This window comes from Phymastichus coffea, unplaced genomic scaffold (assembly GCF_024137745.1).
Source record: "Phymastichus coffea isolate CEN01 unplaced genomic scaffold, Cenicafe_Pcof_1.1 PCOF00094, whole genome shotgun sequence".
NCBI classification, from domain to species: domain Eukaryota; kingdom Metazoa; phylum Arthropoda; class Insecta; order Hymenoptera; family Eulophidae; genus Phymastichus; species Phymastichus coffea.
The window spans coordinates 854,649-998,827 of record NW_026706905.1 but is presented as its reverse complement, the minus strand read 5'-3'; the positions used below and the strand labels follow the sequence as shown (position 1 = coordinate 998,827).

At 45.1% G+C, this 144,179-nt stretch overlaps 5 protein-coding genes and 1 non-coding gene across 12 annotated transcripts in view; 3 read left to right on the top strand and 3 right to left on the bottom strand.

Moving 5' to 3' along the window:
* LOC131669521 (zinc finger MYM-type protein 1-like) overlaps positions 1–419 on the top strand; it is a 2,744-nt gene extending 2,325 nt beyond the window's left edge. The window contains exon 3 of the mRNA XM_058944438.1: positions 1–419. This exon is cut by the window's left edge and continues 1,336 nt beyond it. Within this exon, the coding sequence (XP_058800421.1) occupies positions 1–419 (419 nt within the window).
* A 73,736-nt stretch (positions 420–74,155) lies between these two features.
* On the bottom strand, positions 74,156–83,181 carry LOC131669568 (sin3 histone deacetylase corepressor complex component SDS3). Of its 4 annotated transcripts, none has more exons than XM_058944527.1 (8): positions 82,488–83,181; positions 75,562–75,647; positions 75,442–75,505; positions 75,056–75,371; positions 74,809–74,989; positions 74,610–74,727; positions 74,452–74,536; positions 74,156–74,372 (listed from the first exon to the last, which is right to left on the bottom strand). In XM_058944527.1, exons 2-8 carry the CDS (start codon positions 75,629–75,631, stop codon positions 74,277–74,279), a joined length of 930 nt encoding a protein of 309 aa, XP_058800510.1. In that variant the 5' UTR covers positions 75,632–75,647; positions 82,488–83,181; the 3' UTR covers positions 74,156–74,276. The 4 variants fall into 4 exon arrangements, with proteins under 4 accessions (XP_058800510.1, XP_058800509.1, XP_058800507.1 ...); XM_058944526.1 differs by lacking the exon at positions 82,488–83,181 and adding an exon at positions 78,329–78,869; XM_058944524.1 differs by lacking the exon at positions 82,488–83,181 and having other exon boundaries at positions 75,562–76,332.
* On the top strand, positions 77,568–82,461 carry LOC131669570 (uncharacterized). The gene is made up of 6 exons (XM_058944528.1): positions 77,568–77,981; positions 78,079–78,299; positions 78,880–79,065; positions 79,344–79,511; positions 79,985–80,188; positions 80,484–82,461. The coding sequence occupies exons 2-6, from the start codon at positions 78,240–78,242 to the stop codon at positions 80,637–80,639; spliced, it is 774 nt and encodes a 257-aa protein (XP_058800511.1). The 5' UTR covers positions 77,568–77,981; positions 78,079–78,239; the 3' UTR covers positions 80,640–82,461.
* A 148-nt stretch (positions 83,182–83,329) lies between the features above and the next one.
* LOC131669571 (tetraspanin-18-like) lies at positions 83,330–90,464 on the top strand. Of its 3 annotated transcripts, XM_058944530.1 has the most exons (6): positions 83,330–83,470; positions 83,545–83,710; positions 88,679–88,879; positions 88,962–89,153; positions 89,261–89,458; positions 89,549–90,464. In XM_058944530.1, exons 2-6 carry the CDS (start codon positions 83,651–83,653, stop codon positions 89,621–89,623), a joined length of 726 nt encoding a protein of 241 aa, XP_058800513.1. In that variant the 5' UTR covers positions 83,330–83,470; positions 83,545–83,650; the 3' UTR covers positions 89,624–90,464. The 3 variants fall into 3 exon arrangements, with proteins under 3 accessions (XP_058800513.1, XP_058800512.1, XP_058800514.1); XM_058944529.1 differs by having other exon boundaries at positions 83,456–83,710; XM_058944531.1 differs by lacking the exons at positions 83,330–83,470; positions 83,545–83,710 and adding an exon at positions 85,706–86,015.
* An 85-nt stretch (positions 90,465–90,549) lies between these two features.
* Positions 90,550–143,846, bottom strand: LOC131669567 (uncharacterized). Of its 2 annotated transcripts, XM_058944522.1 has the most exons (9): positions 142,775–143,845; positions 133,419–133,505; positions 132,906–133,131; positions 113,467–113,577; positions 99,692–99,828; positions 95,482–95,572; positions 93,382–94,986; positions 93,154–93,304; positions 90,550–92,464 (listed from the first exon to the last, which is right to left on the bottom strand). In XM_058944522.1, exons 1-9 carry the CDS (start codon positions 142,813–142,815, stop codon positions 92,196–92,198), a joined length of 2,718 nt encoding a protein of 905 aa, XP_058800505.1. In that variant the 5' UTR covers positions 142,816–143,845; the 3' UTR covers positions 90,550–92,195. The 2 variants fall into 2 exon arrangements, with proteins under 2 accessions (XP_058800505.1, XP_058800506.1); XM_058944523.1 differs by lacking the exon at positions 113,467–113,577 and having other exon boundaries at positions 142,775–143,846.
* Positions 98,223–98,343, bottom strand: LOC131669583 (U5 spliceosomal RNA). The gene has a single exon (XR_009302386.1). It is a non-coding gene; the product is annotated as a U5 spliceosomal RNA (small nuclear RNA).
* Positions 143,847–144,179: the final 333 nt, after the last annotated feature.

Here is a 144,179-nt window from a genome sequence, read left to right as displayed (position 1 = left end):
ATCCAGATGATCTAGACGAAGACTTACTAATAGAATTAAGGCAATTTGTACCGCGTGTCAGAACACAAACTGCCGGATTTTTCTCGAATCGCACGTGCGAAAATATCAGAACAAATGATAACACGATCTGTCCTATATTAGTCCTGAATTGGATAGCTGAAAATGGTATGGTACCAATTTTCCCAAATGTGTACGTTGCGTATAGACTACTCGTGACTATTCCTATAGCCAACTGCGAAACTGAGCGATCGTTTTCTGTGTTAAAGCGAATAAAAGATTTGCACAGATCCACTATGCTTCATGACAGACTATCGGCACTGGCTGTTCTCACCATTGAAAAGGAACTACTTAGATCACTTAATTTCGATAAATTAATTGAAGAGTTTGCAAAATCAAGAAGTAGAAGAAAGGCCTTTTAATTAATTTTTTTTTTGTGTAATGTACATAAAAATGATTATATTTTGTTATGTAATACTAATAAAATGGATGCATTGTTTTTACGTATTATGCGATTAGTTTATTTTTTCCTGCCTGAAAGCTTTTTTAGCTTAAATCAGCCGCCTTAAATGGGCCCCGCCGGAATTTTAGCACCAGGCCCCGGAAGGTTTTAATCCGCTACTGCGGACGACGCCGCCGTCGTCGCTGCTGTTGCACCGATCGTCAACGTGCAAACGCCACGACACTTCCGTGCTCCACCGTTCACAGAAAGCAACGTAAAATTATGGTTCTCCTGCGGTAATCCATTGTTTGGACTGTTCTTTGGTTTCAGAAGTGTAGTGGTGTACCCATGTTTCGTCTACAGTTACGAGTCGACGCCAAAAGTCCTCCGGATTACGATATATGCGTGCCAATAGAGCCTCAGAGATGACCACGCGGGTTCGTTTGTTTTCAACGGTGAGCAAACGCGACACCCATCTTGCTGATATTTTTTTCATCCCCAATTTTTCATGCAAAATTGAAATGATATTGAATAATAATAATAATAATAATAATAATAATAATATGAATGCCGGGCTGGTCCAGTGAGTGGTAACACCTCACTGGGCAAATGCTAGCTTCCAACGTCCACGACGTGCCCGGTGGAAACGTTGTCCGTCGCGTCAATGCTCTGAGCAGCAACGCCATAACGGACACGGCCAAGAGGAAGATATGGCTCACAAATGACGCAAAAGATAATGGTATTCTGCCGATGTGTCCAACCATTAATCACTTATACACATACAGACACACACACTACGCAAACACTCACACACAAACGCCTTCTGGCAAACCGGGGAAGTGAATTCTCGGCGACCATATAAACGTGTCTTACCGAAAAGCGAATGGTAGGGGACTTCTATAAATGGAGCCGCCCGAAAGCGAGTGAAGGGGATCTCTCTAAATGGGCTCTCCCCGTGAACGAAGCCCGGTTTTGCCTATGGGCACTTACATACACGCACACACTACAGGGGGGAACACGAAACACACAGGGTAAACATACAGGGGGGGAGACCTCAAGGGCCGTGCGGTTCGTGGAGTCGCGACCACGAGGGACCTTCAGCACAACGGGACTAAACAATAAATATGAATATGCACAATGAAAACACTAATGTACCTCAAGTGGTAACTCCTTCTCAGGAGGAATCCACCCCGGGTTCCAATCGGGTGAAAGCCCCGGTGGCCACGGGTAGCGGCACGGATTTTGAGGACCGTACTTTGTACACAGGAATGGGGAGAAAGACACGAAAAAACGACACGAACCTACTGAACTTACCGAGACGACAGAGGATGGACAGTGTGTCAAGCGGCGGCAGCGGGGTGAGCTACGCCTCTGCCGCTGACAGCCAAGAACCAACGACAGGACGAACACCGACAATAACAAACGATACACGAAACGTGACGGAACTGCTGCGGCTCATACAAGAAACGGCGACGAAAATGGCCAAGGCAGCAAACATACAAAAGAACATGAACATGACAGTGAAGACGGGAATTAAGACAATTCTTGAGACTGTGGACATCGCGCTGCACAAGCGATCGGACACAGTTTCGGAAAGACGTTTCCAAGACAACAACAATACAGACAGGACAGCGGCGAATAACGAAGAAACGCCACGGACGAAACGAAAACGTTCGCCGGTTGGAACCACGCCGGAGCCCTCACAAAAGAGGCCACCGACGATCGAACCGACCAAGGACTGGCAAATGGTAACACGAAAACGATCAGACAAGACAAAAAAGAAAACGGACATAAAGAATCGGCCTGACAGAGGGGGACCGGCCCACCGGAAAAGGGGTCTGGCTATCCTAATCAGGCCGGTCACGGACGCGACGTACTCTGACATAGTACGGAAAATACGGACGACGATCGACCCGAAGGAGAGCCACGTGCAGGTGACAACCCTGAGGAAGACGAAGAACGGCTTATGTCTTCTGAAGCTACAGGTAGACGCAGACAAGCCGGACGGACGTGAGATGTTTGGACGACAGATCCAAGACACGATCGGGGAAGCGGGCAGTGTCAGGGCCGTGACCTCCAAGGTCTAATTGGAGATCATGGATCTGGACTGCGTTGCGACTCTGAAAGACGTGACGGACGCGCTTAGACGAGAGACGGGACGAGACATGGACTTTCGAGTCCACATTTTCGGTCCAAACCGCGCTGAGCAGTATATGGCGGTCTGCGAATTAGAATCGCGGGAAGCCGATGCATTGCTTCGGCATGGTCGGATCGGAATTGGCTGGGTGCATTGCCGCGTTCGGAAACGACTGACGGTGACAAAATGTTACAGATGCCTTGGCTTCAGCCATGTAAAAGCTGAATGCACAGGCAAGGACAGGACGAAATGCTGCCGCAAGTGCGGCACATCCGGACACTACGCGACGGAATGCCAAAACAAGTCGGTCTGCCTACTGTGCTCCGAGGCCGGGCACGGCGACGTCGCCCACCTCGCCGGAGGCGGCAGGTGTACCGTGTTCCGGGCCGTGCTGGAGGAGTGCAGCGGCCGGATCAGAGGACGGACAAAATAATTCAGGGAAACCTGAATCGAAGTAGGACTGCAGACATGCTCCTACCTTAGATGGCCGACGAATATGACGCGGACATCCTGATTCTGAGTGAACCATACAGGAGAAGGACGACCCAGACAAACATTACAAACGAGACAGAGACCACTGCTATCTGGGTACGGGGCGGCACCCAATCTAGAGTCTCCAATCGCGGTGTCGGGGACGACTACGTCTGGGTCACAGTTGGCGCTGTCACTTATGTCAGCGTCTACCTGACACCCAACTACACCGCGATGGAGTTCGAAAGGAAGGTGGCACTCCTAAAAGACGGGATCAGGGACCTGCCCGGGATGTCATCGTTGCGGGGGATTTTAACGCGAGGGCGACCGAGTGGGGAATGAACGAAACGAATCGACGCGGACGACTACTGCTGGAAATGGCCGCAAGACTCGATCTAGCAGTGGTAAATACGGGACATACGCCGACGTATAGACGGCCAGGTGTTGGTGACTCCCCGACTGTCTTGTGTATCCCCGACGTCACGATGACATCGGACAGAATTCTTCCACGGCTGAGAGGATGGCGGGTGATCGAAGACTACACAGCCAGCGATCACCAATACATTGTCTTTGAAGTGGTGGGTCGGACGGGAACGAGACGAACGAGAACCCATCAACCCCCGCGGTGGAACCTACGTAAACTCGACGGACGAAAATTTTCGAAAGAGCTAATGGCTCCACCGTCTCCAGGGGAGAGAATTCCCCCAGAACTGACGAGCCGGCAAAGAGCGGAAAGACTGACAAACGAGACAGCCAAATTAATAGACAGCTTGTGCAGAGGCACAATGTCGAAACGTCGACAGATACAACAAAGACAACCACAATATTGGTGGACGAACGAAATAGCCGAGTTACGCAGGATATGCCTGACAAATCGGCGACGAATGACAAGGGCAGGGGGCGGACCCGAAATGGAAAACCTTCAGGCCGCGGACAAGACAACACGAAAGACGCTGACGCGAGCAATACAAGACAGTAAGACGCGATGCTGGAGGAAGCTCTGCGAGGAGGTGAACGAGGATCCCTGGGGAACCGGCTACAAGATTGTGACCGGGAAAGTAGGGGCCCGAGTCTCACCGGAACTTAAAGATGCCGAAACAGCAGGACGGATTGTTGACTGATTGTTTCCGACGCACCCGATTAGGACAAACGTGATGGATGGCGTGGACGCACAAATGCCCCCCGCTTTTGCCGCTGAGGAGCTCATCAGAGCAACGAATGCGATGAAGACGGGTAAGGCACCGGGACCGGACGGAGTACCATTCGAGATCCTCCGGCTTGTGGCTCGTCTACGGCCGGAGATACTCCTCGACCTGTACAACACGTGTTTGATGACAGGAACATTCAACAACCGGTGGAAAGTGGTAAGGCTCGTTCTTATCCCAAAAGGTAGGGGTGATCCTGGCACGCCTTCGGCTTACCGACCGTTGAGTTTACTTGACACGACTGGTAAATTCCTTGAACAGCTACTGAGACCGAGACTGATGGATGCGATACAGACCGGAGGAGGTTTATCAGATTTGCAGTTCGGCTTCAAGACCCCCTTTTTTTCGTATCAAGAGTTAAAAATGTGATGTTCGTATCACTTATAAATAAAATAATTCGAACTCTCGTATCTAGCTAATGAGTAAGAATTTGTTTCCAATAATTTTACTCTACTTGTCAATAAAATAGATAGATAAATCAAATGTAATCAATAAGTAAATCAAATATATATAAATGAGTACAATATTTCGAGGAAAGTCAGACAATGCCCTAGTTTCTTTTGGTGCGAATTGTCCCATAAGCAGAGCTAAAGTCTCTCTTTGATAGGATATCATTCGGCCCAAGTTTCTTATAGCGCGAGATGTTCTATAAGTCGAGCTTAAATTATAAGGAAGGAACAGTCTTGCTCAGTTAATCACAATGAGAGAAAGAACTTAGGTATAATCCAAGTTTATTCAGACTCATGCGCTCACCTTGCAAGGCTAGAAGTGAATGCTAGCCTGTGCAAAGGTGGGCCTATTTATACACAGATTTTCCCGCTTATTTTTGCAGGAGAGATGTCATCGAAAATTCGAGAGAGATTCGCGAATTCTGAGAAATAAGTTTTCTTAATTTACAAGTAAATAACCATTAATATTAAGTTTTTAACACATGTAAACTTTACAGAATTTGTTATTTGTTGATTTTATACAATATACAATTATCGCCAATAGTGTCGTCAAAAGTTATTAACTAATAAAGTTATTTAACGTGATATTACAATATTTATAATAGAAAATTATTAATTTTTTATATAACTTGCAACGATTGCCGAAAATCGTAGGACTCGCGCGAGGTAATAAGCGGCTAAGCGAGGTGAGCCGCGTTCGGTTCGCGAGAGAGAGAGAGCGCGTAAGGGGCAATGACCGGGAGGGGAGGCTCCGAGCGCTAGTATGACTGTGCTACTCAGTCAGTTCGTGCGCCTAACCTCCGTTTTTCCGAGCCGTTCTAGCCTGTGTTTTCCTGGTGACATAGCGAACGTGAGTGAGGGTGCGTTAGCAGCAGCAATAGCGGCAGCAGCAGCAATAGCGGCAGCAGCAGCAATATCGGCGGCAGCCCTAGCAGCAACAGCAGCATTAGCAACAGCAGCAACAACTACAGCAGCAATAGTTGTTGAGGCGGTGCAGCAAGCAGCGGAGCAGCTTATTATCAACTTGTTGTTCGGATACGCTTGGCCACCGTATCCACATCGTCCTTGCGGTAGGTGCACCTTCCCTTCTCTTGTTAATTTTGGCGTGCGAATCCGCGCAGCGAGCGCGAAGAATTTGTTTATTGCGTGCGAGCAGGTAGTTCGCGGTAATCGCGGTTTTTTCTCTCTCTCTCAAATAGCGTGTCTTGTCATTCACGCGTGCGTGCGTAAGACTCTCGGCCAATTCCCCGTGTAATTTGCTTGATTTAATAAATCATCCCTTGGTTCTGTTTAAACGAGTTTCCGTTATTGTGTTCTTTCCTTTGTCCGGAGGTCGCGCCTATATTTGTTTACATTTCGTTCGAATTCGCCGGTAGTGTAGCACGGAACTCGCTGAGATCGGTAGAGGCGAATCGGTAACAGCGTTTCCATCGGCGGCCGCACGAGCGCTACTAGCAAGGAGCGACAGCGCCGCCAAGTGGCGAGTTGGGGGAACCCAACTCGGAACAGTGAAGAGACTCTGCGCAGGCGCACTCCGAGGCAAGGTAGGTTCTGTGCTCTAAGCACATAGATAACAAGGCGTCGTTTAGTCACATTTAAAGGTACGTTTGCGTGATTTTAGACTAAATGGCAGCCTGTTACATGGCGCCCAACTAATTTAGGACTCACACACGGGGGAAATTATACGAAAAGAGAGAGCAACGTGCGCGAGAGAGAGACGTTTGCGCGCGTGCGTAATAAGGTGCGAGCGGGTAAAGTAACGCGTGGCTCGTTCGGTACGTGCTCTGCGGTAGGGGAAAGACGCCTCTCCGACCCAATAACAACTGCTTTTGTGAGCCGAGAGCACACTAACCCTAGGGGTCGAAGAGACGTCCGGAGTCGCTCTAACTTAAATATAAAAGGTGACTAATTGTATTTTGGGTTAACCTTTTGCTTTTTAAGTGTTTTATTACACATTAAAGTAATTAAGTGGGGGTTAGTCACCGAGCGACAGTACCAGCGGAGCGCGCAATTAGGGTGTGTGTAGGGTTAGATTAACTAACCCGGTGGAGCTAACAAACAGTTAGTCTCCACCTATAGGCAGGTAGTTGCGAAGCGGAAGTTCGTACTTCCATAGAGTACGCGATACCTGCACACACCCACAAGCCACGCGTATAGTTGCCTTGCAATTAAAGGCGTAACTAGGTAGTTGGCGATAAAAATCGCAACACCCCGCTCGCGCCTTGGGCGATAGGAGGCGGTAGTGGTCGAATAGGGAAACTAACCTCAACCGTCACCTGCGCCCCAGCGTAAGCGTCATGGAGGAAACCGCCGACGCGATAACCCGGTGGGCTTCGGAACTGCCTTCGACACAGCTGGACAGATACCTGACGCAACTGGAGTTGCGCACAGATGGTCCTAAGCTGATGCAGGCAGTCCGATTAGCATATTGGTTGCTAGGCGAGTATATCGACCTAGACTTCCAAGGAGCGGCGCTGGATAGGGAGGCCACACAACGCAGGCGTCGGAGCCGAGAGAGGTGGCTGGAGTCCAGGCGACAAGAGCTAGAAGCAGCTGATGCGGAGGATCTTGTCGCACACCCACTCATGCTGTTGTATAGGGATGAGGTGGTGGAGGCCAACCTGACGCGGACTCTCGCAGTCTATGACAACTTTGAAGACGAGGGTCAGAGCGAGAAGGAGGAGCGAGAGCCCGCAGAGGAAGGGGGGACCGGCGAGGTCAAGGGGCCCACGGAGGGGGTCGGTAGTGAGCACAAGGGCTCCACCGGATCGCCGGACAGGCGAAGAGCCCGACGCTTCGAAAATGAGGAGCTACAGCCTCAAGAAGAAGAAGAGGAACGGTGCGTAACTGAACGATTGAAAGAAGAAATCGAGCGCAACCGAGTCGGGATCAACCGCATACTGGAGATGTTAGAAAGACACGACCAGGTATGCGCACGGTGGAGCGACCAGGTGACCGCTCTGCAGGTGGAGGTCCAGCAGTTGAGAAACAGGGACCCCACCAATCGACGAACAGTCATACCAGAGCGGCCCCGGAGGACCGTGGACTTCCAATCCACGTATACGTGCCACTACGACCCAAGGGTACCAGGTAGTACCCCGGAGCCCCAGCGACCGACCCCTGGCGAACCTCGAGAGGCTCCCCAAAGGCAGGTGCCTCCAAGGACGGAACAGCCACCGAGAAGAGGACCAAGAGACTCCGACACTGAAGAAGGGCAGATGATCCCGGAAGGATCCGCCTGGTACGACGCCAATGCGGCGTCGGGGTACTACGCGACTCGGGACGCGGGTAGGATTGTGAGAGGATGGAAGCTGCGATACTCTGGCACGGCTTCAGAGTGCGTAGACACCTTCTTATCGAGATTAGAAGATCTACGCGCGGGTTCTGGGCTAACAGACGGCGAAATCTTGTGCTCGGTATCAGAGCTCCTCGAAGGCGTTCCGAGGACCTGGTACGAGCTTAACAAGCTTAAGTGGAGGAATTACGCCGACTTCGTGGCAGGCGCTCGACGTTGGTTTGGGTCGAGCGAACTTCAGCAACAAAGGTTGCTGCAAGAGTCCCAAGCCCTGTACCAGGAGAAAGGAGAGCTGGTACGAGAATATGCCTGCCACCTCCTCTTCATGTTAGCCCAGTTGCGTCCGCCGTTACCAGAGCAGAGGCAGTTAGATTTGCTGTATGCAAATCTCCTACCCGCCATCCGGATGCAGCTGCGGAGGAATGCGTTTTCCAACGTGGACGAATTTCACGCCCGGGCGACCGAAATCGAAACCGCTTTGCGGGACGACGAGCGCCCGAGGACCAGGTTGGAGCCAACGTCCACGTTGTACCCCGAGCACATGGGGGTGTCTGCCAAGGCACCACCGCCCCGGGCAGGACCCCGTACGGCGGCCATGTCCAACAAGACTCGGGGTAGGGATCAGCGGCAACCCGAGTCGCCGGTTAAAACCCCAGCCAAGAGACCCGAGGACCGGCCCACAATCGCTGCAACGCAGGTAACAGACCCCATCGAGGATCTGACGTCGCAGATTGCGACCCTGCGGCGCGATATGGACCGGTACTTTAAGGAGAGGAAGGCTAACTCTCCCAGGCGGCCGAGGGGTCGACCACAAGAGAAGGGGAGGAATAAAACCCCTCCAGGGTCTCCTGGCCAGCGACGAGAGGGTCAGCGGAGAAAAATAGATTACTCCCAACCCATCAAGTGCTCGTCTTGTGGCAAACTGGGCTTTACCAGAAGGTACTGCCCGGATTGCAACAAGGGAAACGGGCAGGGAAGCGGAGGACGGAGGTCCCCTCCGTGTCCCCAGTAAAGGTGACCTCTCGTCGCAGGTCGTTTGAACGTGGCAGGGGCCCGTCAACGACCTCAGGGTTCAGGGAGATCTCGACAGGGGTATCGGACCCCACGAGACCCGGCAGTGCGGTGGCGTTGGAAGCGGCAGCGACCGAACAGATGCCTGATCTGGGTAACCGGGCATTTTGTATCCTCGAAGGGTACGGAGGCCGGATTCAGGTGGTGGAGCAGGGGTTTGAGTGGGCCGGAGAGGAGACCACCGGACCCAAAAGCTCCAGGAGACCACCTGACGCTCCGGAGGATACGCCGGCGACCCAGACACCTGCGGGTGAGAGCACGTCTATGCGAGTAGCGGCTGCTCAAGGCAAGAAGAGCCGTGAAAGCCTCCCGTCCGCAGAGGGGAGAGAGACGACGAAAGCTCCCCGCAGGTACAGACCCGAGGATGAGACCAGATGGTGGCTTCAGGTGGGGATAGGGGCCTATAAGTTAAGGGCACTCTACGACACCGGGGCCTCATCGACAGTAATGGGTCAACTCGGGCTTAGGCTGGCATCGGACATGGGACTGGGCCTGGACGTCACGCGAGCGGGAGAAGCGAAGCTCGCCGACGGTCGCCCATGTCCCATCTTGGGTCATGTGATTTTCCCCTTCACGGTAGGGGGAATCACAAAAAACGTAAGGGTCGCTATAACGCCACTGCTGTCTGATGACTGCTACGTCGGCGCGAATTTCGTGAGGGAATTCAGCGCCAACCTGAACCCTGACACGGACCAGCTGTACTTGGCGAAAGCCAAAGTGGCGGTACCGTTGGAAGTGGCAAGCGTCACTGGTACGTCGTGCCTCGCACCCGTAGGCCTGGTAGAAGCCACGGAAGCACAGCGTCAAGAAGTGGCTAGCCTCGTCGATGGATTAATTCCAGACGGAGGCGAGTGTTTAGGCTGTGCTGTGGGGGTCGAGCATGAGATAGATATCGGAGACGCTCGACCCTGTAAACAGAAATACTACCCGGTCTCCGACAGGGTGCGAGACGAAATGCACGCGCTGGTTAAGGCCATGCTGGACAACGACGTCATTGAACCAGCAACCAGCGGGTGGTCAAGTCCAGTGGTGATGGTTAAGAAGGCAGACGGCAAATATCGGTTCTGCGTAAATTACCAGAAGGTAAACGCAGTAACCAAGCCGGACGCCTACCCATTACCCTTCATGAGCGACATCCTGCGAAGGATCAGGGATGCAAAGTTCATCTCGACACTGGACTTGAGTAGCGCGTACCACCAGATACCTCTTAAAAAGGAGTCGCGCCCCATTACGGCGTTCACAGTCCCCGGCCTAGGGCATTTTCAGTTTAAGAGAATGCCCTTCGGATTGTCTTACGCCGGCGCGACCTTCCAGAGGTTGATGGACAGAGTGATTGGCCCGGATTTAGATCCTTTCGCTTTTGCGTACCTCGACGACGTGATTATTATCTCGCCGTCTTTTGAGGAGCATAAGCGACACCTGGGATTGGTTTTACAACGAATACTGGGTGCGGGCCTCACTGTGAATAAGACCAAAAGCCACTTCTGTAAGTCGGAAGTCAAGTACCTGGGGGTCCTAGTGAACCGTGAAGGGGTAAGGCCAGATCCAGAGAAGATCAAGCCCATTATGGAGTACCCAGTACCACGGACGATCAAACAGGTGAAGCGATTCATGACGCAATGGTCTCGGCACCGATCTTGCAGTCGCCAGATCCCAACGCGCAGTTAGTGTTACAAACAGACGCGAGCGATAGCGGGATAGGCGCGGTATTGACGCAAGAAGTCGATGGACAGGAGCGCGTAATTGAGTACGCCAGTCGCTCCTTGAACAACGCGGAGAGGAACTATACAGTCTCCGAACGAGAGTGCCTGGCAGTAGTATGGGCTATCGGGAAGTTCCGGCCTTATGTTGAGGGGCACCACTTCAAAGTCATCACCGATCATAGTTGCCTTAAGTGGCTCCACAGTATGAGGAATCCTACAGGAAGGCTAGCGCGTTGGGCGTTAGCACTACAAGGACACGTGTTCGATATAGAGTATCGAAAAGGAGACCTCAACGTGGTGCCAGACGCTTTATCTAGGGCCTATGAGGAGGGGGTGGTAGAAGTGGGTGCCATGACTCATCAGCCGGAAACTGCCGATGCCTGGTACCTTCAGAGATACAGGGAGGTATGCCAGGACCCACATTCTCAGCCTACCTGGAAGGTAGTGGGTGGGAGACTGTACCATTACCATCCGTCTGAGGAGAGCGAAGGATCCATCGACAACGAGGAAGCCTGGAAGCTAGTGGTTCCTGCCGAGAAGAGGCATCAAGTACTCGAGGAGGTGCACGATGCGCCAGCAGCGGGACACCAGGGGAGAGAACGAACGTTCTCCCGGGCTAGGCGCCTGTATTTCTGGCCAAAGATGTACGATCAGGTCAGAGAGTACGTGAGGAGTTGCCCGGTATGTCAGCAGTGCAAGGCGGAGCAGAGGCCGCCTTGCGGGCTGATGGGTCGTCGAGAGGTCTCGCGACCCTGGCAGGTGGTGGCCAGTGACATCACTGACCCTTTCCCAAAGAGCTCGAGAGGGTTCGAGTATATTTTGGTCTTTTTAGACCTATTCACTCGGTGGGTGGAGTGCGTACCCATACGTAAGGCCAACGGAAGGACCATCGTACGGGAATTGCACGAGAGGGTGGTGACCAGGTTTGGGGCGCCAGAGATTTTTCTTTCGGACAATGGGACCGAATTTAAAAATCAAGAGGTCGATGCCTACCTGTCGAGGAACGGCATCCGGCGCGCCCTTACCCCAGTTTACCACCCGCAGGCAAACCCCACAGAGCGAATGAACAAAACCCTCAAGGCCATGCTCATATCGTACGTGGAGCGCGACCATAAGAGCTGGGACGAGCACCTGCCAGAGTTCAACTTCGCATTGAACTCGGCAACTCACAGCGCGACAGGGTACAGCCCGGCCATGCTAGTCTTCGGCAGACAGCCCACTCCTCCCTCGACCTTTAGGAGGGCCCAGGATCAGTTGGCCCGAGAAGCTTCCGAGGGCCAAGAACTGACCGAATGGGGCGACCACATGCGCCAGTTACCCAATTTGTGGGAACGTGCTGGCTCTAAGTCCAGGGAGGAGGCGGCCCGTCAGGCGGTCTACTACAACCGGAGGAGACGGCCGGCCGACTTTAGGGTTGGGGACTGGGTGTGGAAGCGGAACCGCATCTTGTCTTCCGCAGCTCAGGGCGTTTCGGCGAAGTTGGCACCGAAGTATGCTGGTCCCTACGTGATTCTGGAGGTATGCGGAACGAATACCTACCGCCTAGGTAACCAGCAGGAAGAGTTGCCCGAGCTGATCCACGCCAAGGACCTCAAGCCCTATTTCGGCCCATACTCTGATGAGGACGACGAGGAACCAGGAGGCGGGGACTCAGCACCGTTGGATGAAGAGGAGGGCGTAGGCGACCCACCAGCGAAGATCGAGGAATCCAGCGAGGATCCGATATGCGAGCGCGTCGCGAATGCAGCCCCCTCGATCGAGCGTGAGAAACCCGCGGTGGCTCCTGAGGTACCCATCGAGGCGCCGGTTAAGCGTGGCCGAGGAAGGCCGCGCAAGAACCCCGCGTGCGAACCTCGAGAACCAGGTGGAGACGACCTGGATGGCAATGCGGTAAGGGGAAGGGGCAGACCACGTAGAACCGCTCAGCACGTGCGGAAGGTGGTACTGCCAGCTACCCCCGCAAATGGGCCATGTTCGCGAGGAAAGCGCCGGGGACCGGGGCGTCCTCGTAGACAATAGCGCCGAGCGTCATACGGCGACGGGTAGGTTAAGGGCTGAACCTGAGAAATCCCTTGACCCCACTTCTTCTCTTTTTCAGATGGAGAGGAAGCTGGTCATCAGCGAGGAGGCCCTCGAGACGGCCACCCAGCTGCTGCTCGACCTGGGATTGGGCCCGGGCGCCGATCGGCTGATCGGCGACCTTCGTAGGTTCGTCCGGGCCCAGGTCGAGGCGGCCGCTCGAGAGGGCCGATCGCGCCAGCGGGTGGATGACTTCCTCCGGGAAGGGATGAGGGCCCAAACCTCTAGGCCCGTGACCCGGGAAGCATCCACCCAGACCGACGGTCCATCCGAAGAGGGCCGTCGGTCTCAGTCCACGACGGACCAGGGTGTGCAGACCCAAGGGTCGAGTGCGACAACAGTAGAGAGCTCGACCCAGTGCCCCGGGCCAAGGGAGGCCTGCGGCCAACAGCACTGAGTCTGCACCCACCCACGAGTCCCCCAGCAGGTAGGTCTCGAAAACACCTGGAGGCACGTGAGGTTGGGCCTCCAGGAGCTCGAGAACGCCTGGGAATTCGTCGGGGAACTCCAGCGCCAGGTACACGCACACCTGGGGAAGTTCCTTGACTTCCGAGGCGCCCAGGAGATGCTGGGGGAGTGGGCTCCGGTAGTCCGGCGGCAGAGGGCCTACGGTGAGGCCCTCCTGCGCGTTGACCGGGGGTTGGAGTCCCCAGAGGCCGCGGGCCCGCCGGCAGTGTTGCCACCGGCGGCCCCGACAAGTAGGGATGCGGCCAGGACTCCGGCCAAGCCCCCGACCAAGACCCAACCCAAGAAGGTCTCGGGGGCCCCCGGTGCCGGGCAGGAATTCGTGGTCCGCGTGGACGGGTCGGTTTCCGACCCTACCGTGGTGGTGCGAACCGAGGGGGGACGCACATCCGCCACGGTGGGCGGCGTTACATTCATCGCCGCCCCGGCGTCAGCAGCCACGCCGCCCCAACAACCATCGGGAAGCCAGGGCCATGGGGCGGAGCCCAGCCTCGTTAGGCGACCGGGAAGAGGCTGCTACATCTGCGGCCATCCCGGGATCACGACCACGTCGAAGTGCCCCAACAAGTCGGAGCACTGGTACTATCCAAGACATAAGGCGCCAGGGGGCTCCGGCAGATGACGTGGGGGGGTGGTGGCCCGGGATGGGCAAATAAAGCGTATTATTGAGAATAGGATGTGTTGGTTTCTCTCCTTTCCCAATCCTATCCTTGAGGTCGCGAGTCGGTTGGGTAGTTCGATCCGGTAGTTCGAAGCTAGGAGGGGGCTGCAACGATTGCCGAAAATCGTAGGACTCGCGCGAGGTAATAAGCGGCTAAGCGAGGTGAGCCGCGTTCGGTTCGCGAGAGAGAGAGAGCGCGTAAGGGGCAATGACCGGGAGGGGAGGCTCCGAGCGCTAGTATGACTGTGCTACTCAGTCAGTTCGTGCGCCTAACCTCCGTTTTTCCGAGCCGTTCTAGCCTGTGTTTTCCTGGTGACATAGCGAACGTGAGTGAGGGTGCGTTAGCAGCAGCAATAGCGGCAGCAGCAGCAATAGCGGCAGCAGCAGCAATATCGGCGGCAGCCCTAGCAGCAACAGCAGCATTAGCAACAGCAGCAACAACTACAGCAGCAATAGTTGTTGAGGCGGTGCAGCAAGCAGCGGAGCAGCTTATTATCAACTTGTTGTTCGGATACGCTTGGCCACCGTATCCACATCGTCCTTGCGGTAGGTGCACCTTCCCTTCTCTTGTTAATTTTGGCGTGCGAATCCGCGCAGCGAGCGCGAAGAATTTGTTTATTGCGTGCGAACAGGTAGTTCGCGGTAATCGCGGTTTTTTCTCTCTCTCTCAAATAGCGTGTCTTGTCATTCACGCGTGCGTGCGTAAGACTCTCGGCCAATTCCCCGTGTAATTTGCTTGATTTATTAAATCTTCCTTTGTTTCTGTTTAAACGAGTTTCCGTTATTGTGTTCTTTCCTTTGTCCGGAGGTCGCGCCTATATTTGTTTACATTTCGTTCGAATTCGCCGGTAGTGTAGCACGGAGCTCGCTGAGATCGGTAGAGGCGAATCGGTAACAGCGTTTCCATCGGCGGCCGCACGAGCGCTACTAGCAAGGAGCGACAGCGCCGCCAAGTGGCGAGTTGGGGGAACCCAACTCGGAACAGTGAAGAGACTCTGCGCAGGCGCACTCCGAGGCAAGGTAGGTTCTGTGCTCTAAGCACATAGATAACAAGGCGTCGTTTAGTCACATTTAAAGGTACGTTTGCGTGATTTTAGACTAAATGGCAGCCTGTTACAAACTTTATAGTTGATTAATTTTGGAAGTATTCTCTAAAAATAAATATTTAAATTAGTTAATAACATATGAATTATGACTAATTTTTCATATTTGTAACGGTATTTCTAATCTTATAATGCAATTATTAGATTAATTATCTAAGATTTCTAAATTATAAAGTTGTCATTATCAAGTATAAACTTAATACTTTCGTTTTATATACAGCTTATTATTTAAATAAATTATGGATTGTTTATTTGCTAATAACAGTTATTATTCAGCTGTTATTAATGAAACCAATTCTTACTCATGTTCTATACTTATTCACTTTGCCTATGGATTATTTACATTTTTCTAATAATTCATATTTTTAGCGTAATAAATAAATTAACTTTGCATATTGATATTCATTATTAGTCAATAATTAAATACAATTTGTGTTATTATATTCTGAATCTACGTACTAAAATCTATATAATAAATGCTTTGTTATATTAAAATTATCTCTAATTAACATATTTTTCTTAATAACAAAAATCATTATATCTATATCTATTACTTCGTGACGTCACGCTGTTTATTTTGATTCGACTCTTATTTGTATACAATCGCGTAAACAGTGAGGTAGCGCCGCTTAATGTATTAATTTGAATAAACAGATAGATACGTTAGACTAGTTGCAGTAATTCAGTGATTTAATAAATAGCTCATAAATAGGACCGTTACATAGCCCCCTCTTGAGACTAAATGATTTCTGATAAGAAGTCTCACGAATGAGTTCCTTATGAGCTTTTTATTAATATTTTTGTTTGTTTGTTTATTTTTTATATCTTTTCTATTTATTTTTTTTTTATTACATTTATAATAAAAATTTTCCAGGTGTTGGAGGTCGCTCTGGTTGTGTTGATGAAATTGATTCTTTTATTTCCTTGATTTTCTCCTCTGTCTTGGTGATCTTTACAGCCAACTTTTTTATTCTCCTCTGTATCCTACGCTTCTGCTTTCTCGAAATTGTTGGTGAGGATGTTGAGGGCGTCGGGGTAGAAGAACGTGGCACATTAGAAGGTAGAAAGGTGATGACAGATTGTTTTTTCTTTTCCGCCTTTGCCATCCAAACTGGTTTGGATGGTGTCTGAGTGCTTTTGCACAGAGACCAAGGCACCATGTTTTGAGATGGTACAAAAGGTCTGACTGATGGTGCTGGAATATAGTGCTTTAGGTCAGACCTATTGGTCTGAGTGCTTTCACTCTTTCCTACCATCTTTCCAGATCGTTAGCTTACTCTCTCCAGTGTTTACATATATCAGATTAATATGCAAATTTGCTTGGAGAGAGAATGTATCCCCTATTGGCTAAATTTGGTACGGCTTTAATAGAGAATTATGAAATACACCTCTATCTTTACCATTTTTATATTTCAATAAATATGTATCTAATCCGATTATAGATTTTATCATGTACGGACCTTCATATAAGTTTAAGAATTTTTTAATAATTTCTTCTTCTTTATTACTTATATTTTGACTCCGTAATAATACATAGTCATTAACTTTATATTGATAATGACGTATATTTTTATTAACATTATTTGCACGTTTTATAAGTTTATTGTGCATTTTTTTCTTGATATCTTCTATTTGATTATAATTTGTTGGTACCTCTGTTTTGATATCAGGTATCCATCGATGCCAAAATCTATCTAGTTTTATATGGAGGTGAGCTTCTATAGGAGTTATTTCAATTATTTCATGATACACACAATTCATTATTTGTTCTATTTTGGGAATTAATGGAGCCCAACCTTTATGATTATCGTTTGCATATGCTCTTAAAAATCTTCCCAGTTCTCTATGAATTCTTTTCACGATATTGCTTTAAGGATGACGAATACTAGAAAATATTAATTTTATGTTATTAGCTAAAAGCTTTTCTTTCCATGCCTTAGCTGTGAACTGTGTTCTATGGTCACATATGATTGCTAATGGTTTACCATAATTTGGTATATAATGTTTAAATATCTTTTTTATAGTAGTATATGTAGTTGATCTTTTTATAGGATACATAACTACAAATTTACTAAAACAATCTATTGTAGTTAAAATGTATTTGACTCCTCCTCGTGAAGTTGGCAATGGTCCATAAAAATGTATAGATAATAGATCATTTGGTTTTTTAACTAATATAGGCTGCATTATGAATGATATCTTCTTCGTATAATATTTTGTGCGTTGACAGAGATCGCAACGATTTATAGTTTTAGCTACTTTCTTGCGAAGCTTGTAGATATAAAAATTTTCTTGTAACATTTTTGTAATTTTTCTAGATACAATATGACCATATACTTCATGTATTTTTTGGATCAATTCTTGAACAATTATTTCTGGCAATAATAATTTATTATTAATTTTGTCTTTTTTATATACTAAATTGTTATAAACTATATATCTATGATTAAAGTTTTCTTTATTCCTTAAGTTTTGTATAAGACTATCATTTTGTTGTAATAACTCCATATTCTTGAAATATTTCATTAAATCTCGTGAAGGTTTTTTAATCAACATAGCCATCTGAACTTCATCCGCATCGTTATCACTGCAGTCTGTGATATGTCTAGATAGAAAGTCAGCGGCTTTATTCTTATTTCCTGGTAGATACCCATACGTAATGTTATAGTCTTGAAGAAACAAGCAGCATCTTACTAATCTCGCATTCGTAAATTTACAAGTTGTTAAGAATTTCAACGCTTCGTGATCAGTACGAATAATTATTTCTTTCGCACCTCTTAGATACGTTTCTAATTTTAAACATGACCAAGCTACAGCTAATAGTTCTTTTTCAGTAGTAAAGTAATTTAATTCTGCTCCTTTTAGAATTCTAGATATAAATGTTATAACTTCTTCATCACCTTCATTATTTAATTATGAGAAAGCAGCGGCTATAGTATGATAACTGGCATTAGTTGTTAATATGTAAGGTTTATTAGGATCAGGAAATTTTAAAGTAATTGTATCAATAAATATTTTTTTCACGTTATTAAAGGCTGTTTCATGCTCAGGTAACCATTGATAGCCTTTACTCTGTTGCAATAAATTCATTAAAGGTATACATATTTCAGCATAATTTTTTGCAAATTTTGTATAGAAATTTAACAAATCCAAGGAAGCTTTGCAAAGTTTTTCAAATTTTTTGGAGCTTTGTAATTTTGAATTATTTCTAATTTACTTTTTTGAGCTTTTATACCTTGTGGAGTAATAATATGTCCTAAAAATTCAATTTCTTGTTGAACTAATTTAGACTTTGAAAATGTCAATGTATAATTATCTCTTTGACAACATATAAATAACGTTCGTAAATGATAAATATGTTCATTGAAGGTTTTAGAAATACATAGTATATCATCCACAAATGGTATAATGAATTGTTTTAAATCGCCAATTGACAGATTTAAAGCTCTTACTAAAGCTGCTGTACTAGTACATGTACCGAAAGGAACTATATTAAATTCGTAGGTATTACCCTCAATAATAAATGCTGTGTATTTTTTACTTTCTTCATCGAGAGGAATTTGCCAAAAACTACTTGTCAAATCAAAACTAGAAATAAACTTTACTCCGAAACAATGTTGAAAAATATCATCCATATGTAGTGGGGCTTCATAATCTTTAACTAATTTTTTAACTAATTTGGATTAATACCTAAGTTCTTTCTCTCATTGTGATTAACTAAGCAAGACTATCCTTTCCTTATAATTTGGGCTCGACTTATAGAACATCTCGCGCTATAAGAAACTTGGGCCGAATTATATCCTATCAAAGAAAGACTTTAGCTCTGCTTATGGGACAATTCGCACCATAAGAAACTAGGGCATTGTCTGACTTTCCTCGATATATTGCAATTACTTATATATATTTGATTTACTTATTAATTATATTTGATTCATTTATCTATTTTCTTAATAATTAGAGTAAAATCATCGGAAACAAATTCTTACTCATTAGCTAGTTTACGAGTTCGAATTATTTTATTTATAAGTGATACGAACATCACATTTGGCGACCGTGACAGGACTCTTGTTACGTTAGTTAGTGTTAAGTATTTGTTATTTATTTTATATTAGTTTGTAATTTAATTGTAAATTTTTATTTTATTATGCCGAAAAGAAACAAACATATGCGAGCAATACTATGTAAAAATGCGTCACTGGAAAAAGAAATAAGAGAACTGCGTACATTGTATATGGAACTTGCGGAATCGTTTGTTAATTTAGGTAACAATTACAAAAAGAACATGAGATTATTTGATACAAGTTTGAGAAATATGAGCTCTGATTTGAATCATTTGGCTGACACCGTAGAACATATATTAGTATCTAGACCTAAATTGTAGGGCGTTGTTTAGGCGCATAAATTGTATTATTATTTATAATAAATTTGATTACTACGATATATAATTTGAATTTGTTCAATTATTTGTCAAATCCTATATGTTGTTAAAATCAATTGATTAATGTCATCCATATATCATTTATTATTGGTGTTGAATTAGTTATATACTTTCGATTTTTTTTAAATTGATATTACAATGTCAAACGAAAAACGTTCAATGTATAATTCTACTGAATGTGCTCCCGAAACAATTCTTAACGAACTTAGTGAATCACTAATTGGTGAAGAATTGACCGTGCAACAAAAAAGAACGCACGAATGGGAAAGAGCTGTAGTAGATGAATTAAAAACATTTCATACTGATCAGTTTAAATTACAAAATGATTTTAAAACAATTTGTGAAACTATTAACAATTTAAGTAATAAAGTTGATAGATTAACGAATAAAATGGTTGAACAAGATCAAATAATTAAGAGTTTAGAATCAAATTTAGAAAAGTCAAATGAAATTATTTTTATTTTAAAAGATAGATGTGAAGATAATTTTAATGATATTATTCGAGCGAAGAATAATGTTACTATGGAAATGAATGAAACATTTTCAGTACTTCGTGAGAATATTGATAAAATTAAGAATAATGAACAAAATAGATCAATTGTTAATGAAACTATTATTGAAACCATTAAGCAACCTGCTTTAACGTGTCCAGTTTTTGACGATAGTTATAAATATCGACCAGTAAAGTATTTAAATGATCTCAAACGTTATTTGCAAGCAAGTAATTACAATACTGCTCAATTGTTATGTTTGTTATCTCAATCTATGACGGGAGTAAATTCTTCTTGGTATGACTTAGTACAGCGTGAAATTAGAAATTTTGAAGATTTTGAAATGTTATTTAAAGAGAAATTTTGGAACGCTGAAATACGTAGAAATATTACTCGCGAAATAGAATTTGGAAAATATTTTGGTGGAAAATTATCACGTTATAATTATGCTATACGTAAAATTAATTTAGCTTTTGATATAAATGAAAATCTAGATGAAGAAGAATTAATAGATAAATTATCTCGACATTTTGATAGAGATGTACGTTTATTAGTTCAAGCTAGACATATAAAAAAGATATCAGAATTTATTAAAGTTTTATCTTCTTTGGATAATGATGATTATATTAGTTCACGTCATGTTCAAAAAGATAACGGCGGAGAACAACAAATTAATAGCATAACAATTGAAAATAGTAAGTCGAATAATAAGAATAATAAAGCTAATAAAAATAAGAATATTGCAAAACCGATTTTACAAGATGTACCTAGTACTTCCTCGGGAAACGAGTAAATGTTGCTTCTCGGAAATCGGATAAATGCAAAAGCTTGCAACGAGTTGCAACAATAAAATCAAGTAACGATTTATTATCAAAAGAATTACTAACTATTTTTGAAGATCCTAGACATGAAATTAACGGTGAATTATCAAATAACGATAATAGCAATGGGGGCAGAATTTGTCCTGAAATATTTCTTTTATTAGAAAACATTCCAGTAAAAGCTCTACTTGATTCGGGTAGTGAAGTTTCTGCTATTTCAGAAGTATTTTACAATCAAAACTTAAGTAATTTTAAAGATAAACCTACTCTTCCGATTAGTGGACACATTATTAAGGTAGCTACAGGCCAAAAATCGGTGAGATTGAAAAAGCAAATTTATTTGAATGTAAAATGGGGTAGTAAATACATTGATATTATCTTCGTAATTATTCCTAGATTAATAAAAGATTGTATTATCGGTTATGATATTATGAAAAATATAAAGCTCAAACTTGACACATTTAAAGTGCAAATTTATTTTGAAATTAATAATACTTTGGAAAACATGAAATATAACGATGCATTTATAGATGAAAGTACATATCAAAGCTTAACTATTCAGTATGATACTGTCTCGGATTTTGGGGATGACATACCATCACTCATTGATCTAACTCGTAATGAAATAGATGCAGGCATCACAAATGATGATTCTAAAAATCTAACTCGAGGGGAAATTAATGAGAAAGTTGATGAAAGCTCTAACCTTACCGATGCTCAAAAAAATGAAATAGCTTCGCTTGTGTACGAGTTTAGAGATGTATTTCGTAAAAAATTAGGTTTATTGAAAGTATATACTCATAAATTGATTTTAAAAGATAAAGAGCCATATTTCTCAAAACAGTATCCTATACCGTTAAATTATCAAGAAAATGTTCGAATTGCAATCAAAGAAATGCTAAGAGACGGCGTTATTCGTCGATCAATTAGTAATTATATTAATCCAATTGTTATAAGCATTAAAAAAGACGGATCAGTGCGATTTTGTTTAGATGCTCGAAAATTAAATAAAAAATTAGTTAAAGATTATGAAGCCCCACTACATATGGATGATATTTTTCAACATTGTTTCGGAGTAAAGCTTATTTCTAGTTTTGATTTGACAGGTAGTTTTTGGCAGATTCCTCTTGATGAAGAAAGTAAAAAATATACAGCATTTATTATCGAGGGCAATACCTACGAATTTAATGTAGTTCCTTTCGGTACATGTACTAGCACTGCAGCTTTAGTGAGAGCTTTAAATTTGTCAATTGGCGATTTAAAACAATTCATTATACCATTTGTGGATGATATACTATGTATTTCTAAAACCTTCAATGAACATATTTATCATTTACGAACGTTATTTACATGTTGTCGTAGAGATAATTATACATTGAAATTTTCAAAGTCTAAATTAGTTCAAGAAGAAATTGAATTTTTGGGACATATTATTACTCCACAAGGTATAAAAGCTCAAAAAAGTAAATTAGAAATAATTCAAAATTATAAAGCTCCAAAAAATTTGAAAAGCTTGCAAAGCTTTCTTGGTTTTGTTAATTTCTATACAAAATTTGCAAAAATTATGCTGAAATATGTAGTGTAACAGGCTGCCGTTTAGTCTATAATCCTTCAAACGTACCTTTAATTGCGACTATACGACGCCTTGTTATCTCTGTGCTCAAGGCACAGTAACCTACCTTGCCTCGAAGTGCGCCTGCGCAGAGTCTCTTTACCGTTCCGAGTTGGGTTCCCCCAACTCACCGCTTGGCGGCGCTGTCGCCCCTTGCTAGTAGCGCTCGAGCGGCCGCCGCTGAAACCTAAGTTGAAGATCCGCGTCTACCTGCACTCGCACGGTTCGTGCAACGCAACCGGCGAATTCGAAACGAACGTAAACACTGAAAATAAACACGGGCGCGACCTCCGGACAAAGGAAAGACACAATAACGACTCTTTGATTCGTTAGAAACGATAAAAATGCACTTTATTACTGCAATTAACCTACACGGGGAATTGGCCGAGAGACTTACGCACGCACGCGTGAATGACAACACACGCTGATCGAGAGAGAGAGAAAAAACCGCGATTACCGCGAACTACCTGCTCGCACGCAATAAATAAATTCTCCTCGCGCACGCTGCGCGGGATCGCTCGCAATTTTACAACAATTAACAGGGGAAAGAAGGTGCACCTACCGCGATATCGATGAGGATACGGTGGCCAACCGTATCCGAACAACAAGTTGCTAGACGCCGCTTCGATGCTCGCTGTGCTGCCTCGTAACTGTTGCCGCTGTTGTTGTTGCTGCTACCGATGCTGCTGCTATTGCTGTTGTTACTGTTGCTGCTACTGCAGTTGTTGCTGCTGCCACTGCTGCTGCTGCTGCTGCTGCTACTGCTGCTAGCACCCACCCACGCACTCCAGTTCGCAATGTCAATTGACAAAAACACGCGAAACTTTGAACAGCGGAGGTTAGATCGGCACGCACGGACTGAGTGGCACAGTCATACTGCCTGTCGGAGCCTCCCCTCCCGGTCATTGCCCCTTACGCGCTCTCTCTCTCCCGCGGACCAAACGCGGCTCCTCTTCGCTTAGCCGCTCGTTAACCTCGCGCGAGTCTACGATTTCGGTAATCGTTGCAGTAGACCTTTAATGAATTTATTGCAACAAAGTAAAGGCTATCAATGGTTACCTGAGCATGAAACAGCTTTTAATAACGTGAAAAAAATATTTATTGATACAATCACTTTAAAATTTTCTGATCCAAATAAACCTTACATATTAACTACTGATGCCAGTTATCATACTATAGCCGCTGTTTTGTCACAATTAAATAATGAAGGTGATGAAGAAGTTATAATATTTATATCTAGAACTCTAAAAGGAGCAGAATTAAATTATTTTACTACTGAAAAAGAACTATTAGCTGTAGCTTGGTCATGTTTAAAATTAGAAACGTATCTAAGAGGTGCGAAAGAAATAATTATTCGTACTGATCATGAAGCGTTGAAATTCTTAACGACTTGTAAATTTACAAATGCGAGATTAGTGAGGTGGTGCTTGTTTCTTCAAGACTACAACATTACGTATGAGTATCTACCAGGAAATAAGAATAAAGCCGCCGATTTTCTATCTAGATATATCACAGACTACAGTAATAATTATACAGATGAAATTCAAATTGCTATGTTGATGAAAGAACCTTCACGAAATTTAATGAAATACTTCAAGAATATGGAGTCATTACAACAAAATGATGGTTCTATACAAAATTTAAGAAATAAAGAAAATTTCAATCATAGATATAGTATATAGTTTATAACAATTTAGTATATAAAAAAGATAAAATTAACAATAAATTATTACTACCAGAAATAATTGTTCAAGAATTGGTCCAAGAAATACATGAAGTATATGGTCATATTGGATCTAGAAAAATTACGAAAATGTTACAAGAAAATTTTTATATTTACAAGCTTCGCAAAAAAGTAGCTAAAACTATAAATCACTGCGATCTCTGTCAACGTACAAAATATTATACGAAGAAGATATCATCCATAATGCAGCCTATATTAGTTGAAAAACCAAATGATCTATTATCTATACATTTTTATGGACCATTGCCAACTTCACGAGGAGGAGTCAAATACATTTTAACTACAATAGATTGTTTTAGTAAATTTGTAGTTATGTATCCTATAAAAAGATCAACTACATATACTACTATTAAAAAGATATTTGAACATTATATACCAAATTATGGTAAACCATCAGCAATCATATGTGATCATGGAACACAGTTCACAGCTAAAGCATGGAAAGAAAAGCTTTTAGCTAATAACATAAAATTAGTATTTTCTAGTATTCGACACCCACAAAGCAATATTGTAGAAAGAATACATAGAGAACTGGGAAGATTTTTAAGAGCATATGCAAACGACAATCATAAAGGTTGGGCTCCATTAATTCCCAAAATACAACAAATAATGAATTATGTATATCATGAAACAATTGAAACAACTCCTATAGAAGCTCATCTAAATATAAAACCAGATAGATTTTGGCATCGGTGGATACCTGACACCAAAACAAAGGTACCTACAAATTATAATCAAGTAGAAGATATCAAGAAAAAAATGCACAATAAACTTATAAAACGTGCAAATAATTTCAATAAAAATATACATCATTATCAATATAAAGTTAATGATTATGTATTATTACGGAGTCAAAATATAAGTAATAAAGAAGAAGAAATTATTAAAAAATTCTTAAACTTATACGAAGGCCCGTATATAATTAAATCCATAATCGGTTTAGATACATACTTATTGAAATATAAAAATGGTAAAGATAGAGGTGTATTTCATACTTTTCTATTAAAACCGTACCAAATTTAGCCACCAGGGGATATATTTTATCTCTCCAATCAAATTTGCATATTGACCTAATATATGTAAACACTGGAGAGAGCAGACTATCGATCTGGAAAGATGTCTGGAAAAAGTGAAAGCACTCAAACCAATAGGTTTGATCTAAAGCACTATATTCCAGCACCATTAGCCAGACCTTTTATGCCATCTCAAAATATGGTGCCTTGGTCTCTGTGCAAAAGCACACAGACACCATCCAAGCCTGCTTGGGTGGCAAAGGCGAAAAATAAAGATCAATTTAGGAACCAGTCTACAATTACGTTCCTGCCTTCCAACGTACCACGTCCTTCTGTTTCTGTGCCTTCTGCAGTTTTACCAACAACTTCAAGAAAGCAAAAGCGCAGGATCCAGAAAAAAATCAAGAAGCTGGCTGAAAAAATTACTAAAACCAAGGAAAAAATTGAGGATATAAGAAAGAAAATGAAAACTACAAAACCAGAGCGACCTCAAACACCTGGAAATTTTTTATAATTGTAATAATAAAGAAATAAAGAAAAAATATATAAAAAACAAACTAAAATATCAATAAAAAGCTCATAAGGAACTCATTCATGAGACTTCTTATCAGAAATCATTCAGTCTCAAGAGGGGGCTATGTAACGGTCCTATATATGAGCTATTTATTAAATGACTGCAACTAGTCTAACGTATTTATCTTGTTTGTCAAAACAATACATTAAGCGGCGCTACCTCACTGTTTACGCGACTGTATACAAATAAGAGTCGAGTCAAAACAAACAGCGTGACGTCACAAAATAATAGACATAGATATAGTGATCCATAATATTGAGAAAAATATGTTAATTATAGATAATTTGAATATAACAAAGTATCGATTATATAGATTTTAACATACAGATTCACAATATCTCATTCAATTATAAATTAATAATGAATATCAATATGTAAAGTTAATTTATTTATTAACATATGAAATATTAGAAAAATGTAAATAATTCATATGCAAATGAATAAGTATAGAACATGAGTAAGAATTGGTTTCATTAATAACAGCTAAATAACAACTGTTATTAATAAATAAACAATTAATAATTTATTTAAACAATAAGCTATATATAGAACGAAAATATTAAGTTAATATTTGATAATGATAATTTTATGATTTAGAAATCTTAGATAATTAATCTAATAATCGCATATTAAGATTAGAAGAAAACCGTTACAAATATGAAAAATTAGTCATAATTCAAATGTTATTAATTAATTTAAATAATTAATTTTGAAAATACTTCCAAAATTAATCAACTATAAAGTTATATGAAATTTTAATAATTTTCTATTGTAAATAATGTAATATCACGTTAATTAACTTTATTAGTTAATAACTTTTGACGACACTATTGGCGATAATTGTATATTGTATAAAATCAACAAATAACTAATTCTGTAAAGTTTACATGTGTTAAAAACTTAATATTAATGGTTATTTACTTGTAAATTAAGAAAAATCATTTCCCAAAATTCACGAATGTCTCTCGAATTTTCGATGAAATCTCTCCTGCAATAATAAGCGGGAAATTATTGTTAATTTTTTCCACTCCTGATGTTTGATAATTATATTAGTAATCTTGATCTTATAGGGACGACTCCTAAGATCAAGATTACTAATATAATAAGCGGGAAAATCTATGTATAAATAGGCCCACCTTTGCACAGGCTAGCATTCATTCACTTCTAGCCTTGCAAGGTGAGCGCATGAGTCTGAATAAACTTGGATTAATACCTAAGTTCTTTCTCTCATTGTGATTAACTAAGCAAGACTATCCTTTCCTTATAATTTGAGCTCGACTTATAGAACATCTCGCGCTATAAGAAACTTGGGCCGAATTATATCCTATCAAAGAAAGACTTTAGCTCTGCTTATGGGACAATTCGCACCATAAGAAACTAAGGCATTGTCTGACTTTCCTCGATATATTGCAATTACTTATATATATTTGATTTACTTATTAATTATATTTGATTCATTTATCTATTTTCTTAATAATTAGAGTAAAATCATCGGAAACAAATTCTTACTCATTAGCTAGTTTACGAGAGTTCGAATTATTTTATTTATAAGTGATACGAACATCACAGAATGCTAGCCTGTGCAAAGGTGGGCCTATTTATACACAGATTTTCCCGCTTATTTTTGCAGCAGAGATGTCATCGAAAATTCGAGAGACATTCGCGAATTCTGAGAAATGAGTTTTCTTAATTTACAAGTAAATAACCATTAATATTAAGCTTTTAACACATGTAAACTTTACAGAATTTGTTATTTGTTGATTTTATACAATATACAATTATCGCCAATAGTGTCGTCAAAAGTTATTAACTAATAAAGTTATTAACGTGATATTACAATATTTATAATAGAAAATTTTCAAATTTTTATATAACTTTATAGTTGATTAATTTTGGAAGTATTCTCTAAAAATAAATATTTAAATTAGTTAATAACATTTGAATTATGACTAATTTTTCATATTTGTAACGGTTTTTTCTAATCTTATAATGCAATTATTAGATTAATTATCTAAGATTTCTAAATTATAAAGTTGTCATTATCAAGTATAAACTTAATATTTTCGTTCTATATATAGCTTATTGTTTAAATAAATTATTAATTGTTTATTTATTAATAACAGTTGTTATTTAGCTGTTATTAATGAAACCAATTCTTACTCATGTTCTATACTTATTCATTTGCATATGAATTATTTACATTTTTCTAATATTTCATATGTTAATAAATAAATTAACTTTACATATTGATATTCATTAGGCAAGCACGGAGCTCGCTGAGATCGGTAGAGGCGAATCGGTAACAGCGTTTCCATCGGCGGCCGCACGAGCGCTACTAGCAAGGAGCGACAGCGCCGCCAAGTGGCGAGTTGGGGGAACCCAACTCGGAACAGTGAAGAGACTCTGCGCAGGCGCACTCCGAGGCAAGGTAGGTTCTGTGCTCTAAGCACATAGATAACAAGGCGTCGTTTAGTCACATTTAAAGGTACGTTTGCGTGATTTTAGACTAAATGGCAGCCTGTTACAAACTTTATAGTTGATTAATTTTGGAAGTATTCTCTAAAAATAAATATTTAAATTAGTTAATAACATATGAATTATGACTAATTTTTCATATTTGTAACGGTATTTCTAATCTTATAATGCAATTATTAGATTAATTATCTAAGATTTCTAAATTATAAAGTTGTCATTATCAAGTATAAACTTAATACTTTCGTTTTATATACAGCTTATTATTTAAATAAATTATGGATTGTTTATTTGCTAATAACAGTTATTATTCAGCTGTTATTAATGAAACCAATTCTTACTCATGTTCTATACTTATTCACTTTGCCTATGGATTATTTACATTTTTCTAATAATTCATATTTTTAGCGTAATAAATAAATTAACTTTGCATATTGATATTCATTATTAGTCAATAATTAAATACAATTTGTGTTATTATATTCTGAATCTACGTACTAAAATCTATATAATAAATACTTTGTTATATTAAAATTATCTCTAATTATCATATTTTTCTTAATAACAAAAATCATTATATCTATATCTATTACTTCGTGACGTCACGCTGTTTATTTTGATTCGACTCTTATTTGTATACAATCGCGTAAACAGTGAGGTAGCGCCGCTTAATGTATTGATTTGAATAAACAGATAGATACGTTAGATTAGTTGCAGTAATTCAGTGATTAAATAAATAGCTCATAAATAGGACCGTTACATATTACGAACATCACATTTTTAACCCTCGATACGAAGATGACCTTCTGGTCTCATATACAGAAAACAACCCGGAAAACGGCAGAGGGGATCCTTGAGTCACTTGATGGCAAATACGACGGGACCGAGATCGGGAAAACGACGACTGTTAATGGCGACAGCTCACTCGATCCTTCTATACGGCGCGGAAATATGGGCAGACTTCCTGAAGACAAAAAAATACTGTAAGACGATGATGGTACAGAGACAGGGCGCACTGCGAATCGCTTGCTCCTACCGAACAGTCTCTGCGCAGGCTGTTTTGGTGGTGGCTGGCGTAATACCCGTGGATCATCTGGCCTTTGAACGCAAAAGGATCTACGGGAACAGCGCGGACATAGGACGAAAGAGCGCGACAGGACAATTGACATTTGGCAAGGCCGATGGACAGAGGAACGAGGTGGTAACTGGACAAGACGATTGATACGGGACTTGAGGTTGTGGCTCGGAAGGAAATTTGGTGATGTAAATTTCTACGTCACCCAGCTCTTGACGGGCCACGGGTACTTCCGACGGTACCTCTACAATATGAACAGACTACGAACACCCAATTGTAAGTACTGTGGACACGAACGAGATGACGCGGAACACACGTTTTTCGCGTGTGACCGCTGGACAAGACTCAGACAGGAACTGGAAGAAACGGTCGGCAGCATCACCCCCGATAACATCGTGGCTCTAATGCTGCGTGAATCCGAATGGTGGCACTTAGTCGCCTATACGGAAACTATACTGAGACGTAAGAACGCGGACGGCTGCCTGACAGATGACTGAGCAGACAAAGTAACGCGACGTAACGAGATACGGAGGAACTAGTCCAGTAAAGTAGGGCCTGAACTTCAAAAATGAAGGTACCGAGCTGTATTTTTGATATTATGTTTGTTTGTTGGTATGAAAATCGTGTTTAAAAAAACAGCTCTGAAAACTCATGGAAAACGCGGAAAATCATGAAAAGTTTCGCTTTTCCAAGAATATCTCGTAAACCGTGCAGAATATCGAAAAAAGTTTCGAACAAAAGTTGTTCCGTGTCGAATTTTACATCGAAATATATCATCACATGTCAATTTCAACCAAATATTAATTCTCAATCGTCAATTTTCCGATCCTATCCTTTTCTCGGAGGCGAGTACAGCTGTTGCCCATTTGCAACCTACTGCGCACGTACTGCGCAGTCCCACGCTGCCCGAACCACACAAGCTTTTGCTTGCTTACTCTAATCTAGCGAGTCTCGTTTAATAAACTATCACAGTCGGATCGGTTTTCTACTTCACAAGTTTTATTATCGATACTGGTATTTTATAATTATACTCAACCTATTGCTTGCCAGGATATTTTCTTATGGAGTTTGATATTATCTGTGCGTGTATAGAAAGTACCCTCATGCAAATATATTATTGAAGTCGAGAAAAAAATTAGATGTAGATGAATGCAGAAGTCATTTGTCTTTAATATATAAGTGAAAAAAATTATGTTTATTTTATATAGTAATGTGCTTTTCATCGACGTGTAGTTATGTTCGAGGTTAGGTTAGTCGTGCAAATACAACAAGGCATTTATGTTGATAAAAGTACGGTCGGTCGTTTCAGACACGTGCATAATGCAGCTCATTGAAATTTCGTCATCATAAATATGTGTGATACTAGGAGTTTTTAAAGAGATGGTAAATACTGTTATAACATTTTTTATGGTTTCACGAAGATGAATAAAACATGCCAGGAAGCATCAAACTGAAGGTAAATGATAAATATGAGAAATTATATATTATTAATTGTTGAGCATAACTAATTCTCTATTTTTATGGGAATATTTAAATACCAATGATAACCTGACTTCTACAATTGAATTTAAATATTTCAAGAGTTTTGGAATGTTTGTCTATATTTTAGCTACGTTTTACAACCGATCGTTAATAACGAAATTCATCGAATATAAAAAGTACCAAGGTAAAGAAATAATAGCTTAAGTAATATTTTACTAAATTTTATAAAAACATATTCAGCTTCTATGCTTATAGTAGGTTTTATTTACACCGTTGTAGTACTAAATATAATTAAATTTACAGTGCTTCTAGAAAAATGGAAAACGAAAAGAAATGTACTGTGTGTAATAAAAATATACTAAGTGATACCAAATTACGAGATGATGGCAAATGGACGTTTTGGGAGCATCACAATGATATGACTTTTCATTTAGCATGTCAAAAAAGATATTCTGCATTATCTAACTATCCGCCAAAAAGAAAATCTGAAAACTCTGACTTTGAATTTGAATCAGCCTCATCAAATAAGAAAATTAAGATATCTTCGCCAATAAATAATGAAGCAATAGGTAATTCAGATGATGACGACGATTTTGATTTTGAAAATCTGTGTGTGTTATGTGGTAAAAATTTAGATTCACGACATACTGAAGTTCGTATTTTATCAAATATTGTTCACGAAAGTGTACTAAAATATGCACAAAATGATGAAGATGAATTGAAAAAACAGCTGAAATTTCGTTTGAATTTTTGGTTTTCTAAAAAAAATATTGTAGCCCGTTATCACGAGAAATGTCGCACTTCATATTACGTGAAAACTTCAAAACCAGTGAAGGCTACTCGGAGTCCAATTGAAATATCATTTCAAAAAGTCGTCAATTACATTGAGCTGAGTGGTAGATTTCGCTTTAGTTTGTCACAATTACAAACCCAGATGGGCAACACGTTATTGAGTACTTATATGCTCAAGAAAAAATTAAAAGAAAAATTTGGTGACGAAATATTAATTGTTGATCATGATGGCAGGTCACCCAATTTTCTCTACAAAACTTTCAATTTACCTAACTCTTGGGTATACGATCCAAGCTCTCTCTCCGATTTACAAAAAAGAACTATATTAGAAATTTCTGCAGAAATTTTATCTGACGAAATAAAGAAAGCGAAATATGATATACAGAGTTATCTACCACCCAGTAAATTCTTGAGTACCATAGCAAGTGACATTCCGAGGGGATTGAAAGTATTTTTAAATCGTTTATTATTCAATGAAGATATTGAGCAAGACCGTGAACGAAAAGTTCATCGAGACAGTATTGGATACTCAATCATTTGTATACTTCGCCCGAAATCTTTTTTATCAAAACTACAATTAGCTCTTGGCACGTATGTCTATAGAAAGACTGGGTCGCGATTAGTTATTGATTTGCTCAGTAAATTAGGAATATCTGCGTCTTATCACCATATACAGATATACGAAGCCTCAACCATTATTCATCCGCCAAAAGTTACATTTGTTCAAGGCGAATATAAACCGTTCGTGCAGTTCGTGTTTGACAACACGGACCACAACGTGAACACCTTGGATGGACGTCAAACGTTTCACTGTTTGGGGGGCATCGCAGTGTATACTCCATATTATGGCGTGGAGTATGAAGGCGGTTCACAAAAATGTGCTAAAATGCCAGATGCTGCGACGCTTGCTACCCAAGAACTATTATACCTTTTAATAAGTATTTAGTAAGTACTAATTTAATTTAGTAAGCTATTATACCTTTTAATCGGTCTTATCCCAAAGGTTTAGAAAACATCATATTTACTGATACCAGTAATCTTTTTTTTACTCGTCAGTCAGAATTATTAGAACCAACTTATGTAACATATTTGTTAGCAAAAACTTTTGGAGTACAAAGTATACCGTCCTGGAAAGGATTTTTTGAAGTCATCTCTTTCGACGAGAAGTATTATGTATCTCACGTTAAATGCCTGCCTTTCATTAACGGTCCTCCTTCTCATGAGACGACTTTAAATTCAGCTCTACATTATGCAGTTATAAAAACAAAAGAAATTGGCCAACTGTTTATAATCATTACGTTTGACCAGCCATTGTTTCATAAAGTTCGCTGTATGCTTGCACAAACAATAGATCCAATGTATAAAAATATTGTCGTTCGTCTTGGAGGCTTCCACTTGCTCATGTCGTACTTTGGGGCGATAGGAACAATCATGGAAGGTAGTGGCATTCACGAGTTGTGGTCCGTTATTTATGCATCGGAATCCGTGAAAAAAATGCTTACTGGCCATGCTTTTGCGAGAGCATTACGTGCCCACATTCTCACCTTCACAGCTTTAGGTATTATAATTACTAGAAAGTTCGCCACAGATACCGTGTTTGAAGTATATATCAAGAAATTTCTAAGCCAGTGGAATAAAAGTCCACCAACAATGGGTCAATGTAATGATGATCCAGTGATGCGCTTGGCCACGGAACGATTTATTACTCAATTAGACAACTTGGAGAAAAACGGTCCAACACCGAAGTTGATGACTACCTATATGAAAGCAGTAATTATCGGGCTTCAATTTGTCGAGAGTGAACGTTTAGGGCTGTGGAAATTGTCTTTGCAGACGATGGAGAATATGTCACCACTTTTTCCTGCAGCTGGACATATTGCATATGCAAAAGATTTGTGGATATACTTGCAGGATATGGCAAGACTAGAGGCGAGAATGCCTACAGAAGAATTTCGTGCATTTGCTGAAGAAGGAGGATTCACAATGCGAAGGAGTGATAAAGCATGGTCGGGAATTTGGAGTGATATGATGATCGAAACGACGTTGAACCGTTTTTTCGGCACTGATTTACGGCACGGTCGAGTAGTTACGCCGAGTGTTGTGGCTCGTTATCTACTAGGAATGCCATCGGCATTCGACGTCATGCAATGTTTGGAAGATTATGTAGATTTACAAACAAGTAACAGTGAACAACACGTCGATTTAGGTAGTAGCCGTAAATCTCGAGACGATGCTGATATTATAAAGTTAATATTTTGGTTGGAACAACATCACATTTTTGAACCAACAGATAAATTAATGTCCCTGTCTACTGGAGTTGTTGCTGGATCAAATATTAATTGCCATATGGCATTTGAGATAGGGCGCGAAGGATTGAAATCTATGATCAATAAAAACCTTGCGAACGTGTCGTTATCAAAAGTTTACAAAGTAAAAACATTATCTGAAGCACAAGAAGGAATGCATGTGACAAACCAAGAGTACAAAGTTGATACAAGTATAATATTTCAAAAATTATATTCTTTATTCAATGGCAATGAAGTTCAAACACGTTATGCATTGCATTATGAGTTGTCAGCGTACCCTCAATCTCTTTTTGACGAGAAAGGGTTCATGCGAAAAACTCCAAAGGCAGAGCTCTTCAAGTTATTCCACATACATTTACAATCGCCAGAATTGCTTAGTAGTTTTATTAACGTGATTGATGGGGATTGGTTGTTACATAAAATTGTATGGCCTCACGGTAAAACATACAAGGAAATATTTGAAATTTATCGTTTCTATGTGGCACAAAATTTTGGAGTCGACAGTCGTGTAGTTTTCGATGGCTATTCTAATGAAAACATTGGCACTAAATCTTATGAGAGGTACCGACGCACAGTGGGATATTTCCGACTTTTTTTCCCAGAAACCTCCTATAAATCACAATTTTCATCCGATTTTGACGTAATTTTTTTAAAAATACGCGTGAAGAGTAGCACTATACACATCTGATGCGGCGAAGCGACATCGGTAATCAAATAAAAGCTATTATCAATTTCATCGGACAATCAATAAAATTGAAAAAAAAAAAATTTTTCCCAAATGCTTGAAAAGTGTTTTAGTACATGTAATTTGAGCATATGAGTGATATCAATTGATAAATTAAATCTCTTATCAATTTTATTGACCCTTATAAATCAAAAAATCTGAAAAAAAATTCTACTCCCCAAGTATTTAAAAAATGTTTAAATATATGTCGTTTGAGCATATAAGCGATAATAAATATTAATTTAAACCTCTTATCATTTTTATTGACCCTTATCAATAAAAAAATCCAGAAAAAAAATTTTTTTTCCAAATTTTTTCCTAAAAAAATTTTTTTCTCTAAAAGACGGTCATTTAGCTAATTAACACTGCATTTTTCCAAAACTTTATTATAAAACAATTGTTCCTTATAATGTTGATTCCTCATTTACAAAATAAAAATAATGAAAAACATAAGGATTATGTGTCTGTGTAAGGATTGTCACATTACACAGACATATGAGGATTATATGTCTGTGTAATGTGGATTAAAATACACAACCGTTTTTAAAATTTAAGAACTTTATTAAAAGTGACTAAAAATAATTTTTACAAGGTATTATCGACAGAATTAGACATAATAATACTTATATATACACAAGCACATTCTTTCATTACATAAGTACAGTTTAACGCATGAGAGACCGGGCTTCTGCAGTTAGTTCTATATGAATCTTTTTGTCCTTCCTCTTGCGAATTGTTGATATAAAGGGATCCGACAAAATAAGCAAGTAGTGAAAGATATCTGAATTCGTTTGCTTTCTTTTATACATTCTACTAAATTTACGCCGAAGCTCCCGAAAAAGTTTGTGAGAAGATTCCTGCGGCTCCTCAGAAAACCACCCCGAAGGATATTCTAACGTTCTCATAATATTACTTGCGTGAATAAGCACTTTGTGAACAGAAGGTGGCATCTTACACCACCAGTACAAGTCAACGTACATTTTAGCAGTTTCAAGGCAATAATCTTCTACTTCGTTAAAATCAGCAGGCTACATAGATGAAATGACTTGTAAGATAGTGTACATTCTGTGTATCAGTTCTTCGTTAATACCGGTAATTTTTGACACAGTTTTATAATTTCTAAAAAAAATCCTTGCTACATTTCCTGTGTTCGTCGTTCCTCCGCCCTGTTTCACAACATCTACTGTCAGATTTAATTGCGATTTGAGTTCTCTTTGAATTTCCGCTTTACGTAAGACTGCTTTTTCGTCATTTAGTTTTTTTATTTTTTTTTTTTTTCGACTGGATCTAATTTGATTTTCTCAATTTTATTTCCTACTCTTTTCCCATAAATTATAGCGTTACAACCCAATTTGTATACAAGGCGCAACAGAAACTCCATAAATCTAATCCAGCAATGCAAGACTGTCAAACCCAAAGTGTAACAATGTTCATAGCATTTCCGTTTGAAAACATCCTCAATATTATTCATACCGTTTGGAGTTACACGACACAGATAGCAAGAGTTGGAAGAGTTCTGCTTCGATAGAATATTCAATACTTTACCATCGAACATTGTGTCTCGGATATTGAACTTCACTTCAAAAGTTTGATCTCTAAATTCTACACAAAATAATTTAACTTTACTAATCTGATTCAAATAATGATGATATAGGCCGAAGACTAAATCTTTAGTTTCACTTTTCCAAATGAAAGCAATCGGTCGGCAAAAATCAGTTGAATTGGGTTTTAGATTTTTCCATAGCTTAATTTCATCAGCTTTTAACAGTAGAGGGCAAAATGTTACAAAAAATACTGATTTATCAGAAAACTTTTCATCACTATCAGGCACCGAAGGATTTTTCTGCATGGTCGTTTGCTGTCCAGACGCACCGTCCATACCCCATTTACCAATAAACTCTAGTTTTTTACCTTCAATCAACTTTAATTTTTCATTATTAACTAGCAGCAAAATTCTCTTAATAGTGTGGTCTATTAATGAAATAATGTTAACCTTGGCACCGAAGGACGTCGCTTTTATGTGCTCTGGGTGCATTTTTCTTTGGCTCGCATAATATTAATGTAAGAAGGATATATATGCTCACCAACACGCTTTTTAGTGTCCTGCCTCAAAAGTATGTACTTATCTCTGCTCAGCTTCAAATTTGCTAAAGTTGCCAAAGCTTTATCGTCGGCAAATTCATCTTCTTCTTCTTCGGCGCTAGATTCTTCTGATATTTGCGGTTCCACCACACCAGAATTTTTTTTTGCAACTTTCAGAGCAAGAGCGAGTTGTTCTACGCTGAATTGTGAAGCTATTTCCGCAGCAATTTTAAGTTTTGTTGTTTCTGATTGGGCATCGTCGAATGATTTGCGCGGCCTTCCTCCTTTATTTTTCACCACGATGTTTTTAGAAAGCTCTAGAGTACTGCTAATAAATGTGAAGTTTAAAGGTTTGTTCATGAACGTTGTTGACCTTGCCTTGAAGAGGTCTTTATTCTTAGCAAGTTTCATCTCATGATTATATTGTGATAAAAAATGTAGTGAAATGTACGTTCTTAGATCTTTCTCTTGAGAATCAGATAGTTCTAAAGTTTCTTTCGCATTGCTGATGATGACCCCCATCTTATCTTTCTGCCGATTTTCAGGTTTCCACAGCAACTCACACAATTCGCTGACTTTTTTGTTGTACTCCATAATGTCTGTAAATAGTCATAAGAATACAGATAAGTTACTATAGCAAATATTTAAACGTAAAGCCGGGAATCATTCTTTTAGTAATATAAAAATTAAAGGCACAACATAATATAGCTTCGAATTTAGTTCTATTCATTTCGGTCACACAAAACGTAGTTTTAAATTAAAATAATTGCAGTATGCATTAAAAAAATACCTCCATCAACTTTAAAAAGATATACTCGTTGTGGTAACTTTTCCTCTATATCTATGTATACAAAATTTAACTTACCATATAAATGCTCACTATAACAAAATCACTTTGTCAGTTCAACGAGATGCTCGATTCTTTCTTCTAAATGTAAGCCGACGCAGAATCAAAACTGTATCCTGATGCTTGTTCTAGTTCCGAAAAGAGCCAAAAACTAACTGACCTCTTCATAGTAAACATCAGGAAAGAAATCGGAAAAGTGACGCCACGTTATGATTGGAGGAACTCGAGTCAATGAGAAGCATAGTTTCCGTATTTGAAAGAGCCCAAGTTAATCTTGGGGATTATCTTTGATTTATTGCCCAACCTGGCTTGGTAGGCAATATACCTGCCCATTTCAATTCTATGCATCTACTTCGCTGATTTATATTCCGGCTCAAATTATTTAGCAATCTATTGTGCAAATGGTAGTATAAATGACCGTTCTTTCATGTTTCACCGAGTTTATACTTTTATGATACTATCTGCACTAATGTCATTCTTGTCTATACTGGTACGCCTATATTTCGATGTAGACCATTGTCGTTTAAATATTGAACTCCAAGTAAAGTACTGTAGCTGCCTACTCTCTTCTTTAAAATTTTTTTATTTCTTATAAAATGTCACCTATATCATTCACCTCTATCATACACCTTTTTAAAAAGAAAAAGGGATTGAACACGAAGAATCTATTTAGATGGCAATTGTGTTGATTATTTCTATTACATTAAACTTATATTATATTTATTTATTGATAAGGGTCAATAAAAATGATAAGAGGTTTGAATTAACATTTATTATCGCTTATATGCTCAAACGACATATATTTAAACATTTTTTAAATACTTGGGGAGTAGAATTTTTTTTCAGATTTTTTGATTTATAAGAGTCAATAAAATTGATAAGAGATTTAATTTATCAATTGATATCACTCATATGCTCAAATTACATGTACTAAAACACTTTTCAAGCATTTGGGAAAAATTTTTTTTTTTTTCAATTTTATTGATTGTCCGATGAAATTGATAATAGCTTTTATTTGATTACCGATGTCGCTTCGCCGTATCAGCTGTGTATAGTGCTACTCTTCACGCGTATTTTAAATAAAATTACGTCAAAATCGGATGAAAATTGTGATTTATAGGAGGTTTCTGGGAAAAAAAGTCGGAAATATCCCACTGTGCGACGTAAAGAAAGTAACGTAGGACCTGATGTTGAAATAAATACTGAACAGTTGATCACGCTTACTCAAACGAAATTTCTTGCTAATACTGCGAATAAACTACAATTTGTTGAACTTTTATCAGTTTATCTTAATGAGCATGCAATTGACTGCAGTATTGCTTACGAAGATGCTGACGTCAATATAATTGAGAAAGCGCTCGAAGTTAACCGAATCAGTGATACACAAGTTGCTGTCGTCGGCAATGATACTGATTTAATGGTTTTAATAATAGCACGAACGCCAGATAACGAAAATATTTATTTTCGAAGGATCTTACCAGGAAAGAAAATCGAAGAATTGTACTCTTCTTCACATCACAAGCACTTGAAAAGCATCATTTTATTTGCACACGCTTTTGTAGGGTGCGACACGACCAGTTCGTTTTTCAGGCATGGAAAAAGAAACATCATATCGCTGTTGCAAAAAAACGCTGATCTCAAAACAGCAGTGCAAATATTTTACGAAAAAGATAAAACGATCAACGAGTTGTATCCTATTGCTGAAAATGTAGTCAAAAATTTGTATGGTGCAAATTCTGCTGAACTAAGCATACCTCAAATAAGGTATAAGATGTATCATGTTGATTTTGAATCGATATCTAACAAACAATCCACTTTGCCGTTATTACCTCCTACAGAATCAACACTAATTGAGCATACGAAGCGCACATATTATCAAATTCAAGTCTGGTTAGGTCATAATGATGTGCAAGCTACAAACTGGGGATGGGTTGCATTAAATAACATACTAGTTCCTTTAATGACAACTAATCCGCCAGCTCCACCAGAATTGTTGCGAACCGTGAGTTTAAAAATATATTATGGAATTATTTTAGAGGCTATAACAATATTGTATGATTTCTCATTGTTTTTTTTTAGGTTTCTTGTAGCTGTAAGGGAAATTGTAACAGCCGTTGTGGTTGTAAGAAAGCTGGATTAAGCTGTTCACGTATATGCAAAAACTGTCGTGGCGAAACTTGTACTAATCGATCATTATTAACATCAATAGTAGCAGAGGTCAATGAAGCTGAAGAGCAAGTTGCCGAATCTTGCGAAACTGTACACCAAGATTATATGGTAGATCCGCTTGAAGAAAATCAATACTTACAATACAATGGCATCGACGATTTGGAATATAACGATTATTTTTAAATAATACGTTCCTTGAGAATTTTTACAAATTGATTTGGATTATAATTACGTATTTAATATGTAATTACTTAAATTATGGTTTCTCTTGAAATAATCTTCTGATACAATTACTGTGCTATTTTGTTAAATGTTTATAAATAAATACTAAAAAGCAAAACTTATATTAATATCCTTTTGTATAACCTAACTGAAAAAAAATTTTGTTTACTACGCTGCTGTATTTTTACTGTTATTAAAAAATTACTTTTTTACATTATTGATATTTTTTGTTAATTCGTCGGTCTGTAATATTATTATTTTGCACAATAATGTTCATATCTACTTTGTTAGTCTGATATTTGTAATTTAAATGAGCTTTTCACATTGAAATAAATTACATAAAAAAATTAAAATGAATAAGAGGCTACACTTACAACGGTAACTAAATAACATTATATTTCTTCGATATTAGTGTTGTATATTTACTTATAAATTGAAAAGATTTTATTCTGCTTGGGTTAATAGGGTCTTTATCAATAGAAACGTTTGTCTCATTAACAGTTATTATTAAAAATATTGTACCATTTTCAGTTTATCTAAACTCGCTAGAATTCCGCAAAAATGTAACGACCAGCTGGCTGCTTTTAAGTCTCGAGTAAGCAAGCACAAGCTTGTGTGGTTCGGGCAACGCGGGACTGCGCAGTACGTGCGCAGTAGGTTGCAAATGGGCAACAGCTGTACTCGCCTCCGAGAAAAGGATAGGATCGGAAAATTGACGATTGAGAATTAATATTTGGTTGAAATTGACATGTGATGATATATTTCGATGTAAAATTCGACACGGAACAACTTTTGTTCGAAACTTTTTTCGATATTCTGCACGGTTTACGAGATATTCTTGGAAAAGCGAAACTTTTCATGATTTTCCGCATTTTCCATGAGTTTTCAGAGCTGTTTTTTTAAACACGATTTTCATACCAACAAACAAACAAAATATCAAAAATACAGCTCGGTACCTTCATTTTTGAAGTTCAGGCCCTACTTTACTGGACTAGAACGACACGAACGGACGAACACAGACAGAACCTCCAGTCAGAAGTAATATCAACATAGTCCCTGGCTAGGGGGAAGGATATCAAGGAGATGGCGGTTTAGTGGGTAGGCCTATTTTTTTTTTCTTTTTTTGGGGAGTCCCACATAACTCCTCAGTCAGAAAGACTAAGGGGAATCCGCAAAAAGGATTCCGCAACTCCTTGTAAAAAAAAAAAATAATAATAATAATAATAATAATACCCTTTGATACCCCTGTGGCCTCAACTAATTCTCGCAATTTTAATCTTCTATCACTCAACACCATATCGTGGATTTTGTTGACCATTTCGAGCGTACTCACTTCTACGGGGCGTCCTGAACTAGGTTGATCTTTTGTTGTTGTACGGCCGCGTTTAAATTCATTTACCCAGTTATAAACAGTCTTAAACACAGACTTGCCATGAACGCCGTTCAACTCAACTGTGATTTCTTTTGGTGTAAGGCCTTTCAAATGAAAATGTTTTATCACCGCTAGAAACTCTGTTTTTTCCATTTTTCAAATAAACCAATAAAAACATCATAATTTAAGCGTGACGAGCGCTATTTCTTGGATTTTGTAAAGACTTATTGACCCCCCCCCCCCCCGTATAATGAATGATTATGTAAAACACTTATACACTGTTATTATCATTTAATTTTTTTCGCCTATAAGTACTTTTTTTGTGTCTGATATTGACAAATTAATAATTACAATTAACTGCAAATAACAATTACTAATTTCTTGTTTCAATAGGTTATTGGTGATAACTGGTATTTACAGTTATTTATAGTTATTTGCATCTATTATTTCTTAAAATAAATGTTTTGATGAATTCAAATGTAAACCACCGTTAGTAACTGAAAAAAACGTTATTATTTAATAATGACAATATTTGAACTGAAATTAACTGTTTATAATTCTCATGAGTCCAAAATCTGATATTTCTAAACGGCTATAAATTACGGTTATTAACAACTATAAGCTACATATGGCGATTTAAACAATTAACTTGTTAATAACTAATTGTCTGTTCATTTTAAAGTAAGATAACCTTGAAATTGCCATGAAACCCCCTTCACTTCTAATTCGTAGTTACAGAACCAAATTGTTTAACGTAAGCGTATACTTCAATAAAAATTTTACTTTCATTGCTAAAACGTATATTGCTATAGTCAAGAAATATTGTTAACTATATTGTAGAACCTGTATAGATCATTAAATAAAAATCGTTAAATATTATGTACAAACTATAATTTAAATTGAGAAATACTTTTAAATTGAGCAAATAATCGATAAAATTGTAAACTAACGCGAATCGGCCTGCTATTGGTTTAGTTAAAAACTAATCAATTGTGATAGTTCGGTCTAATCTGTTTTTTTTCGTTTATCACTACATAAGGGCAACCCGCCACACATCCGAAAATGAAGAAGATGCTATCAAAACTAAGGTGCTACCTTACATATATACGCTTAGATGCATTGTCACTTCAACAATATCATTACCATATAATGAGCGTAACGTCACATCTATGCATAATCCATTGTTTAATATGCAAATATGTAACTTCAATCTTTTTTAATGAGCAAAAGCATTTTTTAATTAATTTAATTTAAATTACCAGTATAAATCCTGAACAAATTTGCAATAACAAAATGCAATATGAATTTGAATCACACAGCGGCACTAGCATTTTAAGAAATAGAAGCAAGAATTAAACTCGTTGATAACTGATCTTTTTACAAAATTATCAATAAATAAAATATTAATAATTTTTTTTAACATTTAAAATTACGTTGAGAGATAGCGATCCAACTGTACATACTTGTAACGGCGGTTCGTATCATGTTTCCTATGGAACGACCCACAACAGTGAACGACGTAGTTCGAGTGATTCATGCCATCAAGGATCGTGAAGAAATAATTACAGGACTCTTGAATGAAAATGTGATGGAAAAGTTTGTGATCAATACTTGGAACAAAATGTGGACTAAATTTATGACTTTCGGAACATTCAGTGCCGGAATATTTGCAATTTTGTTAATTATACAAACCATTAAGAAACTAATAGAGATTTTCATAAATGGAATAACTCTCCACAGCATTTATGGATGTTCTTTCCATTTAATCGGCGCCATATGGAACAGCTTAACTACGCTTTTGATACACTTAGCACCGAAAACGGTGACAGAAAACACCACAGAACCAGCAAAGAATGACGCTTCAGCGCCGGAAAAGGATTATCTATATCCATCTTTGCACCCTACAAAAAATGAAACAACTGAGAATAAGCAAAATAATCCTACTTCACCAACTCAATCTACGTCTCTCAAGCCATCATTTGGGTTTCTTTCATGTTGAAGCCAAGGAATTGTTTTATATATATATATCTTTAATTTCATTCTCTTCATGTCTATAATTTTGTGTGACAAGATCCTTAGAACCATATCTTAAGTTTAGATTGCTTTTCCTCGTTTCACTCCTTAAGCAATCGTTTAAGTGTGGGGGTGTAACGGCGGTTCAAAAAAAAAAGAGAGAATAAAAAAAAAAAAAAATACCGACCACACATTTAGCTCGTAAATTAAGATGAAAAACTGCGTGCGGATGAATAAAAACGATTTTTCCTGTGAACGGCAGTTTTCGGCTCGTGCATCTGGCGACTTTCGGGTACTGGAGATTATCAGGGCGATTTTACGATCGCGTCATCCGGAGTAGTCAGATTGCGCGCATGTTTAGAAAGAAGAGATCTGTAGCGCACATGTGCATCCTGCCAACAGTACTATTATTTTATTTTAAATAATTTATTTTCATTTTTGCTAATTTCTTTTAAATTAAAGGAAACAGATTTGCTTGCAGGTCTCTCGAAAAATTGCGAAATTTGTCTTCCCGTATTTATTGGTTCATTTTCTTTACGAGTTTCGTATATATAATTGTTGGGTACGCTCAACTTTGCGTTAGACAATTTAAGAATGGCTTGAATGAAAGTTATTAATTATGTTTGTTGCAATTAACTCTGATTTTTTCAGCATTTCTCAAAACTTTTTAATAATCAATTAATAGTTAAAACTATTAATATCCTAATTGTTCTTAAATAAATGTAATTCTTAACTTTTGTTCCATCATTTAGTTTTATTATAGATTAAGAAACATTTTTGTAAAATTAGAGTACCACACACACAATTAATTTTAAATAAAATTAGTTTAAATAGATAAAGGCCAGAATAGTACATAGAGGGCCATCTATGCGAAGAGGGCCCAAAACACTAAAATGAAGCCACACCCGCACACTCCGCCCCCGGCCAATTAGGATTCGAACCTTGCTTACGCTGAGATACTCCCCAAATTTTCCAACCAATTAAGTTGAGAAAATTTTAGTTCTTCCTGCCCAAAAATGACAAAGATTTTCGAGTGGGAGTCTCTTGTAAAAAAAGTATAAAAGAGATCTTTTCACGAAAATTCAGGCATTACATTATTATTTTTTTTGAAATTCAGTTCGTTCACAGTTAGTAGCTCAGATTTAGTTCATTCAGTTCGTACAATTTATTTGAATTCGTTAGCTATTCTTCAAGTTCGTCCAGACCCAGTTAATCTTTTAGTGTGTGTGTGGGAAAACCATTATAAAAGTGAGTAAGAAAAATTAAATAAAAATTTTTTACATTCTAACTACTCTTCTTTAACTTCTCTCTCCTTACTCTTCCTAGTTTCGCGTACGGGATTTTCTTTCTTAGATAGTTACACTCGATTGCCAAGCGTGTGGTCGAGTGCATATTAGATAGGCTCCCTTTACGTTATTTTATTGCCAAGAGTGTGGTAAAATAACGCGAAGTATTGCTATATTGCCTAGCGTGTGGTACAGCAAAGCTTCGATCCTCCGTCGCCGAAAAAAGGAATTTCCCGCGATAGTGGTAACGCACGTCCCGGTTATTGTCCGCAAGGATAGACCAAAAAGTGCGCCTGAGAATTGTTTCGTCAACCGACGTCACATACTTATAAAATTAGTAAAAATGATTATTATCCGATTGTCGATTTTATATTTGCAAAAGAAATAATTTGCATATTTATTATTTAATTATCATTCAAATTCTATCCGTTAAATTGGCAAAGTTGATTTAGAATAATATTCCGTGTATCATAAATAATTTTTTAGTGTAAGAAATTTCTATGATTTTATTGTTAATTTTGTCCTATTCCTTTAATTAATTTCATTTGTTTATAACTTCGTAAGGCGACGTTTCCGAGACAAGCGATTTATATTATAAAATTTAGCGTTTTCAATACAAATATTTATATCACAAACTCCCAACTTCGCATGCGCGATTACACGGTAAAGCTTGTTCAAAGTTCGTACAAATTTGCAAAAACAGCTTTGTAGGGACAACTCAGCGTAAAAAGTGGCATCTTCCACGAGTATAAATGTGGCGGTCACGCCAAGTTTACAACAGCTGCCACAAGAGGTCAGCACTCCGCAGTCGTCGGCAACAAGGCGGCGCAAGCAAGCGCTCGTTCCCCGCAGCGAATTCACGTAGCAGTAGTCAGTCTCTCATCGAGGCAGTTGGCGACGCCTTTGCCAACTTCTCGTGGCAACTACTTGGTTGCTCTAGCGCTAAGAGAGAAGCTCAGCATAATTCACATTTGAATTCCCCCAGCTCAGGAAAACAAACAAAACAAGCAAACAGTGTAAATAGAGATTACATCAGTCTACTGTAATCTAAATCAAAAATAAAGTTCAGCCTTAAATCAAATCACAAGTGTTAAGTTATTCCTCAGCGTGCAAAGCAACCTTCTACATTGGTGACCCCGCGTTTAACCCATTAAGGCCCAGGCCAAACCTGGGAAAGATAGCGCCAAACTAACTATGCCAATCGTAGCTAAATCGTAAAAAAAAAAATACCCGTGTTTTTTCTTTTGCCATTTTCAATTGTTTATAAAAAATTATTTAAACAAATTATCAAAAAGTTATTATTTTCAAAAAACTGATAGCGGCAATCGATTCTACGGGAAAAAACATGAAAGAAATGTATATAACGTTTTTTTGTCAGACGTCAATTTGTTAGTGTAAAATGGCTATAAACAATTGCAAGTCTGTCAGGTACCTGTGTATACGCCAAATCCCAAGCAAAATCTATTGCCGATAGCGCCAAACTAACTATGCCAATCGTAGCTAAATCGAAAAAAAAAATACCCCTGTTTTTTCTTTTGCCGTTTGCAATTGTTTATAACAAATTATTTAAACAAATTATCAAAAAGTTATTATTTTCAAAAAACTGATAGCGGCAATCGATTCTACGGGAAAAAACATGAAAGAAATGTATGTAACGTTTTTTTGTCAGACGTCAATTTGTTTAAGAAAATAGGACAGAAAGCTTTGAATTTTCACAAATTGTACATTTGGAAATTTGACTAACATAGTAATTGTTGGGTTACGAAGTTGCAAAGAGTTTGCAAAATTTTTTTTCTATTGAAACCGTGTTAGAGATCACGTTTGAGTGGCGGGCTAACGGTTTTATGTAATATTATGGATTCAGTTTTCATTACAAAAGTTTTTAGTATATTTGGACATTTCTAGTACATTTATAAATTTGACTAACATAGGCTAATTTTTGGGTTACTGAGTTTGCAAAATGTTTTTCTATTGAAACCGTGTTAGAGATCACGTTTGAGTGGCGGGCTAACGGTTTCATGTAATCTTACAGATTCAGTTTTCATTACAAATATTTCTAGTATAAGTTGTCGTGTTGGGTAGTGATCTGATTTTTGTAGTCCCAATATAATTTTTTGTTTATAATTGATAAGTGAAGATGCCAAGGCGTAGAGTAAAAGATTTAGCAGAATTAGTTGAGGAGGATGATATCGATGATTGTCAACATGTAGATATAACTTTTATACCGGAAGATCATGAGAGCTCAGATGGAGATTCTGATTGCAATCTTGATGAAGATATTTCATCTCAAATAATTCCCACCGGCTTTTATGAACATGTCAAAAATACTTACACTAGTACGCAAAAATTATTAGAACATAATCATATCTATAAATGGCAAGAAGAGGCTCTAAGCCACTCTACAATTATGGATACTGATGATAACTTCAGTATTCAATCGATTTCGTCTTTATTTTCTAAGAACTCTGTAGAGTTATTTGAAATATATTTTTCAGATTCAATGAAAAAGTATATAATTGAAGCTACAGCGGAAAATAATTTTGAACTTAGTATGATCGACCTAGAAAAATTTATGGTAATCTTAATGATTATTATAATAAATTCTAGGAAGAATCTTCGTGACTATTGGTCAAGTAAATTAATTTTACAGTGTCCAGTCATATCTAATCTCATGACAAGGAATAGATTTGTTGAAATCAAGAGAAATATTAAATTTTATAAAAAGAAGGATGAGAATAAAAACGACAAAGTTTGGAAAGTAAGAACACTGTATGATTATTTTCGTCAAAATTGTATGCAATTTGGCTTTTTTGACTATAATCTATCAATAGACGAGATAATGGTCAAATATTATGGCAGATTCGGAATAAAACAATGTATACGAAATAAACCAATCCGATTCGGGTTCAAGATGTGGGCACTTTGCTCCTCAGATGGATATATATATGAACTTGATATTTATTTGGGAAAAGCTGGAATTGATGAAAGAAATCCTTTAGTTGCCGTCGGTTTGGGATCTAGAGTCGTCATGAAGTTACTTTCACCTCTATTAGAAGTAACTGACAAAGATGATCTTCGTAAATATCATATATATTTTAATAATTTTTTCACAAGTCCAGATCTGATGGTTCATTTAGATAAACTAGGATTATCAGCAACTGGGACTGTTAGACAAAACCGAGTCAAAGAAAAAGTTGAGATGCCAAAAAAAGCAGAAAGGGGTACAACTATGGCTTTGCACGATAGTAATTCAAATTTGAATTATATCACTGTTGTGGACTCAAAACCTGTATTAGTTCTTTCAACGAAATATGGTGATGAGCCAAAAGTTGAAGTACAGAGATGGCACGAGTCATCTAAGAAGTCAATTCTCTTCCCTCAAGCGTTTTCAATGTATAATCAATACATGGGTGGAGTTGATCTGCATGATCAACATTGCAATGCATTGACGCCTACAATTAAAAGTAAGAAATGGATGTGGTGTCTCTTTGTGAGACTTATTCAGGCAGCATTGACAAATTCTACCGTCATCTATAATAAGCTTCATCCAGAATTACCAAAGGGAACGAAAGACCTTGTGCAAGAAGTTTGCCAATATTATCTCGATAAGTTTTCAAGGGACCACCCTGTCAGACAAAAAAGACATAGTGATAGTTCATCGAACGAACACAAAATAAAAATAGGTAAGTACCAACATTGTGAGGTTTCATCGTGTAAAAAAAGAACTCAGCTGTACTGTGAACAATGTTCTAAAGTTGTATGCAATGATCACAAAAATGACCACATGGATGAAGCTTCATAGAAATTTGAATGTATTATAGAAAATCGCTATTTTACAGTTATTTGTTTTTGGAACAAATTGACATTTGACAAAAAAACGTTATATACATTTCTTTCATGTTTTTTCCCGTAGAATCGATTGCCGCTATCAGTTTTTTAAAAATAATACCTTTTTGATAATTTGTTTAAATAATTTTTTATAAACAATTGAAAATGGCAAAAGAAAAAACACGGGTATTTTTTTTTCGATTTAGCTACGATTGGCATAGTTAGTTTGGCGCTATCTTTCCCAGGTTTGGCATGGGCCTTAATGGGTTAAAGAAAAGAAGAAAAGTGGCATTGCAAAAAGTGCGTGAAAATCAAATTACAAAAATTTGGTGTAGTCTTTCAACGACCTTGCAGTGGAATGCAAACAACCCAAGAAGAGAATTCGTCAACTCCGGGTACTAGCGGCCATTCCGGAAATTACTGTGTGCCGCGAGAAGACACACCAGCGTGGGACAACAGTGTTGACCTTGACGCTACTATTAGCATTCCAGAGATAAACAGCCCGCATTCCAGCAACTTTGAATTACAAACTCAACAACGGAATCCGAGACACATTCCACACGAGAATCTTCAACCTCGTACTCTCAATTTCAATTCTACGAACAACGAAACATCAGGTATGACTGACATGCATGCCGAAGCAAGTAGCATAGCTGCAATATCTGCATGTAAGCTTTTGCCATTTTGGGCTGAAGAGCCTGAGCTCTGGTTCGCGAAAACTGAATCAGCATTTCAAGTGAGTCGTATTAGATCGGATGATTCTAAATATCATTTGACCATTGGTGCCCTTGACACGCGCCTGCTGAGGGAAATATCCGACATTTTAAAGGCAGAACCTGAGCACAATAAATATGAGTTATTAAAAACACGGCTAATTGAGCGGTTTGGCTCAACGGCTGACAAAAAGTTAGAGACCTTATTGACACGTCTCGACCTTGGTGACAAAAAACTATCACAATTGTATAGACAAATGGTTGACCTTGCTGGAGGTAACACAACTGAAGACTTAGTTAAAGTAAAATGGCTTGGTATGCTGCCGTGCCATGCGCAAAGCATTTTAAAAATTTTCAAAGCAAGCACAACGGATGAGTTGCTCGACGCTGCTGATACCATAGTTGACACGCCGATAGCACCGTCCATATTCGCGGTTGAACCAACTAATCCTGCGATTGCCGGACAAGACCGCGCATCAGATTTAGCGGAAATAAAATCCCTCTTGCTACAATTAATTAAAACCACTCGTGATTTATCAACTCGCGTGGTCGAAGCTATTGCCCAACCACGTCAATTTCGACCCGGTTCTCGGCAAGGAGGAGCCTTCAATCGAAATCGCTCGAATTCTAAGCCCAGGCCTCACATAAATGGCACGTGCTACTACCACCACAGGTTTGGCGAGGCGTCCACTCGCTGCAACCGCCCTTGCACCTACTTTAGCAACCAGACCCAAGTACAACAACCCTCAATGACGGGAAACCAGTAACGCTGCTGTCTATGATGGCGACAGGCAGCAGCACAGCGTTCGCCCTAACCCCGTCTCACGAGCCCGTTACAGAGAACCGACTGCATGTAATCGACCGCTCATCAGGCATTCGCTTTCTGGTCGACAGTGGTTCGGTAGTCTCGATCATTCCGGCCTGTGGCGGAAGGAAGGCAACTACAAACGACTTACACCTTTCTGCAGCAAATGGATCAGCAATAACAACATGTGGTCGTCATACTATCCAGGTAGACATAGGCCTACGGCGAGTATTCCCGTGGTCTTTTGTTTTAGCCGATGTAAAAGTCCTAATTTTAGGGGCAGATTTTCTTAAATATTATGGCCTCGTGCCAGATTTAAAAAGACGCCAACTGGTTGACGCTACGACCAGTCTAATAGCGCATTGCAGCATCGAAAGCTCTAGCATGCACTCAATCTCAGCAGTACTTCCTGCGAAACCTGCAACTGCTAGTGCATGCCTAGAGCTCATCAATAAATTTTTCGAGAGGTTTGTGGCTATGGAAGGCCAAATTGTAGGACCAACGGCGAAAACCCAGCATCACATCATAATCACAGGACCCCCAGTCTATGCAAAACCTCGTCAAATGATCGGGGAGAAACTTCAAGCAGCAAAAGCAGAGTACAGGGAACTGCTACGAGCTGGGATCATACGGCCATCGAGCAGTCCCTACGCCAGTCCTATTCATATGGTGAAATCGCCATCTGGGAAGCTTCGCCCGGCAGGTGACTACCGAGCTTTAAATGCACAAACCGTTCCTGATCGCTACCCAATTTCGAGGATTAGCGATTTACTACTTCTTCTTCATGGGAAGAAAATCTTTTCAACTATAGATCTAAAGAAGGCATACTTTCAGATCCCCGTAGCTTCTGAGGACGTGCAGAAAACGGCAATTACGACTCCTTTCGGTCTATTTGACTTTCTAGGAATGCCCTTAGGATTAAAAAATGCTACACAAACTTTCCAAAGATACATGTACAGTCTATTAGGAAATCTTAGTTACGTTTCCGTCTTCATAGACGACATCCTTATCTCATCCAGCACTATGGAAGAGCATCTTGACCATTTACGGACCGTCCTGAGCATCCTGCTTGAAGATGGTTTGAAGATAAACTAGAACAAGTGCCAGTTCGGTCAACAAGAGGTAAATTTTCTTAGCTTTAGGATAAATGCCGACGGATTTCGGCCACCAGCAGAAAAGGTTGAGGCTATCCTCAACATCCCCAAACCTGCAACCATTCATGACATGAGAAGATTCTTGGGAGCCATTAACTATTTCAGATTGCAAATTCCGAGTGCAGCTGAATCGCAAGCTCTGCTCAACGAGTGCGTAAAAAGCATGAAGAAAAGAGACAGAACCCCGATAGCATGGTTATCGGAGTTAGAAAAAGCTTTTGAGGACACCAAAAAATCGCTTGCAGCGGTAACATCCTCAGCTTTCTTGCATCCTCAAGCGCCCATCATCCTCACAGCTGACGCATCTGCAAAGGCATTGGGAGGATCCCTCGAACAAATAATCGATGGTAAGCACACTCCACTTGGTTTCTATTCCAGGAAACTTTCTGCCGCAGAACGCAATTATAGTCTATACGATCGGGAGCTACTTGCAATTTATGCGACGCTCAAACACTTTGCGCACATTGTCGAAGGCAAAGAATTCGTAATTAGGACTGACCATAAACCACTAACCAAAGCTTTCCAGCAACGCCCGGACAAAGCATCTCCACGACAGTTATATCAATTAGATTACATAGGCCAATTTTGCACAACAATCGTTCACATTCCAGGAGAACAGAGTGTCGTCGCTGACGCGCTACCTCGAATCTGCACAATCAATATGCCCACCAGGCTCAGTGCACAAGTTATCAGTGAAGCCCAGGCTGATTACGAAGCTTCATTAAATCGCGAGAGCGATCATGTCAGTGGTCTTTAACAAATAGAAATAGACGGATATCGTTTCCTATGTGAAGTTACAACGGGAGTAGTACGTCCTTTCCTACCACCCTCTCTGAGGAGGACAGCATTCGACGTCATTCACGGCCCGGCTCACCCAAGCGGTAGAGAAACAGCCAGGAAGATCCGAGAAAAATATTTCTGGCCAGGCATTCGTAAAGATGCGCTTACTTGGTCGCGTCAATGCATTCAGTGCCAGAGGGCGAAAATCCATCGCCACACACGAAATCACCCTGCCGGTTTAGAGATTCCAGAAGCAAGATTTAATCACGTACACTTAGATATAGTAACTATGCCCTTAGTCAACGAGTACAGATACTGTCTCACACTGATAGACAGATACACACGATGGCCCCAAGCAATACCGCTGAAAACGGCAACATCGGAAGAAGTGGCCAACGCTTTCTATTCTGGCTGGATTGCTACTTTTGACACTTCGCTAACAATCACCACGGACCAAGGACCTCAATTTAAGTCTGCACTTTTCAGCTCATTAGCAAAGCTAATTGGAGTTGTAATACGTACAACGCCTTACCACCCGCAATCCAACGGAATGGTTGAACGTTTCCACAGAACGTTCAAAGCCGCACTGATGTGTCAGCCTAGCTCTGCCTGGACTGAACTGCTACCCACCGTGCTCTTTCCTAAGAATCCTTTAAGAAATATTAATTTAAGAAATATTAATCCTTTAAGAACAGCTTTTAAGGAGGACATCAAGACCTCGCCTGCCGAGCTCACGTTCGGGACGACGATCAGAGTTCCAGGAGAATTTTTTATAGCTAAGGACTTACCGCAATCACCGGTAACCTTCCTAGATCATCTGCGAAAGCACTTTCAAGTCATACGGCCGTCACCTACTTCACATCATATCACAACCAAGCAATTCATGCATGAAGATCTTCATACATGCACCCATGTCTTTAAGTTGGGAGTTCCCGTTAAACCTCCACTTACTCCGCCCTACTCTGGACCTTATCGAGTAATCAAAAGGTTGGACGACCAGCGATACGTCATAGACGTCAGCGGAAATCCTCAAACCATATCAACTTCAATGCTGAAACCAGCGTACATCTTTTCGGACGAGCCGTCACAGTCTAAACGGCAAACCAAGGAAATCCAGCCCAAATCGGTATCATTTCAGGTACCCCTGACGCAGCAAGCAGTCTCAAAGGGAGCAACCAAATTAAAACTTACACCAGAAACACTTAAGTCCCGCCTAAACAGCACCAGGTCACAACCTGCATCTGAGTTACCTTCGGAGCAGGCAACTTCCAGGGAGGGAGTGGCTGTGGCGGTCACGCCAAGCTTACAACAGCTGCCACAAGAGGTCAGCACTCCGCAGTCGTCGGCAACAAGGCGGCGCAAGCAAGCGCTCGTTCCCCGCAGCGAATTCACGTAGCAGCAGTCAGTCTCTCACCGGCGCTCGAGGCAGTTGGCGACGCCTTTGCCAACTTCTCGTGGCAACTACTTGGTTGCTCTAGCGCTAAGAGAGAAGCTCAGCATAATTCACATTTGAATTCCCCCAGCTCAGGGAAACAAACAAAACAAGCAAACAGTGTAAATAGAGATTACATCAGTGTACTGTAATCTAAATCAAAAATAATGTTCAGCCTTAAATCAAATCACAAGTGTTAAGTTATTCCTCAGCGTGCAAAGCAACCTTCTACATAAATTCACTGCGGCAAGAGGAATTCTAATCCAACCTTGCCTAACAGCGCGAGCACTGTACAAGTGAAATAAAGTCTCAGCCATTTCCTGAGATCTGTTATCATCATTCAATAATTAGCCTTGCTATTCTCCTCTCCTACTATAGTCTAAGATCTCAACTCGTAGGACTCTTTCTCTTGTAAGAAAAATAGGAACCTTAGACTGTCTGCTCTCAAAATCATATTATTACAGCCTAGAAATTCGGCTAGATTTTTGTTGCGGCACTGTTTGACCTTTCCTAGATAGATGCGACAATACTTAGCAGAATATTAAAAGGCAAATCGATGTGGGGAACCGTGTCGAATCAGACTTGTTATCAAAATTCACTTACTCTCTATCGCAAGCCACTGAGGACTGTCATCCTTGCAACTTCGACTTTTAGTAGTGAATTTTTCGAAGGTTTCAGTAGTGATTATTGACGTTCGTGTAAAAACACCTCAATCAATACTAGTAAGCAATTTTACAACTGCCATTTTTATTATTTCAATTATATATTATCGTATGTCAACTTCTAATTGCTTACTCTCGGAAATTTCATTTGCAAATGTATCTTAGAGTTTGAACTTAATTTATTATAATATATAACAAAATAAACGTTACATAATAATCAGACAGACAGAGAAATATAATATCATCGTCGCTTAAATCATTGTTCACGCAGAGTATAAAAGTATCGCTAATTGTATACGGTAGCTTCAGCTGGAACCTGTGTTGTGTAGTGTTATGTCTAGGCGAGGAGATGTTACAGCCAGACGTAGTAATAAGTAATGTCGCGTTGGTAAAGGTTGGATCTTAGTTAGGAGTTAAGCAGAGGTTGGTTAAAGGGATAGCGCCTTTATTATACGTAGGGCGTTTTAAGCAGATAAAATAGTTTCTTACCTTATTAGGATTGGATTTCAGAAGAGGTTTTTTACGAACAGTCTCAGGTATTTGTGCTTGATTTAAGATTTATTGTTTAAAGTTAATTATAGTACTTAACAGAATATAATCCCGGTTCTAAGTAGCCGGATAGTTAGACTTAAAAAATAACTTTGCGAAACTACCAAACTGCTGAATCGTCAACTGTGTCCTGCGTAATGTATACTATATACTACTTGTGCGAATTCTAATCCAGCCTTTTTATACCGTAGGCTGAGATGCCCCTTCCTGTGTTTTCGCTAATTTAATATGCGGTGAGTAATATTCGCGGAAATATTATGGAGACGTGCTTAGACTAATCTATCCCGCTAGATAGATTTACAAATCTTCCCGGAAGGGTTGGTACAATAGAAAACTAAATTATCGATACCCCGTTTGTTACCATAACTTATAATTTGTCACGTACTTTTTCTTTCGTATCGACGTGACATGCCTACCCCTCGGAGTCCTTTGCTGATAGAGCAAGGGACTAGCGTTCTCCGAACGCTACTGCAATTTTTGGTATGAGTATACTTTTTGTTTTTTTTTGTGTCTTATCATTCTACATATTTGTTAAGATTGTTATATTATTTTTGTATGTGTGTGTTTTTTTTGTTTTTTTTTTGCGTTTTGTTATATATATTTTACATACATATATATATCTTTGTGTTTTTTGTGTTTTGTTATATATACTTTACATATATATATATATATATATTTATTATTATTATTTTTTTGTGTGTGTTTGTTTTTTTTTGTAACTATCATTATTATTTATTATTATTCTAAGAATAGGAAGGACTGGGGATAGGATTACAGCAACTCCAAACGATGAACCTGCAAGCTCCTCTGGAACCTACATAAAAACTCCTTGCCAATGCATTTGGCACAGGGGGGATTACTGAGCATAAAATGCTCCGGGCGGACACATTCGGCCTCCATGGCTAGTTGTTGATCCTTCGAAGCGACTGCGATACGTGCTCGGCAGAAGAAGCATCCCTGCCAATGTGCGGTATCTTGCCCGCACACACGGCATGGATTAAAAGGGGCTCATCCGAATCCCTCTCCTCCATAGGTTTCCTCGAAGAGGAACCTTAAGTGCAGGTGTCCGTGATGACCCAGTATAAACCGCGGATGAAGAATTTTACTTTGTCTTTTTCAAGTTGGTTTTTAAATCCAGCATAGTTTCGATTTTCCCTTACTGCTGCTTCAAAAAGTTCGTCAGCCACTGTTTTCACTCTATTAGAAAATGTGATTACATTTTCACCACGTTTTTGTTTTAAAGTTGCCAACTCGCCTGTTAATTGATTACAAGTTTTTGCTGATCCGAACAGTAGGTCTAAAAGTTTAATCATTTGTTCTACATTATCAAACGTTTTTCCTTGCACGCTTTTAAGTGCTTCACCGCTTAGTTTAATTTTAATTAGCTTGGCGAGATCATTTTCATTGGTTGTCGGGACTATGCTGCGTGCCTCTCGACAACCGTCGATAAACAAGTGTAAGGGTATGTTAAATCCGTCGAACTTAGGTACAAAGTTAACGGCGTCTTTCAAGCTAAAATTTTTTATTGGCGATACTATGTTTTGAGTGGAATTCATTAGTCCCGTTCTAAAAGTCCCCGGCGTATAATACATAGTAAATGGGCTGCTTGCAAAATTAGCTTTGTTTGTAAGGGTAAAGTGTCGAGTTGGAGTGAAATCAACTTTTTCCGATTTATTATGAGTCATTTCTGGTGATTTGGAAGCGGACGGTGTGTTAGTCATAGATACGTTTGTAGTGGGCGCGTTGTACGTGTCTGAATTTTCAATTGCTGTCTCGTAACTCGTTTGATTTTCGATAAGCTCGAGTAATGGAATTTCAGTTTTATCTAATTTTAATTTTTCAAAATTTATATCCGTAACAGCGTTGAGGAGGAATGCTGGATTTAAATTTTTACTAGTCATTTCAATGAGGATGTCAAATATTAAGTCATCTTTACATAGAAAGTCTAATGGGTTAGTATCAATGTAGTCTTGTAAATTATATTTTAATCTTTGTAATTCTTCGACTCGGGTAATTTGCTTTGTTTCGGTGGGTGGAAATTTTTGATGCAGATATGTGAGACATTCTGTAAGCGTAGGTTCCCTGTTTGTTGTAAAGTTCGTTTCTATTTCGCTAATTTTTTTTGTTAGTATTTTGAGTGTGATTAGTTTTCGTTCGTAAGGTGTTTCGACCATTGTAATTTTGCGATAAGATCCTAATTACCAAGAAATGAGGGGCCCCTAATTGTTATGTCTAGGCGAGGAGATGTTACAGCCAGACGTAGTAATATATTCAAGTAATGTCGCGTTGGTAAAAGTTGGATCTTAGTTAGGAGTTAAGCAGAGGTTGGTTAAAGGGATAGCGCCTTTATTATACGTAGGGCGTTTTAAGCAGATAAAATAGTTTCTTACCTTATTAGGATTGGATTTCAGAAGAGGTTTTTTACGAACAGTCTTAGGTATTTGTGCTTGATTTAAGATTTATTGTTTAAAGTTAATTATAGTACTTAACAGAGTATAATCCCGGTTCTAAGTAGCCGGATAGTTAGACTTAAAAAATAACTTTGCGAAACTACCAAACTGCTGAATCGTCAACTGTCTCCTGCGTACTGTATACTATATACTACTTGTGCGAATTCCAATCCAGCCTTTTTATACCGTAGGCTGAGATGCCCCTTCCTGTGTTTTCGCTAATTTAATATGCGGTGAGTAATATTCGCGGAAATATTATGGAGACGTGCTTAGACTAATCTATCCCGCTAGATAGATTTATAAATCTTCCCCGGAGGGTTGGTACAATAGAAAACTAAATTATCGATACCCGGTTTGTTACCATAACTTATATAATTTAATTGTCACGTACTTTTTCTTTCGTATCGACATGACACCAGTATAAGCCTAAGAGCACTGGTCAATTATTTATTGTATTTCAGTAGTCTTTAACATTGGTCAATAAAAAACAAGCATCGTATTTACTTACTTATTCTTCGTTAATCCTTTAATCGCATTACAGACTCTATGGTTTGACAGATCGAAGGTCTGTGTTAATTTATCATTTTTTTTCCAAAATACTTAATTTTACAACCTATACAGTTGTTTTAAGGATTTATTTCCAATCCATATTTAAATCTGTAATGCGGTGCATTACAAGGCCTTTTCAGAGAGTGTTGCGCTATTTGCAACACCTCAGAAAAGGCCATCCCTGTCCCTTGCCGCCCCGTAACCAGCTGGAAAATTCGTAATATTAACGCGCCTAATGCGAAAATCATATTTTCCCTTACATGCCAACCACAACTAAATAAACAAGAAAAACAGACGAGCTGTCGCGATCCGACGGATGAAAAAAAAAAAAAAAGAGCGCACGAGAGAGAGAACACATACACACACTCCTGACCACGTGCTGCCGGCGGGCAAGAAAAAAACAAGAAAACCTGACTGAAAAGTGCAGCGGAGATGCACGTAACGACACGTACTGACCCGTTACACTTCCAGACACTGACACTGACACCCGGAGCACGCTGACATTCCTGGGGCGAACAGAAAATCGCCGATGAAGCGGCAGCCGGCAATCAGCTGAGTCGGGCTGCTGCGCACCATCGACGACATCCTGAACGCCACACACACACTGGATATGAACTACTGCCGACACTCACACACAACACTCCGAAACCGCACACGACCGAAAAACGGAGCGCTCCAGGAGGCGCTACGACTACCGGCACCGAGATACGAGGTGCACGCGTTAGAGAGTAGGCGGCCATCTTAGAACGCTAAGCTAGATAGAGCGGCAGCGCGGTAGACTAAGCGGGAGTGCGAGCGAGATAGACTAATTAAGGGGAAGAGAGAGCGAGATAGATAGATTACTAAAGGCGCGCCTATAGTTGACTCAAAATTACGATTTTTTTTGTACGCGTATGCGAATTAATTGTAATTAAATGTAAGGCGATTTGAAACTTGTTTTAAATTTAGAACTGACTTAAATTAAATGTATTAATTATAATTGAACCATATCTTACGGATTAAATAATGTATGTAATCTCGCAAACTCTTATATATACTTGAAAGCGATAAGCCGCGTATTTATTGAAATTAATAGCTAGCCGATGAAATTTGAAACTCGGACGAAATTTGTTGATGACGTCACGACCAATAGGCAAATCATTAGAATATTTGATTTCCGTCCTCATCAAAATTCCGACAAGAGTAGGGATGAATCTCTCTCTTAGATTAAATGCTGACCGACCAAGTGGGGGGTGAGAGAGGGTAAAAATTGATGCGTAATAGATAAGACGAGGGGCGCTGTTACCTTCTTAATTTATATATTGACCAATAACGACACACTCGGAGGGCGCTACCGATATCCGAATTTGCATATCGGCCAATAATAGTTTTTCTTCTCGGAAAGAGGAGAGAATGAGAGATCTTTGACCGCGGAGAACCGTTTCTCTTCCATTTTGCCACTGGATCTCGCCAAGGACAGTTCCGAGCGTAAGATAGTGAGAGCAACCTAGCATATTTCTTTTCTTTTTGAAGGATTTATCGCCGCATTAATTCCAAGTAAGTGATTGAAGTGTGACTGACCTTCGCGAATAATTAGGGCGCTAGGATAGGAGTAGACCGTAATTCGCCGAGGCGCGTGGATCCGTCGCGGTCGCGATTGCGAGTTCTGACCGAAGCGCGTTGACCTTCCGCCATTTCAGTGCGCGATGTATGGCCTTACAAATAAATGAAGTAACTTGATATTGCGTTCCGGTAATTTCACCTAAATCCCGACATTTTCCCTCTGCCAATTATTTTCAGCCGCGGACGGGATATTATAAGTGAAATTTGAATTGTTTTTCTCTATTACGGTAACGAAACGTACGATTCGACGAAACACGACCTGAGACAAAGGAGTGAGAGCTAGTCGACCGGACACCTTCTGTGATTCTGCTGGAAGCAGGATATTGGATAAAGGATTGATTTGAACGAGAATGTCAGGACAAACATCGTCGGAACTCTAAGTGATTTTTTTTAAGGTTCGAACAGTTTTGAAATCTTGAAATTTCATCGCCCGCTCTGCGCAGTCGCACGGCGGGCAATTCTACCGACGAATTCGCCGTTGACACGATTTTCCAACGATCACTGTAGGTAAGGGCGGTGACCTGACGCCCTGCTACCAAGTTCGGAAGATCACGTCCAACGGAAATTAGTGTTGGCGATTTTAGCTGGTGAGGCCTACGCCCCCCGAAATCCCCCTTCACAAATGGCGCCCAACTTAGTTTCGAAATTCGTCGAATCCGTTTCGTTTAGCTAGTGTAGCTGACCGTTTATATTGAAATTTAAATCTGACCGTTTATATTAAAATTTAAATTTAAAAATATATTTATTCTGACCATTTTATTGATATTATTTGTATTTTATGTGGAAATTATATATTAATTAATATGCATGTTTATGTTATTTAACGTTCTGATAATTCAGAACAATCACATATTTAATCAATTATTTTCAGCAAATTTTCTGACCATCAGTATACAATACTGATAATTAAATTTTCTGACCATCAGTATACAATACTGATAATTAAATTTTCTGACCATCAGTATACAATACTGATAATTAAATTTTCTGACCATCAGTATTAACTGATAACCAATATTTTCTGACCATCAGTATTAACTGATAACCAGTATATTCTGACCATCAGTATTAACTGATAACCAGTATTTTCTGACCATCAGTATTAACTGATAACCAGTATTTTCTGACCATCAGTATTAACTGATAACCAGTATTTTCTGACAATCAGTATTAACTGATAACAGGTAATTTTCTGACCTTCAGTATATTAAGTACAGAATACGAACATCTATATTTCAATTTAATAGTATTATGTAAATTAACTGATACAGTATTATAATAAAAGCAAGATGAGATAAAATCTGACCGATCCTACAAAATTAAGTGAAATTCAAGTTCGAAACTTCGAAAACAGAGCTATATTGCAGATTCACAGCAAACTGAAAATTCAACTGTCAAGTGCTGACAATCCAGACTGTACAGTATGAATACGTGTCAGCAAACTCTAACAGTTTAGAGCCTGACGATTCAAGCTTGTGAATATTGCGTAGCTTGCATTTCAAAACCAGATTCTGACAGTTCAGATTTTGGAGAAGTTCGGATTGACTACTCCCAAATTCAGATAAATTAATTCAACAGTTTGAATTTAGTATTAAGAATTTGGAAAACTCAGATCTGGTAGGAGCGGACAGATAAAATATAGATTTACAGAACACTTTGATATTGAAATAGACATTAATCAAAATGGTGGTAGTACATGATGACATTCCAACTAATGCACCAATTAAACTGCCATTATCAAATGCCGACCTATTACACATATTAAAGAAGAATAAAATAGCCCGAGATGTGGCAAACAGGATAGCTGACAACACAGAGGAAGAAATTCGTAATGAATTACGCCAAGGAGGATGGCGAATATCGAACGATGACAATATAGACCGACTAGAGCTACTGAGATGGGTAATCCGAGAACAAAGACTCTCGGCTAACCCGTCCATGACTCGCAGCCAAAGAATTGATACTTTTCCGCCATTTGCAAGAATACTTTGGAACGAAGACCAAGAAACTGACTCTAATAAAACGGCCAACCAGCCTCCGAAAACAAATACAACAGAGGCAACATCAACAGCAGGTGAAGAATTAGAAACTGACGAACGTCGGGTGGTAGATACAAATCAATTAATTGATTTACCACTCGAAATGGATGTTATTCGTCGACAAGCAACACCACCGAAACAACTCCACGCAACTTCGCCGACATTAACTTGGAACCAGACTAATGAGGCGGTATTAACTAATACCACTAGACGAACAACGAGGAATAGAGAAACGGAAATAGCTCAGATCACCTCAGAGGAAGATTACTCCAGAACACAGGCATTGAATTCACCGTCATACAACAGACCTCGTAAAATGCGTACCAGACAATCAAATTGGTCTGACAGCAACTCTGAATCACCATCAGAAATAGAACGGAAAAGACGCAGGAGACCGAAACCACTACTCAAAGAACGAGTAACCTGGGCTGTTTCCAGGGAAGCTCACGGTCCCTCGAGTATTGACAAGACCGATTACAGACCACAGTTAGCCACAGCCAAGCCGACCAGGGCCAAGCTTGCAACAATAGATGAGCCTGTAAAGAGGAATAAAACAGGTCCAGACAAAAATTATACTCCTACGATAAAGTCCATACAGAACACAGCAGAGATATATAAAGATCAGTCAATTCGTCATAACAAAAAGTATGCAGACGAAAAAGAATTTTCTGACGACGTTAAGAAGAAAATAAAAGTAAGAGATTCCCTCAGAAATTATTCACACCGACCAATTAGTCCCCTCGACTCATCAATGGAGACTTATAGGGATAAGAATAACCACAGACGAACTGAACAATCCGAAAGAAGGAAATATGTAAATAGACATTCAGACTCGTATAGTGAAAATGATACGTCTGATAACAGTTGTTACTCTAAAAAACAACAATTTCATCATTCAGACCGTAGACGATCACGAACTGTCCACCGGCATAGAAAAAATAGAAGGTACTCATCAGGAAGTGAATCTGACCTTGAACAACGGCATAGACGTTCACATCACCAAATAAACTATCACTCCCGATCACGATCACGATCACGGTCACGATCTGGATACAGGAACAAACATTTAGGTAATCGTTACTCTCGTGAACATTGGCGAGAACCACCCAGACATTATTCTGACACGGAAAGCTCGGATTCATCATCCGAATCAGAATATGAGTCGAGGCATAGTTCGCGCAGGCTAAGAGAGCGAGACTACGACACGGCCCGACGAGATCTTCGTAATATTAAATTATTAGAGAGCCGTAAGATAAGGTTTAATGGCACAGACGGCCCAGAAGAATTTATTAGCCAAATCGAAGACCAGAAAAGACGTGTTAGAATGACAAGTGAGGACCTGCTGCAAGCAATAACGGCCGTATTTTCCAAAGAAGTTAATTCGTGGTACCGAGGAATATCCAAGGAAATTTACTCATGGCGAGACCTGAAAAGAGCCCTGCGAGACCACTATGGCAGACGTATGACCGACGATGACATTGAAGAAGAACTTAGACGACGGACACAAAATGAAGGTGAATCGATAACAGATTACCTGAACGCCTTCCGATACATAGCCAGCCATTTTAAGCGTCCTATTTCGTTGCGACAACAAATTAAAATCGCTAGACGAGGACTCCTTCCGACATACCGAAAATACATGTCTGATAAACGGATAGAAAGATTCAGTGATCTGACATATTACGGCCGAAAGTGGGAAGATTTGGAGGAAATGGATGAACAATACCATCCACCTTCGACCAAGACACATTTTCCAGCAGCAGCTCCAAAAACCAATAAGAGGATAGCAAAAACCTCAGCGGTACAGAAAATTGAAACAAAACCTGACAATACACGTGAAAATCCTCAAAATAATAACAGAAAAGACAAGACAAATAAAACAAAACAAAATAATACACAACAACAGACCAAGCAAGGAAATATATATGCTACACCCATGATGGCACAAATTGCAGCATACCAAGGACCACACCAATACTTAGGCTTCCCACCAATCAAACAAGAACGACCATGGACAAGCCAAGAAAGATCACAGACAGCAAACAACAATCAGATAAATGACAGAATAAATTATCGGAACCAACAGAGACAAAGTTACAACCAAGGTCAACAAACACCGACATCAAATGGAGTGGAAACAAGATGGAATCTGCCCTCACTGATACCATTCCAAAACAATCAAACAGACAATGATAATACAATGAATAATGATAATCAGACCGACAGACAAAACAGAGAACCATGCAAATGCTGCCAAGGTGATCATAACTACCGACAATGCCCAAAGAACCCTTGTTTCTTCTGTTACCAACCAGGTCATTACGCAGCATCCTGCCCAAAAAGAGAATCTTTATTCCCAAAAACAGGACCAAGAATAAGACAGACACATTGCCAAGTTTGTAAAAACATAGGCTCGCCTTTTGACTTCTGCAAATTTTGCCAACATATTCGTTCTGAGTTGTTGGGAAACGCGCTAGGTGGGGAGCAGACGAGCCCACTGCCTCCCCCCGATTCCCAATAATGGGCCATCATGACCATATAGAGGAAATAACCATGAAAATGGCCTCCCATATAGAAATTGATACGGACTCAGAAGAAAATACTCGCCCAATATGGGAAAGATCATCAGATGACGATAGAGGGATAAACAACCAGACATCAGAGGAGGATGAAAACTGCACCGACAGACATACCACTCCAATAAATGGGCAAGAATTATCCTGGATTGATGAGGAACCACTCAATAAGTTACTGAAACGCCTCAAGGATCAAGAGACATTGCTATTTGACATGGATGGGGAAATGCAAAACAGTGAACAGTCAGTGGAAAACCTAACATTTCCACCAGCCGAAAAAGTAATAGTAATGAACGACATTGAACATCAAATTCCAACAATAACAGACCAAATAATAGAACTCCCAGACAAAATAGATACTGTTATACCTGAAGAAAAACCTGAAGGAACGCCTAAAAGAATAATAAAAACCGTAAAATTCCTAGACAAGGAAGAGCTAATACAAACAATAGACGAAGAACCTACAATACCCTCACAATCAGACCTACCAACAGCTAAGGAACCTGATAAAAGACAACAGAAAGCTTTAGATGAGAATAAAGACAAAAGCAAGACAGCGACATTGACAGCACCTCCACAGTCGATAGGAGGGTTAAGCTCAGACAGCAGGTGTTTCATACCAATTATTATTGGTAACATAGCATATGACACCCTAGTTGACTCAGGAGCAGAACTCTCACTAGTAGGACCGGAAATAACAGACAGATTCAAAGAAAGATTAACGCCTAGTTGCACTACAATCCAAGGAATCACGGGAAAAACCGAGAAAACCATAGGCGAACTTCCCCTACAGATTGATTTCGATGGACATACACAGAAATTTAGATTTAGGGCAATGAAAAACCTACCTGGACCGGCAATTATCTTAGGTCTAGATTTCCTGACACAGTGGAACATGCTTATACTCTTCCGAGAAAGAAAATGGAGAGTACATAATGGCAAATGGCATCATCTACAACCTAGACAACCGACACAACGAGAAGCTTTCTACGCAGAATGCGCTGGCCTAACAGAAATTACACCTGACCAAACTAAACGAATCAAAGAAATAACGGACCGTTTAATACCACCTATGACTGACAAACTAGGAAGAACACCGATAGTAAAGCACATAATAGATGTAGGTGATAGCCAACCAATAAGACAAGGTCTACGACGAATGTCACCATCAATACAAAAAATAGTACGAACGGAAATAAGGAAAATGTACGAAATGGGCATTATCCGACCGTCCAAAAGTGCATGGCGTAGTGCCCCAGTAATGATAAGGAAACCTGACGGTTCCTGGAGATTTTGCATTGACTTTCGCGACTTGAATAAGGTTACAAGGAAAGACGCATATCCACTGCCTAACATGGATTCAATATTAGACAAATTACGACACGCCAAATATATTAGCAAAATTGACCTTAAACAGGCCTACTTCCAAGTAGCCCTAGATGAAAACAGCTGCGAATATACAGCTTTTGCAAGCCCAGGTGAAGGATTATGGGAGTTCATAGTTATGCCATTCGGACTCGTCAATGCCCCAGCGACCTTTCAACGATTAGCTGACGCATTATTTGGACCTGACTGGGAACCTCAAGTATTTCCATACCTTGATGACATTATTATAGCAACCAAGACCTTCGATGAACATACCAAATATTTAGAATTAGTACTACGCCGAATTAATGAAGCTGGACTGCAGATAAACGAGAAGAAATGTGAATTCGGCTGCACTCGTCTCAATTACTTAGGCTTTTTATTAGACCAAGAAGGATTACGACCTGACCCAGACCGAACCAAGACAGTACTTGAGTTTCCAAGACCCAAAACAGTAAAGCAATTACGTAGCTTTCTAGGAATGGTCGAATGGTACTCTAGATTTATAAAAAATTGCTCAGAAATAAAAATACCGCTACAAAAGTTATTAAAGAAACATCAAGTATTTAATTGGGAAACTGACCAACAAGAAGCGTTTGACAAGCTAAAAAGAGCATTAACGGAAGCCCCAGTATTAGCAAGACCAGACTTTGCACGACCATTTACGGTTCAAACAGATGCAAGTGATTTTGCGATTGGAGCTGTGTTGACTCAAAACTTTGATGACGGCGAACACCCAATAGCATATATTAGCCGAACGCTGACTGGACCAGAACGAAATTACTCTGTGACTGAAAAGGAATTGCTGTCAATTATGTATGCCATCAAGAAATTGAGACCTTACCTTGAGGGGTATGATTATACAGTTATTACCGACCATTCAGCTCTAATATATCTGTTTAATATAAAAGAACCGAAAGGTAGACTAGGAAGATGGATATGTGACCTTATGCAAGAACGAGTGACCTTTAAACATCGTAAAGGAACAATGCATAAAGTACCAGACGCTCTATCACGAATTAATGAAGAAACTAATAAAATCTCAGCCTTTACAACAGTACAAGATAATTGGTATTTAAAAAGGCGTAAAGAGATAAAAGATAAGCCGGAAAAATATCCTGACTGGAAAATTAAAGATAATATGATATATTACAATAGATCAGACCCAATTATGGACCCGGTAACTAATGGAGAAACAGAATGGAAACTAGTGGTACCTGACGAATATAAGATGGAAATATTGAGGAATGCACACTGCCTACCAGTAGCGGGACACCTAGGAATAGAGAAAACATATATGAGGATCGCTACGGAATATTACTGGCGAGGAATGTATACTGACACCTATAACTTCGTCACAAAGTGCCCATTATGTCAGAAATTTAAAACCAATCAACAAGGTCCACAAGGTCTCATGGGACGACGTAATGTAAACCGACCATGGGTCATAGTAGCAGCCGACACCATGGAATTCCCACGGAGCAAGACACAGAATAAATACCTATTAGTCTTCCAAGATCTCTTCACACGTTGGATAGAAATGAAACCGGTACGCTCCGCAGATGGAAAAACCGTTGCAAAAGCACTAGAAGAGTTGATAATATTCAGATGGGAAACACCTGATTACTTATTGACCGACAACGGGAAAGAATATGTTAATAAGCACTTAGACAGCATGTTAAATGAATATGGGATTAAACACAACACGACAGTCCCGTACCATCCACAGGCCAATCCAGTCGAGAGAAGTAATAGGACAATAAAAACAATGATAGCGACGTACGTAGAAAATGACCACCGAAATTGGGATAAACATATCAACGAACTCAGACACGCCATAAATACAGCAATACAATCTACCACGAAAGCATCCCCAGCATTTCTAAATTATGGTAGACAACCAAGATTGATAAAAAGCTTACGAAGGAAGATAGAATCAAATGAAATAGAACCGACACTGACACCAAATGAATGGACGGAAAGGTTGAAGAGACTAAAAGACCTACATGAGTTTGTTGAGAAGATTATTGAAAATTCACACGATAAAATGGCTGACCGATTCAATACTGGAAGAAAGTTGACCGAATATAAAACCGGAGACCTAGTATTAATCAAAACACATCACCTATCGAATGCAGCGAATAAGTTTTCGCCCAAATTAAGCGAAAAATATGAAGGACCGTTTAAGTTGCAACAAAAGCTCTCGGACACAGTATTTACTATCGAAACGATGACAAAGCGGAAAGTTGGCAAGGTACACGTGGAACAGCTAAAACCGTTTAAAAGCGCTGACAACAACAACTACGACATTAAACCCTGCCAAGAAAACAAGCAAATAGAAAAATACAAAACAGACAATAAGATATTGAATAAGAAGATTGAAACTGACCATAAAGACTAAAAGAAACCAACCCTAACCTTGACAGGATAACTTTTATCCTAATAACCTAGCAACAATTAACAACCACAATACCCACTAAAACCGTTATTAGACCGCATGTGTATCTCCAAGGTGACGGTTGTGTTGTCTGACAAGCCTGGACAGGCAAGCCTCTCCAGGCATAAGGGGGAGGTAAAGCCGGTGGCTATGACCCTCAGGAAAGATTCCAGTGACTGCATGCACTGTGCTGTCCCGACCCATGACCTATGACCTGGTACTAAATTTATTTTCTTTCAGAAAATGGCACCGAACATCTTAATTGCCAAGAAGAAGGGTCTGAGCATGGTGGTGAAGATCCCGCTGACCGCAATCCCCAGGACCATCATGGGGACCAGGGCGCGGGAGATCAAGCCAGCTCAGACCCAGGAGACGGACGGCGAAGAGGAGAGCCTTCGCCTGCAGGCACTCTCCACCATGCCAGGGTACCAGGAAGGAGTGGGGGCTCAGGCCATCGAGCCCACTACAAGCCACTCGACAGAAGACCCGTCGTCCTGGTACATCCAGGACATGGTGGACGAGATAGAGCGGGAGAAGGCTCGCCTGGAGGTCACGGAGGCAGAGGACCAGCAATCACCGCGCCCCCTCCCGGTGGGACAAGAGCGGGAGCGCCTCATCCGCTGGGCCCTCACGTTCCAGACCCGCGTCCCTGAAGCGGACTGGCGACGGGAGGAGCGTCAGCGGATGGAGGTTGTTCGGGCCATCCGCGAGGAGACCGGTACGGCGGTTGAGGAGGAGGACGGCGGAGCAGCCGAGACCCTATCTGAGCATGGGACCTCCAAGTCCCATTGCTCAGATACCTCTAAGGGTTCCCGGCTGTCACTGGATGGACAGGCGGAAAAAGAACTGGCGGACTACCTGGGCGGCGACGCGGAGTCGGTACCAGATGGGAAGGGGGAAGTCACCAACCCCCAACCTACTGGACCATCAACCCCGCCCCCAACACTCCGTCGCCCAAGAGTGGTACCATCACCACTCCCCACCGCCACCGCCTGGACCACCATCGCTGAGAACGCCACCACCTCAGCCACCGCCGGAACCACCATCACCTCAACCCCAGCCCGGAACACCACCACCTCAACCACCGTCTGGACACCGACCACCCTGACCATGACCACCAGCGCCCAGAACACCACCACCTCAGCCGCCACCTGGATGACCACCCTGACCATGACCACCAGCGCCCGGAACACCACCACCTCAGCCGCCGCCTGGAGGACCACCACACTGACCACGACCACCACCTCACCGACCACTCTGACCACCAGACCAATTCCGACCACCACCCCACTGACCGACCCCGGAAAAACAATACAGCCAGCAATACCCAGAAACCGAGGTCACCCTGGCTGGCTGCCGGTGACCTCGGCAACTCCAAGGACCGACAGAATACCGACCAACCCACGACAGACCACGCCCAGGGTGGACCCGGTCGACAGGCCGGAGATACAAAACCTGCACTACCGGACGGCCAGCGGGAAACGCCGCAGGTATAACCCGCGGCGGCATCTCGAACTGGACGACCTGGTGGGTGCGGGTGATGAATCCGGGGAGGGGTCCGATTACGATCTACCAGGACCCCCCATCGACCGGGTTAGGCAGACCACCGCCAAAATGCCATCCTGGGGCAGCCTGCCTCGTCGAACAGGGGCAGGCTTCGGACATCTGACGGAGATTCCGACGGACCCCACAGTTGACCCACCACTCCGTGCCTGCTTCAACTGCTGGCAACTGGACCACAATTTCGGGAACTGCCCAAAGCCTAAAGATGGGCAGTTCTGCGGGAATTGTGGTCGCAGGGGTGTGGATGTGTTCAACTGCCCGAGGTGTGCCAAGGCTTATGAGCGGAGGCACACACCTTCGGGCGGGAACAATCCGGTGGATCCACCAGCTACTCCACCGAGGCATCCACACCCGCCTAGCGGCCGGAGGGGGTGGGCGGACGAGGGCATAATACCATCCACCTCGTCCGGGTCCGGATGGGATAGACGACCACCGGACCACTATACGGAACAACACGCTAACCGAGACCCCAACCGAAACACCGACCACGCTGACAATCGACCACTGACCGGTCGACCCCGAGACCTGGAAGAATCACCACCCTCCTACCAGGAAGCCACTCGGGGTCGATCACCGACCAGACGACCGACCTCCAGCACCGGGGCGATACCCCGCACCAGACTCCCTACCTCATCGGCCAGGCCATCGGCGGAGGAACGAGCGAGAGAACTGGTGCGGAGGCCCAGGAACCGGGCGTCAGACGATGAGGCCGACGCTGACCTGCGCCTGAGGGAGCTACAACAACTCCAACGCGCCCTCCAGGAACTGGAAGAGAGGGAGTGGCGCGACCGCTCCCGCAGGCGCGGACATCACTGACTTAAAAAAAAAAAAAAAAAAAAAAAAAAAATATGGAGACCTGACCAAAATAAATGCCAGGGTTATACCCTGGCTTAACATATCCGACCGGCCATTTATTTAAAGACCTGACCTTTCTGACCAACCAATAGCTCGTAAAATCTAGTGACATCAACGAAAGGATGCAGCCAAGCAAACCAATTCGACCAGGCGTCCAATGATAGCAGACCATGGTACCAAGGGGGGAAACCCCAACAGGTAAGATCCAGACATACGGGGTAAGCTGAGAACGTGGCGGCGAGAACAAGGGAAACGGCAAACGGACGGTACACCTGGTAGTGTACCGGCTTAGTGGGGGGTTCTGTAATGCGGTGCATTACAAGGCCTTTTCAGAGAGTGTTGCGCTATTTGCAACACCTCAGAAAAGGCCATCCCTGTCCCTTGCCGCCCCGTAACCAGCTGGAAAATTCGTAATATTAACGCGCCTAATGCGAAAATCATATTTTCCCTTACATGCCAACCACAACTAAATAAACAAGAAAAACAGACGAGCTGTCGCGATCCGACGGATGAAAAAAAAAAAAAAGAGCGCACGAGAGAGAGAACACATACACACACTCCTGACCACGTGCTGCCGGCGGGCAAGAAAAAAACAAGAAAACCTGACTGAAAAGTGCAGCGGAGATGCACGTAACGACACGTACTGACCCGTTACACTTCCAGACACTGACACTGACACCCGGAGCACGCTGACATTCCTGGGGCGAACAGAAAATCGCCGATGAAGCGGCAGCCGGCAATCAGCTGAGTCGGGCTGCTGCGCACCATCGACGACATCCTGAACGCCACACACACACTGGATATGAACTACTGCCGACACTCACACACAACACTCCGAAACCGCACACGACCGAAAAACGGAGCGCTCCAGGAGGCGCTACGACTACCGGCACCGAGATACGAGGTGCACGCGTTAGAGAGTAGGCGGCCATCTTAGAACGCTAAGCTAGATAGAGCGGCAGCGCGGTAGACTAAGCGGGAGTGCGAGCGAGATAGACTAATTAAGGGGAAGAGAGAGCGAGATAGATAGATTACTAAAGGCGCGCCTATAGTTGACTCAAAATTACGATTTTTTTTGTACGCGTATGCGAATTAATTGTAATTAAATGTAAGGCGATTTGAAACTTGTTTTAAATTTAGAACTGACTTAAATTAAATGTATTAATTATAATTGAACCATATCTTACGGATTAAATAATGTATGTAATCTCGCAAACTCTTATATATACTTGAAAGCGATAAGCCGCGTATTTATTGAAATTAATAGCTAGCCGATGAAATTTGAAACTCGGACGAAATTTGTTGATGACGTCACGACCAATAGGCAAATCATTAGAATATTTGATTTCCGTCCTCATCAAAATTCCGACAAGAGTAGGGATGAATCTCTCTCTTAGATTAAATGCTGACCGACCTAGTGGGGGGTGAGAGAGGGTAAAAATTGATGCGTAATAGATAAGACGAGGGGCGCTGTTACCTTCTTAATTTATATATTGACCAATAACGACACACTCGGAGGGCGCTACCGATATCCGAATTTGCATATCGGCCAATAATAGTTTTTCTTCTCGGAAAGAGGAGAGAATGAGAGATCTTTGACCGCGGAGAACCGTTTCTCTTCCATTTTGCCACTGGATCTCGCCAAGGACAGTTCCGAGCGTAAGATAGTGAGAGCAACCTAGCATATTTCTTTTCTTTTTGAAGGATTTATCGCCGCATTAATTCCAAGTAAGTGATTGAAGTGTGACTGACCTTCGCGAATAATTAGGGCGCTAGGATAGGAGTAGACCGTAATTCGCCGAGGCGCGTGGATCCGTCGCGGTCGCGATTGCGAGTTCTGACCGAAGCGCGTTGACCTTCCGCCATTTCAGTGCGCGATGTATGGCCTTACAAATAAATGAAGTAACTTGATATTGCGTTCCGGTAATTTCACCTAAATCCCGACATTTTCCCTCTGCCAATTATTTTCAGCCGCGGACGGGATATTATAAGTGAAATTTGAATTGTTTTTCTCTATTACGGTAACGAAACGTACGATTCGACGAAACACGACCTGAGACAAAGGAGTGAGAGCTAGTCGACCGGACACCTTCTGTGATTCTGCTGGAAGCAGGATATTGGATAAAGGATTGATTTGAACGAGAATGTCAGGACAAACATCGTCGGAACTCTAAGTGATTTTTTTTAAGGTTCGAACAGTTTTGAAATCTTGAAATTTCATCGCCCGCTCTGCGCAGTCGCACGGCGGGCAATTCTACCGACGAATTCGCCGTTGACACGATTTTCCAACGATCACTGTAGGTAAGGGCGGTGACCTGACGCCCTGCTACCAAGTTCGGAAGATCACGTCCAACGGAAATTAGTGTTGGCGATTTTAGCTGGTGAGGCCTACGCCCCCCGAAATCCCCCTTCACAAATCATTATTATTCTCGTTCATTTCTTCCAATTTGTTTGAATTATTAATATATTATTACTGGTAATTAGTATAACAGGCATAATAATTTGTTTTAATTTAACCCAGAATTGCAAAAATACTTACTGCTTATTATAATACAGAAAAATTTCTATTTAATGTAGTTCAAAAGTATTGTAAAGCTTACACTTTTATTTTCTCAAATATCGTGCACACAATTACTAACTATACCCGAGTTACAGCGCCAAAGTGTTGACTCAAAACAGAGTATAAATTTAAAAGTTACTTGATTGTATTTATCGATAGTTTAAGGCACGTCATTACAATATGCATAGAAATGTTAATCACAAAGCCGCGTATAGAAGAATATCAATGCATATACTCGATTTCCTTAAACTATGTAACTTGAAAGTTTGAAAAAGAAAAATCTATTAAATTAATTAGTAACTGCTAATTTATACATATACTAATTTATATTTTTGTATTTATAAAACATAAATAAACTTTATTTGGTTTGAAACGCTAAATAAAAAAGAAAAATAAAGATTTTGCACAACTCGACTTCTCAACTTCGTTCTCGACGTTGAGATTTACTCTGCTAATTACCCTGTACACTTTGTATTTCGGGATGTAAGGGTACCGGCCCCCTAAGAATTGATCCCTCTTTGCTACTACATTTACTATTGTGATATTATTAGAATGTAGTTTCATCCTTTTGTCCAAAACTATTTTAACATAACTTTCAAATCCCCTCTTCGACTCAAAGCAAATTCAATAAGATTTATTCTATTGGCTCTATATTGATTTGTCGAATATTTGCTAGGGCCTCCAAAATCAAACTTCGCAATCTTCAATTAGATATAAACCTACGCCTGCCGCGCATAAAGATATTGAGTTGTCCGCAAAGTTAGTTTTTTTAATACACATTAAACTCAACCGAAAACTCCAATGAGTCCAATGAGTCCAATGAGTCTTATATCTCACCCTTTTTGCAGCATAAATTATCCAAGTTTTGAAAATTCTAAGTTTCTAAAAGGCAGGAAAACAATTATAGATTGAATAGTTATGAAATAAATCAGTAAAAGTAAGAGAACAAAATAATACAGAATAGGTCTACAACGATGGTTGGGAAAAGCCTAGGTAATAATTGTTGCTACTCAAGATGTGGTCTGCGTTACAATTACCGGCTTCTGAACTACCACTCTCATTGCTCCGTGTATATAAAACGGCTAAAAGCACAAATAATACAAAGTGAAGAACGATTAACTTAAGTCTTTCGTTATATATTACAGCAATGTATCTATAAATGATGCTAAACTCTCATCTGCCATATTGAAGAAACCTAATTTTTCAAAATTTGAAAAATCACAGCTATTCTCAGCCAAGCCAATTCAAACTCCGAATCACACTGGAGACGTGAATGATGAAAAAGTATGCAGTAAAATTACTTTCAAAATTAGATAGCGAGCAGATAGTTGATTTCGGTAAAATATAAATTGTAGGGCGCTCAATAAATAAATTTATATGATGTATGTTCTTATCATAACTAGGCAAAATCGCATTTAATGTAAACTTTGGAAATTTGTGAGCAATATGATGCGCATTAAGTATAGATTTTTAAAATAAATACATACTTACTAAATAATATCTACTTTATTTATATCATTTTTTTCAATATATAATTATTCAATTTATAATTAGTTGAAAATGAAAACAAAGTTTATGAAATATATTGATTCATTTTTTTTTAAACATACATAAGTAGGATTATTTTTGCTTAATATACCATTATCAAAACTATTGATACATATTAAATTAACTACTTACATATCATTTCTTATAATTAAAAATAATATTATTTTTTTACTAAAAGTCGAAGGTCACTTTGGAATTAAGACGCTCTACGTTTCAAAAACATTTTGCCACGAGATAACTGAGTTACATAAATGCGAACTTTCGTATTATCTGAAACTTTTTTCACCCAAATCTGCAAAATGAGCAAAAGGTTGTAAATCACAGATATTAATATAAAATCAAGCTTTATTATCATGCATAGGGATACTCACAGCCTCCGTCCCAATAGCAGATATATTTGCTGCAAATCTCACTATATCTTTTCCTTCTACATAAACTGGCTGTCCACGATGAAACCTTGGTAATATTTTATAGTATTATTAAAGTTTATAATTTATAATAAATAACAATTTATTGGAAATATAAATACCATCTTCTTTCATATAGTAACTTCCCATCTTCTATTCTTGTTTCCACCAAAGCTGTGTCATTAGGAATAGAAATGTGCTGATTCCCAATATTTGCTGTAGTATAATGTTGCATAACAACTGCATTTTTATAAAGAATATTCAATTATGGATGGAATAACATACTTTATTATTTATTGTAATGAAACACAATAAAAATACCTGATTTTCTAACTGTTGTTAATACTTTTCCTCTACTAATAGCTTTCAAATCATTTTCAATTTCTTTTTCATCAAGTAAATAATTTAATTGCGCTGGAGGTGGCTTTCGTCGTTTTTCAACTTTTTCAGGAACTGGATCATTTGGCCTACGACGCAATTTTCTTGTCATTACAGGTTTTACCTAAAAAACAGTAGAATATTTCAAATAAAGTCAGAAAAAGTTTTTTTAATTATATAATAAATGAACCTCAGTTGAATCTCCAGTTAATTCCATTGAATAGCGATCTGATTCTATAAGCTTACGCTTTTCTTCTATATCAGCTATAAGATTTTCTTTTAAATCACTTTTCTTTTCTTCAAATTCTTTTACTGCTGCTTTTTTATCCAATATATAATCTCTTTCTACACATTCAGTCAAGTAATCTTTGTAAATAATATTCAAGCGCAGACGTTCTCTGTACTGTGCTTCTAAACGCTTAACTTTGCGATTATATTCAGGATGTGTACCATCTTTTAATTGTTGTAATTGCTTCTTATAACTTGAAAGTTTATCTTGGTAGATTCTATAAAAGTACATGCATGTACACTCAATTTATTGCTGATGTTCAAAAATTCATAAGTATGATTACTTACTGTTCTTTAATTTCTGTGTATTTTTCTGACTTGCCCATGTCAGTTTCACTAGCCTCTTCTGTATCTAAAAGTGAAAAATAGTAGAAACGAATTAAATGTTTTGATATAAATTATTTTTACCTTCATCGCTTTCATCTTGATCGTCAAGATCTCGATCATCTTCCAAATAATCATCGTTTTCATCATCCATATCAAAATCTTCTTGACTATAAAGTGCCGAATAGGATGAGTCTTGATACATTTTTAGACAAACTTCAAATTACTAAGACAGTACAAATAATGTAATAAAATAGCTTTTAACACCGGTTAATTAATTATTTTATCATTGAACACAATTACATATTAACAAAAATGTTTTGAGCAGATAGTCTGCCCTTTCGGCTGGTCTGCTTTTTTGTTTATATTGCTATACCATGGAATATGAAAAACGTGTGAGAGGCATAAACTTACAAATAAACTTAGAAAAGATCTGCCAAGTCACAAGTGCTAAATACTATATACGCTAGTGGACTAGTGGAGGGAAAAAAAGTTCTGTAGCTACATTATTCGAAAAACTGAAAAAATATTTGATGTTGCGTAATATAGGCATATTTATGATGACTTTGAACGTATATGAAACAAAAATAGTGATCTTAATTAATATGATAAATAAAACACTCTCTCTTTTTGAAAATTCTTTTACAAAACAAAATATGTTTAAGGAACTTTTTACAAGAGAACTGATCGGACGTTGGACAGTTTTGAGACTAGACATGCACGAAGTCGTAAAAATGAATTAATTACTTAATATTAATTGGTAAAATAAAAATAAATGCACATGGTCTTTTCAGACCACACAGAAATCTTTAGTATGATAATCACAAACAATGAACTCCGGTTATAACTGTAAAAAGAAAAGCACTAGAAAGAAGCATATCGTTTAGGAATATGAATAAATAAATTTTACAACTTAATTAAAGCAAATTAATGAATATTAAACGTGATAAACCAAAGCAGTATAATAAATTACGTAAATTTAATACATATAAAATGCATATTAATATACTTGTATCTATCAAAACAAATTTTCTTACTATCACGTCTTTACAATAAGTAAATTATTCATTTTAATCGAGGGCTAATTTTAAATTCAACTTTACATATCTGAATGGATATGTAAGAGATACAATAAATCTTTGCAAATATTTTTTTTTCACATAGAGTTATTGCGATTTAATTAATTACAATAAATATATCGTTTCAGGCTTTTTGAATTGCAATCAAACTCAGGCGTTCTAGTTCGATTCTGTACATAATAGAATAACCAATATTAAAACGGCTATTTAAAAATTAGGTTGTTTATTTAGTTTTAATTAGCGTTCCCAATATTAACCGAATAGACGAAATGTTATGCTTTTGATTCAGAAAAATGACTTAAGAAGTTTCGGCAAGAACTAACAAATATAAAGCTACAGAATCGAGATTTCTCCACTAGTCAGGTATACAGTTTATATACGACAAGATTTTGGTTTTTCGTTTTAATAATTAACCGCTTTAACATATATAACTGTATAACATATATAACTATTTAGCCAAATGTTACAGATTGGATAAGTGTAAGTGTTTGCTCCTATTTTGTGATGTATACGAAAGGGAGTGTAAATATTATGATTAATTTATGTATTAACGATCGCGTTTATTCAAATGAAATATCAAGGAAAATTCATTTGAAAGATTCGTGTTAGTGGTAGATTCCTGCTGAAACAGGCCATGTATTTATTATAGCCATTGAAGGCATTGATAGGCGCTTATCGCTTCCGTAATTGACATACCAAATTTTGATTATTTCCAAGTTGGCATTATAATGAAACGTTTGAAGAAAAATTTATGAAAAAGGGAATTTTATAAAATCCAGCTTAATATTTAAAACGTTGTAAAATCTCATTGAATTGATACAATAATGATTACGCGCAATATTCGATTCCGCGAGTGCACAAATAGCTTGAAATTAAAGAATAGAAATGAAATTATTCAGTCGGAATAAAACAAACAGATCATACTTGAGCATCTGAATGAAGCGCGATTCGTTGCAATAAAAATCTTGCGATGAAAATGAAAGCTAGGCAACATAGGTTATATGTATACAAATAAAAGAAGTTGCGCTGCGAAAAATTACGAGAGAAAGACTTTTTTCGACTCGCCGATACGTTGGAGTTGATTAATACAAAGCGGAGAAACACGCGAGTGAACAGCGACACAAGAAGAGATAGAAATAAAAAGCCGAACTCGGTAACATCTGCGGTCCGACAAAAAAAGAGGGACTCAAAGGATGTGGAAGTGGGTACGGGGTCAAATTTGGAAAACACATGGCTGTGGGAGCGAGCGGCAGTGAAGCGAGCACTGGGAGCCGGGGCAGACGCGGCTACGCCCGGTGCAGCACTTGAGCGAGACTGATCGACGGCAGTATTGCACTCGTGAGGAACAGGAGAACCGCGGTGAACACGTAGCTGCATACCGCGTCGTTCGACGCGGGCAAGCGGCGACCACGGCAGCTAGTATAGGTGAGCGGACTCGAAAATTGGAGACGCGCTCCGAGCACTACAGGTCGCGCTCTCGCTCGCTGCGTAGTCGCCGCTCTGACGCTATACCTATACTCAGCTAGCTTGGCTTGCCGTCTCTCTCCCTCTCTCTCTCTCTCTCTCTTGCCTCGGCCAAAAGAGAGAGAGAGAGAGAGAGAGAGAGAGAGAGAGAGAGAGAGAGAGAGAACGAGAGTGCGCGAGGGCACGCGCAGCCCAGTGACAGGAGCACCGTTTTCGATCATGGCACGGATGCTCTCGTGCCTCCGCGGGTTCCTGCTTGGATTCGTCGTCATCGTCGGCGTGAGTACCTTCCAACCGATCTAACGCACCTCTATCTAGCCACAACTCCATTTTGAACGCCGTGCCCAGCAGCACTTTGCTGCACCGCTTCTTCCTTGCTCTTTACCTCGCGCGTCGACGGTGCCCGTGGCAGCTCGCTTCACTCTGCATTCCGCAGGCAGCCGGGCTTAGGCGCGACAAAAACTGCTAGGCGTGCGCGCGTTGCGCCTCGCAACGTTTCTATAAGTGGAACGCGATGTAAAGTTCGCCGATCGCTCCGTTCTTTTTCGAGCGCCTCTCTGGCACACGCTCATCGTCGCAATGTTGCCGTCGCTCGTTTTCTTCGAAAGCTTTCCAGCCAGCTACACTGTGGCTGCGCTTCACTTCCGTCCACGCACGCTCGCTCGCTCCGCTGACAGTCCACCTTGGCGTCTATTGGTCTAGTGTCTGGCGTACGCGCCATTGGTCTTATCGACGCCCGCAGACGATCGGATCTTTCCTTTGACTTTCACCTTGCTTGCTTTGCGATACTTTACGTTACTGCACTGCGCGCTCATCCGGCCGAGGAACCGCGAAAACTTGCGCCAACTTGCTCGATCAGTTTTCAGGAGCGATCGTCGTCGCAGGATCTTCTATTTTCTTGTACCAACTGCACGAATACTCGCTACTTACCCCTTCAAATGTGGATGGACCGCCCGGAATCATGCTCGGTCTGGGAATCCTCACGTGTGCCGTGGCTTGGTTCGTTTGGCACTTTGACTATAGTGCCAAAGCACAGATCATATCGGTAAAGTATATTTGACTATCTATTTTCTAATGGTATATAATCTCTGGGCAATTTCATTGTTACTGTTCACACGGAAAGCCAATATCAGAATTTGAGTTTATATTTTTCCATTTCAATCTCGGCTACTCCGATGTTTCTTTTCTCTGTAGAGTTTTCTTTCACTACGCCAATCTTCACACGTAAAACTGTTATTCGTACTCGTAAATTAGCTTTGATGATGGTTTTCCTTTGACGTTAACAGTATTTCGGTCTATTAATGTCTGTCATATCGCTCACAGTTAGCAACCTTAATCGCAGCTATTGCGATAGTGGAAATCAGCATCGGCATCTGGGCACTGGTGCGCCACCAACAAATTTATGCTTTACCCGAAAATGTTGTACAAAAGGCTATTGTTACTTTGAATGATCCGAGGAGCGACGATTTATGGCATAAAATGCACGTAAAAGTAAGTATTCATAATATATTTCTCTATAATTTTGAATAATCATTACTGGAATAACTGCTGCTCATTCACAAAGTCGTACAAATATCTAGCCATAAAATAAAAAATGCATTCGCATCGTTTACCTAGAAATTATTGAACGGACCTTATAATCCTTTTTTACAATATGCGGCGATGCATTTCAATTAAAATTAATTGGAAATAAAAATTGTCAGTAAACTCAATGATTACACAAACGAATAGCGAAGAATCCTTCGAATAATAAAGCAAATTAGCATAAGGAGAAAGAGATCCATTTACTGCGTTATGAAAATATCAAATGATGCAACCTTTGATGTAACCGAGATAAATTTATACGATTCGTTGTCGATTGGATTTAGTTTGAAAAATAGTCTAAGCACATGCCCGAAGAAAAGGTTACATATAAATTTTCAAATTTAATAAGTTGCTAACGACGCTTGTACACATCATTCAAGTTGAACTGCTGTGGCGTGAATGGAGCTAGCGAAGATTTCAGACAAAAACACAAACACGTTCCATGGTCGTGTTGTTATGAGCTCCATGAGTCGGAAGACGAGAAGAAAAAATGTGAAAGAGGCTGTCACCATCCGATGATCCATCGAACGCAGTCGATTTTACTGTACGCCTTTCTTCTAGCTCTCAGCTCCTTCATTTTAAAGGTCAGCTTATTGAATTGTTATTTTTCCTTGATCAAAGATGTCATTGCATTGAGAGAATTTAGTTTAGAACGGAAATAGAGCAAACGGCAAATCATCGTCACGTGATCGCCATTAGCTTGAATCTCGTTGTTCATTATCTGCATTATCTGCTGTAGAGTGTTTGCTCACTATTGATCGTGCAAAGTGTGTCTCGTTCTACACTTAATCCTCACATTATTCATCTACAATTATTCTCTGCGAATAAGGGCATAACAATGATATCTCACTCAACAGTTTTTCTATGTACTTGTTTTAGGCTTGCACCGTAGCATTGGCGTGGTGCTATGCAAAGTCTATTGCCGAAGCAATAAAGAAAAGAAGAAAAGAAATAGAGGCAAATCATTCATCCACGATGATTTCGTCCGCAGCTCAAGCGAGCAGTATCAATAAACTGCAGCCTTCCAGACTATGATATGTGATTATAACGTGTGACTTAATATCATCGTGATATATATTGGCTTCCATCAATTAAGTTTTTCAATGGGTCAACGAAACATCCCGCGCGTCGTTTAATATCAATCGTCTACTCCAATTTATTCCAAATCATTCCTACTGATTTAAACGTTTATTTATAAGAATTACAAATCACCTTAGCTTATTCCTGACTGATGTATAGTTATGGCGTATTGGGCCATATACAAATGAAATATCTAAAGTACTTAATTTACATCTCTACTTAACAAAAACTGTTTGGATACTACATTGTCCACACACCAGGCATAGTAATTTTACACTATGTTCCTTCGTAAATTTTTTCAACTGCCTTTCATGAACCTGTATATGACTGTAATGTATACTAATATATATAACTTATTTTTTATTTTATGTATTTGTCTCGTTATAATTATAAACAATACTTTACTTTATTATATTACGTATGTACGTTTGAATAGATTCGATTCGAAAAATTCAATACGAAAACACATTCTAATGAAAGAAATTTCCTTTTATTTAATTTTGTCTTATTTTCAACATTTTCGAAACAGACAATTACACCTTCAATATGTATGATTTCTGAGTAAGTTTTCTGAAAATTACGTAAAATGATATTTTTATTCGTGTATTATTGTGTGTTGAAAAGGGTTTGAATTTGTACTCACGCTTGTTTATTAGAGAGTACCTAATTGCCTTTCCGCAATCGGGTAAAACAGAGTATATCAATTTTATACGAAAGCTTGACGAGGTTTACACAAGATTCGCTTTAAATAATGCATAGAAAATTTTATAAGATGCTTAATGTAGTGGTTTACATCCATGATATGAGTGAATCATATTCATTGTAATTATAGATTTAGTATAATATCTCTTAAATTCATTACACGAAATTGATTTTATAATAAAATAACAATAGCTTCACATGTAAAGTATCCTTTTGTAAGATAAATGACAGTCAAATGTATTCAAGTTGGAATATTATTGCATTTTTCAATTACAAATAGTTTATTTTTAGTAAAGTCTTATTACGAAAATTTGAAAAAAATACGTAATAATACATATAAATATTATCTTAAACTGATCGATTTTTCAATAAACTAATAACGAACATCATTATACTTAAATAACTATTTATCTTATTTATTACATTAAAACCAATAGTATATTGTATAAAAGAGATGAGAACCAATTCTTAAATACTTCCAAAACCGGTAATGTATTTATTATGTTGTTCATATCAACATTATTACGAACTTCATTTCTATTTAAGTATTTGCGAAAGCAGGTTGCACAGTTTTATACTCGACAAATGCGTGAAAAATCTTATTTGTACAAATGATAGTCTCCAGATACCCTAGATGCTTCCTACAACGTTTAAGATTAAATGAAGTGAAATATGAAAGTTCATAACTGGTCATAAAGTTTAATATACACAAGACCTCTGGTCAAACAAAATGAATAAAAATTAAGATATTAATTTTTTAAGTGCATCAAAAATCAGCTCGATTTAATAATATATGTGACAACACCGAAACCCTAATATTGATATAATAGCAACACGCATATAAGAGTACTTTATTAACTTGAACTACACGACTAATTATCACGAAGACTTTATAACGACTGACTCACTTGACGACAAACAACAAATTAAAACTGCTTGGCAACTTTCTCATCTTTATTTCTTAACCGTTTTTTGCAGTCGTGGCGTAAAAAATGTAAAAGACATTTCAACTTTTTTTTGACGAATTTCTAAAATATATGAGACTCATAAGTCGTGGCCAATAAATGACGCGAAATAATAACAACCAAGATAACTGCTTACCGTAAGTTCACTCCAGTAGTTTTGCATTAGACCATTTTTAATTTAGTATTCAAATATAAATGTTGTAATACCTATCAAGCCATATTTATACTGATGACAAATGAATCACAATCAAAACAATTTCTGAACAACCGTGCTTACAAAATCAATCACTGTAGCTTTGAATCCGAAATAGGTTTACCATATTTTTGAAATTGGCTAAATGTACTTGGACACTATTTTATCCTCGAACTTTTTTTAATGGCTTGGATGCAATCTTAAACGAGTTATTAAATTTTAATGTTTTGAAAAGCAACCGTTAATGCTTTAAAAAACGCCAAAACTTTTTATTTGTCGAAAATTTACAAATGTTATAATATGCAAATTTGAGCGTGATGTTAATTTGCATAGGCGAATAGTCGTTGCGAATATATACAGCCGATAATAGGTCATGATGAGTCATTTATAATCAGTACATGCAGGGATTACTCGCTGTGCCAGATATCTATACATCTTTGTAAGTGTGCGTAAGTCTGTGGCTCACTTTTGTTATCGAAATAACTGTGGCGGTAAGAGGTATTATGCAATCAATTAAGTAGAATAATTAACGAAAATAAGGTACAAAATTATATAGATATCAGTTGCGCGTACTATATGAGTAGGTATAGTCATAACAGTGATAATGTGCTGTACTCTATTATAGTTATATATATGTCCGCTGATGTTGACGCGGCTCTGCGTGCGCGATAGTGACAAGGGAGGGAGGTGAAGGGGCGATCAAGGGGAAGAGAGTATCACGAGCGCTGTGAGCAAATGCATAACCTGTTGAGCGTCTCTTTCTTTCTTTGTCTGCTTGTATGTCGTCCATCTCTTTCCTTTCCGCGGTGGGAGTGCCTTCTCCGCCATAGTAGCCGGTCGCACTGCTCTCCAGCGCCACACAGCTCTAGTGACCACAGCACCAGCGCGTCATTCGCGTTCCCGCTTTTGGACGCTTCACGCACTTTGTACATTTCTAGACATTTTATAACCAGTTTCGTTTCGGTCCCGCGTTTTCTCATCTTCGCCTCTCTTCTTTCAGAGCGATTCGACGTCGAAATTGAGCGGTCGACTAAGAGTTTTATATCTTATAGTTGGAACCTTCTGTGCCTTCGTCGTTCAAGAAAAACCTAGAAAAAGTTGCCACCATGAATTGTGGAATGGATTGCATCAAGTACCTCATCTTTATCTTCAACTTTGTCTTTGCGGTAAGTGTTTTCACGCCTCCTATCGCGATTACTTATAAATTCTATTTCGAACGATTAAAACTGTTAATACCATTCGCCATAATCAGTGTTTGCCTGAGATTTCGTGCTCACGTAATCCACCTGCATTTCCTGTTAACCATAATGCGTGCGTTTATCATCGTAATATGTATTTTTTAAACGAACGGTTACTAATTTAAATCATCCACGCCCGTGCACGTATTTTACACTGTGCTCGATCTTCGTGACCTCGTGAAATTGCAGGCGTCAACGCTCCATTTTGCGAATTACCGTCTGTCGTATCTACAATTGCAACGTTTGATAATTTTTTCGCTGTTTTGTTTTCAGGCTCGATAATACGTTTACGGCAATACAAGCGTGTTACGAATATGAAAGAGAATCGCAATTTACATTTGATTTAGACTAATACTGTAGGATTTTGTAAGTCTTCTGTCGGATGGTTTGCAAGTGTTTTACCTCTGTGAATTGAATGTTATCTGACTGAAACGATACCTTGGCAAAATTGATTAGTATTTATAAGCATTGCGAAATTTAGTAATGCAATAAGACTCGTAATCAATACTACTTTCTTACGAAGTTAGACCTCGAGTGCTTATCTTACTTCGATAACGGGGAAAGGATCATTTTTTCAAAACTCGTTGAAGTAACTATGAGTAATGCCATTATCTTCTACGAGAACGACTCTGCAGTCAGTCTTCTATATTTAGCCGTTACACTGTGTCGAAAAACCAGCTACATCTTTCGTAATTTCTTTGTATTTGCGAGTGATAAAAATAATCCTCGAAAAGGCAAAATTATGCAGAAACCATTGATGAAATAGGCAAGAATATATAGCCACCAGCTATTGTAGCGATGAGTAGTTTTTCAGTGCATTCAAAAGCTATTTAAACGAACTTGAGCTCATTGAAGAAATAATGTGATTTGATTTACAAGCATAATGGAAGGTTAGCGTAGTTTATATATCTTCTGCAGGATACCGTTTACAAGTAACCTTGTGGATTTCCACGTTAAAATGAGAAAAACGCCATTCAACCACTCAAGTATTCGTTGAACGCGAGGTCAATGTGAAGTTAATTGTTAGCAGGTTAATGCTCCTATTACCTTCCAGCTCGCGACAGTAATGTACAGTACAACGATTACAAATGTGCTGGGATTTTTCGTTTTTGTTATTCAAATAAGGAACAAATTCCAAGTATTGATAAAACTTTGTTTGTTTTGGTCAATATTATCCGATGACTCACTCTTCGGTGTCGTCAGCCTGATGCATCGACGTATCTATCGTCATTCAATTAATCGGAATTTATTGAAAGGATTTCTTTGCAAACTTGTTGCTCGTGCCGTCTTTTTTTACAGACAATAACACTTCGGCTCTGAAACAATTCTAAAGTAATTGTAACACTGTATTTTTATCGTGGGTGTCTTGAGTGTAGGTATCGGTTGAATAAAATCCACCGCAAAGGAAAGAAAGATCTTAAAGTAGGTGGAATATGGCAGACTTGCGAGGTAGTGTGCTACCGGCGTACAGATGTATACGGTTCATGAGAGTTTTTCGGAAGAAAAGGTAAATGCAGAAGCGATGAACAGGAAAAAGGAAAAATATAGACAAGATCTGTACGTAGAATTGTCGCGTGCTAGAACGCGGCATGGCAGGGCCGCAGTCCGCAGGCAGCAGGCAGGTATATAGGTGGGTACAGCTTTCCGTAGTATAGTCGGAGTGAGAGATGCAAGCTACAGTGCCTGCTGCCTGCCCCGTAAGAGCAGCGAGGGAGGGGTAGAAGAAAGTAGCTTGTGGTAGCGTGTGTACACGGTGTAGGTGTGAAGGTGTGCGCATTGGGTTTTCGAGTGTAGGCTGGGCTGCTCGCGCGGCGCGTCGACGGTTTCTCTTTCTGTTTTCCTCGCGGATGTGCACGAATCGAGAAACGGCGCGGGCAGAACTAGCTATAACAAGTGCTGGAGCCACGCTGCTCGCAGTGCTCGCTCGATGGCCAGTCTCGAGGAGCGGCAGCGGTGAGCGTGCACGAGCTGCGAACCGCGCGGCTTCGTTTCGCTCTCCGCTCTTTCCCTCACTCTCTCCGTCGCTCCGTGTTTATTCGGTTGTTCTCGTGGCTCGCGCTTCGTTACGATCGCGCCGCGCGCTCAGTCGGTGCCAACTCGTCGCGACCTACGACGCACCTGCACCGCCGCCTTCCCCGTCCCGTGGCTCTGCTTCAGCAGCTCAACAGCGAACATGGGTTGCGCCTCGGGCTGCGTCAGGTGGTTGCTCTTCTTCGTCAATTTTCTCTTTGCCGTAAGTTCAGTGCTGTACACGTAATACCACGCGATGGCGAGCTAGGGCGCCGATCCGCGGTGCGGCGTACGATTGATCGCCGGCCAAGGCGCTGGTCGTCCGACGACGAGTCGCCAGTGCTGGTGGGCGCTTTGTGCGCAGCGTCGCGGCTCGCCGCGCGAGGATGATACACGCCCACGGTGCTGTGTGCGTGCTCGGGAGAGAACGAAGAGAGCGCGCGCCGCACGTGCACGCGATTCTGCGTAAAATGGAAGCGCAGTTTCGCCGCGAACGTTGCTCGCTGGCTGCGGCTGAGCGGCCGCTCCACCTGTCAGTTGTTACGCAAGCCCAGGCTGTTCCGGTCGGCTACCGTGGCGCGATAAGCTCGCTGCGCGAGTACGCGCTTTTGCTCGATCTTCTGCGCGCCTTTTCCGCTCCTATCCGCTCTTCCCTCGGATCTGTGCTCTCGCTCCTCGTCGAGACTGGCGCCCGCGAGACTTGACAACATCGCAATCAAGCAGATCGCCTCACTTCTCGCTTCTCGCTTCTCGCTTCTCGCTTCTCGCTTCTCGCTTCTCGCTTCTCGCTTCTTGCTTCTCGCTTCTTGGCTTTGTTCCATTGTCATCGAGCGACTTTTCGCTAAGATTTTTCCTCCTCTCGCCCACGCGTTTTCGGAGAGCTGATCGACTCGCTATTGGCTCTAAACGACTCGTGCGGAAAACCCCTTGGCCGTCCCCGCTATCAACATCCGCCTACGTGTCTTAGTTTTGTGGCTTTGCCGAATGTCTCGTTTCGGTTCTCTCTCGCGTCATTGTTGATTTTAGTAGCTAGCTATAGAAACGCACATTTTTATTCAATAAAATGTTGCTCAATGACGCTCAATCAGCCTTTAAAACGCCTCCTTGCCCTGATATGTGCAATGATGTAATTACACGCGAAGAGAGCCCAATTGAAATTACTGCACGGCTCTATCGAGCAGTTGAGACGCTTTTTATCGTTTGAAACCTAACCTCGCGAATTTTCAATTTGACGTTCGCGATACTGGTACCTGCGCAGTATTCCTTTTTCAAAACTAACCGATCGCACTCCTAGTGCAGAACATTTAACTGGTGCTGGCAAACAATATCGCGCACTTATGAATTTTACAAACTGATTTATCCTTTTCTTCGCGATATTAGACGGCTTCGATTTCACGCCGATCGCGAGTTAGATGCTCCTTTGTTTTTCTCGCTTTTTTTGTACGATTCATTAGCATGCGTACGAGGTGACCTTAGCGCATGGTCGACGCAAGTATCTCATTGAAATGAAATTGGCGGCGAAACCTTGGCGAATACGACAATCGGGCAATGTCTACAAACGTAACCTTCGATCGAAATTTCAATCTCTCTCCCAATAAAGAACCCGTGAGACTGGATAAGCAATACTGGATAGGCAAAAGCGCAATAAAATAAATGAAACGCCATATAATGTTGTTTTTTAAAATAATTAGGGCGCTTTGCTCATAGAAATCTTTTCCGAGAGAACTACTGGCAATTGGAAACGATATTGCTATAAATAGCGAGCCTTGAAACGTATGCTTCCAGCATATCGATGCCACGTATGCGTAGACGTTTCGCGCGTATATTCGTCACTGACGGCGGCGCTAATTTGTTTGGCTATTGAAAGCTCGAGAAACGATCGATCGTGGAGAGGCAAGAAGCTCGGCTGGCGGCTACCGGTATACCGGCATCTGCCACGCTTAATGCACGCACACGGAAGTCTATGCAACGATTACGCAACGACTGGGCTCTCGCGAAAGCAAGCGGGTATCAGTTGGAAAGAAAGAAATAAAGGTTCGCGAGTGTGCCATCGAGGATCAATAATTAATGGCGATCGATCGCAAGCGAAAGCTATAGAAAGTGGAGAGCGATCGCCAGAGTGCGGCGCCGTCCGTGGCTGGGTTCAGGATGAGGCCAGGTCGCAGCGATAATGCGCGCTAAACCGAGTTGCCCGATTAGCGAGCTGACTGGTACGAGAGAGACGACTGGCCGCTGTCGTCCGCTGTCCTCGAACGGCGCCGGCTCGCGCAGCAGGTGTCGGCTCGCGCGAGCTACAAATCGTTCAACTTGGGCTGGATTCATTGACCCTTTGCTCGCTCGGCGCGCGCGCCAGCTGCTATAGTGCAGAGCCAAGCCGTGTAGGCCGTCGCCACGGGAGGCCGATCGATGAGCTTAGCTGCCGCGTGGGCAGGCTGCTTTCGGCTTTGACGGAACGAGAAAAGCGGAAAATCCGGCCGCGCGTCGGACGGCCGATCGATGTGGCGCGAGCGACGCCAAGCAGTCGCCGCTCGCTGCCAGATCAGCGACCAGCGCTCGCCCAATCGATACCACCCCGTGTAGGCTTGCTCCTCTCGCGACTCCTTGGCCCATCGATTTCGCTTGTCCTCGTGGCGGTCGCCTCCTCGCCTGCTCGCTTTCTCTCTCTCTCTCTCTCTCTCTCTCTCTCTCTCTCTCTCTCTCTCTCTCTCTCTCTCTCTCTCTCTCTCTCTCTCTCTCTCTCTCTCTCTCTCTCTCTCTCTCTCTCTCTCAAGCGCGTGTGCCTTCAAGATTGACGGCGTCATTTACTAACAAATCCCCTACTAACGAACATACCGAACTCGTAACTGGCGAATCGATCAATAAGCATGCTGAATTTTCACGTTCCAGCTGGGAGGACTGGCGATCCTAATAGTCGGAGTTCTGATCGAATTGAACAAAGGTGACGTATTGGCCATTTTCGAGGGAAATGTTCCTTCGCAATTGACGCTACCCGCCACGGTGCTCATTGCCGTCGGTGCAATCATTTTCATCATTGCCTTCTTTGGATGCTGCGGAGCTGCCCGTGAAAGTCACTGCATGATCGTTACCGTGAGTATCATCTTCAATTCGGACCGTATTCCGAATCGACAATCGCGTTCAGCATATTAATTTTATCTTTCGTCATTTCAAGTTTGCCGTGTTACTGTTGACTCTGCTTGTCATCCAAGTAACCATAGCTGGTTTCGCCTTCATCAAAATGAATGAAGGCACTTTCGACGAGGACTTCAATAAGCAGTTGAAAAATCTTTACGATAGGTACTTCCAAGATAAGCCAAACGACCACAAAGCTACCGAGGCTACAGTTAACTCCATCCAAACTTTGGTAAATGTCTTCACGCTTTGTGCTCAACTACTGATTCCGTGCACACCATCGCTTTTCTAGCAAGGCGCTTTTCTTGCTAATCGGCAATGAACTCCATTTCATTTCAGATGGGCTGCTGCGGATTCAACAGCCCCGCGGATTTCAGAGGACCGATGCCTTACTCCTGCTGTGGAAAACCGGAACACGAGACTTGCGCAGTTCCAGATCATGACCATCTAAATGGATGTGAATCGGTCGTTCTTCCTAAAATACATAAGTACATGAATACTTTGGGAAGCTTAGCCCTTGCTATTGCAGCAGTCGAGGTAGATTAAGATTTTAAATAATGTTACCTTTATCACTGCTTACTCGTTACCTTGATCACTACTCTAACAATTGTCAATTATGTATTTCAGCTATTTGGTGTCATTTTCTCCTTCTGCCTAGCTAACTCGATACGAAATGTGGAGCGCCGAGGATACAAAGTCTAAATTTCTCACAGCTTTCAAACGCAACGATTTCATCGAAAACACTTTTTTTTACATTACCATCAATTATATGTTATGCTAATGTAAACGTCCAGTTTTTCAAGTTAAAATCGAGATATATTTATATATCAAACAACTCTAAGCTCATGTTTTTCAAAGTGAATTGAAACACGTACCTTATGCGTGATGCTTACTATAAAAGCTATATTGTAAGACGCCTTCGTATTTTCTAAGATATTTAAAAAGAGCTTTCATCAACATTGAAGATTGTAATTACTGGCTACAGATAATTGTTTAGATTCACATACATTTTATATACTTATTAAAAGTTTTATACATTAATAGCAAAGAAATTATTTATAACGAACATGTAACGTCTGACCGTACAGTATAACTTCATAGTTGAATAAGGTACATAAAACTTTACCTCATTATTTCAATTTTATATGTAATCAGCTTGAATTAATTGATCTATATACCGGGCTATTTTTCATACACATATCTTCTTTGGCATCTAAGTTATTTATCGAGTGAGTTTTTATAAGAATTTTATAATTTGTCAATTATCTAATTTTGTATGCGCTTTCATTGAATCTCTCAAGAGTTGGTTCAATGCTTATTTTCTTTTTAAATCCTTAGATTTAAGCTTTCTTCTAAACCGCGAATGTTCGTTAAATATTCTAACTGTCATTGAGCAGATTTATATAATTACTTGCGTGTGAACATGTTCGCAGTCATTAAAATGTAATGTTGCATTTTTCTCGTAAAGCGTATTAACGATCACGTTTATGAATCTAGTGTTAATCAACGAATTTGCACGCTTCAATAAAATTATTTTGTAAAATTATGGTTTTATTAATAATCGGGGTTAATCAAAGATAATCACAAGCCACCTTACGTTTTCTTCATTTATTAAGTTTTACCTACGATATCACTTAATTCTATCGGTTTTATAATACATGTTATTTACAATCTCTTTCGTAGGTTTTTAATATAACGGCGTATTTTTAAAGTAACTTTTTTCGAAATTATTTTTCTACTTCAGTCACTTCCATTAACAATAAGATTACTTTTAAAATTATTAAAAATTACTTGATTCCTCTTCTTACCTACTGCTTTGAGTAAATTATATATGTAGATTCGAATATTTTTTTTATCATCTAAAAATCGCTGAGTCAAAGTATATGTTCTTAAAAAAGATTAAGAAATCCACAGCCTTTACATTAATTCTTTTGATGCAGCTTCAAATATAGTACATTTTCTATTTGTAAATAGTGTGAAATAAGTATTACAATTTTGGATAGACTTTGTTTCATTCGCATAAAGATTCGAAGCAATTAAATTCACCTTTTATGATTGACTGTACTAAGAAATAGACGCAGTAAAAATACAATTAAACAATTAAATCCATTGTTTCTGATTCAAAGGTGCATTTATACATCTGTAAGAAATATTACATTAAAATTAAGATTAAAATTAAATTAAATTAGGTTAAATGTTTATACGTATGAAACGGATGCAATCCAATTGTCGTTGAGCTGTACATCTAAGAGTAGATTATTCATAAGTAACGTAACCTTTTCGTAGTCCATCGAATTTAAGTAGTTATCCCAAGGCAACGTAGAATTACTCGAAGGTAATATGTCTAATTATAAAACAATTTCACGTCAACTACTTTTTGGTTGCTGATTCTAGGATTTTTTAAAATCAATTTTTCAATGCTCATTTCATACACGTACAATTAGGTACTATAGATTATTATTAATTCATAATATTTGAGTAGTATATTTTGGATGTAAATTTTGACGATAAGAGTTGAATTTTAGTTTTCATTTGGTTGTTGTAGATTGTACAAACATCGGCGCACAGTTTAACCTTATTTCTGAGAAATTAATTATTATGCCGGAACTTGAAAAAAAAAAAGTAAGAAATGATGGAAAGGAGTCTAACATTAGGTAAGTGTAAGGCATCTCTTTGAGTAGAAATCCAAAGACCGTCAAAATGTTTCGATTATAAAATAACTGTTAATAGCATGAATAATTTATGGAGACTACGGCATTCTATATAAAAATGAGGTGAAATCTAGCATTCAAATAAATATATATTTGTGTGTATATGAAATGAAAAATGATGAAATAAGGAAGTCTGGCCGTATTTCCATTGAAATGCAAAGTGAGTAACTCGTTTAATCGTTTAATCAAGAAATCCAATGAAACGAGTGGATCGTATTTTGGTATCTCGAGATTTAAAAGTAATTCGTTGTTACATATCTATTGATATTTTGCTAGACAGAGAGAATTTGATTTTGATTTGGTGCTGTCGTTTGCAAGACTAACACGATAACAACGAACTGCTTCTGATGCAAATGGAAGAGCGCTGCTGGTGAAAAGCGATGCAAAGTTCCGAGCGGACGAAACGATAAGATTTTGGAGTAAGGTGATGATCGCGCGATCGGCGTGGCATCGAACAATTGACGGCTGGATATTCGAGGCGATGGCTGATTGTAGTGTTTCGCTGATGTGCTTTCGCGCAGAGGCGTCGGGAAGAGGCCACGCAGCAGTCGTGCGAGGGCTATTTACAGTGGTGATATCCTCGTGCGATCCGCAGCGCTGCCGGGGCCGTTGGCCGGGTCGAGGAGGTCGAGCGCATTGCCAGCGCCGAGCTGCTGCGGCGGATGCGCGGCCGTCAGGGGAATGTCATTGAGGAAGTCGAAATAAGCGACGGCCTCGCGCTCTTTGTCGCCGTAACGCACGAAAAATTCGCCGCCTCGGCCGATGATCGAGGGCCTCGCCGAGCCCCAGTTGGACGGCAGCCGCAGCACTCGGTGGGCGTGCAGCGCCGAAGCTACAGAGCACAAAGCAAGAACACCGGTCAAGCACATTCTCCAAGGACTTTGCTCTCGAAACAGCTGTCGCTCATCCCTGATACTCTTTACAACGACAGAAGCTGGCAAGATATATTCGTCATCTGCTCCTCAATTCTCATATCGTTATTTCAGCTAGTTCGCTTGCAATCCAATATCTGCCAACTTCTGCACGTAGCCGAGCCAAGCATTTTCTCAACGTGTCTTCTCTTTTTCTCCGTTTTGCATTATTCGCCACTCGTTCTATCCGATCGTTCCTCCGTGGGCGCATCTCTCCGACAGATCTCTCGGTTTTAACCTGTCTGCTTTCAACAGCATTAAAAAAACAAAAATAAATCTTTCGTCAGCATAGAGTGTGGGTATTGCATTGCGATCGTCGTCGTATTCTCGTCGTAAGAAATTCGGCCGAGCGGAAGAGCCGACGGTGAGTCGGTTGGAGGGATGCAAGACGAACGCTCGCACAGTTGGGTCTGCGGAAGTGTGGAGTGCCCGATCGACATTGGAGAAAAAGAGACGATCAAAGTAGGCGAGAGGCGTGTCTCGTCGCGCAAGCAAGCGCGAGGAACGGGGCGGCAGTCGGGCTCGCGGCGGACCGGAGTTGGAGGAGCGACGGACGCGGTGGTGACGTGGAGGCTGCGCACGCCGGCGACGGGCAGTCCCGAAGAATTACCTTTCCTCTGGCGGCGGTAGCGGTGGAGCCGGTGCAGGTGGCGGTAGTCGGCCGGCTCGTCGCCCGAATCGCTGGCCGCCGAGCCGCTGCTCGAGGTCGCCGACGAGCTCTCGCTGCTCGCCAGCATCACGTCCAGCAGGTTGGCCCGCGCCTGCACATTCAGCCCACCGGTTAGTAAAGAGGCCGCCGCCGCGCGACGCGCAGAGGCGGCGCTCGCCGTCGAGAGACCTTGGGGTCGGTGAAGTCGATGTCCCGCTCGATGTGCACCCAGCCGGTGGGGCAGCAGCAGGCCAGGTCGAGCTTGTCCAGGGGCGCGAGCGCGTCGTGCCGGGCGCCGGCCTCCTCGCCACTCCTGATCATGCGGTTCAGCTCGTCGATGACGTCCTTGGAGGTGGCGCGCTCGTGGAAGCCCAGGCCGCGCTCCCGGCCCTCCACCAGCAGGCTCTCGCGCGGCGAGCCGGCGCGCGCGGGCGCGCTCACCACCGTGCTGGGCGTGGACGAGGTGGCGGCCTCCTCGTCCTCCTCGGGCACGGCGCCCAGCTCCTCGGGCGCGGCGGGCGGCGAGGGCGCCTCCTCGGGCGGCTCGCCCGCGGCCTCGCGCTCGCTCGAGCTGCTGGCCAGGCTGCGGCTGCTCTCGAACTTGACCAGCCGGTAGAAGTCGCGCGTGAAGTCGGTGCCGACGCCCGGCGAGACGGGCGTGCGGCGGCGCGCGCGCGACTCGCGGGGCACGCGCCGCTCGGCGTCCTCGGAGCCCGAGCTCGAGCCCGACAGCTCCAGGCTCCAGTCCTCGAGGTCGGCGCGCGCGCAGCCCAGCTCGAGCGGCGGCTCGCGCGCCGCCGGGCGCTGCCGCGAGTCGTCGAGCCGCAGCCACTGCTGCAGGTACTCGGCGTCCCAGGCCTCCTCGTCGACGCTGAGCAGCAGCGAGCTGCCGCAGCGCGCCATCGACATGGAGAGCGCGAGCCGCAGGCAGAGCTGGCTGTCGCTGAGGCTGCGCGCGAGCGGCCAGGCGAGCGGCGCGCGCGGCCCGCCCGGCGGGAAGCTGTGGCGCGCGGCGCGGCCCGCCGGGCCCAGCGCCAGCGCGAGCTCCAGCTCCAGGTCGAGGTCCAGGTCGAGGCCGAGGCCGAGGCCGAGCGGGCGCAGCCGCGGCGTGCCCGCGCTGTCGGCCGAGTCGCCGTCGCTCTCGTCGGCCGCCTCCTTCAGGTCCTCCAGGCCGCGCGGGTCTTGCGCTGCGGCGGGCGCGGCGCGCGCCTCGCTCGGCGCGCCCTGCACGTCGCTCGACATCGTCGAGTAGCCCTCGTCGCGGTTGCCGCTCTCCGGGCTCTCGCTGCCCTCCGGCTCGTCCTTGGCGGGCGCGGCGCGGCGCTCGGCGCTCGCGGGCGCGCGCAGGCCCAGCGAGCGCGGCCGCGCGCCGCCCAGCCAGCCGGGCTCCAGGCCGAGGGCCGCGAGCAGAGCCGCGCCGCCTAGCTCGCCGGCGCCCTGCTGCTGGCGCGCCCCGGCCGCCTGCGCGAGCCCGGACAGCCGCCGGTTCTGCGTCTCCAGCTCGCGGATGCGCCGCTGCAGGGTGCCGATCTCCTCGCGCAGCGCCTTCTGCGAGAGCAGCGCGCGCACCACCTGGTTGGCCACCTCGTCCAGGCAGCGCTCGTACTGTCGGCGCTGCGAGTCGGCGTCGCGCGCCAGCGCCGCGTGCTCGTTCTCGAGGCTGGCCAGGCGCCCGAGCAGCGCCGCCTGCACCTCGCCCAGACAGGCCGCCTCCAGGCCGCGCACCTGCGCTCGCATCGACTCCTTCTCCAGGCGCAGAGCCGCGAGCTCGCTCTGGAACTGCTCGATGCGTGCCTGCAACGCGTTCGTCGCTCGTCAGTCGGCTGTCGCTGCGTCGGACGCGCGGGGCCGCCTTCCTGGACGACGGCCCAAGATCGTACGTCGTCTCCCGCGCGAGAGCGAGCCTTGGTGGCTCTGGTCGACACGGGCCGTCGACTTGGCCGGCCGACCATCGCGACGCGTTATTCCAAAGGACCCTGTTGGAGCTCGGAGCTAGGAACCGAGGGCTTTCCGTCGACGTTAGCGTGCAGATTTACGAAAGATTCGCGAGAAGGGAGCGCGCGATGTCTGGCATTTAGCAGAGGCTGCATGGGAAGAGAAGAGAAAGCAAACGAACGAGCAAACACGCGGGCAATGCCGATAGCGAGCTCCCGACGCACAGCCAGTATTCATCGAAGTGTAACCGGCCGTGAAGAGATAGCGAGCGGGCCGCGCGTCCGCGTCGCCCCTGCGCGGCGGAAGACGCGAGCTGGCGCGAAACGAGCGCGAGAGCGAGCGACAGGCAGCCACCTCGTAGGACAGTGTGAGCGCAGTCTTCTCCTGCTTCAGCTGCTCGGCTCGCTGTTTGTGTTGGAGCAGCTCCCTCGTGTTCTCCTCCATCCTGGAACAACAAAGAATAGCCACATGTGAATGCTCGGCGGGCGCACTCGTGTGCATTGCAAGCAGCGATTTGGGAGCTCGGTCAAAAAATCATTCCCTCTGTTTCGCGCGCGCGCCACTTGCACCCCCGGTGCAGCTCTCTGCGGAGCAGCGGCCGTTCGATCCGCTTTCCGTCTGATTTACCGCCTCGCGGCGCCAAACTCCTCTTTGTCATTTCGCCGCGTGTGTCGCGCCTTCGCTTTTCGATGTGCTCGGAAATGTGCTCTGGAAAAGCGAGCGAATGGCTTTCTCGTGTGAAATGCCAAGGCACGCGTACGCGTCGCAGGGGTACGGCTCGGGTCGGGGCAGTGCGCGCATCGGAGAGGGGACCGTGCAGCTCGGAGGCGTGTTTTACGAGCGGACAACGAGCGCGTACAAGCGCGGCTGGACGAGTACGGCGAGCCGCGCCGGGAAGGGCTTGGAGCTTCCGCGCGCAGACAGAAGGTTAATATTGACACGGGCTCTGGCTCTCGAGAGGCACTCTGCTGCTCGGTGCATCGCGAATACGAGACTTCGCTTTCTATTTGGCGCGTCCAATAAAGATAAAGAAAGCGATGCTCTCCTTCTGCCTGTCCGCGCTAGTCGGCCAGCCGACGTTTGCCAGGACGTTGTAAAAAACACATCTCTTTTCAAATACTCGGCGTGAAATCACAGCCGCCAAGTGCCGCGGAGAGCGCTACGGAATTTTTTTATTGTGTTTGCCAAGCCCGCGACAGCCGTCTACGTGACAAATGCAAGACGGCAGCCAAACGAATGCCGAGATAGCGCGCGAACGCTTTCACGGAAAAATCCCGTATCAAGAGCGTCGAATGGCGCGCACACCTCCGATGCTCTCGCTTGATCGTTCCGCGGGCCAAACGCAATGGGACCCCCTATCTCGTGACAACCTTCGATCGTCAAAAAAATAAAAAATAAAAGAAACTCATCGATGCTCGTCGGGGTTTCGATAAATAGCGAAAAACGATAGCGCTGGTCCGACTGCCAATTGGAATTACGCGGGAAACCATATCGCGATTCGCGCGGTTTATCTTTCGAAAGCTCCGGGAGGCTGGACGTTTTCAGCGAAAACTGAAGCCAAATACGCCCGTCGACGCGTTCTCGGCGTACCACTCGAATGCCGAGGCTGCGTGCTTCGATTGTCCGTTAAGTGGCATCGCGCTGCGATCGTTGACGCGAGCACTTGGCCCGGCAAAAGAAGGCGTCGCGGGCGCGCACTACGGCGGCTGGAGAAGCAAGGGCGCGCACAGTGCCGACCGACGGCAGCCCCGCCGTCGTGAGAGCAGGCGCGTGCCGTATCAATCGTCGCGAGCAGGCATCTCGGCGTAAACGAACGAGGCTCGCGCGGCTGTCGGAGGGTGCACAATGTAGCTGGCTGCGCGTGCGGCAGTGGCAACTCGATTAGGAAGGGACTTGGCTTTTGGGGTACGAATGTTTAGCCCTCTTTCTTGCCTGCGCGCAAGCCGGCCCGATTTAAAGTTGGCACTCAGCCTCCCGCTCGAGCGGCGCTGCCGGCGTCTTGCTTAGCAACGCCCCAGATTCGCGACGTTGCCCCCTCGCGCAGCGCGATGCACGAGCGCGCGCCAATTAACGAGCTCGCGCGCCGCCACCTGGCGAAGCGATCCGGCCGGCGCCGCTCTCCTCGAGCTCCGTTTGCCGTCCACCGACGTGGCGGCCACGAGGACACCTGCGAGCCCGTCGGACTCGGCCGACGAGCGGCACTCCGCGACTGACCGCGGATCGACTGATATTCAAGTCGGCGAAACGTTTTAATCTCACGGTCGGCCATCTCGCGCGGCAAGCTCTCCGTCTACCTGTCAACTTGCCAATTAAGTTTTTGCTCCGGCTAATTACCACTCCCGCGCCCTATTCCCACTGTCGGCGTTGCTCTCTCGCGCGACTCCTGCCTTCTTGCTCTGTTTGGCCAGCGGCACTGCGCCCTCGGCAATCGCAGACTCCTATTTCCGCTCGAAACTTCGCCACTATTCAGGCCAATTTGTACGTGCGCCTCCGACTAATTTTTCATTAAACTATTACGATTGTTGCTCGATTTACATTCCGACACTGCTTCGTTTTTCCCTGTCCTTTCGGTATCTCGCTCCGACGGATCTATCTCCGTTTTATCTATTTCCCCTCTACAAATGTTTGGCGGCCTTTGTTCGAGCTACAAATATTTCATTGAATGCACGAATTTGCAAATTTTGCTTGCTGTGCGTTTCCAAAAATATTATATTGACATTTCGAGTAGTTATTGCGAAAGTGTAAAGCATATTTCACCATAACTTAGTGGAAAAATATGTAATGAAAATGAATGGAAGCACGAAGGGGTCTCTCTATTTAAGGACAACGGACGTCGGGTAACGTCGGGGACACGGGACGTGTACGGAGATTATCGAGGTGATTTTATTGTCCGTTTTCACCGTAGTACACGTCTGACGGCCGATGCCTCGTTATGTAGAAACCTCCCCTAAATAATTCTCAACGCTCCATTGTATTGAAGCTTTTGAGCATTATGAAAACCATGGCATAACTGTGAAGATTTCACAACCAGTCGACTGATTTTTTGAGGACGCTTTTAAGAACAGCAGAGAAAAGATGGGCTTGTATTTAATCATTTGCTGAAAGCCAGTCGAGCACACGCAAAATCAAACGAAGACCCAATGAGCATTCCCCGCCACGGAAATGTTTAGTGAAAGGCGAAAGATTTATGCGCGGAATAAAGAGAAAGCCGAGTGACGTCGTGGATGTTCGATTGTCTATTCGTCTCCCTTGCGAATGATAAGTAAATTAGGTGCGCGCGCAGCTGGCAGTTGGCATTGCGTTATTTTAATATTTTCTTCTAATCGGCTCGCCACGTACAATGCCAACTCACTAACGACGTACAAAGCTGATCAATGCTTTTCAAACAATGCAACTTGCACCGATTGGCAAATCAATAAAACGCATTAATTCGTATGAGCACAAGTTAATTGGTTCGAATTAAAAGAATAATGAGAATTATTACGATCTTTTCGTCGCAAAAAGCAAATATAACGATTACTCATCAGTATTTTATGCGTATCGTGCAGATCCCAGTGCGATTTCTTTACCGTGGAACGAGTGGCAAAACCGCCGATAAATAATTTTCACTGAGTCATTTGCAACGAACGTAATCGATACTGAGAAATCTGACACGATACCGAATTGCGCAGCGCACGCGTATTTTTGCGAAAAGAACTGGGGCATCGTTTAACAAATTTTGTGCAGTCACTCGTTTCACCTGTCTAAGCGAGCAAGTGCGATTTGACAAGTACTATCGCGACTCATAAACAGCGTATCAATGAACATTGTTCTGCAAACGCGAGCAATTCCGTGGCTCGACTAACTGCTTGCAAAGGCAACGACGAAGCATTTACTGCCGCGGCATGGTTGCTTTAAAGATATTATTGGTTGAAAGGCATTTTGGCTAATAAGGGTTGGAATTGCGGAGCTATAGTGGTCAATTTCCGAAAAGGAAATCAATAGGAGCAAATTGGAAGCGCGGGGGAGGGCTGCGTGCATTATTGGTGGTCAGCTAATACCGATGATTTAGCGAGCTAACGGCTCGCCGGATATTGCACGGGAAACGCACGCATTCCCTTCTCGTTATTCACGCGACGCTCGCCACTTGGTCTCGGTAACAGCACATTTTACCGATGAGCCAGCTGCACACAGAAAGTGTGTAGCTCGGAATCGCTAAAATCACACTTTGCTTCTTCGTTCATTCGCGTTCTATTTGAATTTTGGTCGACAAATTCCAACGACTTATTCAAATTACTTTGTAACTTTGAATTTTGGATATCGAGTATTGTATGGAGGATACGCGAAAATGCTGCTTTTAGATTTCTTGTTGAAAGTACGTTTGCAGTAGGTCTCGAAAAGTAAACTGTAGGAAAAAATCCACAAAGCGATATGTATAGAACGCGCGAGCTGGTTCGTTCGAGCTCGGAGTAATAGGCATCTCCTCGGATACAAGGAAGCGCGTACGCCGCGCCGTAACAAACGCGCCCCTCGGATCCGTCAGCGAAAATAAGCAATAAGCAATTGGTTTGCGAAGCAAGCTCACCTGTCCAGTTCTCTTTGCAGATGACGAACCCTCGAGCTAGTCCTCTCGACTTCTGCCGCAGCCTCTCGTAGCCGAGCTTCGGCCTCCACACGCTGCCGCCTTTCGCGTTCCACAGCATCTCGCTGAGCAGCTTCCCTCTGGAAATCACAATTACAATGTTGTCATTCCCTAAAGTGCGTAGAAAAACCACTAGTTTCGGCTTCGCCTATTTACAAAGTTGGCTAATGCACGGGACGCCGGACGGCGATAAATAAAAGTCAATACGTGGACGAAGTTGCTAGGCCGCCGATTGATGTAGTTGCAAACGAAGCGCGACTACGTATAAAGTTAATTTAAGTAGACAGATCGGGCGGCATTCAAGGGGAATGGCATCGACGCGGATTCGGCGAGTAAGAGGCAGCGGTCGGAGAAAGAGGAGCCGATCGTGCGGAAAGCAGCGCACAATCTGGTAAAAGCCGCTCGCTGACCATAGTCCGCGCGGATGCCAGCGGCGAATGCGAGCGAGCTCCGGGGCTTTAAGAAAAGCCCACTCGGATTTATGGTAGCCCTAAATCCTGCTCTCACTACTCTCCAGCCGGGCTACTTTTCCCTCCGGCGCGGCGCTCCTCCGACTTCTTACCATTTTCTCCTTCTTCGCTCGCTCCCACGACTGCGACTCGGTTATATCGAATAATCCGATGCCTTTGGTTTCACTTGCGTCCTCCGGTTATCTCCGCGCCAGGCACATTCGTTTTCCCTAATCAGTTGCCGCCCGAGCTATCCCGAGTCGCTCGGCTGTCGACGCACAAGCTCGATTTGTGCTATCGCTCGCCGCCAGTTTACCCGGCGGCGCGCGAGGCTCGCTGGAGGTCGCGCGGAGGCCTCGTGCCTTGGCTGGTCTACCGGAAGGAAGAGACAATTCGGGAGGATCGAGCCGCGGGGGAAAGAAGCGGAAGGCCAGACTGGAAAATGGAAAGATCGTTTGGACGCCCGGAGAGCTCGTGTCGAATCCAATTACGGCTGGCCGGGGAGGGGCGCAGTTCTTATCCACTTCAGCTGGAGATTCGACTCGAGCGCGCCCTGCTCGGCGAGATACGTCGCACGCGGCGAGTCGCTGCCGACCTAGCCGAGCAAACGAGCTTACCGCGTGCTCCGCGAACGGAGAGACTGCCGCCCGGCCGGGAAGCACTCGGCGCGTCGTTGCGCGAAGCCCGCGACAAAGCCCACCGGTCGAAGGTTATTGTCCGCGGGCGCTGGCAACGCTAGAAATCCATCGGGTTCGCCACGTGCGTGGCGACGAGGAGGCCGCTGCAGCGGCAGCCTAGCAAACCAAAAAGGCTGTCCTCCGGTCCGTCGACTCGTGATTTATGGGGATTTTGTAGTCGGCCGCCGCGCGAAAATCGAGGCACGTGACCGACCTATCAAGTCCGCTCTTCGCACACACCACTTAGCTCTCGCTCCGTTCCCTCTCCACTTGTTTTATTAGCTCGGCTAGCTGCTCGGAGGCGCTCGCACCTTCGCTCCACGCCCATTTGTTTTTCATCGGATCGACCGACTATGCTAAATCGCCTTGCTCGGCTTGTTAAAGTCGAGCGAGAGAGTGCTGCAAACGGGGCCAAGCCGCCGAGGAACGAGGCGAAGAACTGGGAATACCCAAGCGGCTTGCATTATTGATGCTTCCTTCTGTCAAGATATTGCGGTTCTACTGCCGCGGGAGCATTTTCGGCGAAGCCCACGCGTAGCCTATTCATTAATTATTTGCTCGTCCATCGCGGCACGGCTACATCCTGTAATTCCGCCGTGATTGAGCCCTCGGAACGAATTGCCCCGGCTCACAGTTCCACCGGGAAAAACAAATGCGCGCGTCTTTCACCGCGTGGAAACGGATAATCCCTGCAGCTGGCCTGCCTCCAATATGGATACAGCTTCTCGATGACCAACTCCACGGATGAATATCGACCAAGCGAACGAGCAGATCCGACGCTGAAAATCGAGGCAGAGAAGATAATGGCCGTTTCTTAACGCGATCGCTGCCCGCCGTGAAATGAACGTTGCTCGCGCGAACGCGATATTCATTCGCATTTATTTCGCGTCTATTTGGCTGGTCGCACTCTTGCTTACGGCTCTATCGCGCGCGCCTATCGGCGGTATTCTTCCTTCGCGTACCACGGCGATCCGCGCGATACGGAGAATAGAATTTGGTGCTGCGGTATCGTCGAAACGCTCGATCGATCGCGCATTTTCCTCGCGCTGGAACTAGCTTTTGCGATGCGTCGCGCATTAACGATTTAACGACTCGGCAAAGATGTTGTTTGCCGATAAATTGCGGCCGTGGGTAAGTAGCTGCGCCGCGGAATAGTCGATAAAGAGAGTGCGCCAGAGAGCGACTGGGAAGCATTGAACTTGAATCGAAGTATACCTGTAGGGTCGCGGCGCGCATGCAGCGGCTAGTTGTATACATAATCTATAGGGACAGGAGAGCTCGGCTGACCGGCGTACGTGCATAACACGCATCGGACATGCAGACGGAGAGACGGACGCGCGTCGCGAATCCGAAAGCGCATCGCCGACCGAGTCAATCCGCGCGAGCACGCATGCCGCACACGTGTCGCGCGTGTACAAGCGAAGCGGAGTCGAGCTACAACCAACGGTGCACCGGTACACCGGGCGCCGAGCGTCGGCCCTCCCGCGCTGCCCGCGAGCGCCGATGTGACGGCCTGCCAAGTGCCAACCGGATTACACGTGTCCGCGCGCGCTCCGCTGCTGCTACTTGCGTCCGTCCGGCTACTCGGCAAACGTGACGCGCCTCTCAACTAGCTTGTTTAGCTTACCGCCGGGCCCGTGCGATGGACTCCCGAGGCTTCGTCGGCCCTTCCTCTTCGCTTGCCCAGCCGCTCGGCGTATGCCTCCAATCACGTCCAGGACCCTCCGAATACCGCGCACCGCGCATCTTGCGCGCGACTTTCCCGCGACTTTCCCGCGTCCGTCGCTGTCGCGAGCACGCAGCCTTTGTCCGCCGGCCCCTGCGTAATTCAATCTTTCTGCCGGCGTCCGCCACCGCCCTGACTTTCGCGGGCTGCCCGCTCGGTCGCGCAACGAAAGAGAGCGCCGGTTTTGCCTTTGGCTTCCGCCGCGAATCAAGCATTCCTCCGGCGCACCCGGCTGCCTTACTCTACCTCGATCGGATATGTACCATTTGCAATGGCAAGCAATTAGGCCGGGTTTGCGTTTCGTGACTCGAGTCAGCAAGCGACACTCGTACGAAAGACCGCGTGCCGTTCGATACTCGTTCTTTCGGACTTGGTCCATTCGATAGTCGGGGCACAACCGGGGCTGGCAAGAGACGGCGAACGTCGACTCCGAGCGCGCGCGGCGCGGCCTCGGTAGCTCCCGTCCCGCGACGCGTCGACTCGGCGGCCCCTGCGCCCCCTCGGCGCGCGCGCGCGCCAGGCCGCAGCTGCCGCGCCGAGGCCCGCGGCTGCAGCCGCCCCTCGCCGCCCGAGCTCGCCCGGCGCAGCGAGCCAGCCGAGAAATCGGAAGACGCGCCGACGGCCGCCACGCGTAAGAGGAGGAGAGATCAAGTGGCGAACCTTGCTGGGCTTGAGCAGCGGCACGTTAGCGGCGAACTTGCGGGGCTTGGCAGCGGCGCGCACCGCGGGACCGCAGGCCGCCGGGGTCCGGGGCCCCGTAGTCGGCGAGTCTGAGGTAGGCTCGGGGCATTTCGGGCCTGCGGCCCAGACGCGGGCGGCGACTCGGCCGATCGGGCCCTCGACGCTGCGCTTGATAAAGCGGGCAACCCCGCCGCCGAGCTCGCCGGCCTTCCCGCCCTCCACCTTGCGGCCTCCTTCCAGCGAGCTGCCAGTGGCTGGCGCCGCGCTCTTGCCCGTCCGCCGCCGCCGCCGCCCGGCGATGCGATCGGCTCGCGGCTCCTTCGACAGCGGCTGCTACTGCGTCCCTGTCCTGCCGAGCATCGCGCGAGCCAGTGTTCTCGTCACTGCCGTCGCCACTGGCGGCAGCGGTCGCAGCGCCGCGACTGCCGGCCGCGCGTATTTTTAGGCTGCAGCTCCTTCGAGCCGAGAGAGGCGAACGAGCTGCATGCCGCACTTACGTAACTCGCGTATGACGAGAGAACGAACGCTCTTGCTCTCTTTCTCTCTCTCTCTCTCTTTCGCTCTCGCTTCCCGCGTCGAGCAACAACGTCCGCCGCGCGACTCAGCTCCAAACTGACTCACACACGCCGCCGGCTCGCAGTGCTCGGAGCTCTCCCCCCTCCAGCAGACGACTGCGCGTGCGCCCCCTACACCAGCCCCCTCCCTCTGTCTCTCTCGCATACGCCTCAGCCCTTCCTGTATAATACCTTCGTCGACGGCTTTGTCTGCCTGCCTGCCTGCCTGCCTGCCTGCCCGCCTGCCTGCTGCCGATTGTCTACCTTTGACACCCGCACACCAGCTACACCGCGCATGTGTCTGTCGCTCTGCCTCTAGCCGACGCTACTTTTCGCCATCGTTAGAACGCCTCGACCTTATGCTTCTCGCAGCTGTTGCTGCTGAGAGCTTTGCAAAAACGAGTGATTTTTTGCCTTGCTCCCTCTCTGCTTGCAATTGAAACGAGAACTGTGATCGTCATCGAGGACACAACCGCAATGTTACGAGCATTAGAGAGAGAGAGAGAGAGAGCTATGCACGTGCGATTTTAGGAACAGAAGCGCGAATAACACGAAGTAGCTGGCGTAACGCAGAACGGACTAAGGGGAGCTCGTCGCTCTCTCTCTCTCTCTCTCTCTCTCTCTCTCTCTCTCTCTCTCTCCGCTGCGCTCGTTAGACAAAATGAAAGCGCGAAAGGGAAATTAGATGACACAAAGGTGCGGCCTTGGGCGCGTACTCCCTCGAGCTCCCCGAAAGAAGCGTCCATGCCTCGCTCAGCACGCGGCCGCGCCATACGATTACTCTTTTCAAAGCTGTGCCAGCGACTGCACCAGACACCACGGCGGCCAAGTTGAAATGACTAGCGCGGACCTCGACGGAGCTTGCCCGAGCAAACAGCAAAGAAGTTTGAGAGAACGGCCTGCGTAAGTTTGCCGAGCGGTGCTGGATGGGATCTGGCCGATTCGTGCCATTTGAGATAACGACAGCCTCGATCGTTCCTCGATCGTCCGGAAAATCGCTCGCGCGGCTGGCGCTCGTCGAGTGCCCGATACAAAAGCGCTGGCACGACCAACAGCCACTGATAGTCCCGCGCGGACGTCAACTTGGTCGTCATGATCGAACTCCAGCGCCGGACTGGAGTTCGCCGCCGACCGATGACGTTGCAGAGTTGAACGCTCCTCACCGAAGACCCGTCGAATCGCGATTGAGTCTGCTTGCGAGATGATCCAGAAAGCCACTTGCCGGCAGATTATCGCGTTACGGTCGTGTAGAAATTCCGTGGGTGTCATCGGAGCAACGGAAGCGCGGTGGGCAACGGCTGCGTTAACCGCAGCAGCAGTCTTGCTCCTGCCGTCGGAGCCGTGGCAGAGGGAGGAGGCCGCGTAATTTAATTAATTAGCGATTGGCCGCTCGCGCATACGCAGCATCGCGTCTGTGTGTCGTCGTCGGTGTATCGCAGTACTCGAGTCGGCCATGGAATCTCGTGATGCGCGGCAAGCCGAGCTGGTCGAATCAGGAAACGGTGCGAAGCAGTTTGTTGTTCCACGTTGCGGATGCCAGAGCTGTCGAAGCAGATGACGCGGAGGCTGGCTCGGCATCGAGCAAGTGAAACCGCGAGAGGCATGCGGTCCACGTCGAACCCTCTTCGGCGCGAGCTAGAGAGAGAGAGAGTACAAGTAGACGGGGCAAGCGAAAAGGTTAGGCGCCGATAACGGTAGAGCGCTCATCTTCATCTGACGCCGTCCGACCAGCTTTACCCTCTGTTCAGCCGGCTCTCGACTCGGCTGTGATTAGGCTGTCAAGAGGCGCGTCTGATATCCCTCTGATGTCTTGTTCGCTCGAATGTATCGTTCTCGCTGGTGTTCTCGCGACTTCCACTGTGGCTTCCACGGGCCGTCCATTCGGTCGTCGGAGCCTCTCCTCGGAAGCACCGACACGCCTGACAGGACGGTCTCGGCAGTTCTGCCCGACGAGTCCACTGCCCATTGTTCGCAGGCGGACACAGGCCAGATCAGCCGACTGTGTTTGAGGCTGGTAAACAGCGATCTCTCGGTGGTATTGATTCAGCGGGCGAAGGACCTTGAGCCTTTGTGCTGCAGCTTGTCGCTGCGACACGAGCCAGCAATGCGGCTATCGTCGGCCGACGCCTCCACTTCACCTCGGCCACTTTGGCCGCGTGGGCTCCGGTGAGAACTAGAAGGGGCTGGCGTGCGGCTGATACAGTAGCTGGTTGATTGTTTTCCATTTGGCTGCGAGCTCGGCCGCCGAGCCAGCTGTAAGTCCGCGAGAGCCTATCCGCAGTCGCAGGCACGAGACGGCTCGGCGTGTAGGCAGCAATTAGCATGGCGATCTAGAGCGGCGTGCGGGGATTTGGAGGGTGGCTGCTCGCCTAATCTCGCCTGGCAAGCTCCCCGAGAGCAGCCAGCCAGCAGCCACGTTCCATATCCGAGGGAGCGCGCAGGCAGCGCAGGCAGCGCCAGCAGCGCCAGCAGCGTTATGGGAGATTGCGCTGCGGTCGGCGCCGTTACAGCCGCGGAGAAGCTTACTCCAAGGGTTGCGCGCCAGAGCTGTTTTATGCTACAGACGCCGCACGAATCTGGGGTAGGAGCCTGCCTGCCTCTCTTATACTTATCGTTCTCTCGAGGGGATCGTAGCCGGTCCACCAACGCCACCCTACCCCTACCCTGCAAATTATTCTCTCTTTCGGTCTCTCTCTCTCTCTCGTTATATATACATATATATACATATATATACTTAAAAATCGATCCCTAATACACTCATTGATTCGCTAACGAGCCCATTGAAATAGAAGACCCTCGGACCAGACCGTCAGTCCTAGTCTAGCCCCAGTTGTTTTTGAATCCATTTTTTCTCCCCTCCCTCCATCGCCTCTGCTTTATATAGTCGCGTCTTTCTCTTTCTTTACGCTTTCGCCGCTGCCTCATCTATCAATTTTTAGCGTTCTATCTCCTCGCGTCAATTATTTTTAACGCGTCATCTATCGTCGATGCAATCAAGTAAACACTGCGTCTGTTTTGTCGGAATAGTAGCTGAGTCGCAGTTACCAAGAAAAATCGTGTCCACTCTCCCGCGGCTTGAATAATAAATAACATGACGTGTCAACGGCACACTTTTTCATCTTTTTCTGTCTGTCTGCGCCGCACATAGCCGAGAGAGAGAGAGAGAGAGAGAGAGAGAGAGAGAGAGAGAGAGAGAGAGGAAAAAAGAAGGCTGAATATTCTTCGCAAACAGCCCCCTCCTCGAATGTTCTAATAAGGCAACGAAGACAAATGAAAATTCGTCTAGTCTGCAAGAGACTGACATCCTCGGACTAATTTCTCACGAGCTCTGCCGTTTACATTACCTTCAACACCTTTATCTTGACGCTACGTTTTCATTCTCTGTTCTACGCGGTTCATTAAAAATTGGTTATGCAGAGCTTACAAATAAAGTTACAGCTGCATCACGCAGACACGCGAAGGCATGGCGGAGATAAGGCTGTAAAGAAGCGAGTCCGACGATGGCGACTAGCGGCTAGTGGATTTAGCGATTATAGCGCTGGGAGGTCCGAATGAAATCAGGCGGCGCTTTTAAAAGCAGCCTGCGAGAATAGGATAGAAAGCTCGGGGTGAAAAAAGTTGAAAGGCTGGCTCGAATCCGTGTAAGCTCTCCCCAAGGGCCGAGTTTACACAAGTGCTAAAAAGAACTTGACTCGTGCACAAAGTCGCATAGGGCGCGCGGCTTCGTCGACCGCCGGCTGAATAATATTCAGCTCGTAAAGTCGCGCGCGAGTGCTCGCGCGAGGCCCACTCCGCGCGGCTCGCCGGCTAAATATACGCGCGAGCTGTGCTTCGCGCAGCTCTCAATTAGTGTAAACACGCGGAATGGAGCGCCCTGCTCCGAGTCACCTTGGAACATGGCAGCTCGCTCGAAGACAGCGGCGCGCCGCGGAACTCTGCCGGCAACTTTGTCGGCGTCGTGCGACGAGAACAAAGTAAATAAACAAGAGAGCAGAGCAGATAGAAGGCACGCAGGGGACGGTGGAAATGCGGGCGCGTGCGCCAGCGGGCATAGGGGAAGTGTGTGCGCGTATCGGGCTCGGCGCGGCAGCGCCGAAAAAGGCTGCTTGCCACGAACGATTGATTGCTCGTTGTCTGCCGCGTTGAATTCGCGTTCGCGGCGCGAGCAATAAGGGAGCCCGCGACACGCACGCAATGCTCTCCACGGCAAACCGGACGGGGAAAAATGCCGGCTCGCGTGCTCCCGCGCCGTCCGTACATTATCACTGCCGAAACGCACTTCGCGCATAAAACTCGACGCAATCGCCGTTTCACGTTTCACGTTTCAAGGCAAATCGCACGCTCATGCGCCCTCCGCGTATACACGCTCACCGTTATTTTTATTCCCCCGACTAGCCAAACGGCAATATTTGCTTTTTCTTCTGTTCGCTTGCGCTCGTACGGACAATAAAATAACCAAGTTCCGCAGCGAAAACTTGGCCGAGTAGCACGAGCTAATTCATCGACTCTCCGCGTGCCCCGCCTTCCTTTCTGGCGTTCCCTCGAGTCAAATTTATTCTTATCCGACAGGTCTAATGTGACCTAATTGACAAAGCTTTTTAGCGGAGCACGATTTACCATATACGCCGACGGCCATTCCCCGACTAACCAAATACGGCTAGTCTTGAGCTCCTCAAGGAGATGCCGCCCGATTTCGGCAACTAAATGGATGTGCAAATGCAGCCATGCGTCCATTCTATTGTTGCATATCAAGTTTCTCTCGCTAAGCAAGTTTTAGGTATTCTCTCTTGAGTGAAATTAATACGTGACGACGTTCGAGCGGAGTATCACCCCCGCTGGCTCGTTTGCGCAAGTTAAGGCTGCGACCAAGTGGCGCCTTCTATTTCTTCTTGTAGTCGATACGTCTATCCTGCAGCTTGCTTGCTGCAAGCCTGCCATGTAGACTTCAGGATATTCTTGTTTTTCGTTTAGATTTGTGACTTTTTAAGTAATAGTTTTCTTTACTCTTGGCATAATGATCCTGTCTCTGGTTGTGCTTTCCAATATATCACACTCCGTCGCGCTCGCTTCTTCTTATAGTTCTCCATTATCGCTTCCAGTATAAAGTACTCCTTCGCAGACAGTGCTAGATATGTTCAATGTACAACCATACGCTCCTCCCCGAGTAATAATTAATAATACCATATTATGTGGCAATGCTGTGAAACAGCGCATAATAGATTGTCGTTAGAGCCTTTATGTCCAAAACAATATATCTCATTTTTTTCACTATACATATTCTATGTGATGTTCCCATTTGATTCTCGAGTCCATCACAATTCTAAGATACTGACGATACCGTACTCTCTTCAGTGGCTTTTTCGTAATATCAACGTCGTTCTCATTTTTTCAGTATAATTTCGTGGTATATCGTGTCGAAAGAAATTGCTAATTCTCAGAAAAAAACTACCACTTTTTCATTTTCGTCCACTCCTTTTATTTTCTTTTATTAATTATATAACATTCTTTGCTCTATCATTCTTTATTCCCACTTGCTTTCTACAACAAAACTATTTATTATATTATTTTATGTTTCGATAATAGATTACATAATTTCTCATGTATTATTTTTTCAAAAACTTTGTCAATGCTTACAATTAATGATATAGGCCTATTGTTCGTAGGTTGCATTTGTGTATTGTAAATATATTTTGCTCGTATACCTTTATATCAAATTTAAGATATGATCGCTGCGGTTCTTCGTATTGATGATGTTCATCTCAACATTATTCTTCTTAATATTACAGCGGATATTAATAGTGCGTTTCAACAAAGTCAATGAAGGATGTTTTCTTTCGTGTTCGATTACAGCTGAAACACGATGTTAAGATTCGCCTTTATTGTCTGTAACAATTCTTTTGCATTTACTAACTACATAGTTCTTAATTTGCTTGACTTGGTGACCTCACTACTTGTATTGATATTTCTAAACAGATTTATTGCTGATAACGGCAATGCATAATAGTTTCCGGTATATAATCAAGACATTCGAATGATAATTAATTATTCTTGTTTAAGACTCTCTATAAAGAATTCCAAACATAATTGTGACCTGGTCGGTCGGTGTATAAGATTGGATGTCTTTTTTTAATACCAAGTTTTCTGCACGCAGATCCACTGGCATTATCAAAACAGTTCATTTTTTTCGATGAGACAAGTCCTACAAAACTTAGTTAAATTTTGGAAATCTATTTCAAACTGAAATAATTTATAAATTGTTAGAAAAGAGGATGTTTTCTGATCGGCTTTTTTATATTGCATTAACAATTTATGACTTATTTGAATATGAGATAGTTTCTGGTAAAAAATGTGGCTTTACTTCATCGAAGTAAATAAGCTCTAGAACGCCCACTATGGACAAATTGGCATGCGTGTGAAACAAAGTGAGCTAATAAAACTGAAAAAAAAAAATTAGATCGAAATCAGGGTTGAAATGTTTTTGTTACTTCCGAAGTAATGTGTTCGGAGAAAGTTTCATATTTCCAGGTACATAATAATATAAAATGTAATTTTCAGTAAACATCCACCTAAATGTGATCCGAATTAATAATCAAGCGACCTGAAATAAATCTATGACAATATATATAAATAAAGTAACTATTTAGAAGAACATATAATCAACGAGTTCTTCGGGAAAGGAAGCTACTTGTCCATGGGGCGACAGGGTTTTTATACGTAAATTATTCTAGTAAATATTTGCTAGAGCACGTGGATTTACGTCGGGGCAAGTTTTATCTCTTATCCTGCTGGTGATAGAAAGAAAATGTTCTGCTGGTAAAATGAAGTAATTTAGGCAATTAAATTATTTATTGTCGTTCCGTTGAGTTGTCATGAAAACATTATGAAATATCGAGATGGATACGTTCGAGGGAATGACGGCATTAGCCGGAGATGTTTGACGGGTAGCGAAAGCAGCTTAAGTGAAGTCGGCGTCAAGTTGGCGCCACTCAAGTCGAGAGGGTTTTCGACGACTGCCCCACGCTCAGTTATATCACGCGAACGACCGCGCCGTTCCTTCGTTTGCTGCGCTTCCGACATATCATAATAGACGACAAGAGGGTGCATATCCGCGCCGGGTTACTCCGCTGGAGATTTTCCACGACGTTAGGGCGCGATAATCGCAGCGTATACTCTCGGCCATTCAATTTTCTCGTCTCCCGCAGGCGGCCGGTCTTCTCCTCCGCTGATCACGGGGGTATCTGATTTTGCTGATGTAGTTTTCCTCGCATTTTCGGAATCGCTTACAGCAGCGGCCATTCGTGGCAATGGCGAACGCTCGGGCCTACGCAGAGAAACTGCTTCTCTCATATTGCCAAAGATCCTTCATCTCCCTCGTGCCATCTCGACTCTTTCGTTGATGCTCGCACGGAAATGGGAGGCTTTCGCCGCCGAGATTAGAATCGATCAGTACGCATTCATTCGTCAATATTTCCCTACGGCTTTTCTCTTTGGAGATCCACCGAGTCGCTTAGTTTCTGACGCTCTTTTAGGAGACGGATCATACGCGTGAATCGCTCTATTATCAAACAAGCTTGAAAAACGTTTGACTCTAGACAGTGTGGATTATCGTATCTTCAAAGTGGCAGCGCACATATTCCGATCGTTCGAAAATAAAGTCTCGCGAAGGAAAGTGGGCCAAGACAGTCGGAGAAAATAATCGGTCGGCGCAAATAAAACATCGATGGAGTGCAGCGAAGATAACGAGCAAGTAAAAGGAGCGTCAAGGAAGAGGAAGCGAGGATTGTCAGGAGGAGCTTCTCGCCGCGGTTTAAGGATAAAAGTGGCGGGCACGGAGCTTATTATGCTACAAGCGTGCCGCTGCTCGTTGGCTCCTTCTTTCCGCAGCCGAATACACGTATAATAAAGCGTAGCAGGCGTCGGCTAAGCGAAAGGCGAAATAGAAAATTCATTTTGTCACGGAGGAAGGAGCGCGCGGGCTTAGGCCGAGGATAAAAAGGGGGCAAGAGAGCGGCGCAGGCGCCAGATGCAGACTGGAAAGACGCGGAAAAGTGGCAGATCCGCCAGATATTCTCCCCTTCGCGGAGGATCCGCGGGGCGAAGGAAAAGAAAGGAGAGAAAAAACGGCTTGGCGCTAAGGCGATTCTCGGCAATGGCGCCACCCTCGTATACCTCTGCTCGTACTTTTCTATAGCACTTATAGCTCCGAGCGCTGTATCTCGCAGAGGCATCTCGCGCGCCAGTCCCCTACAGGCTTTTTCCGCCTCGGGCTGCGCGCAACAGACAAGCGCAAAGGGACACGCCGGTTTAATGGAACGCACTGCCGCAAACTACGCAAACTCCGATCGAGTCGTTATGCCGATTTGAAATGGACCGAGAGTCGAGATATGGCCCTTCGATCGGCCAGCCAGCCTTCGCGATCGATATCGCTTCGCGCCGAACATTTCCAAATCGAGTTCCCAGTCATTCATCCCACCATTATCTACCGTTCGAAACTTGGAATCGCGAGGATTTTATGGAAGCGCGTGGAGAAGCATTTTCGCTCGTAAATAGGTCTACTGCTGACGTGGCTCCTAAGCCTTCGGCTAAGACACCTCGCGGAAAAGGGTTAGGTGAACTGTGAAGAAGGTGTCTCGCTTGTCGTAAGTCGAGCAAGAAAAGCAAACGGGCTTCGCGTTCAACTGCCGCTTCAAAATTCTGGTCGTTGCGATCTGATGAAAAAAGCCGTTGAAACGTTAACGGTAATCGCCAGAGTCGTTGCAGTGGCCATTTCGACCACGAGTCTTTTTCAGGCAGGAACTTTCGGCCGGGCGACGTTGTCGCCGTCGTAATAGCAAATGGATTGGTATCGGTAGCGAACGGGCCGAGACGTCAGCAGCAGTGGCTGGCGTTCTTTTGTCTATGTTTGCGTGCGTCGACCCTCGGCGTCGTCGGAGGTCAGCTGCCGGAGACTGCGCGCAGCCTTTCTCTCTCTCTCTCTCTCGCGCGAGCCCGCGAGCGGCGCAGCTGTAGCACAAGCTGCAAGACGCGGCGCTCGTCGCAAGGGCTATCATCGAGAAATTTCAGCTTCGCCGTTTTTGTCGTGCCCGTCGTGGTCGTCGTGGTCGTGCCAGTCGATGCCGGAAATTACGGACAACCGCCCACTTGGCTCTTCCACTTTACTCGGGCTATCGGAGCCCTCGAGAGGTTTAGCCGGCAGAATTATATAACGACAGTTTATCCGAGACAGCTCGCCCGAAAGCTGATCGCTTTATTCATGCGGAACAAATGCTGGCCTGCGGGCTTCGTCGAGTGCGCGCGCCGAGATCTTCGTGACTACGTGGCCGAACGACACTCATTGCATGCCGGCTGGCTCGTCGGCAAAGTGCTTGCAATTAAGGCGAAGAAGAAGCGAATCAACGAGTAGCTGGAAGAGCTGAAATGCCGGAAAGAGGCAGTGCTGATCTAGACTGAGAAGACGTCACGATTATGGGCTGCAACAACACTCTCGTACGTTGCCTCGTATAGTAACGCATCTTTTCTTACTTTTTTGCCGCCCACCCCCCTCCCGCCCATCCCCTTTCTCGGTCGTCGAGCTTGCGGTCTGCCGCTTCATTGGACGAGACGCGCTGTACGTGCATTAGACACCTCTTACCTTGTTTGCCTGGCGCTGCAGCTTGCTAATCGTGGCACGATCGCGTTGCGCGGCAAGCCGCTCGCCGTGCAAAACTCGTTCCAATTCTCGCATTTGCAGTTCCAAGTTTTCCTGCAATCAAACAACCAAGAAGACGTCAGCGAGGGGCCGTAAGAAAAACTCGAGCGAGCCTCGGTCGGTCCGCCGAGCTGCTCCTTTTGCAGAGCTGGTCGCGGTCGGCGAACCGGCCGACCCGAGAGGCGAATTCGTCGCGTGCGCTGCCCCCAATCGCGAACATCGGTCCGGATCGGATTTGCCAGCGCGAACGCGTGAAATGGGCTGGCTCGCACGGAGGCGCACGGGGCTGCTCTCTCGGGACTTGTCTCACGGCCAATTTCGCGACGAGTGCGCCGCGGCGTCTTGGCTATAGCGCGCGCGCGCGGCTGTTTGTCGAAAAGTGGCAAGTTGCGGCGGGGGTGGCGGCCAGACGGCTCAGGCTGGGCGCCGCGTTATAGCGCAATCCATTAGACATGCGGCGACGTACGTATACGCGCGCGGGCACGCACCCGTCGCGTGTACGGCCAGCCAACGGATATACGCTCATTCGCATGCTCAGCCACGAACTCGCAATTCACCCTTTCCCCACTCGCGCGCAACCCCTGCTCGCTCTCGCTCTCTCTCTCTCTCTCTCTCTCTGTCTGTCGTTCTTTGCAGAAAGAACGAAATGCCCCGAAGCCCGGTGGCAAGTTATCCCTGCGATATACGCCGAGCCGAGTATCCTTGCAGCCGCTCGCCGACCGCGTCTCGGATCGCGGTCGATCGCGCGCCGGCAGTGCCGCGAAAGGTCAGCGGTCTACGGGGGGGCGTCAAATTAATCCGAGGCATACGTCTTGCGTAATGGCTCTCAGCGCCCCGCCGAGCCACGTGCTGTCAACGCTGGCTTAGGCTGCGCGAATGAAGTCGCACGCGCGCAATTCATTGGCCGCGATCATTCGAAGCTCTGGCAAATTTGCCGTCTGATTTACGCGCGACTCGCCGTGCGTTGACGGTCGCCGGATGCCGGCCGAATGGCGCGCAGGCGGCGCGGCTCGACCAATTTGCGAGGTAATTCGGTCCGGCGCCGGCGAAGCACGGGGCTCGCAGGTGAGTTAGCGCGCGGCCAACTTTGACGATATTTAGTGGCTGAGCGTAGCGCCGAGGTAAATGCCCGGCGGCAGCGACGGCTTAAGGTCTGAGCGCGCGGGCACATTCGCGTTTATAGCCGTAAGCAAGCGAGCACGCGGCACTCGGCGCTGGAGAGCCCTCGTGAAATTAGCGCAGGAGGGCTTTTACGGGCGACTCCGTGGCACGACTTTCGCTCTCGGTGGCTCGCGATCTGCATGCAGCCGCGCCGTCGATTCGCGCGCACAGTTGTTCAGCGTCCGCCACCAAGAAGTGCAGCGCGGCCCAAATGGAAGTCGACTTGACGTTCAAAGGTCCGCCCCCTCTGCTCCTTGCGGCGCTCGAATTCGCAGCCGGTCAGCGTCGTTCCCGAGCTCGCGACGGCATTCCCAGCCGAAGCCTGCTGCTCGCGATGGTGCGAGAAAAGCTGCCGCTACGGATCATCGTTTGTCGCTTAGCCAGTGAGAGCCGAATTCCACGGGGCGGACGCGAGCCAGTCGTGGAACGCTCGTTTTCGATTTTGCCTCGAACGCACTAAGCTGCGACCAAAGAGCCCGCCCGGCAAGTAGACTAATGGCCGCATCCGTTGCCGCGCGTCCGTGAACGTTCGTTGTTCCGTCGTACCAAGAATTTCGACAGGCAAGCTCGTGCGGCGCGTACGTCGTGACACTGAGCGCGAGAGGGACCGCCGGGCGACGCTTCCGAGTCGTCCGTCGGAGGCTGCGAGGTAAGCCAAGCTCGCGCGAGAGGCCGCGTCTCGCTGTCTATTTTAAAGCGGCCCTCGCTCAGAGGCAATGAGCGCACGCGTGCTAGCGCCGATCGGGCGCCGGCGAGCGCGCGAAATTTAGCGCGCGCGTTTGCGTCCAGGAGTGACAGCTGCCGATGCGCCCCGCCATCGGCTGCGAACGCTCGTTGAACGCGCTGTTGTTTGAAAGAGAGAGAGAGAGAGAGAGAGAGAGCGAGCGAGTGAAATAATAATGAATCGGGACTGGCGCCAACGAGAGTCGAGGCTCGTGCGAGCAAAATTTATCAGGATGCGCGTGCAGGGGAGCAGTGCGTCCCGGAACGGCCTTAGCTCGGCGAGAGTGCCGGTATGTAGGCTTTTCTAGCACGCAGCCGCCTTCCAGCCAAGTGCGTGGCTCGGCCAGAACTGCGGCAGTCGTGCCCGTGACAAATCTCTGGCGATCGGGATTCCGAACGCCGCTCGCGGTGAGAGCGCCGCGCGTCGCCCAGCGTCCGCTTCTCGTCCCCTCGGCTCGCCGAAGCAGCCTGCGCGCTCGACAAAATGCTCTCGATCGCGCGGCAAACCGTGTGATTGATTTCTGGCAACTGTAGCGATGTTCAAGATCACTGCCGAGGACCGCCAAGCGTTGTCGGCATTTTCGTCGCGATCTGCGGTTCGGATTCGCGTTGGACGACTTGGCCGTCGGTCGGGGATGAGCCGGCAGCTGTCGACGCTATTCGGCTGCTCGGAAATAGTCTAGGAAAAGCTGGCTCGTGCAAATGGTTATAACTCCTCGCTAAGAAGCTTTCCCGGAAGCCTTTGAAGTCGCGTTATAAAGACTCGCTTATTGGCATTTATTTGTGTAGCCAGTCGAGCGCACTCTCGAAGCTTCATCGAGCGAAGAGATGCTTGTTAGTAAATTGTTGAGCCACGAGAATGTCCGACTATTTGGACACTTGCTCCACTAAACGAGACTTTATTTATTCGGCGGCAGGGCCAGCGAAGTGTTGCGCATCGGTGTCTGCTTGCGCGAGAAGTCGACAAAAGTGAAAGTAGGTGCGCAGTGGGGGAGGGCGGCGGGGCCTATCCAATGAAACGGCAAGAAGGGCATTTAATCCTGCAGGCTAGCGGCTGCTCGCTCTCGCTCGTGTGAACGTCGCGCGCACAGAGGAGCCTTTTTGTCGCGGACCGAGACGAGGCAAATTGGTCCAATTAGCCGCTGTCGAGGAAAAACGAGCTAGTCGAGAGAGCCGCAGCGAACGAGCTCGTGCTGCACGCGCTCGGCTGGGCTCCGGCTTGTCTTTGCGAGCAGCCAGCTATCCCGCGCGGAAGTGCCCCCGGACTCGGGCTGCGGGCGCACTCGTGCGCGCGATTTACGCGTCCGGACGGGCAGCGCTCCACCTCCGTCCCCCCTTTTGCCTCGCTTTCATTCTCGCTCGCTCGCTCGCGCTCGACTCGACCCGCGCCGCCAGCAATTTCGCCTCTTATCAACGTGTTTTTCAATCGCTAAATGCGCCCCCGGCCTCTCCGCCGGACAAACTTGCCTTCGCTCCCCGCGTTGGAGTGTTTGCCAGTGGCTTGAAAAATTCATGGAAATTTATCGATTTTCAGCCGAGGCTTCGCAGTCTCATCAACAGCAAATATTGGCCTTCGATGAACGCCCGCCAAATGGCTCTCGATTCGCCGGCAAGCAGCCTTCGACGACCCTTAGGCCGAGCGTGTCTCGGCGACGCTGTCAGGATCCGAGTGGCGGCATTCCCGGAGCACCGGGAGCAGGACGTAATTGCAGCGAGCGAGGGACCGTTTCACGACGGCTCGCCGAGACGCCAACTCCGCTGACAAACCGATGACTCGTTATTACGGAATATCGACCGAGGCAGCAGCTCGCTCCCATTAGCTGTTGGCGATAGCCGTGGCAGGAGATTGAATAATGCAACGCGTTTGCGAGCAGACCCGTCGCGTCGAGTAAATATTTCAGCGGAGAGAGCCAAGAGCTCGCGGTGCGGGAGAGGCGGCGGCAAGTTTTAACCCTCTTGGGCGCGAGCCGCTTGGCGCCAAGCTGTCCTCTAGCGGCGTCGGAGGGCTGAATCGCTGGTCGGCCCGTGTCTGCTCGAGTCGCAAAGCCTTCGGTCGGAAGAGCGACGTCCGCAAGCCGTGACTTGCAGTTGCCCAGCGGCCGACTCCGAGCGTCAGTCAGTCCGAGCGACGGATTCTTCGTAATCCGTCTGCAATCTTCGTCGATTTACGTAGCAACGAGCTTCTCTGATTTACGCGCGGAGTTTGGCCGTAGCGGGCTCCGAAAGGTCCGTCTTGCGACCGCGGAAATCGAGGCCATCGTTCAGCCCGTTCAGCCGGGACGCCGGGCTCACGGGCCTTTGTCCGCGAGCAGCGCCATCCGGCGCACGGCCGAGCTATTAAGAATCACCGTGAGCTCGCGGCTCTGGTGGCGCTTGTCAGGCGAGGCTCGTCCGCGAGCTAGCAGCTTGAATTTCGGCTGGTAAAGTCGGCGAACAATGGAGTTTTCCGGGGGAGCTCGAGCCCGGGGGATTGATTCCGCTCCGCGCGGGTGGAGGCCTCGGCGAAAGGCAAACTTTGAAAAAGGAGAAGCAAGGATGGACGAATGGATGGAAGAAAGAGGAGGAGCGGAGCGACCGAGTGGCGCTGACGAGAGAGGCGGCGAGCCGGTGCTCGTGTCGCTAAACGAGCCTTGTATTCGTACGCGATGTACGCCGCCGCCGATCGAGCTCCATCCTTACGTTCACCCGCTGCAGTCCGGCCTAGTCCTATATCCTGCTAATCTTGGACGGAGCGTCTCGATGTGCGATCAAAAGAAACGTCATCTTCCTCTGGCCAACGGCAGCTCGATAGGGCATACAGGTCGCGGGCGGTCTTGCTCGGCTGCAAGTTGCGCCAGGCGAATTGGAAAGGGCGCCTCTTCGCCCCCTTTTTTTAGAGCGCATTCAGGGCTCGAGTGCTTTCTTATTATGACGGCTTCGGAACCCTCGGCCGCGCCAGCCGATAGCCGACAGCGTCGCCGAGCTAAGGCCGGCAGAGCGAGAGGGGAGAGAAGCCGCAAGTTTGAAGGGAGATTAAGAAAGCTCGCGGAGAGCCCGTAGCTGTAACTGGCTCGAGTGTAGAGATTAGAGCAGAGGATACAAGTGGGCTCCGAAAGCCATTTGTTTTTCTATCCGCTTGCAAACGCAGCGTCGACTCGGCGCTCGCAAGCTCCAGCGGACAGCAAAGACGCGCAACACTTGCCGACGATTTGCGCCCATTAGCCGAGTCAATATTTGCGCGCTTCCTCTCGAATTATTTCCGCTCCAGAAAGCGGCAAACGCGTCGCCGCGACGGCCTATCTCCGGCTGGCTGTCGAGTGGCGCGCATTCCGATTCCTCGCACGCGCGCCCGCGCTAATCACTCGCCCGCGGGAAGCTGGCAATTGATATTTCACCGTGCGTTCGCACGCTCGTACTTCGCCGTTTCGTCATTCCGGCGCTTCACAGAGCTTGCAACGACCCCTGGTGGCGATTGCAAAGCGGCCCGCAGAAATGCTTACACCGGACAGTTCCTCGCGGATATAGCAAAGACACTTGGAAGAGAGCGGCGAACGCTCGCCGTGGCAGGCGAGCCAGGCGAAGCGAATCGTTCGCAATAACCACGGATGCGCGCCTCGGCAATGCCGAGCGCAAAACAATTATATAGCAATTGTCCAAGTTTACGCCTGCGTCGTAAAAAGCAGCTTGGATTTATCGTCCGAGACGTCAACGATATACACGCGTACACGCGTCTGATCGTCGCGGACTGCGCTGCTTTGGCGTCGCGACGAATATTCCACATTTTAAATTACGATCGCGCATCAGTGTTTTTACGAGGAGCGAGCAGCGGCGAATGGACGCTTGCACGCGCGCGCTCTTTTCTCCTCTTCTCCTCCTGCCATCCATTCTCTTGGTTCAACTGAAAGAGATTTCTTTTATGCCCTCTCTTTCTCTCCCGACTTTGCCTGCAATGGCACTAGCTTGCGAAAATAAAACGATCGAGGAACCCTACGCTCTCGAGAGCGAGCGAGCGAGAGAGAGAGAGAGAATAAGCTTTGGCAAACTTGACCCGAGAGCCTCCGACTCTGAGCAAAGGGACTATTGTGCATTAAAGATCTCGTCGCGAGCACGCGCGTTCGTCACGCGATCCGAGACAAACGATTTCACGCAGCGGAGACTGTGCGTCGAGTCGATCCTCGAAAGCCCGGAATGGAAAGTTAAAGGGAGAAAAAAACCGATGGCGCAGAGAGAGAGAGAGAGAGAGAGAGAGAGTCAACGAATATAGAGGACAACGGCGTGTAAAAAACAGGCGAGCAAAAATTGACACGAACGAAGGGCATATAGTAAGCAAGCGAAGAATGGAAAGGGAGGAAGAGAGCTGGCCTGCGGGAATAACAGACAAAGGCGCCCCAGTCAGCGCGTAGTGCGCAAGCTCGCAAGCTGCCGAACAAAGAGTCGCCGGCTGGCACGCTGCGGAGGATCAACGCTCCGGTCGCTCTCCCCACGCAGAGAGAGAGAGAGAGAGAGAGAGAGAGAGAGAGAGAGAGAGAGAGAGAGAGAGAGAGAGAGAGAGAGAGAGGCGGCGCGTGCCACTTTAACTCTTCTGTCGACTTTCGGATTGTCGAGTTAGCCGAGTTTGCCGTAAGCGCCTCTCGTTCAACGCTCGAACAGCTCCCATTTTGCCGCGACAACAGCTCCTGCAATCTAATAAGCATGCCCGCGCAAGCTCCGCCGTACAATCTGAAAATCGAATTAGCCCTCGATCCAGCCTGCTTGACGGCTATCCGGCAAACGGCGTCGATATCGTTCAACGAAATTCAGCGTCAGTCGCCAAGATAAAGAGCGCAAGACAGCACCAGCAGCAACTCCGTAGTCTCGCCGCTTTGTCTTCGTTTCGGTTATTTACCTTGGTCCCAGCTGGCGCCGCTAGGCCGTCACGCGGATCGCCTCGGCATCGGAGCCACGCATATCCTAGCAGTGCCCGCGGCACAGTCGGTTGAATTGAAAATGGATCCTTTGTTTTGACGCGCGCGCCTAATCCTCCGAGGGGTAATCAGCAAGCAATCGATTGCGATTGCACGCGCGCGCTGCCTACTACTCCCCATCCATCCATTTAGCTTTTATCCGCAGCCGGCAACTTTATGCCGCCGCGCCGATTTATGGAGCGCCCGGTCCGCGTGTGTACGCCCGCAAGCGCAACTGGACTTCATTGCAGCTCGCTTCCCTTCGCTTGCCGCCCTCACCGGCTCGCCCCCGCCCCTCTTTCGCACTCTCTGCCGCCGCGTTTCAACGTGCCCGTCCCATTATTGATTGACCGTTCGTTGTCTTGCTACGTTCGTTGCCGATACACGTCGCCGTGTTCAGCAACTTGCAAAAGCTGCTTCGATCCAGCCGCTTCGGGCTTTCGATAAAAGCGAAAGCGCTGCTACGCCTATACTGTGAATCACAGTTGAGCGGCAAACAACTTGTATGAGGAAATCTCATAACTTGAGAGGCCTCCTCTTGCTCTGATGGCGCTACGCGAGCTTGCGATGATTTCTCGCAAAGAAATTGCTCCCTGAATTTTGCCCAACGTATCACTCTAAGCGCCATCAGCAAACTTTATCCGTATTTCTAGGTCGGGCATTACTATACGTCAATGTACTTGGAAGAAGTTCGAGAAAACGATCAAGTGCACGTGAAAGAATTATAGCATCCGAGATCGTTAGCAACCTAATCAATTCAGCGCCACATCAACGCACTAAACGAATCAACTTCATCGAGTCATCTTGGCGATGATGAAATTAACGTGGCGAAATAAAGTTAGAGAAGGTTATTAAGCAAGCAAACGAATTAGACAGAGAAACGAAAGGCACAAAAGTAATTGAAAATGACGATTAAAATATGTAGGCTAACGAGCTTACGAGTTTACGATTCGGTTGCACTGTCCGGTGCACAACCGACAAGCTGTCTCTCAAAGATTACGATCTTCTAGGAAGGGAGGCCGACAAACTTGAATAAATGCAAGCATCCCATTCTTTTGTAGCTGGAACGATTCGCTGTCACGGCCGAGAATGCTGATCCGTGGGTCACAAAAGCTGATCACAAAAGCGTGCGATCAGTCTTCGTAAGCTTGATATTTATAAGAACGCGGCTCAGACACACGAGTGCTGTCGCAATCTTCGGTGAATATTCAGAGTCGAACTTACTTACTGGAACTCCAGCAACTTGTTCCGTGAATAATTACAATACCGAGAAGATCGGCAAAGTAGTAATCGTCGTTGAAGCTTGTAGAAATGACAAGGTACGGTTCGAAGTGAGTTGTACAGAACGCTCGAGAAACACTATGAAAAAAAGATTTTTTATCTCGAGGATACGATCAAATAGAGGTCCATAAAACAGACGTCGGCACGAAAGCAACGAGTAAAGTTCTCACAGGACGAAGCGAAGCGAAGCTCCAAGTCCATAACAAAAAAGATGCATCGGCGTATACAACCGAGAGAGGATTGAACGTGCTCGGCTGGCGGAAGTATTTGCGTATTCAGCGCAGGGAGTGATGCTAAAAGTAAGCTACGCTACGGGCGTGGATCTGAAAATTTGTGGCAGGCAGGTAGCGTAGCGGGCCGTCGCGTTATGGAAAGGTAGAGCGAGCAGGACACGCTAGCAGCGCGGGAACGGACGCGGACGCTAGACAACTCGACGGAAGCGTCGAGGACGATTATCAATCAGCTATTTGTATAATCAGTCGAGACCCTCGGCCATGAAGCCGGTCATCCTCGGCTACGCCTCGTGGGACGTTGGCGTACCGCGAACTACTCGACTCCTGCGCGTAGCGTCGACTTGGCTCCGCTCGATTTTCGACGACGACGACGACGACGACGACGACGACGAGACAGCGAGACAGCTATGTTAGTCGTAGGTGTCTGCCCAGAAGACGAGAGCGTCATTCGTCTCCGGGCGTCTCGACGCCGTGCAGGGCTTTTCGATTCGTTATCCCAGATATCCGCCCACTGGCACAACTCCGCGCGCAGCATTAGTCAAAGCGTCGCCGAGTCGGCCTTCCTGTTGTTTCCAACCCCTGGCGGTACGCGGGGGACGAGTAAATGATCGCGCATCCTGCACGGCATTTCCATGGGTCATCGATCAAGCTCGGCTCTGACTTCTTGAATCATCGCCTCGATAACGAAGATGCGGGACGCACCGATGCCAAGCGTCCACGTATGCGGCCAAACGAGCGCGGAAACAAATCAGCAGCCGTAGACGCGCATCTTGTCGGGCGATCGCGACGCACGAGGGAAGCTTGATCGACGAGGCTGGCTTGCAGCGTGCATCCCGTTACGCGAGCGCTCGATGCGCTCTTATCCAAAGCACCGTCCATGCTCGCCGTCCAAAGGGATCGGAAAAATTGAGATTAGGATTGAAGGAGAGTCTGAATGCGCGACTGCGCGGAGAGGGCAGAGCTGCGCCGTCGGCGTGTAATTGGGGGGCTTTTGCCATTGTGCTCCCTCTGCGGGGATCAAGGTATTACGGCACCGACGGCATTGTTAGTTACAGCGCGGCTCGAATCCGGCCGAGCCGCCCCGTCCGCGTTCACAGAGAACAACCCCTCTCCGACAAACATGTAAAGGCACCTCGTTGCTTGTCGCCCAACTTTTAATCTACCTCTTGTACTCGCGCTCCCGCGATCTTCGCTTCGTCCCATCGCTCCTCGTTCGCTGTTTTTCCTTTGACGGCGGATGCTGGACGATGTTCCATCGAGGCAATTGTCCGTTTGTCCGAGCACCTTTGAAAAATCGCTACCTCGCCCAAGAGCTGCGCGAGGTAGCGATTCGGAATGCGTCTGCTGGCGGAAAGGGCGAAAGCTGCCCTGATGCAGGCGGCAAGTCGACTTGGCCTTTGACGAACGACTGTTCGCACTTGCACACCGCTGCCCCTCTGCCGTGGCCCCCGACCTATGCATTCGTTTGCACGCGCTCATCGAGCACGAGCAGCCTCTCGAAAATCCTGCTCGTCGCGCCCGTTGCGGAAGCGACTTGCTCCCTTGGATTAGCGCCGTCCGTCAGATCGGTCAACAACGCGGATCAAAGAGGAGACAAGAGCGCGACTACGGCGACACTTCACGGGCAAACGAGCACCGATTGGCGTTGATTAGCGGGCTGGGCAGGAGAGGGCCAGCGATCTCACGCGAGGTAGCAAGTTCGAGCGGTGAGCTTTTTGCCGCTCGACGACGCGCGTAATCCGAGCATCGCGCGGGACGCTCCTGATTTTCCGGAGCTCCGCGGAGCGATCTGTGCAAGTCGCGCCGAATAACCGCCGATCCCCGGGGACTGCGTCAGCCCCCGCCGTCGTCCGCGCTCCTGTTGCTCTGTCGTCTATTTGTTCCCGTCAATCAAAACGATCGATACAACTAATGTCCGCTCTACGATGGCCATCTGACTCACGCGCACGACAGCTCGTCAGATACATGCAGCGCTCGTACCAAAAAAACTAATCCGACGGCCGGCACAGCCTTCGACTCCTCGACTCCTATCTTTTTTGCTGTCGCGGAGGAGGTGTCCGTCGAAAGCTATCTGTTGCATCTATTGGGCTTCGCTATCAGGAGTAGTGTTTCCATGACTAACTGGATCAGAAAAATGCAAATCGACGACGAGCAGACTGATCCAGGGTGTATCAAACGAACGTAAAAAGAGGACTCGCAGGGGCAAAAGAAAATGCAGGTTGCTGTGGCAAGTACAGCCAGTTGCACTTGAGGTCTAGCCGTGAGCCACTTGAAAGCTTGCTCGGCTCTTGCTTCCTCGCTCTGCCATCTGCCGCGTTTTTTCAAAGTATTACGTCCAATAATCTGCAAACGTTTTGCTTTATTCCGGAACCGAAGATTGCATACATTCGCAAACTCTTATTTTTTTTCTGTATACGCAGCTGCGGAGATGCGTGCGGTCAACTGGAATCTAGAGTCATTTGAAACTGGATTTTACGACGACATCTGCACGCCTCACGTATGTGCCTATGTGCACGTTTCTGCGCCGACCCTCTGGGTTTTCCAACTTCAGGATAATAGTACAAAACTTTATGCATCAAATGGATACCTGACTTTCGTACCTAATGTCATTCCGTGCACGCAACTTATTAATTTTCGCAATAAGATATCTTATGCGGGGGGTCCCGTGTAACATGAATTACATGGGCGACAGACTCAGTCCACCGAAAGACGATTTCGATAAGTTATTTCATAATGAAATTCAAAACCATATTCAAAAGAATAATAACCCGAATGTTACGAGTAAGCCGTACAAAGCATTGGCTTACTGACAATGAAAAAAACAAGCACTTTGGTTTAGCCAAAGAAACGATAGTTCATTGAATGGCCGCGAGTTGAATTATGTTGTATCGTTTACCATCTCAGAAAAATATTTTGAAAAAAATATATCACCGGAACTGAGCATTACTCGGTGCTGCCGTGCTGGGAATCCGTTTGGAAATGTGTTTCTCCTTTACGCAATACAAGTCATGTATTAGCTAATGAAAAAAACGTATCTCTTTTTGTGAACGAAAAGCGAATTGACTCTTGAAAAAGTCTGCAGACATTAGTGCACATATTGTAACATTGAAAGAGATTTGTTCACAACCAATAAAGCAGCAATCGATATGCTTCACACCACGAAAGCGCCCGACCATTGTATTCAGAGAAAGAGTAAATGTATGGACCAATCACCGATGGATCCGATTTACTTTAGTAAAGAAGAAATGCACGCGACGAAGAAGGATCGCATAAATATTTCAAAATTGCAAAGTTTGCATCGGAAATCGCTTCGATCGTTTGCGTGTCAATGACGTCTGGCTTTCGACCAATCGATCACTGATTATCGAACTGAAAAATGGTCTCGGGAAGGTGTAGACGGACAGGGATGAGGAGGAGGGCGCGGCCAGTGCAATTTGGGCAAGCAGCAAATCTCGGGGAACGAACGAAGCATTTGGCGGCGCGTCGGTGGCAATGAACCTACTCGCTCGAAAGGAGTCGAAAGAGACGGTGCAGACAGGCAGGAAGCAGCTGCCTGGTCGGGTGCGAGGAAAGTTATTCGGGAGAAAGCGCGACTCGTAGGCAGAGAGAGAGAGAGAGAGAGAGAGAGAGAGGCGACGAGCCGCGAGGGCTGGCGTGTGCACATTATGCAGGTAAGCCGCGAGAGCTCGCTCTCCCCGCTGGGAATCGACTGGCTGGCTGCGCGCCGCACTGCCGGATGAAGACGAGTTGACTTTGATTAAAACTGCTTTGCTAATGCCGCCGCCCGAGAGCTCCGTATAGCTGCTCGCCCGCTCGCTCGCTCGCTCGCTCGATTCCGCGACTATCGACTGCAAACGGCCGGGGAGAAGTTTGCCGGGCGATTCGCGCGGATCTGCTCTCTCGCCCGGCTGAGCTTGGCTTGCCATTGCCACTCGAACAATGATATCTGTGCGAGGCTTGCGCCGCCTGGCTCCACTCCGCCGTCGTTCAACCGCTCGCCTCGCTCGGCTCAGCTGCAATAATAGCCGCTGTTCTTGACGAATCGCAACGGCGACAGCGAGTAGCAGCGCGAACAATTGCCTGTCGTAATAGCAGTGCCTTTGATGTTCGAGGGCGAAATTGAAGCACGCCTTGTTTGACTAATGCTCCGGAGTAAAAATAGCTCGGATGAGCGGGCCGAAGGCGCCGGCTGGAAGACGAGTGGCGGTGCCGAGGCTCGAAACAACGACGGCAAGCGCGGCCAGTCGAACGCGTCGCTTCGGCCTGCTCCGCTGCGCGCGCGGGGCGGACCCTTGCCACGCTGCCCTTGAACGTCGCACTGGCGTCGCTGATGAGGCGTTTAATATAGCGCGAGCGTTATTTTAGAGCTGGTTGCGTAACTCGAGTGCGCCGCTGGCGAAGAGCCGTGAATCGGACGCGACGCCGGGCGCGCAGGTGAGCTGTGCGTTGAGCGGCGCGACGCGGAATGGGCGAGTGGCCGGCGTGCGCGCGTTGACCGGAGCGCCGTCGGGCGTCTGCGCAGCTTTGCGGCTCGCCGCGGTCCAGATGGGTCGGCCGCCCCCTCGCGCGCCAGCCGAGCAACCAACACCCCCCGCGAAGCCTCGCAAACTCGCCGCACATGACTCAGCCTCGTCGACGCGCGCCACGCCGCGAGCAGCCAGTGCGAAAGATAAAACCAGGCAGAAATTCTCTCGCTGAACAGAGTCGTTTCGCCGCACTGCCTGTCTGCCCGTCATCTTCCTCGAGTGCATTTCACGATGCGCAACGGCCAACTGAACTAAGCAGCTTGCAACTCACCGTGTCGCATTTTCTTTCCTCGCTCGAACGTCGATTCGTATAATCTTCGAGAATCCAATGTTATATAGACGCGTGAATAAACGCTGTCATTTGAAGTACATCACGACCGCAGATATTCATTGATAAAACAAAATCTAATCAACTTTTAATCGCTTCTACACGAGTTGCTAAATTATCAGAAACTTTCAAGTATACACTTGAGATTGATAAAATCTACTAACAGTGACTCATTATTGATAATTGACTCCCGTGTTATTTCATTCACGAGTGGCCACATGCGCATACTTTTTGCAATAAAATTGGCAGAAAATGAAAACATTTTTTTTCCCATTTAATTCTATTCACGATAATAACAAATTTCACGATAACAACGTTCGTTTCAATTTCACCGATGGAAATCTGATTATTGATTCGCAGTAATCAAATGACGGGCATCGTTTAAAAACACGAGCTATTATTTTTTCGAAACGAAATTATTTTCTCCCTACGCATTTCCATTCTCAATCAGTCTTTGAGATTATTATCGATATAAACTTTTCTTTTAAACTTGATTCGTTGTATTTGAACTGGTAATTAAACGATCGATAAACGTTTGAAAGTATAATAGAATGAAAATTTTTGGAGGCTTCCTCACGTACAGAAGGCAAAACAACTCGCGCGTGTGATCTGCATTAACGACTGCTATGATTAATATTCATGCCGTAATAGATACTTTCTATTGTTTGACTTACGATACAAGTACCGAATGTTAAGCGTGAAAGCTTTCGAAACGTACCTGAAACCGAGAAGCAAAAAAAGTGACGATAAGTATGCCTGAAAAAAAACAAATTGATGCGTTGGTCGTCGTTCGAGATAAATTGGAGGGCATTGAAGTCGTGGCGAGCGGTACTCGCAAAGCTGCGCAAGGAGCCGCAAGCGACGAGAAAAAGTCATTTGCAGACAGGCAGCGGCCGAGGATTGCGAGGAGGCTCGGGGAGCGAGGCTGGCGCGCGAAGGCTAATGAAAAGCGCTGCTCTGGCTGCTTCCGCGCGGCTCGCGCTTAAAACGCACAGCACATAAATAATAAGGCCGGCTTCCAATTAAAAATGCGCATAGGGGCCGCCGAGCCGAGCAGAACTCGGCGGGTGGTCGTAAAGCGCGCGCCGGCGATGCCGGGCCGATAGCCGATCGCGCGCTATCGCGATTCAAATGCGCGTCGACCAAGGTCGCTGCCCTTGACAATCGCGACGCGCGTACGCCGACCGCCACGCCGCCAGGCCGCCACGCCGCGCGCGATCGACGTTTCCATTCTCACTTGCGTGCGCCTATCGGACTATTGTTCGACATACGCAGCTCGCGTTCGCGGCGCGAGTACTCGAGCGCGAGCGTGCCCTGCGAGGGTTGCTCCGAAGACAATAGCGGGGCGCGCGGATCGCGGGAACGGGCGGCCCTCTCGACAAACCAAGCCAAGATGCGCCGTTCTTTGTCCCTTTTTTCACTCGTCGCTCGCGCCATTGTCTTATTCGCGCTGTATATCGATCGGCCGGTAATCAGGCACGTTGATACGTCGATTGGCTGTGCAGGCCTCGCCGCGGGCGTGCCGGCGTGCGGGAGAGCTCTGGCCCTCCGCTCGAACGCTACCTCGAGCGAGCAATTAGCGGGGCAGAAGGCGAGAGCACAGCCGAAGAAAGGCGGACGGAGCGCAATTATCCGCGAGCGCCGACCGATCGATCGGACGAATCCTCGTTCCCGCGCGATCAAATGTCGGCGCGCCGCTTATTGCGCGCGTCGTCGCTGGGTTTTTTCCGCACGGCCCGACGAATTCGGGGCTGCCGACGGGCATTCTTCGGCGGCGCTCCCGCGCCCCTGCCGGATTCCTTGGCCGCGCAAAGTGCCGCCGCGTTCCGTTCGTTCCTCTCGCTCTCTGCCGCCGCTAAATTAGCCTTGCCGCCGCCGCCGCCGTCGTCGTCGTGGGAAACCGGCGCTCTTCGCCTGCAACGCTAGCTCGTGCGCTCGGTGCGACCGTCAATTTCGCGAAATTACGCGCGTTACCCCGCGATCGCGACGGCGGAGGTGCCTTTCCTAGGTTCGGCAGGCGGCTCGAAGCTTTCGCAAGCTGCCGATCGTGACCGGCGCCGATGGCTCGGCTCGAGCGGCTGCCGGCAGAAGGAGACGCCGGGCCGTAATCGCCGGACAAGTTGCGCCGCAACTGCTAGCTGCGCGCACTCGCCACGGGGCCGACGCCGCGAACCCAGCCGAGATCGCTCTTTACGAGCGCCTCCACATCGCGCACGCTCGTTTCTCCGCGCTCCTCGTGCCGGAGCCGTCGGCTCGGGCGTGCGCTTCGAGCAACGATCGACGATTAAATTGCAAGCCTCGTAAAGCCGTTTCGTTCGGCCGATCGTTCGGCCGATCGTCCGTGGCGCTGCTCGCGCGCCTCAATTAATACTCGTCGTGCGACGGCAGTCCGCTTCGAGGAAGTGAGTCATCAGCCGCGCTGCACACAACGCTATTTCAAGCTGCTTTGCACTCGCGCAGGACACCTGCAGCGGCCACCTATTAATGTCAAGCAAGGTGCGCTGCCGCTATACCCGCGCGCCGTTCAGCTTTCAACCGAACAAACTAATGCAGCTCCACACGAGCCCGATGTCTTATTCCGCATGCCAGTGGACAACCAACGAAGCCGGAAAGTCACTCGTCGATGCGTTTTCCAGCTCGAACTTTGCTCCTTATCCGAGCGCAGACGCGAGACTGCGCAGACCGTCCCGCACTGCGCGTTGGCAATCAATTTCGTTGAGAGCCGGAAACGGCACGGTTCGCGGCGTCGCAAGCCGCCAAACTTTCACAATCGTCAAATTTCCATCGAGTTTTCTCCTTCGTAGCGGCCCCCGACATTACAGCTGGCAGTACCGCAGCGAGCGTTTCCGTTCGGTTCACGCACGCGCGCGGGCGCAGCCCGTTAACCCGCGATGCGGACGAGTTGACTTTGTTCGAGGCGCTGCGAGCATCCGAAATAATTGACTCGTTGTTCCGAAAGTTCTTTTTGAAAGGTTTCCTCGTGAAAAGTGGAGCACAACGTAACGGTCTCTTTTCGTAACAGCTACTGCTCCTCGGCGGTTTTCCGTTTCTTGCCTTGCGCTGGGATAGACGAAAGTAAGAAATCCGTGTGGGTTGACGAGGAGCCGCGGAGCCGCAGGGCAGTTGAGAACGCAGGTCGGCAACAAGAACGGAGCAACGTTGAGGCATCGGTGGGAAACGAGAGGGAGAAAAAGAAGCGTGGAATGCGAGCCTGCGCGTGCGCGTGCGTGCGCGAGCAAGCGAGAAAAAGGAAGAGTTGAGCGAGCCGAGCGCTTAATCAAAGCGCGTCGCGAAGGTCGCTGCTAGGTGGGATAGCGGGGAAGAATCGAGACCGATTAGAGCGACACGTCTGCTGGGCTTATCTGGCGCTGGCTATCGGCGCGGAGTCTTTCACATGCCAAGGGAAAACTTGCGAGTTTTTTCTCTCTCTCTCTCTCTCGACGAGCAACCCCATTGTCCGTGTCAGGACAGGCCGCCGCCGCCGCCGCCGCCGCCGCCACCGAAGTCTTATCTTTGCCCCCGTACACGTGACTAGTCTATGAGGGGCGTTTTCTGACAGACAGACGCAACGCTGATATGCCCAAAGTAAGAAAGAAGAGAAAAGCAAGTGCGGGCCAACGGTGGTCGCTCGTGATAAACGGGCAAGCAAATGGAAGCGACGTAGCTCGCTTCTAATTGCAATTTCAATGCGCAAATCGGATCAAAAACGAGAACGCGAACAATCGGAGTGGAGTGAGGTCTCGTGCGCGAGCGTCAGTGTCCAGAGTGTCGGATCGAACTCGATCTGTTCGAACGTCGATGGCGGGGCAGGCGCCCGTCGCGAGTCGAGGAACGGGCCAGTGGCGCACTCGGCAAAATGCCGTTCTCGCGAACGTGCCGACTGCCAAAGCGGCCTCTTCCATTTCCATATACTCTCGAAACGCGGCCGGAGGCTGTCACGTCGCAACAATAGCCGGGACATCTGCCGCGCGCGTGCCTGGCTCGAGCGAACGCGTGCAATCGAAGCGCGCGTTGCACGCGTATATGCGCACGAGGACACGCGAACCGCGAGAAGAAAAGCCGGAAAGTGGCGGGGGGATCGCGGAGCAGCAGCCTAGTAGCGGCAGAGAAAAAAAAGCGAGCCTGCAGCGGCGGCGGCGTCAAGAGGAAATAGAAGCGTCGAGTGATGGACAGTCCGATATTGTGTATCGGAGTAGCTGTATACTCGCTCGCGGCAGGCCGTTGCTCTCTCGTGCCACGGCAGGCGGAAAGCTCTGCGCGCTGCGATTCGGCCAGCGCAACGAATCGCCGCCGTTCCTCTTCTCTGACGCTTTCTTACTCTTCTTTTCTTTTTCTTTTTCGACAATTATGCCCGATGATCGATGGCTGCGTCGCGACTCTGCGCGTTGAGTAGCGTGCAAGATTTTCGACCAGAGTGAGCGATTGCGCTTCTTTATTGCTTTTGTCGGTTAAAAGTCGCGCTGCGTAGGCTACGCACTGTCGAGGAAAAAGTGCTCGGCTTGCTAATTGATGCTTCGGCTAGTGCACTAATATCTGCAACGTATTATCCCAGGGTGCCGGCAAATTGGCGCGCTGCGCTCGTTCTTTATCGGCGCGTTCGTTCGATAGCTAATGCGCTCGGCGGAAGTATAGGGCGCGAAGTGCGACTGGCTGAAATTACTCGATAAAAAGGCAGGCTAATGAGCAGAGAAGAATCAGTTAGAAGCGACGAGCGAAAATGGAGCCGAACGCCGGAGAAACGCCAGCCGAATTGAATGGCGCGCGGGGCGCAGCTGCAAAGCGTGAAATTAGCGGCAAATTCGCGCTCGCGCTGGCTGCTAGGAGCGCGGGGATCGACCAGCTAATTGAAATTCGCCCTTGGCCTTTGATGTTATCGAGGGATACAAGTTGCAGGAAAAGCGTCGGACGATCACGCATCACCGCAGCCCTGCTGCACGCCCGAGTATAATGATAACCTCTCTCTCTCTCTCTCTCTCTCTTTCCATTCGCTTCGTCTGGCTGCCTGGCTGCGGCTCAATATGTCATTTCCTCTCTTTCACCACCAGGCCGCAGCCATTAACTTTAATTACATTCATTATCATCAACCGAGGAATTTATCTCGATTGACCCTTTGATTTTTATTCTACATGCCCCCCCCCCTCGCACCTACACGCTTGCCCATTTTGCATTCGCCTTTCTTTGGCGTTCTGCTAGCTGATTCGAACATCGGCTATGCCTTCGTGCGTAATCGGAATTACTTTTTCATTTTATCGCGTGCACTGGCGTACGAAGAACGCTCGGACGAACGCGCATAATGATCAGACATTTCAATAAAAACGAAATTGATAATGCGCTGCGCGCGTGCGGCGTTGCGGCTTGTTGGAGTAACGATTAAGCACAGCTAACCAGGCTGCTTATGGCGAATGCCAATCAGCGCGGACGCCGCACAATCTTCCGTGTTTGTACGTTGCGCGCAGCCGAGCCTATAGACTACTTTTAATCGAGCCTTCTTTTCAACATCGTCGTGCCTATTTTTTAACGCTGTTCCTCGCTGCAATTGCTCTCTGGTTTTAATAAACCTTGACAGCTTTTCAAAGTAAACGACCGATTGATTGCTACGGTGACGGCGGATAATTTAATGAAATTGTCGTAGCTGCTCTGGAACGGGCTGGCAAGCCGTACGCATCCTAAATTTGAATATAAGTAAGAGGCGAATACGACTCTGAGAGGCTTTATTGGATGGGTCGAAAAAATGAGGAGCTAGCCCGAATGGGTTTTATCGGACGGCGACAGTTATTCGTGCGATGCAAGGGGTAGAGGCTCCCTATTCCGCTGAAATCAATTAGGCATAACGAAGGCTATGCGCTGGCACGATTGAGAAGACATCATAATGCACGCGCTACAGGAGAGAGCCCGAAAGAAGGGTTGCATATTAAGTTACGCATTAGGAGAGACGAGATTGACGACATTCGCAGAGGTCCTTTTATAAATAATGCCTCGTCGAAAATTGCGACGCGAGCGCGAACCTCTCGCGGGACGTTGCCAGCACTTTCTCTTCCGCTCAATTATTCACAACGGCCGATTAATTGGCGGCCTGCTTCGCGTTCGAATCTTCCGTAGATGCGATATTTGTCGGCAACGCTATCGCTCGAGTTGAGTTGAAGCGTCGCCGCTAGCAGTCGATCGCGAATAGTTGCTGCAAAAAAATAGCTCGCGAATAGTTGCTTACCTTGAGAGGGTCCGACTTTTCCATGTGTTGCTCGTAGGTCTGCGAGGCTCGCGACGTTGAGTGCTTTCTTGGCTGGGCAGAGCCATCGTGCGGGTGGCGCATAAACTCGATTCGTCCACCCTCCACGACGATATTCGGCGCGGGAGGAAAATTGTCTACGTTACCGACGGTATTGTCGTAGTAGTTCAAAAGCCCGGCTTTTTCTCCGTACAGGGGATGAATTTGTCTGCAACAGTCGGCAAAAGAGGGATGCCTCGTTACAATGGTTGCGTCCAGTGAAATACGTCAAATACTACGTAACGCGCTCACTGCTTTTAGACTCGCGATTTGCAGAACAGAGATAAGCTGCTTCTGATGACAATTGGAGCGCAGCTCATTGCGCTTGCAACAAATCACGCGCGTCATTCGATTCGAGAAGCAATAAAAAGGCCAAGCAGATGACGCAGTGAGCTACTTCGTATTTTTATCAACTTAATTCTTAATTGTTGATAGGGCGACGGTGCACCGACTCACCTAGGCGAAGGCATAGGACGAGGTTTGTCGAGTGGTAATTCCGAGCCCAAAGTCGTGTCAGTTCCACCTCCTCGGTCACCGGAAGCCCTGCAAACACAGAATAATCGGACTGTCAGTTGATTTAGCTCTGGAGAGCCAATCGTCTATCTGCAACTCGTGAGCCGAGAAAACCTGCTACATGCGAGCAACGCCAGGTCATCGGTCTAGGGATTATGCCTATATCGTGTTAACTGCATACTAGACCTGCTAAGATTCACCTTTGCCACTTTATCTTTGATTCGCCGTGTCTCGATCACGCAATGCCGGCGCGACTAATGGACAGTCGCTCCGCGTAAGGAATTGTGCTACACACGACTTAAGGGTGAAGGTCGCACATTTCAAAGGCAAACGTGTTGTTTGGCCTGTTGTTGGTCCGTTCAGAAATGCGTTTCTATGCGTTTGCACTTTCGATTGCAAAATCTCACACCGGTCTACTTGCCCGACAACACTCCTATTGATCCATTGATTTACGAGTCCATTTATCTTGGCACATGAAGGTAGTCAAGCCCAATGTTACGTATAGGGGTTGTCTTTTATTTGTCCACGTGGAGCTGACATGCCTGCGTATATACAGCTACCGCGTTACACGACCAGTTCAAATAGGCATTCTGATTTCAAGGCACAGTTTTTTCCTGTTATATTTTTTGTCCAGTCTACTTTTTACCTACATTTATGTAAGATGTCTTCGAAACGCAAGCAGCTCTCGGTTCTAGAACTGATGATTATTCAGGAATTATTCCTCGTGTGTTCACATCAATTATACGCTTACTCTCACTATTGTTATAGCGACTTTCATTTAATTCATTTTTACAGCTACAAATAATCAGGCGCTTTTTCAAAACCTCTCTGAAATGCTGCTCTGTCCGATAACTACTAAAATTAGACAGCCTTTTTAAGACAAGATTTGATTATACTGGAAGCATCGTTACTTTCGATTTAATGATCTACCCTTTACATTATCATTATATGCATTTCTTTTAATTTGCACTCTTCGGCTTATTTGAGTCATAAACAAGCGTTTGACCGGTTCCTTTTCTTAGTATTTAGTATTTTTCTCTTTACGAATCTACTCTTGAATTGCAGCGCCCTTTCAGACCCATAAAAATGCCCATTATGATTTGGTTTTATCGCGCTGTTTTTGCCTCACGCCAGCATTTCAGCAAAAATTGAAACCAGGCACACAAGCAAGTATTTTTTAATGTTCTTTTATTTTTGGCAAAACCAGTGGATGCGACTGCTGTAATAGTTCACGTAAAGACTTTAAGCGATTCATTTACATTTGATTAATTGTCATGCGCGCAAAGATAAGTTGCGTTAGATGGCAGTCTTTCAAGAATGAGATTATTTCATTTTTGGTATTTTTGGCATTCGGGTAGACGCGTGATTTGAGTGGTATTGGCCGACATTCAGGACGAGCAGAGCGCGCTGCTCGACACTTCCAATTGAGACTATATTGACTGCAATATGGTCACGCAAACGTCGCCATTACCGTGTTTACAATTGTTTCATCGTTTACCGTTGATCATTCAAACAAGTCTGACTTCCACGATCGCTTTATCTTTTCATCGCAAATTGCTTTTACTTTTCATAAAAATATTTATTTGCAGCTTTCACATCGATAAATGCTACTGGGCTAATACTACAAGCCAAAAGTTGTAAAAACAGCAGGCCATTTAAAATTATGAGCATAAGCTAGTTTAAGAAATAGGAAAAAGTAAGACGCACAGTTTACCTAATTAGATTCCACTTTCGATCGTACGTAGTTACTCGAAAAATAGAAAGCTTTTAAGCCGCCACTGGTAAAAGATCAAAGAAGAATTGCAGGTTATACTGCATAGCGCGTAGATAATACTACGAGCAGCAGCTGCTGCTGCTGCTGCTCCAACGTGTGGAATGTAAAATGCAGCATGCAAAAGATTATAGAACAAATTAATTAAAGAGTAATTTTCAGGTAAAATAAAAGACAATGCAGACGTAGCCGGATATGAAATCACAGTGAAGAGGGGAATACTGCAGCACGGTTGTTTAGAGGCGAGCGTGACGAAACGGCTGCGGCGGATCCGCCCGGAGATGATCTTGGCGCATCCACATTGAGTAATTACGGTCGCGCGCACTTACTCCACTTTGAATTATTAGCTGCGCGTGTGTGCATTTAGATTACCCACGGACGCCTGTAATCAGGCTCTGAAATAGCTTTTCTTCGGCAACAACCGAAATATCTTACGAACCACTGAATATCTTGGTCAATGCGTTATACTCTCCTGCTAGAACTGCACCACGCGTGTTCTATCGCCTTCCCAGCGATAGAAATAAGCCCAGCACTATAACTATATCAACATTATTAGGACCTGCACACCACTTATTTTTCAAGTAATCGTGTCTTATATTTTCGCCAACCTCGCCAATTTGCTTTTCTATGCGTTCAATCATTCATCTGGCAAAGAACATAAAGCTATCTACAGACCACAGTCTATTCTATACCATACTGAGCTTTGTCTATTGCTATTTTATGCAACTGCTTTTAAACATGACTCCGTTGCAGAGTTGTCAGTTAATTTTAATTATTTTTATCCTATTACCCATTTTACTTAATAATCTGAAATTTCGCTAAAAGCTATAGTTTTGTATGTCGAATAAAAGAGGATAAAATATACTATAATACGATGAAATGACAGCCACAGCAGTCTAATTGGCTACTGAAATCGGTTAATATAATTATTGTTCATATATTTTCTAGTAACGTGTATCCGAGGAAAAATGTAAGATAGTAAAAATCGAGTTGAACACTGATAAGCGAGAAAAGGTCGTTGACTGGAAAGCAGTGAATGGAGATTCGAGACGTCAAGTACAATAGAGTGTGAAGACGTATATCTCAAAAGAGGCTTGAAGAGCTTTTTAGAGGCTATAGTGCCCTTTAACAACTTTTTCTTGCTTTTATCGTAGCACTTTAATATATGAAAAAACTGGATTTCATGAGGTTACCGTTAGTTTCTCTGCCGAAAGAGTTTGAAAATACAATTTACAACGCGATGATTGCACCGCGAAAATTGTTTCGTGATCTGTCTATCTATGTTTTGGTGTCGGTTTGAATTTCGATCTGCCGAATAGGTAAACCAATTATCTTTCTCTGCTTTTATGATTGTGGCTTGCTGTCTAACAGATTTCTACTACTTCGGTTAATTAACAGTCCATTTGCATACAATAAGTTTTACAGAGTTGACCAATTAGATATATATTCAATGACACGTTTACGCCAGCGTCCGTTGTTTTCTCGCCTGCTTTCTAGCTAAGAAAGCTAACCTAATACGTACGCTTTATTACCAGCTAATCATGTTCCGTCAGGTTCCTGCGTGTGCAGTAATACAAGTTTGTAGTACATTTGTCACAGTCAAGTTTTATTAATACATTTGACGGATATTACAAGCAGTAAAACGTCTAATTTAATGTAAATATGTAGGAGTTAGTCGTTAGAGCTGAAGGCATCCCAGTGTTCGGTATGTGAATTTCAGTATAAAAGGCGAAGGTACGTTTAGGTAGATGAGAAAAAGTGCGCATATGCGAGTCAGCTAAACTGATATAAAGTAATGAAGCAAATGGGTACCAATTAGCGAGGACCAGTGGAGTGGTCGGTACGCGGCGGTCGAGCGGGCCAGACATCGGCAATCGGTCGTTCCAAATAATCGACGGCGCCGAACAGCAGCAGCCAAAATGGGAAAGGCTAAATGAGAACGTAAAATGAAAGAGAAACGAACGATGGGCACCGCATCGGACTGCAAGCCAGCTCCAAGTCTGATCGCGTCATTCCGTTGGCGCGGCTTTTGCCAATTTGCCTGCCTGTCATATCTCACGCGCGACTGCATCCTATTGCATTCGAAAGCCAGCTGCCAAAACTGTTTTGTTATACATTGGTACGCCGCTTAGTTCAGGTGTTTGCCGATGCGCCCGAAACCAACTGCAGAGCCGACGCGCGACGGCTGCCCCGCCGAGATGCGTCACAACAAAGTCATCAATTTTCCATAAAACGTGCATTGCACCGGATACACTCGATACTTTGACCATCGCGGTGCTGCATACTTTGCATGTTGTTTGAATTCCACAAGGGAATCCGATGTTGTGGCATGAAAATTTGTGCAGTTGTCGCTTGTTGACACAAGTTGCCTTTGCTTCAACGTTTTAACGTTTCGACGTGTCAGTCTCAATGAACCACAATGAGAATCTGGCGGTTGGCTGAACGCAGTCGAAAACGTGAGGCAATATCAAAGGACTGGTTTAGTTGTTAATTTGATTAGCGTCGTTCGCATGCACCAGACGGAGAAAGCGGTTTCTCCCCACTACCTTTCGTCTCTAATACGCAAGTACGCCCACGCTCCTTGCTTATCGATTCCGCGCCCGCTGACGTAATTTAATTTATTGAACAACAAAATACCACGTAATTCTGCCCCTGCAGCGCATTTCAACCTGCTACCTGAACGACTACATAAACGTCCAATCAATTATACCTGCACGCGAAGATCTTGTAACAAGCATTTCGATGGTATTACCTGCAAATTATCGGACGAACGAAGCTCTTTTTTTCACGCTCATCATTATGCATCGATCGTACGTTATTGTTATTATAATCGGCAAAGCGGCTTGTCGTGTGCGCACGCTCAACGTCACAGGCATTTTGTCTAAAGCAAAACTTTCAAAAGGAAGAGTTTCGTCGATTCTTCTTCGCGTGCGGCCGAGCGATGGAAATTCAAAATGAGTCATCGATAAGTCTCGCGCATCTGCCGTTCGAACTGTTTTAGCGCGAGGCTCCATTCAGTAGAGCTCGCCTGATCCCACGAGTGAAAAATGCAGCGTTCTGCTTAGTACCTAAATAAAATACGGCGTTGGACATGTAGGCTCCAATGTTTCATTCAAAATTGCCGATTATGGCAAGCTCGATAAAAAAATTTGACTCGCGTAATACCGACAATTGAATTCGGCGGCGATTCACGATTTCAATACGTATTTATTAAAGCATAATGCAATTACACGAACACAGCTCATTAATGAAATAATGACAAGTAAATTATTCAAAGTTTAATGGGCCGTTGCAAACAAAATTAGCTAGACAATCAGTGGAATGGTTCAGCGGTAATCGTTGGCCTCTACAAAAGCTCAATTTTGCTCAATGCATCTGAGCGTAAATCCAATTAAATTGTAACGCACATCGTGCATACGTACACGGTCGTTCGACTCGAATGCGGCAAGTCGAAGGCGTATCAAAGCATCGTTTAACTTTGGAACTGCAATTAGAGGCCTATTGCATCATTCGATGATGCAAGCGATGCAAGGCTGGTAAGGCCAATAAAAATAAAAGAGGAAAGCGATCTGGCAGGAGGCAGAGGCCAAATGGAATCGACGGGACTGTTTTGGCGCAGCCTCGGCGGCGTATATTGGGATGGCGTGAAGCCAGGCATTTCCTCTGGCCGTCCGATCGTCAGGAGCTGACGTCGGGAATTGCCGGAAGGACGACGGAGTTGTCGATAATCGCTGGACGATGCATCCCGGATGGAGCGGCCGAAAGGGCAAGGGCAAAAAGAGCCGAGCGCGCGTCGAGCGGCAGCGGGGCTCTCTCTCTCTCTCTCTCTCTGGAAGAATTGGTTTTTGCAGCAGCATCGTCTGGCAGCCGGCGCAGCCAGCCTTGGCTCTCGGCGAAGAGCCGTGGCGCGCTAGAAAGGCGCTCGCCGGCGCAGTGACGGTGCGATCGGGAGAGCGCGGAGAGAGAGAGAGAGAGACGCCGCGGAGTGCGGCTCGCGCTCGACCGAGACAGGCAGGCTCTGGCCTGAAAACGGGCAGCGAGTTCAACGACACCTTCGCAGCTGACTAAAGGCTGTGTGCACGAGTGTGTGCGCGCGTGTGCTCTGACCGCGCGATCTAGACAAACGCGAGCGAAACCGGCGCGAGACAGCCTGCAAGGATGCGGCTCTTCTGGCCTGCTTCTCGGCTGCGCGGCGCCGCAGCCAGAGGGGACAGGAGACGGAGAAGCGGCGCGAAAGAGAAGCCGATGAGCGGGATAACTATTTTCCGCGGGCCGCTGCAGCTTCCGCGAATATCGCCCAGCGCGGCGAGAAAAGTTTCTTGGCCTCGGTTCAGAAGATGGTGTGCCGTGCCGTGCCGCCGCCGCCGCCTGCAAAATTCATACTTTGGCCGCGCGACTATTACTGGCTCGCTCGGTCGCTCGCGCCGACTCCACTCGGCTCGCCTTTGCTCCGCCGCTTTCGAGCCACTGCAGCGCTGCGCGCAGAGGCATGCGCCTCCTCCCTCGCGCGACCGCCGTCTCGCTCGCTCGCGCTCTGTCTTTGCCACCCACGCCCGCGACGTTCGTCGCTATCCGCTGCGCTACAACTCAATCGGCTCGATCCGGTCGCCCGCGCCTCGCCCTACTTTTCCGCAATCGGCCGGAGTCCTCGGTCCAATTTCACGACGCTCATCGCGAACGCGCGGCCGGCACGCAGCAGCCCCTTGCGGCCCGATCGCTAAATGTGCTCTGATTTATGAAGTCCTGAGCGCCCGAAGTGCGCCTACGGCTTTCCGCGCTGTATTTTTAACCCGAGACGCAGCCAGTGCTCGGGCATGCTGCGCCGAGCCGCTGCAGCATAAACAAACCGAGTTCTCCGAGCTTTGGACTGCGATCTCGAGGGTTTGTCGTTGGTCGCTCGCTCGCTCGCTCGCTCGCTCGTCTCGCCGATCACGGGACGACTCTGCTGCGGCACGCGCGACGTCGACAATGAGCGAGCAGTCGCCGAACGCAGAGCTGTCCTACTGGTTCAACTGACTAACTGACGCGACGCGTAAAAATGGGCACAGCTCCAGAATCACTTGCGCAACTGCGGCCGTGCCAGTCGACTCGGAGCCGCGCGCACGTTTGTTTATTTCACTCTGTTTACTTTGTCGCTCGCTCTCCCTTCTCTGGCTTCTCGCTCTGGCTCGATCTACAACTGGATCCACGCGACAGATCGACTACGCACATCGTCGCGTATAACTGTGACATTTCCGGAAGAGCTCACGCTCGCCATGCTTCTTCAGCTGATCCGTCTACCGCGGCTTCCTCCTCTAGGCACGCTCCAGCAGTTTCGCTTATTCCCCCTGGTTGGATTTCGAGACGTGCAAGATTTCCACGCAGAGAGGCTTCGTCGCTAATCACTGGCAGATATCTTCGCGCGCGACACCAGTTTGCGACGTAAAAAAATCAAGTTTCCTCGGGGTATACGCGATCGACACGCGCGTGCTCGTTGTGGCAGTTGAGCGGATCGCTGCTCCGAGCCAAAGAGAACGATCTGCGCGGTCAAGTCGATCTCAATTGTTCGAAGGCCTTTTCGCAAGACTGCTCGAAAGCGAAGCGTCAAGCCGAAGATAATCCAGCTGAAGTGCGCGACGGCGGAGCAATTGTCGAAACGCCAAGCGAAGGAGACGAGGGAAATGGCGCTGAAAAACCAGCTGCAAGTTGATATGAAAACGAGAGGAAGAAGAAACCTGTTTGGACGATAAGCGCGTGGCCCTGGCGAAATTCGCGGAGGCCTTGGGCGTCGGTGCGAAAGCTCGAAAACACGAGGAATGACAAAGAGAAAGAAGACACCAGGGGGATCGGAAAGGAAGAGGCGATCGGCAGGCGCCGATCCAAGGAGGAGCCGAGCGAGCGCAAGTTGGAAAGGAAGGCGCGCGAGCTTGGCGAGAGACGGGCGTAAGCGCTAATAGAGCAGCAGCGGCCAATGAGTATCGGCCGCAGCGCATATCTGGCGAGGGAGCTGCGCGAGTGCTTGCGACGCCGCGCTCCGAAAATAATGCGCGCAGCCGCTGCTTCTCGGAATCCAATTTCGCCGTAAGTGTCTCCGTGCTCGCGCTCGTTCTCTTGCATAGCGCTCGTGCACGGGCGTGTGATGCGCACCGCGCAGCAAACCACCGGAACAGCTGCAGTTCAGCAGCCTCCGGTGCCCCCCGAGCGTCAGCCACCGAATGCTCGCGCGCTCGTCGACGTACTCGTACGTGGGCGCGATCTAGCCTCCCCGAGCGCCGATCTCGTACGCGTAGCCGCACTCAGCCACACGAGCCCCGTACGTTCCCACCGATTCCTCGCTCCTTTACAACGTTTCTCAACTCGAACAGTCCGCCGCCTCACTGGGGCTCACCGTCCTTTTGTCCGCTTCAATCCTACGTTATTATGCGTTATTAAGGCATCGTCGGCCAAGTGCATCTGCCAGACAGTCCAGTGATTAGCAATGCTTGTACAAGTTCTCACGTGGAAACTCGAGGCTCGGCATTTCTTTATCTAGGTCGCAAGGACTCGCAAGGCTATCGTTATCGAATTCGCCAACTGTCTGTCCCCTTGAGAATTGCCTTTTTACTAGGTTGACCGGGATCAACGCCAGGAAGCTATTTCTGAAAGAGGTCGATTATTTGTGCTAACTTTGATGCTATCCGCTGGCCTGCGCACATTTACGACACTTACGATTCTTCGATTCTCATCTTGCCACGGAAATATCTCTAGTCGAACAAAAGTATAATGACTATCGCTTACAGTCGTCTAACTTCAAAACGCGATCCAAATGCTGCAAGTGACCCGCGTGATACGTTTTCCAACTCGCTCTCGTCTCGTCTGAATTTTTCAGAAATAAGCCATCCTTGACATAACGTTTTTGGGAAATTTAGAGTGCTGCTTATTAGACATCAAGTGAAAATTGACTGATATACTTCGTGTACGCATGCTTTTACCCTTTGTATCCTCGCAAATGGTAGGCAAACTACCGTGAGATAAGCATTTATCTGGAAAAGCCATTTATCAATGTACGTCAACGTCGAAAGTGTTGCAAACCTCACTTAATAACGCTATCGTTGGTTTCCCCCTGTACTCGCACAAGAATGCATACGAGTAGAATTGGGCTGAATTATACGAGTTGTTCAATAATACGTAGAAGGCGAAAGCACGGGCACTTGCAAAAAGTGACTTTGCTGCTGGGCTGCTAGGGCTTACAGACTGACCGGAAGATATTGTCACGACAAAATGTAGTTTTTTAAGAAATGCGCAATGAAACTGGCAACAGCGTAAAGGCGTCAAGTATCTCGCGCGATGGGTTTCTCCTGTTCTAAGACCAAAAATTCATCGGTGAAAGTTTATTGAGATGACTGAATTCGCCAAGAATTTGGCGATTACGTATTTCACTTTATAAAATTGAAATGTTGTAATAAAGCAATGAAGGTCGAGCGGTCGCAACTATTGCGATTGTTTTAAAATTGAAGTTTCTTTCGGCATAAGAGCAGCCGAACAGATCTATTTATAAGAAAGAACTCACCGTCTGGTAGGCTTCCAGCGACGTTTCAGTACTCCAAGCATTGGGAAAACGACGGGCGTCAGTGGAGCATAGATGAATTTTGATATTTTAGCTTGACGACAGCGATGCAGCTGCTCGCTGCACTGACTGCGTTAGCAATTAGAAGCACATCGGTAACGATCACTGCGAACTGTGGAAAGACTCGCTGCTTCGGTCGGTCGTGCGCGCGGAAAACTTGTGACATCGATGATTCAACGGTTCGTTCGCTGGCACTCTATCGATGTGCGCCGAAATCGCGGAGGCTCCAGAGAGTCGACGGATGAAATTGAGCAGCGCAAGCGAGCCCCGAGGCTGTCCGCGAGCTAAACCAAGAGTCAATAGCGGAGGCGAGGCAACTCCTGCTGCGATCAGTTGCCGCGTGCGTGCGAACCCACAGATTTCAAGGTCGGCTGCGAGGATTACTGGCCCGCGCGGTCCGCTGCTAGCTGAACAATCGATGCTCTAGTTTCACCTTTGCCCAAATACGCCGCTGTCCGACTGGCTTGATTAATAGAACGATGCGCTGCTCCGCGAGCTATTTTATTTTCAGCTTGCAACTGTGAGCTCATCCATCGCCCGCACGGGCAGACGCGTGGGCATTGTCAATTATCGTCCAAATCCATCTGTTGCCAGGAATCGAGTGAAAAGACGAGCGATGGAGCTGCCTACGGGCGACAAACGAGGCAACGATGAGGCGTCGATGGACGAGTCGACGGACGAGTCGACGGACAGCGAGTATTGAATTGCTAACGAGATAGAAAGTTGGACTGGCGAATAATTAGGCACACCGTTGGCTCGAAGCCGCGGCGCTCGGTCAATGGAAGTTTGATGGAAGCGCGACCGATGCCGACGGCAGCCGCATGAGTCCAGAATCGGCCGGTTGCTGGCTGTGTCACTGCGGCCGACTGTCACGAGCGAATCAGTGGCGAGCTGCTGGCTGATCGCGAGCGCCGTAAGACACGTACAAATTGGAAGCACGCGGATGCAAGAGCAGGCTATGGGTCGCGCGCACGAACCGGCCACACGCCAAGCTCGGTGTGAACTGCGTGCGACTGCGCGCCGGCCCGTGCAGGCGAGCAGCGCCAGCGAGAGAGGAGAGCGGCGGCGGAGCGCGGAGTGCTCGCCGAGAGGAAGCGGCAGGGAGGGGCGCGGCGAGCGGCGAGGCGAGCCGACGAGTGCGCTGCTGGCTGCGTCGAGAAAGCGAAAGACGACGGAGACTGAGAGAGACGGAAACACGAGGGCATGCGCACCGGTGCACTCCTCTCTCTCTCTCTCTCTCTCTCTCTCTCTCTCTCTCTCTCTCTCTCTTGCCCTCCGCTCTCTGCCTTCCCTGCCTGCGCGGATACACGTGCTTTCGGACCTCAACCATATGCCTTCCTCTGGATTT

Coding starts and splice junctions, on each gene's coding strand:
- LOC131669568 (XM_058944524.1), bottom strand. CDS start 75,682: ATGTATCAAGACTCATCCTATTCGGCACTTTATAGTCAAGAAGATTTT. Junction 74,990..75,055: donor TAACTGGAGATTCAACTGAG/GTTCATTTATTA, acceptor ACTGTTTTTTAG/GTAAAACCTGTAATGACAAG. Junction 74,373..74,451: donor CTGCTATTGGGACGGAGGCT/GTGAGTATCCCT, acceptor CTCATTTTGCAG/ATTTGGGTGAAAAAAGTTTC.
- LOC131669570 (XM_058944528.1), top strand. CDS start 78,240: ATGGCACGGATGCTCTCGTGCCTCCGCGGGTTCCTGCTTGGATTCGTC. Junction 79,066..79,343: donor CCAAAGCACAGATCATATCG/GTAAAGTATATT, acceptor TATCGCTCACAG/TTAGCAACCTTAATCGCAGC. Junction 79,512..79,984: donor GGCATAAAATGCACGTAAAA/GTAAGTATTCAT, acceptor ACATCATTCAAG/TTGAACTGCTGTGGCGTGAA.
- LOC131669571 (XM_058944530.1), top strand. CDS start 83,651: ATGAATTGTGGAATGGATTGCATCAAGTACCTCATCTTTATCTTCAAC. Junction 88,880..88,961: donor GTCACTGCATGATCGTTACC/GTGAGTATCATC, acceptor CGTCATTTCAAG/TTTGCCGTGTTACTGTTGAC. Junction 89,154..89,260: donor TTAACTCCATCCAAACTTTG/GTAAATGTCTTC, acceptor ATTTCATTTCAG/ATGGGCTGCTGCGGATTCAA.
- LOC131669567 (XM_058944522.1), bottom strand. CDS start 142,815: ATGCTTGGAGTACTGAAACGTCGCTGGAAGCCTACCAGACG. Junction 133,506..142,774: donor CGCTGGAAGCCTACCAGACG/GTGAGTTCTTTC, acceptor CTGTGTTTGCAG/GGCTTCCGGTGACCGAGGAG. Junction 92,465..93,153: donor CTACCGCCGCCAGAGGAAAG/GTAATTCTTCGG, acceptor TGTGCTCTGTAG/CTTCGGCGCTGCACGCCCAC.